This window comes from Cotesia glomerata, linkage group LG2, assembly GCF_020080835.1.
Source record: "Cotesia glomerata isolate CgM1 linkage group LG2, MPM_Cglom_v2.3, whole genome shotgun sequence".
Classification (NCBI taxonomy): domain Eukaryota; kingdom Metazoa; phylum Arthropoda; class Insecta; order Hymenoptera; family Braconidae; genus Cotesia; species Cotesia glomerata.
The window spans coordinates 992557-1114452 of record NC_058159.1 but is presented as its reverse complement, the minus strand read 5'-3'; the positions used below and the strand labels follow the sequence as shown (position 1 = coordinate 1114452).

General features: G+C 27.1%; 4 protein-coding genes and 2 long non-coding RNA genes across 6 annotated transcripts; 4 read left to right on the top strand and 2 right to left on the bottom strand.

Moving 5' to 3' along the window:
* The first annotated feature begins 2619 nt into the window (after positions 1 to 2619).
* On the top strand, positions 2620 to 97212 carry LOC123258450. Its single transcript, XM_044718449.1, has 10 exons — positions 2620 to 3054; positions 78819 to 79099; positions 79232 to 79761; positions 81410 to 81672; positions 81818 to 82193; positions 89408 to 89539; positions 90612 to 90799; positions 95231 to 95374; positions 95673 to 95797; positions 97086 to 97212. The coding sequence occupies exons 1-10, from the start codon at positions 2885 to 2887 to the stop codon at positions 97193 to 97195; spliced, it is 2319 nt and encodes a 772-aa protein (XP_044574384.1). The 5' UTR covers positions 2620 to 2884; the 3' UTR covers positions 97196 to 97212.
* On the top strand, positions 17549 to 19145 carry LOC123258456. Its single transcript, XR_006508077.1, has 2 exons — positions 17549 to 18160; positions 18676 to 19145. It is a non-coding gene; the product is annotated as an uncharacterized LOC123258456 (long non-coding RNA).
* LOC123258452 (survival motor neuron protein) lies at positions 19788 to 41190 on the bottom strand. The gene is made up of 4 exons (XM_044718454.1): positions 41179 to 41190; positions 41002 to 41006; positions 21134 to 21492; positions 19788 to 20314 (listed from the first exon to the last, which is right to left on the bottom strand). Exons 3-4 carry the CDS (start codon positions 21435 to 21437, stop codon positions 19887 to 19889), a joined length of 732 nt encoding a protein of 243 aa, XP_044574389.1. The 5' UTR covers positions 21438 to 21492; positions 41002 to 41006; positions 41179 to 41190; the 3' UTR covers positions 19788 to 19886.
* On the bottom strand, positions 36288 to 37123 carry LOC123258453 (zinc finger matrin-type protein 2-like). Its single transcript, XM_044718455.1, has one exon. The coding sequence runs from the start codon at positions 36984 to 36986 to the stop codon at positions 36366 to 36368; it is 621 nt and encodes a 206-aa protein (XP_044574390.1). The 5' UTR covers positions 36987 to 37123; the 3' UTR covers positions 36288 to 36365.
* LOC123258454 lies at positions 70594 to 73525 on the top strand. Its single transcript, XM_044718456.1, has 3 exons — positions 70594 to 70924; positions 72970 to 73266; positions 73337 to 73525. Exons 1-3 carry the CDS (start codon positions 70756 to 70758, stop codon positions 73480 to 73482), a joined length of 612 nt encoding a protein of 203 aa, XP_044574391.1. The 5' UTR covers positions 70594 to 70755; the 3' UTR covers positions 73483 to 73525.
* Positions 97213 to 102702: 5490 nt separating the features above from the next.
* On the top strand, positions 102703 to 102984 carry LOC123258455. Its single transcript, XR_006508076.1, has 2 exons — positions 102703 to 102742; positions 102894 to 102984. It is a non-coding gene; the product is annotated as an uncharacterized LOC123258455 (long non-coding RNA).
* The last annotated feature ends 18912 nt before the right edge of the window (positions 102985 to 121896 follow it).

Below are 121896 nucleotides of genomic sequence, written 5' to 3'. Positions count from 1 at the left end.
TGATTTCTATATTTATGATATGTTAAATATAAAATCAAATTTTTGTATTTAAGTAACAAATTAAAGACAATAATTAATTTTAAAAACAAAAATAAATTTTTTGATAATTAATTATCAAATATTGATTTATTTAAATAAAAATTTTACATATAAAAAAATTATATATGATCAAATATGACTTAATGTGGTCATGTTGGCTCATATATAATTTCTCGAGCGAAAGTAGTGCTAAAAATCACCGACAGAGGGTGCATAACTGCTGAATCTTCTCCTTTCAGGAGAGTTACGTCTGAATTATTAATTAATAAAATAAAAGTAATTTTATTTTTATGGCTGATGAACAATAAATAAACTAAAAATGTAATATTAATAATAATAATGGATTATAAATCTCTAAAAGCAAGCATTAATCTTCCTCTCCCATAAAATCATCCACTTATAAAAAAGCCAATTAATTAAATTAATTAAGAACTCTACTGAATGTTTTATTAATATGTAAATGTGCATAATATTATCGCTCGTAGTCTTCCGGAGGTTCGACCCGCAATCATAAACGTCGGTCATGGTTCCGACGTGAAAGTAAAGTCTTAGTTGACTGAGAACGCGTGCCCGTATACTTACCTACCAGTCATTTTTTTTAGTACACCACGTAAATATCAATACAAATATAATACACACATGTATGCATTGATCCAATACAAAAGTCGGATTACTTCCATTCGATATCCGGTCAATAGGGCACCAATACTAGGTGCTAGATTTTTTCTATTATATATTGTTCTGATAGAAAGATTTTTTAACATTTAATAAGCCTTATTAACTGTTAATAATTATTTATTTGAACTCGTGAATAAAAATATGACATTAAAGTTAGCGATCACTTGACAATTTTTTAATTTTATTTATCAAGCAAATTTTTTCCGAAAATTTATTTTTTAAAAATTGCATTTTCAACTTCTTTAAATTTCTACAAGTCAATTTTTTTTGCCATAATTTATTTGTTAAAAAAATTATTAAATACCTGCCAAATTAATTTTTATAATAAAAATTGAGGACAAAAATTCTATTAGATACATTAATAATTTTTTTTAAATATGGAGAAAAAAAAATTAATATGTTATAAAATTTTTCTGCTGCAGCAAAAATTATTAAATAATAAAATAAATATTCATTAAAAAAAATTACCGATAGAAAGATTTTTTAACATTTAATAAGTCTTAACTGTTAATAATTATTTATTTCATTCTGTGAATAAAAATATGACATTAAAGTTAGCGGTGACTTGACAATGATTAATTTTATTTATCAAACAAATTTTTTCCGAAAATTTATTTTTAAAAAATTGCATTTCTATTTTTTTTTGCCATAATTTATTTATTAAAAATATTATTAAATACCTGCTAAATTAATTTTCATAATAAAAATTGAGGGTAAAAATTCTATTAGATACATTAATAATTTTTTTTTAAATATGGAGAAAAAAAATTAATTATAATGTTTTAAAATTTTTTTTCTGCAGCAAAAATTATTAAATAATAAAATAAATATTCATTTAAAAACAAATTAATTAATTTTTATTAAAAAAAAAAAAACTTTCATTAAATGTCCTAAAATAATTATTTATATTTAATAAATGAATAAATTATTTCTAAACTAATAAATTTATTGATAATTGATAAATTTTTCTATGAGAAAAAATAAAATAAATAATTATTAAGCATATTAATGCTTAAGCTTCATGCAATGACAACGTCTATATTATTTTATTATTTATTTTAATCCGTGAATAAAATTGGAGAATAAAAATTTTATTTTGACTTTTTAGGACCCCATAACTTAAAAAAAAAAAATTCTATTAGATACATTAATTTTTTTTTTAAATCTGGAGAAAAAAAAATTAATGTTTTAAATTTTTTTTGCTGCAGCGAAAATTCTTGAATAATAAAATAAATATTCATTTAAAAACAAATTAATTAATTTTTATTAAAAAAAAAAAAATTCATAAAATGTCCAAAAATAATTATTTATATTTAATAAATTATTTCCAAACTAATAAATTTATTAATATTTGATAAAATAAAAGCATATTAATGCTCAATAATTGCCATAAAATATAAAATATAAATATTATATCTAATCAGATAATTAAATACAGAATAGGGAATAAGAGAGCCAAGAACAGTCCCAGTCCCAGTATCAGAGCCAGCATAGACGACCTACACTCTACTTATACTTGTAAAATGTAAAGTTTATCTTAAACTGTAAACCGTAGGCCCATTCTACTTAAGTTGTGTTAAGCCAGTCTGTAGACACTGTTACTGGTACTGAGTTTTACCTTTACTTTACTTCTCGTTACGCTCCGGCTTAGGCTGCTGTGGAGGGCCCGGACCCCGTGACAGCCACCACCGCACTACACTTCAGAACTCAGGCCCACTACGAGAGAGATACGGACAGTCAGACACTTTACCAACAACCGAGTCCGCGGACGGACGTTTTGTTGCTTTACGCTACTTGCTCGATCCTTACTAAAATAATTATTAAAATACATTTTTAACTGTGAAACTTATGTGATTATTAATTAATAATAGTATGAGTTATTAATTTTATCTAAACTGTTAATTAGTGTTTTTTTTGGATGTTTGAGTTTTAATTTTGTGGTAGTTTTTTTAATTTTTCTGAGGACTAATTTAATTAAAGGGGCAAACAGTGACTGTGACTAATTTATTGAACAGGTTTCCTGGATTTTTATTGTAGTCTAGTATTTTATTAAGGACACCGGTATTGATTGTGTCAAAGTGCAATAACAGTAGATTGTAAGTTGGAGAGTTATTTTATTTAAATAAATTATATTTGTAATTATAATTAATAAAGTGAGCGAGTAAAGATGAAAATGAGAGCAGCGGTACTAGCCGCTTGCCTCATGGGCATTGCCCTAGCCGGTAGTCCTAGATTACCACGGACCTCCGCTGATCAAAGGAGCACCAGGAATGCTAATATTAATCACAATGTTACCAATGTTTTACCTGCGTCTATGAGAGGATCTTCACGTAGCCGGTAAATTTTTTTATAAAAATAATTTATTTATTTATTTATTTTAAAAAGACCTAACAGCCAATGGCCAATAACAAGATCACTTAATTTTATATCATATATATAAATTATAAATTTTTAAATTATAATACATAAATGTTTAGTTACAAAATAGTTTGTACACTTAGATACTATAACTTTTGATTTAATCAATATCTATCTTATAGCTAACATCACTTAGGAAACGACGGCTAAAAGTCATTTATTAATATAGTTAATACAATTTGCTTAGCTATCAGTAACTTATATTAAATAATTTTATTAAATAATAATAATTCTATTTAAAATTTAAAATTTTTCCTTTACAAATTCTTTTAATAATCTTTTAAAAATAAGATTCTATCCTCTTCTTTTATTTCGTCTGGGAGCTGATTATAATATCGAAAATAATAAATAGATTTGTAATATGTGGATATCGATAACTAATTTTTGCATTAAGATCGATCGAGAAGAATAAGAATTTATTTAATTAATTAAAAAAGTTAAAATTAAGGACTTGGGATCATTTTTTATGTATAAATTAGTTATTATTGAATTAAAAATTTTAGGAATTAATTTTCCGAATTAATTTTTAATTAATTCAATGAAACTATCGTAGCAATCACCTACAAAAGTGAGATAAGACAAAATATTGCATTGTGATCGATCGAGAATAATTAGAATTTATTTAATTAATTAAAAAAGTTAAAATTAAGGACTTGGGATCATTTTTTTATGTATAAATTAGTTATTATTGAATTAAAAATTTTAGGAATTAATTTTCCGAATTAATTTTTAATTAATTCAATGAAACTATCGTAGCAATCACCTACAAAAGTGATATAAGACTAATTTTTGCATTGTGATCGATCGAGAATAATTAGAATTGATTTAATTAAATAAAAAAGTTAAAATTAAGGACTTGGGATCATTTTTTTATGTATAAATTAGTTATTATTGAATTAAAAATTTTAGGAATTAATTTTCCGAATTAATTTTTAATTAATGTAATGAAACTACCGTAGCAATCACCAGCAAAATAATTCAGAGTTGAAAAAAATATGACAATAATGAATTTAATATAGATTATCTTTATTTTTTTGCAAAAATGTGAAAAATAAAAAAATAATGAGTTGAATTTTATTAAATTTTTTTTTATACTTAAAAAACAGATTGCGAATTTTCTGGAGGTGTTTTTCTTGTAATAACAATAAGGAATGTAGAGAATTTTTTTTATTAAAAATAAATGATTTTTTTTTAATATTTCTGAATTTTGATAAGAAAATTTGAATAATTTTATGCTAAGTTAATTACAAAATTTTATTTGTTTTATTATTTTTTTTTTTTTTTTTTTTTTTATTGCATTTTTGACTTCGGTTTTATCGGAAAAAAATAAAAATTTTTTGAATACTTGAAAACTTTTTTAATAAACTCAGAAAATTGTTTTTGAATTAATTCTGCAACAATTTTACTTATTAAATTAATCATCTTTATGCATAAAATTTATAATATAAGAAAAAAAATAATAGCTTTGTAAAAATAATTTTATTATATTTTAACGAGTAGATATTATAACTAATGAATAAAATTGATTGTTTTCACTTATAAAATATAATATTTCTCTTTCCATATAATGATAATAAGTAATAATACTTACTTATGAAATTATAAAAAGTATCGCTTAATTATAGAGTAGTAAAATATATAAATATGTAAATTTTAATATGTAACAACTATAGTATTTTTCCTCTCTTACTTTTGTTATAATTTCAGTCAATACATTTCGATTTTATTTATTATCAAGAAAATGAATGAAAAAATAAATATTCTTTAAAAAAAAATTACACAGTTGATCAAAGTGATTTCTTCTTTATTTAAAAATTTATTAAAAGGTCAAAGATCATTTTTTAATGTGAAACTAATGTTCTAAAAAATAAATTTTTGACTGCTTTTAAAATATTTCTTTACAATTCGATTGTATATTAATTTTTAGAGAGTTTTTAAAAATGTTCGGAGCTGATTAATTTTCCCACATAAGTAATTATGAAAATTTAAGTTATTTTTAGGCCACCCATGTATATAAAGTTATATTAGTAGCTATATATGTTCTGTATTGCGCTATATGCTCATCGTCAGATAAAATAATTTGTTTGAACGTGAAAATTGTTTGAAAAATGTGGGAATGAAGATTTATTAAGTAACATGAGAGAAAGGATAAGAAGTGGATTATATATAATCCGTATACTACTATCCTATATAAATAAAATATAAATATTCATATGCTTGTAGTAAACATACAAGATATATATGTTGTTGTATGAAGTGTAATATTCGTGAGTTTACGATTTAAACTAATTGCGCCACTTGTTTTCGATAGGACTTTATTACCCCTTAGGTTTGCATTATAAGCTACATATTGCATATTGCATTTTTTAGTCATAACATTTATAAAATATCACGGTTCAAAGATGAAATTATTACGGTTAAAGTCGAGAATTTATCGTATCATTTAAATTGTTTTATCAATTTTTTAATTTGATAAAAATATCAGCAATATGATGAAAGAAAAAGATAAAAAGTCTACTTTTTAATTATTAGTTAAAAATTATATGAAAATCAAATTAGCCGACATCTAAAAATTTTTATAATTTTTTTTATTGAAAAAATTATTTAAAAAAAACTATTTGAAAGAAATTTAATAAATAAAAAAATTAAAAACGTCGGCTAACTTTAGCATTATAAAATTATATAAATTTTTCCCTTTTCCTTGAGTATAAACAACTCAAAACTTTTTGCTCTTAATTATAGAATAAATTATTTTAATTACAATACAATTAATTTAAAATAATAATCAGTCGACAAATTATCGATAAAAAAATATTAAATCTTCTTTTTTGATTTAAATGTTAATAAGAAAAAAATTTCTTTCATTTTTAAAATTAAAGAAATTTTTTCTACAAATTTAGAAACAATTATTTATAGTTCCTTAATTTTTTTACACTGACAGAAATAAATATTACAAAATTTTCTGACACAAGAACAAATTTTCTTGATAACAATTATTGAAAATATTTTTTTGTCTGAAAATTTGGTCGAATTGATGAAAATAATTTATACTTAATTAAAATAAATTTTTTTCCGTCACTTTTCTGTCAAAGTAAATTTTTTTCTATAGTATAAACAAATATTAATATTTTCTGTTAAATAATGAATAAATTTTGATAATTAATTTCAAAAAATTTTTGAGCCAAGAAACTTTTTTCTATATAACTATTTTCTTTTTCTCAATATATCGTTAAATTTTTTCTTATAATTCGTCCCATATTTATCAATCGAAAGGTTTATTAATTATTATGTAATTTTAAATAATAACAAAAAAAACGTCATCCAAGAAAAATATTAGATTAATAATTTTCCCTAAAATTGTGATTATTAAGAAAAAAAATTGCTATAAATAATAATTAGAATAAATACTTAAAAGACTAATTTAGTATTTCTCTCCACCTTGAATTACACACAGTTAAGTGTGATTCTTCGCGCATTAATTGTGATTGCATCTTACACGATTTAGGACCGGGCTCGTTAATTAAAGACTCGTTCGCCGGCTATCCATTCAATATAATACACATACACATTAAACTTACATTTAAAGAAAGCAATTTCGAGTTTACCTTCAGGTACATACTTACTTAAATACTTGCGGTCGCAAGTGTTCAATTTACAAGTGCGGTCTTTAAACTTAAAGTACAATTATTTATTTATTTATTTATTATTGGAACTTATAATGCATTTAATCAATCGTAATATCCATTACCATATCATTAAGTTGGATTAAATACTCAGAAGCATAAAGGTTTTGTTTCTTCATTGGCTGCTGGTGAAATTGTCGGCTCGTTAGGAACCCAAACAGAATAAACAATCGGTTACTCAACCCCCCTATTGGGTTTGAATACCAATATATAAATTAAATATTAAATAATTGTCATTACTTGTTATTACAAGTTAGTAAATATATACTACGTAATTAGTAACTCTTATTAGTACATAATTTCTCCTCAATAATTATTAGTGTCATGATTCATGATTTTCCGTTTCTTTATTATTATTATTAATAATTTATAATATAACACAACTTTCGAGATTATAGATTGATGAGTCGTTTTATTAAACGTCCGTCTGATTACCATGGTGCCAAAAGACTCCATACGTCCACAATACCCAACATTACACCTATATAAGTATATATATATATATATAAATATGATGTCTATATACAATTATGGTATGTTGTTCTTGCAGATGATCAACTCCTCTTTTTGATACCGCGGTTGATTACTCTTATTAGGCTTTAAGATTAATTATCAGTAACCTTTTGGCGCTGGCCCGGTTAAATCGGACAAGTATGGATGGTGATTTAAAACCTTGCTCTTCAATATTTTACCGCTCAAGTTGACTACTAATTTATATACTAGCAACCTTGCAGTCACTATGTGACTGCCGTAATTTGTCAACTATGATTAAATGAAATTTTGCTTTATTAAATTAATGACTTTTATTAAATTGCGCTGTAATTTTTTAAATATTGACGTTTTTAAAGATATAAGCTCATCCCGATACTACATGCATCAAGAGCTTTCATTTGAGTACCCACATGCATTTTTGATATATTTTTTATATATACATATATATATATATATAATGTATATAAAAAATTGAAGTGGGTACTCAAATGAAAGGTCTTGATGAATGTCACATCGGGATGAGCTTATATCTTTAAAAATGTCAATAGTTCACAAAATACAAGGTCATTTCTTAATTATTGATATTTTTAAAGATATAAGCTCATCCTGATATTACACTCATCAAGAGCTTTCATTTGAGTACCCACATGCATTTTTGATATATTTTTCATATATACATATATATAATATATATAAATATATAAAAAATTGATGTGGGTACTCAAATGAAAGGTCTTGATGAATGTCACATCGGGATGAGCTTATATCTTTAAAAATGTCAATAGTTCACAAAATACAAGGTCATTTCTTAATTATTGATATTTTTAAAGATATAAGCTCATCCTGATATTACACTCATCAAGAGCTTTCATTTGAGTACCCACATGCATTTTTGATATATTTTTCATATATACATATATATAATATATATAAATATATAAAAAATTGATGTGGGTACTCAAATGAAAGGTCTTGATGAATGTCACATCGGGATGAGCTTATATCTTTAAAAATGTCAATAGTTCACAAAATACAAGGTCATTTCTTAATTATTGATATTTTTAAAGATATAAGCTCATCCCGATGATACATTCATCAAGAGCTTTCATTTGAGTACCCACATGAATTTTTGATATATTTTTCATATATAAATATATCGACGTTCTAATTAGCAAATTGTCTAACTCCATTTTAGAGAATCTTCTATTTGTACGAAAAAAATAATTAGTTCAAAATTTATTATCACTTTAAAAAACCATTTAATATCATTAATATCTAATAGAGATATAATATTTAGGCTTGAATCATTCAAATAAGTTATAATTGGATTATTGGCTACATCGAAATGTTAAAAAATCACCCTCTAAAAAATAAGGAGTTAGACAAATTGCTAATTAGACCGTCGATATGTAATATTTATAAATATATGAAAAATTGATGTGGGTACTCAAATAAAAGGTCTCGACGAGTGTAACATCGGGATGAGCTTATAGGGGAAGAGGGGGGGGGGAATAAGCCCCTAAAGGCAAAATGGTTCGTACATTTCAATTCAAACTAAAAATTATAAAAAACTAACAGCAGGATTATATTTATAGTTTATGATTATCAGATCGTCATTGTATATTAAATGACTGATGCAAGATCCCGAGGAACTTCCGCCGGTAGTTTCATAAATAATCTTTCTGAAAAGACTAAACTACATCTTATCTCGAATGATTTTTTCAGTGTCTTCACAGCTCAAATAGAAAGTTGGTCCTCGAGCGTGTCACTTTTTTGTTATTTAATTTTCAACACACCCGAAATAAAACCTTTGCGGTAATAAACTTTTCGTCTAATTTGACAGCCAATGCTTCAAGATATAAATGATTTTGCTTCGTCATCGTTCTGATTAAAAACGTAAATATTTAATCAAATACCTTCTTAGCTCTCATAATAATATGATCGCAGTGATTTTATCTCAATAATAACATTATAAAATTCTACTTTGCACCTAAGAAAGAGAGAGGCAAAATGAAGTGCCTCAGAAATTTCGTAGAAAAATATTTTTCTCTTAATTAAAAGCTTCTAAGATTAAAAAATTAATAATGATAACTAGCAACCTTGCAGTCACTGTGTCACTGCCGTGATTTGTAAACTATGAATAAATGAAATTTTGCTTTATTAAATAATGACTTTTGTTAAATTGCACTGTACTTTCTTAAATATTGACATTTTTAAAGATATAAGCTCATCCTGATGTTACACTCATCAAGAGCTTTCATTTGAGTACCCACATGCATTTTTGATATATTTTTCATGTATACATATATGTAATATGAAAAATATATATATATATATATATATATATATATATATATATATGTAAATAACAAATATAAATAATGCTGTGAAGCGGGAAAGAATAGGAGTTACGGTAATTATTACGTGAAGCGTTCCACATTCACGTAACAGGATATTGGTAGGAAAGGATTGAGAAAGGAATGTGAAGAGGATCATCTTAATGTGAGTTTATAGAATATGCGAGAAAAATTATTAGATAGCTCCGGACTGGGATTCGAACCCAGAACCTTCCGAAGACATGTCGGCTACTCTACCATTTGAGCTATCCGGTCTATACTAAATTTCCTTTCGCTTATTCTATATACATTAAGCAACACCGTCCATCTTACGGTAAGCATTTTTACTAATATAAATAATGCTGTGAAGCGGGAAAGAATAGGAGTTACTTAAATATATATATATACATATATATAAATAGGGTGGCGCAAAAAAACCGACTATTTTTTTTTTGAGTCTCGAGTGAAAAAAATATTAGTTTTTGATGTTTTAAGAGCCTTCTCCAAAGGACAGCTCGAAAAAATTTTTTAAGAGGTCACTCCAAATTTTTTAAAATTTCAAAAATCGTCAAAAATAGAACTTTTTTTTTTTTTAATTTTTTTTCCCGTTACGGTATAATTTTATAGACCAAAAAAAATAAGCTTCTGAAAGTTTCAGTTCAAAATTTAAATTTTGAAAGGTCGCTCATAAATTTTTTTTTTTTTCTTCAATTAGTCATATCGCTGACTTTAAGTGTTGGGAGTGGTACATTGGGGTCTTTTTGGTTTGAAAAAATCTTAACCTACGCGGGAAGGTTAAATCTCTACCAAGCTGGTTTCTAAGACCAGCTTGGGATTCGAACCCACGCCTGGCAGTTGATTAAATAAAATTATTAAATTAAAAAAAAATTATATTTTCTATGTTGTGCTTGATTTTTAGTTCATCTCCTGATGTATTTTTATCGATTATTGTACTAAATAAAAAAAAAAATGCATGGAATTTTAATTTGAATAGTAAAAGGTCGCTTGAATAAATCTAAACTAATGCACTAATAAATTGAAAAAAAATTATGAGCGACCTTTCAAAATTCAAATTTTGAACTGAAATTTTCAGAAACTTATTTTTTTTTAGTCTATAAAAATATACCGTAACGAGAAAAAAAATAAAAAAAAAAAAATTCGATTTTTGAAATTTAAAAAAATTTGGAGCGACATCTTAAAAATTTTTTTTTAAGCTGTCCTTTGGAGAGAGCTCTTAAAACATCAAAAACTAACATTTTTTCACTCGAGACTCAAAAAAAAAAATAGTCGGTTTTTTTGCGCCACCCTAATATATAATATATATAAATATATGAAAGCTCTTGATGAGTGTAACATCGGGATGAGCTTAAATCTTTAAAAATGACAATAGTTCACTAAATACAAAGTCATTTCTTAATTATGTATCTAGAGATAGATCATTTTCTGGTGCAATTCTGAACAATTTTGGGTGCAATTCTGGACACAAAATTTTTCTTATTCTCTTAATAATACAGATAAGTAGCAACCTTGCAGTCACTGTATGACTGCCGTGGTTTGTGAATTATAAATAAATAAAATTTAGCTTTGTTAAATAATAATCGACTAGAAGCAATAAATCATTTGATTGTAATATGCTCTTTTATGGAAGTAAATTATAAATTTTTTTTCCAAGTTGACACACAACTCAGCTTTTAGTTAACTCGGAAATATAATTTTATTTGACAATTATATTTTATGTAGAGTAAATTTGTGTATAAATAATAATTACAGTTTATAAAAAGGCAAAAAATGATTTTTCCGAATGGAGAACGAAAGTGGATGTCTTAAAAAGTAAATGTATATCTGGACTTTCGACATTAATATAAGAAACGAGCAAAAGGCGTTGCTTGATTTTATTTGTATCATTATATTCCCTCTCAGGACTAGGTACAGCTCAAGTTAAGTTTACAGTGTGGTGACTGAGTAATATCTTCGGTAACTTTACTTTCTTGTCTTAAATGCGCACCACACTCCATTTTTCTCGGTTTGTTTATTTCTTTTTTTTTTTTTTTTTTTTTTGCGATGATAATTGCTCGCGCTTGTGTTTTTACTTAAAACTCTTTTTATAATTAAATCTTTAGCGTAATTGCGATTGCAGAAGGAAGGAAATTCAAGAAATAACTTTCGTAACTATTATCAGTTTAAGAAAAAAAAATAAAAAATGTTTTTTAAATTAATCTATTGGTTGACAGAAAATTAGCGGTAATTATTAATGGCTGTTATATAATTATTATTTATGTTTATTATCAATTTACTATTTTAATTAAGTGATGGATTTGGTATCAAGCAATTTTAATTAATTTAAATGGATAATTATTTATTCTCTGTTATTACTTGACTTTTTTTTTATTAAAAAAAAAAAAGATAAAAAAAAATTACTTCTATTTTCTGCGCATAAAATATTGACGATTAAAATAAAAAGTGTTGAGAAATTTTTGTCGTAAAAATTAAAATTCTGTTTTGCATAAATATAATAACTGAATAAAAATTTAAACTCGGCAATTTGAAAATAATTTTTTTTTTTATCTATCAATAATAAATACTTATAGTAAAAATTAAAATTATTACCGAAAATAAAACGGAACAAAGAAAAACTCAGTTTTACGGTCAGAAAAAAATAAAAATTACGTACTTAAAGACAAGAATTATTTTTATGTAATTAAAAAATTGTCTAATAAAATTAACAAAACAAAACTGCAGTTTTTCAGTTCTATTCCGTTATATATTTAATCACAACATCTATAATAGGAAACGGCTAGAAAATAAGGAAGTGTAATTTTTTTAAAGGAAAAACATTAAGTATAAGGTTGGTGTGCAGAAAGAGAAGCCTGTTGTCTCTTGTGGGCATGATCGTCTCTGGCGACGTTGAATTACGTGGTCAACTCAACTGGAGCATTACATCAATGTGTTTATATTTATATGTATATAATATATATGTTTGGTTTGAAAACGTACACGGGGAAATGGAAAGGAGGAAGTCATGTGTATTTCCTCGTAAACATCAAGAGACACTCGAGATCCTCTTGATCGTCATTATTAAATCGATGTCGAGATCAAATCATTTTATCAGTTTCGCCCGCTATTTTGATGTTGTTCTTTATGATGATTAGTATTTAGGCTGCATTCGAAAATGCTCTATCTCTAGATACATAATTAAGAAATGACCTTGTATCTCGTGAACTATTAACATTTCTAAAAATATAAGCTCATCCCGACGTTACATTCATCAAGACCTTTCATTTGAGTACCCACATCAATTTTTCATATATTTATATGTATTATATATATGTATATATGAAAAATATATCAAAAATGCATGTGGGTACTCAAATGAAAGCTCTTGATGAGTGTAACATCGGGATGGGCTTATATTTTTAAAAACGTCAATAGTTAAGATAAAAAAGTGCTATTTAACTAATATCTTGTGAAATATTGACATTTTTAAAGATATAAGCTCATCTCGATGTTACACTCATCGAGACCTTTCATTTGAGTACCCACATCAATTTTTCATATATTTTATATATTATATATATGTACATATGAAAAATATATCAAAATGCATGTGGGTACTCAAATAAAAGCTCTTGACGAGTGTAACATCGGGATGAGCTTAGATTTTTAAAAATTTCAATAGTTCACAAGATACAAGGTCATTTCTTAATTAATTATGTATCAAGACTTTGCCAACGATACCATATTTAACCATAAAAACCCATGTTCTCTTAATAATGTAGATTTATAAGAAAAAAAGACATTTATAAAGAAAGTATTTTAATGTCATAGCAAAATTAAGCAACCAAAAATAAAAATATTTTTTGTCATAGTGTTCTCATAGTTTCACATCGATTCTTACTTATCAATAAAAATTTACAAAACCGATCATCCAAAGACTATTATATTAAGTATCATTTTACTAGTATGATGACTTGATTCTCCCGTTACTTTAAAAGTCAATGAAATTCATCTGCAATTAATATTTTTTAAGTGGCATCTTCCGGAGGATTGTATATATTGATAAACAGTACACCTATAATATAATGCCATAGTACTCTACACACTGTAACGCGGGAACCCGTTTGTTAACTTTCCCACTAACTTTTTTTCCTCCGTCACTTTGAATTGATTTTTATTATATATTTTTATAGTTTAGCTTTACAAAATTAAAATCTCAAATAAACACACATTACAATCCTGAATAAATAAATGAACATAAATAAACATCTGGTGTCAATATCCTCGCAAATTTCGTAATCTCAAAAAAAAAAAAATTTTATTCTCCAATAAATATCCGCATTTTTATTACCATCTATTTATTCATTAATAACCGTAATCATAATTTATCAAGATGTTAATATTAATTTAAATAATAACTTTTATCAAAGTAGGAAGTTTTATTTTAAATGATAATAATTGCATCCAATAAACCATGACATTTGTGATAGATTAGTTATTTATAATTAATAAAAAAAATCTGCCATTTCTTCGCATAATTATTAAATAATATATATTATTATTATTATTACTGTACATTAATTACGTAAGGGGAAGGGTAAGGATATATGTTATTAAATATCAAATATAAACGAGTAGGAGTCATGAAGAGTGGAAAGTAAAGATGCCCGTAAAAGTTAAAATTAAAATAAGTGTTTTCTGTATGATCTAGGTCGATTGCAAAAATATAAATATCTAGGTACGAGGTAAAATATTTGCTCATCCATTTCAGAAGTTGAGCAGACGATAATCAACCCGAGGGGATTGCTTCAAGACCTACCATTTATATCTATAATAGTAGATTATTATGAAATTAGAGGTATGAGCTGCAGATATTGAGAGTACTCTTTAAAAATAAAAATTAATTTTTTACCAAAATTTATTGGAAGCAATTTTCCGTGAGGATAATTGTACTTTTTTAATTCTGCACAGAAAAAAAGGAGCCAAGGAAATATTTTTCTTCCTAAGTATTTTCTTGAGCGGAAAATTTTTTTTGACAGAAATTTCAGTTATTCCAACAAAATTAATTCTCTTGCTTTAAGAAATTCGTATCTTGATCCAAGAAAATTTATTTAAATCAAGAAGATCTTGTTTTAAGAAAATTCAGCCTCGAAGCTCCAACAAATTTAGTTCTTGATAGAAGTTAATTTTCATTAATATTTTTATTGATTAACATGTCAAATGGCAAGATCAAATAATATTTCTTTTTTTTTCATTCAATATTTATAATTGCACGCTAAAATAATATAAAAAGGGTATCAAATATTTAAGAGAAAAATTTTCTCAAAGTGAGAAAATTTTTTTCTCAGCTGAAGTAGGTGGCGCTGCTTCCCTAAAAGTATCTAAAAATCTTGATCGAATATAAAAATTTATTGTATCAAGTATATATGATAAGAATTAAGAAAAAATGACTTCTACCAAGAATAGAATTTAAAGAAAAACGTATCTTGATCCAAGAAAATTTATTTATGTCAAGAAAATCTTGTTGTTTTGGAAGAATTCAGCCTCTTGGTCAAAAAAATTTAGTTCTTGATAGAAGTAAATTTTCTTGTCTTGAGAAAATTTTTTCCTTGCTCCAAAAAAATTAAATATAAAGATAGAAGTAAATTTTCATTAATATTTTTATTGATTAAAATGTCAATTGGGAAGATCAAATAATCTTCATTATTTTTTTTCATTCAATATTTATAATTGCACGCTAAAATAATATAAAAAGGGTATCAAATATTCAAGAGAAAAATTTTCACAAAGTGAGAAAATTTTTTTCTCAGCTGAAGTAGGTGGCGCTGTTTCCCTAAAGTATCTAAAAATCTTGATCGAATATAAAAATTTATTGTATCAAGTATTTATGATTAAATAAAAAAAAATGACTTCCACCAAGAATAGAATTTAAAGAAAAATTTTTACTTCGGCCAAAACAACTTCGGTCTTCCTTCAGGCGACCGAAAATTTTCTTAAGCCAAGAAATTTTTCTTTCTGTGTGGTAATAAATTTATTTAAAAAATTTTTCATCTTTCATACAAACTCGGCGATTTAAAAATACAAAAAGCGGTTTAAATTAATAATTAATAATACAAAAAAATTATTGAAGTCAATAAATGGATCGTAAATTTATATACAAGACAGTAAAATAATATTTCATGCATAAATTATTAATTTTTCTTCTAAGATTCGATATTAAAATTAATTTCAACAGATATTTGCATACGAAAATGTTACTATGTTTAAAAAATTATCTTACATTGTAGAGAAAAGCTGTTTAGCAGCCGAATTATCTTTTATCGATGCAAATAAAATTTTTCTATCGAATATTTAAATTCTTCGATAATCTAATACTTAATCAATATCAATATTTATGTCAAAAAACTTTTATTCGGGGGTTTAGTAATCTACTTGGCTGCAAAAAAGCATACGTCCTTCGAGCTACCTCTTTTTACTACAAGCTATCTAGAGAAATCCTTTTTAGTGACTGTAATAAGACTATGGGAAGAACTTCCGCGCGAAATTGTAAATTCGAGTTCCTTGCAAGTCTTTAAAAATGAAGTTTTTAATTATTTATTAAATCTTGATAATTAAAATAGTGTCTAATAATGATAAATAACAAATTTGAGTCCAATACATTAAAAATAAAGGCTAAAGATTGGATATTAAAATAAAGATATAATAAGTGCAATTCATAGAATTATTATGTGAACTATTATAGAGTTATTATCTGATATGATAGCATTAAAATTTTTTGTTTAAAACTTCCATTTTTTTTTTTTTTCATATAAATTTTTCAAATTGAATTTGATTATATTCAAATTTATACACATATTATTTAAACTAATTTTTATACATTACTAAGTATTCTATGTTATGTACTCGCAGAAATTTATTTTCATAGTAGGGGAGAAGGGGGTCAAATGAACCACGGGGCAATTGAACCACTCGACTTAAAAAATCGAAAAAATTGAAAAAACGCTTCATGCTCTTAGAATTAGATTCTAATATGTTAAACTTGGATATGATCAAAATTTGAAATCATTGCGATCGATAAATTTTGAAAAATTGAGATTTTCTTATTTTTAGGCATGCAAACTTTCTTTTCGGCTGGTGACAAATTGTTTAATAATATTTAAATTTTTGAATTAATTGATAAAATTTGAATTATAGTAGTTGTATATACTTATATTTTATAATCCTCAACTTTGTTTATAGTGATAGAATGGTTTATTTATTTATTATTTACTATTAATTGTTTTAAAATTATACGGGGTCAATTGAACCAGCAGTCCCGGGGACGATTGAACCATACGGAGAAGCATGGGACATGCGCGCGCATCTTGACTCGACGTGAAAAATACTCAGGGAAATAACCTAACAATTTGATAAACTCAATTTGTAATTAAAATTATTTTTAAATCGATTTTTAATTTATTAAATATAATATATGTGTATTAAAAATGTGCAACAGTAATATTAGAAAGTAACAATTAATATGTTATTTATTAAAAGTTCGGGTTTGAGTTATAAATGTCATTGGTTCAATTGACCCCAAGCAGTGGTTCAATTGCCCCCCGAGCGGGGGTCAATTGAACCATTCGACGCGTTTGGATAAATTAATAATTTTTAAAAATTCACGTTGTTTATTAACTAATTTATGTATTGATAATGATAGTAGACTTAATAAACTATCATTCCAAGAAAAAAAAAGTTATTATTTAGTTTTAATTCGAATAGTAAAAAATTACTAAACTTTTTTTGGTTCAATTGACCCCCTTCTCCCCTACTTATTTTTTTTTGTAGAAATTGTATAACCATGAAACTGATTTTGCCATTTGGCTTGTGCCTTGGCATCAATAATAAATAAATCTAAATCTAAATCTACCATTACCGGAATCTGACACTTGGCATCGATTGATTGACCTATCATTACTTGCCCACTCATTGGAACTTTATTATGATAATAACGTGTCGTCAGTTGCTATTGCTACTTGCATAACCTCTCGGTGCAGTAACGATCTGTTGGATCTAGTATGTAGTAATTTACATATCCTTACTGCGGTTTGTTTACTCCCCAAAAGTTCAAACTTTTGATGCCCCTTATTAAATCCGGTGATATATATTTGTATTGTATTGTAAAGTAAAAATGTTTCAATCAGTTCAATTGAAACTAAACTTTTATGAGGTAAAGTCGCGAGAATGAACTTTGCGTTTCGCTAATTGGTAAAATTGCCGTCGGGGCATCATACTTTCAATATTGATCTTTAGAGATGCGGTCGTTAAATTTTATCTTTTAAAAATCTTTCATGATATGTTATATTATGTTATTGCTCAATTGGCTTCGGCTATAACTGATAATATCGTAATATAATATAAGACAGTTGAGAGATCACGATAGAAGTCATTACGGTACTTGGTCAATCGATAGCATTTCAAATGCCTTGGCATATTGGTTAATTACCTCTTTTTGTTAGTTCTTCCGAGGTGTTGTTACGAGTTAAGTGATAAGCAACTGTTTATATTTTTTTTTATGTCAAATCTTATTTATTTAAATAAATATGTTTGCAAATTTTTTTTCAAATTAAAAAAAAAAAAGTGATATGAATTTTTAAAAATTATAGAAAGAAAAATTATATGAGTTAATAATTTTTTAATCATGACTTTTTATGAGTTTTTAGATTAAAAAAAAAAAAATAAAAATTAATAAAATAAAGTAAGGTGATTATTTAATTTTACAGTTTACAACACTTTAAGCCATAAAAATATCAATATAACGTTTGAAAAAAATTATTTGTAATTTTTTATTATTACAAAAATTTAATAACAAAAGTAGCGACGCTATTAAAAGTTGATAGAAAAATTTTTGTCACTTAAACAAACAAAATTATCGGTAAATAGAGGCATTAAATTAATATTTCTTCCAAAAATTATTAATTAAATAGTCAAATATTAGATTTTAAGGCTTGTTGGTTGACTGTAATTATTTATTTAAGGTAATTTAATTTTTGCAGTCTAAATATCAAGGCTTGAGTTAAAATTACTAAAAAGCAGGACAAAGATCCTCTCCTGACACATGTTAAAGATAAACGTTGTCTAAATCTAGACCAGTGTGACTTTAAATGCAGCTCTCGGCTTTCATTCTCGGATAAGAAGTGAAATATTCAAAAATACCAGTACTTTAGACATTCTAAGTCTCAGCTCGATTCTTGAGTGTCACATGCGCCAGATAAGAGGGGAAAGTAAGGAGGGATTACAAATGTTCACGTGAATCTCTCTACATGGCTCTGCTCAGAAAGTACCAAGACAGAAGACAATTTATCGTTGATATTACCTCGATATTTTCATATTACATTCTGCAAAATAAAACAGCTACAATTATCCCTTGTCACGCTAGGTACAATAACCTTTTAAAATTCCTATGTCTTATTATATGTATCATAATCACAAAGAATAAATGAAAAGTGACACGATGAGGAAATGACAAACCGCTAGTCTGTATTACATACGTTTTTTTGCGGTCAACACTTATAAAATAATACACACAAATGGCTTACATAACTCATCCGCCTTTTCCATACATTTTAAAATTATCCCGCAAAATTAATAACAATATTTAACTTCTGCCCACTTGAGATAAAACAAACACCGTTTCCATTCCTTAAATATTATACCAGCGCCAATATATTTATTAAGAAATCACTCATCACTCCGACCGGCAATTTGTTCAGCCAAATTTGAATAATGACACTCAAATTTCGACGAGCTGTTAAATTCATGATCTAAATCTGTCATTAAATTTCGCAACGACACCCTTCAAAATTAAATGCCACTCCTTTTTTACTAAATATTTTATCAAAAGAAACCGGCAATTTGCCCCAATTATTGTCCAATGATATCATTATACAACATCGAACCACTCAACAATGGACAAAAGATTTATTACCAAAGTATGTCGCGCATAAATAAATTTAATTATTTAATAAACAAGTTCGCTGTAAAAAATTGCGGAGAGATACATTTTTCAGTCTAGCAAAAAAAAACTAAAATTTTGTTTTATTAAATTATGTTTTTTGTTTTATTACCCTTTTTCTTAAGAAGTCTCAATAAATAATAAAATTAATTAAAGGTGACAAGAATAAATTTTTATTTCGGCATAAAATACTTATACAGTGTATTTGCGTATAAAAATGAAAAATTTATAAAGTTTATGTTTTATGAATATTCATCCGTCATTTTTCTTTGACTTTTGTGCTTGCTTAATGCCATGATAGTATCCAGTATGGAAACCGCTGATGTACCAAGACATGAGCATGCTAGAAAGCGCATCCGTCTCATTTTTAGGAAGTCGGTCCATCAGTTGCGAAGGAATCGGCGGCGGAGGTGGAATCCCCTCGAAAGACATACTCGAGCTCGGAAAATTCGGCTGCTGATGATGATCCGCTGTTTCGAATGTCATCCTTTCTTCCTTGAACTGATTTCTTCCCTGCTCGTAATTAGGTTCTGAGTACCGCATATTCGAGCAAGACGCAGAGTCTGAAGTAGACATTTGATCATAATTTTTCTGAGCTTCCATGCCTCCCGATTCATACATGGATACGCCTTCAGATTCGTAGAGAGAAGAAAGTTCTACTTTTTCGGTATTGCCGTAACCTAGAAGAATTAAGATCTCGTAATTAATTACGAGTCAAAAGCGGGAGAATTTTTTGATGATTAATTTTAATTAATGTTTATTCACAATGAATCAATAAATTATAAGTATTCATATTCTGAAGCAGTAACTAATATTTCAATTGCGCGCTTTAATCTTTATCAACAAGGAATCACAGACAATTTTTTTTAAAGAATTCGATAAATTCCTATAGTGAATAATTTTAATGCGATTTTTTTTTTGTTTGATCCTTATAATGAAAATATATTTCTCTACAGAAAATTAAATCTTAATTTTCTTAAGAGTTGGTCCCAGCTATTGTAGTTTCGTTAATTTTTCTTAAAGGAAGAAAAATTTTAGAAAAAACTCACTGATACTCTATAGATTATTTAATTATCTATTTTTTATCAGTGTTTTTTTTACGAAATTTTCATTTTTTAAAGAAAAATTCATGAATTTGCGAATTAATAATAATTCTGAAAAATATTTTATATTCTTCTAAATAATTCAAGGCTAAAATATTCAAGGAAAATTAATAATTTTCTTTTTTAAGCCGCCGTTCTTCTCAAAAATAGAAATTTTCATTATTTCTTCGATTTTTAACCAGATTATATTTTTATAAATAATATTTGATCATAAATTAAAAGATTAATTATACTAGATGATAAAAAAATCGCATTTTGCATTCATATGTCCCCTTAGAAAAAATGTTTAATACTTTTGTAATTGTTCTTATCTCCTTTAAATCTCAGAATTAATTCTAACTAATTTTCCCTATAAATTATTAAAACAAAAATTAAAATTAAACAAATATTTCATACCTAAAAATTTAACCAAGCAAGTTTTCCCGTCCTTAAAAATTTTCAAAATAGTAGCCTCATAGAGTTGTCCGTCAACGGAATAAATCGCCCGACATTGAGATCCAACGGTCCATTTATTCGAACCGGCAATTTTCTTCTGATAAGTGTTAGTTTCACTACTCAATCCTTTTGCAACTTCTTCTTTCGCCAAACTAATCGCACGGTCATAAGCCTTAATTAACACAGAGTCGTCCCAAACATCATCATCTTTATTAACATCAATGTGTTGAGACCGCACGAACAATTCTTTATCACTTTCAGACATTATTACGTCTGAATAAAAACCAACACTTGTTATTTTACACTTTCACAAACACTTACTTTTTTAACCACAATTTTAAACTTTTTCCACAACACTTAGCACTTTAATTTTGAGATTTTCAAAACCTGTTTTTTTTTCGAACTTAATAATTCTGGAGTATGTTTCTTGGTAGGGACAAAATGCGACATCCCACGGCGACTTCCGAAGCGCTCGATACTTCTCACTCTCTTACTGTCTCTTTCTATCGATCCCCTTCTCCTTACACACTACTATATCCAACGTTACTTACTCTAAAACAAACCGTGAAAAAATGTCATTTTTTATATGACTTTAACAAATTAATTATTTATTAAAAATTAATTAATAAATAAATTAATTAATAAATAAATAAATTAATAAATAAATTAATTAATAAATAAATTAATTAATAAATAAATTAATTAATAAATAAATTAATTAATAAATAAATTAATAAATTAATTAATTAATTAATTATTTATTAAAAATTAATTAATAAATTGAGACAATAAATTTTTTTTAATAAAAAAAAATTTCCTTATTTTTTTACAATAAAATAAAATTTATTAAATTAAAAACCAGTTAATAAATTAGAAAAAAAAAATAATTAATAATTTTGAATAAATAAAAGTTTAATATTGAATCTTAATTTTAAATTTATGGTTAATTAAAAATTATTTAACAAATTAAGATAAAAAAAAATAATTAACAATTTTTAATCCATATAATTATAATTTTTATTTTATAATTATTAATACAATTACTTGAATTATTACTCAGAATTGAAAAGAAAGGATATTTAAAAAATTAATAAACTTATTAAAATAATTAAAATGAAACATATGGTATTTAAGACTTAAAACATACTATCAACGCCTGTTATTTCGAGAGTACGTGTAGCCTAAGGGCAAAGCAACCAAGAATTGCATAATCGTCACGAAACGGTATCGCCGATACGTAAGAGTAATAATCGCGTAACCGCCGGTGATCCGAAAGTGCGAGTGGTCCACACTGTACTCGTTTAAACAAATTGATACACATCTCTATATAAATACACACAAGCTTACACATACATGTATATATATTTATTCTTAGCTATATAATTGTCGAATAATGTTAAAGTTAAGTAGTAAGTAGCCGGGTGTGTCTTACACTGACCATAATTTGATAAATAAATAAATAAATAAATAAATGGCAATCAAATGAAATCGTAACTGCTTTTATTAATAAAATTAATAAAATATAAACCATATAAACACATTTTATCTACGCACGTACGCATGAAATTGTAAAATAAGTTTTACGTTAAATAAACAACGTTTTATTTTATTATTGTATACTCACAGTCTCTTGGATTTCGCAAACATGTAATGATCACAGTCATACTTGTATTGCTTTATGCTTTGAAGTTGAACCAAACAAAATCGTCTACAGTGAAAGTAAATCGTTTTCTTGCTTGTGTATGTATAATTATGTTATGAATGGTTGTTGAAAAAGATTCATTAAAATTTTCTATAAAACTATTATTTGGAGGATAGTTTTTTTTTGAGTAATGTTCATCATTTGAACTATTACATGTATTGATCATATGTGTAATATAACATATGAATAAGAATTTTATATAGTCACGCTTGTAAGCTAAAATATATACTTTCACACTGCTCTGATATCCGCTACCGGTCAATATGCTTCATTCTATATTATATATGGAGAATTATCGAGTGGAAAATCGCCGGAAATTCGAGAAAAAAAAGTTTCAATAGAAATATTCTCACGTAAATTATTTTAGATGACGTTTTCATCACAGGAAAATTGATCTAGCAACTATAAATAAATGAAATTTTGCTTCATTAAATAATGAATTTCGTTGAATTGCACAGTACTTTTTTAAATATTGACGTTTTTAAAGAGATAAGCTCATCTTGATGTAACACTCATCAAGAGCTTTCATTTGAGTACCCACATGTATTTTTGATATATTTTTTATATATACATATACATAATATATATTTTAAAGATATAAGCTCATCTCAATGTTACACTCGTCAAGAGCTTTCATTTGAGTACCCACATGCATTTTTATATATTTTTCATATATTTATATATATACATATATGTAATATATATAAATATATGAAAAATTAATATGGGTACTCAAATGAAAGGTCTCGATGAGTGTAACACCGGGATAAGCTTATATTTTTTAAAATGTCAATAGTTCACAAGATACAAGGTGATTTCTTAATTATTGATATTTTTAAAGATATAAGCTCGTCCCGATGTTACACTCATCAAGAGCTTTCATTTGAGTATCCACATGTATTTTTGATATATTTTTCATATATACATATACATAATATATATTTTAAAGATATAAGCTCATCTCGATGTTAAACTCGTCAAGAGCTTTCATTTGAGTACCCACATGCATTTTTATATATTTTTCATATATTTATATATATATATACATATATGTAATATATATAAATATATGAAAAATTAATATGGGTACTCAAATGAAAGATCTCGATGAGTGTAACACCGGGATGAGCTTATATTTTTAAAAATGTCAATAGTTCACAAGATACAAGGTGATTTCTTAATTATTGATATTTTTAAAGATATAAGCTCATCCCGATGTTACACTCATCAAGAGCTTTCATTTGAGTACCCACATGTATTTTTGATATATTTTTCATATATACATATGTATAATATATATAAATATATGAAAAATTGATGTGGGTACTCAAATGAAAGGTCTTGATGAGTATAACATCGAGATGAGCTTATATCTTTAAAAATGTCAATAGTTCACGAGATACAAGTCATTTCTTAATTATGTGTCTAGAGATAAAGTATTTTTGATTACTGCTTAAATACTTATCGTCATAAATTAACTATTGATGAGAATGATATGAAACCATGAAAAGGCACAACTCCAGGTCAAGACTTTTTCAACGATATCAAATTTAACAATAAAAACCCATTTTATCATATTGTGATATTGCTTTCAAAATTTAAATTACAAAACTTTCAATTTAATAGTTAATTATCCAGAAATTCTAAAAGGTTTTTGATTAAAAATTCCCTTTTTTCGCCCTTTAAATTGAAGCTAATGATTCAAAAGTTTCGAAATAAATTTGTTATTCACTTAAGAGTTAAGAAATAAACTCTAATCTCTAATGACGCATTTAGTTAAAAATCAATCAATGATTGCGCAATAAACAGCAACTTTGATTTGTATTCCATTTAAATAATCACATTAACAGCATTTTTTCTCGAAACAGAGTTTTATAGGTTTAACATCAACACTCGAAGGTGTTGATGGAATTTTTATTTTGACGGACATCTCATGAATACATATAATAGATTTTCATCTTTTTCAGTCCTTCCATTCGCAGCTATAATTTTTATCAAGACTATAAAATACACACATAATTACTGATTTATCTTAAACTTCGCTTTTATTTGATAATAAATAATTGCCAATAATTATTCTTGCTAATAATTAATTATAATGATAAAATTTTTGATTATTAAATAAATAATAATTAGCGTAATTTATTTTTTAATCTTCAAAATTATCAATCCGATTAATAAAATAACTCATTAAGTATTTAAAAAAGCAGATAAGTTTTAAAAGTAATTTAATAAAAATAAAATTAAAAATTTTTTTTAATATTTTGGAGTTGTAAAATGTAATTTGTAATTAATAGAATTAATTTACTGCCTAGAGAAATTATAAATGAAATGTACTTTAAGGTTATTGCTCAAGACAATAGAAAAAGTATATAAAATTACGTTTAAATTGTTGGGATCCGACAAAAACAAATTATTAGTTTTAAACACGTTTTAATTTTTTACGATAATTTTTCTAATTGTTTTTAAGTAGATAAAATTATAATAAATACCTTGTTATGACAAAATTTCTTAAAATTACATGGATTAATTATTACAATTTAATTAATTTTATTAATTATGATAATAATGTTGATGAAATTTGGATATTTAATGGGATTTAATGGATTTTAAAAACTTCTAGTGTTATTTCCTTGAAATTATAATTTTTGATTTCCTCGATAAAAAATTTTAAGTAATATTTGCTTTAAAAGTAAACGCAAGTTCCGTTTTTTTATACTTAATAAAATTATTATGATTTTTAATAAATAATTACGGAGAAAATTTATAAAGCAAAATTTAAAATATTTTACGGTCTGTTTATTTTATGATATCAATTTAAAATAAAAGAAAAAATTTACTGCTAAATAAATGTTATTATTGTTGACTTATTATTGTTTGTTATTAAGGCATGATTATAAGTTTGTTACGTGGAAGTAATAAAATATTTGATTATATCATAATTCCTACAGTCAACAAAATAAAGGAAATATAAATAATGATATCTTTAACTCTAAAGTTGAGAGTATATAAATATAAGTATTAAAAAAGAGAGAGTACTTAACAAATGCATTATCAAATCTTCCTCGATAATATACTGTACAATACGTGACTCCAATCTTATGCTTAAGTGCGACTAGAAAATATTTCGTAACTATTTTTTACAAAATTGTAAATTATTTAACCAAACTAAGGTAAAAGCCCTGATTATTGACGGGGGTCTAAATATTGACACCCTAAATTATTTTTAAATATATTAAATTATCTGTAATAAGAATAACGATCAAATAAATTTTTATTAAATTCTAATTAATTAAAAAATTGAAAAAAATCACATTCAGTTCAAAATATTAAATATTAATTATTAAAAAAAAATAAAGTTACCACCAGTTCATCAAATCAGCTTACGAGCGTCTATTTTCTTAACAACTTTGGTTAGAAAAGCATTTTTTTTAACTGCCGAGTTTAAATTAATTTTTTCATGTAATTATATGATCTATTTTTTTTTTAATTAACAATATATGAAATATTTATCCTAATATAAAATTGAGATGAAATGTATGTGGCATCAAACTATTCGTAACGTGATTGGTCGAATATATCATAAGCATGAAAATATAGACAAATGCTATACTCAGGCGCGCGCTTGCGCGCGCAAAATTCAATTCTAGTAAAATTAAATAATCGAAATTAATTGTATGCTTTATGATATTTAAATAATAGGAGTCAATAACTAGTTCATAATTTTTATGGTGAATCCCATATTGACAGCCAGTCGACAGCGCTATGACGCCTTTTTTTTTTTAAGTATAAAATACGTTATATATGCGATTATATTATAAGTTTTTAAATAAATTGTTATATTTTTCATAATAATTATTCATTCATAGAAATTATTATTAATTAACTTTAATAATATTGATTACTTTATATCAAGTTTTTGATAAATAACAATATAACCAAATGATTCGACGCATGTGCAGTAGGGGCGTCAATAATTGGGGTTACGGTACGTCAATAATTAGATCAATCAGTTTTTTAACCCGTCATTAAGGTAGTACCCTCGCGACTTCCGTTGTCAAAAGTTTATGCCAGAGTGTACGGTACACATACCAGATAGCCATTATTGACAAGCCTAAAACTTTTTGCTGTTTATGTACTTATTTCAGCCAATCACGAAGGAGATACTGATCGTTTCAAAAGTCTGGCAACACTGCGTGAGCGTTAAGATATTTTATAGTGGTTATACTGTAGTGTTTTGGACTGGCTGTAGACTTACCTCTGTTTTGATACATGCGTTTATTTATTTATTTACATACATTGAAAGATTAATATATATTATTATATTAAAATTGTTAACTTTTTGAATTTTCAATAAATATAAAAAAAATTAAAATTAATTCAGCCGCCATTTAAAAATTTTTAGAATTTTTTTTTATTGAAAAAATGATTATAAAAAAATAAAAAAGAAATTTCGCTTGAAAAAAACTTCAAAAACTGTAAATGCAATATAAAAAAATTTTTTTTTTCTAATTTAATTATTAAAAAAAGTCAAAAAATTAAAAATGTTGGCTAACTTTAGTACCATAAAAAAATACTTATTTTCATAGAATAATCATAGTTTTTTTTTTCAAATAAATAAAATTAATAACTATAATATTACATCTAACGTAAATTAAACTTTTCAAATTTGTCAGCGCATGCGCGTCTCATACTTCTTTCGCGGCTAACAAAACTTGCGCTGTTGCCACAGCTTTATTAAGGTATCCCCTCCTCAGTTAAAGTCTGGTAAATTTTTCATTACTTATTAATAAATATCTCTGAAACTGACTTTGGCGAGGGTACTACCTTAATTGGTGTATCCAGATCATATATTTAATTATTTAAAATTAATTAGTAAATATCACTGATTTTCATTTTAAAAAAAGAAATTGATTAGTTAAAACATTACTGAAGACATTACCACAAACAAAATTCATCGATATTTATATTTGATTGCTTAAAAAAAAATCAAATCATAACTTTGTCTCTTATAGCGTCAATAATTGGGGCTTTTACCTTACATGGGTTTGAAAAATATCCGCAATTTTAAAATACTTAACAGTTAATTCCACAATTTTATTTATTTTATTTTATTTTCCATTATTAAACGTTCGAGCGTGAAAAAATAGTTTATTTTTTTTATAAAGAATTCATAAATTTATTATTTTTATATAACTATCCTCATTTTTTAATGAATAGTTAATTAATGATGGTTGAAAATAAAATCGATTGAATTTTAAAATAGCTGATAATAAAAGTGAAAATATAAATAACAACGTGAAACTGAATGAAATGGAAAGCGGCTCTACTAGTGTGATACTTTATCGGTTTTTCTTATTTTTATTTAGAAATTATAATAAAAAAAAAAAAAAAAAAAAACATTTTATTTATCGTTAATTAATAAATCACTCATTTCTTTCAATAATAATTTTTCAAAGTAAATAATCATTATTATTATTTATTTATTTATTTTAAGCTCAAGGACATTAAATTTCTTAATAAACAATTACATTTTTTTTTTACATAAAAACAATACATTTTTAGGCCGTGTGAAAATTTTTATGTCAATAAAATAATTAATCATTTTATTGTTAAGATAATTTAATATATATTTTAAAAACACATATTTAATTCAATAAATTTATTGCTCATTGTTTAAAAAAAAATTAAAGAAAGAAATAATAGAGGACGGAAGTAAAATAATTATTTTTCCTCGATAAAATAATCGAAAGAAATTTATAAAGGTCTATTATTATAATTATTATAATTATTATTATTATATTATTATTATTATAATTTAAACCTTGACTTTTTGGAATCTTACGATAGATTTTAACCACGATAATAATGAGATAATAATAATTATGATTTTATACGTAAAGATATTGATTGAAAGTCACTAATGTTTATTTTTACTCATAATTTTAACGGCTGATAGCAATTAGTTGATACGATTATCGTTGTAATTAGTAATTACACAAGTAAATGGTTAAATCTTCACTTAAAGTCTAATTAATAGCCTGTTAATAATAATAAATTATTTGTGAAAATTATTTCCGTTTGAGGTAAGAGTGTTTAATTTAAAAAAAAAAATAAATAGGGTAGTAAAAGGCTATTTATGTTCTTTAAAAGTAAAATACTTGGACAGTTAGCGGCTGATTAGATAATTAACGAAAATGAAATGAAACAATAAATTAACGATAAAATAACGCGTTTGGTTAATAAAACTCGAGTATTAGAGTAGCAGAGTAAACAGAATAGTGGACTAGGAGGATAATTTGTTGGTTGGTTCGTTCGTTCTAAGAATGACCATAAATTATGGGTAAGACTCGTGAGAAAGTGAACGGCATATAAACCCGAAGATTGAAAGCGCGAGCGAGTTGAGGTACGTCCGAGTTGACACTAATTTCCAAGTTGAGCCTTGCTTTTAACTTATAATATCCTCAATGACACTGTCTCTTCATAATTGTTTTCCAACCGATCATTAATACTCGATCATATTTAAATTACGAGACTATTTATTTTTCCCTCCCGATTTTAAATAGGTGTCAGATATTAGTAGATTTTATAAAAATCTAACTATTGCAGCCGTCCTCATGGCGCAACTTTTAAAAAATTTAGCCATTTTCTGACTTAATTTGTCGAGCTGAGTCGATATATAGTTTGTCGATATATCGAGCTGATATATATATATATATATATATATATATATATATATATATATATATATATATATATATATATATATATATATATATATATATTAGTTGTCGAGCTGAGTCAGAAAATATATATAGTTCAAAAGTTTATATATGTATGTATTTATATATATATATATATATATATATATATATGCATATATATATATATATATATATATATATATATATATATATATATATATAAACTTTGAACTATATATATTTTCTGACTCAGCTCGACAAACTAAGTAAGAAAATGGCTAAATTTTTTAAAAGTATATATATATATATATATATATATATATATATAACTTTTCGATGACCGAAAAAAGTTTCACTGAGTAAAAAATTAACTTCTTTGCTTAATCTTAATTAAAAATAAAAAAAATTTTTAATTATTAGATATATTCACCCGAAGATGGTATTGAGTGCTCATACCAACAATAAAAAGTGGTGAAAATAAATTTAATAAATAAAAATTTAAAATTAGTCTAACATCAATTTGGATCGGGGATAATGGCTTTGAAATATAGAACTCTTTAATTAGTAAAAACACCGATCTTCGAAAAAAATAGTAAAATATATATATTTATATATTTATACGATATAACGCGGCTTGTCAGCACGGTAGCGTTTTCAATTTATGACCGATTCTTCTCAAACTCAGCATGCTTTATCTATCGATCAAGACCAAGGTTAAGTTCGAAGATGAGCTTAATCGGGCGAGTAATTTGGAAATGACAGGATTTTGAAATTTTGAAAATCGTAAAAATTGATGTTTTTACTACTTCAACTTGGTATAATTACTGAACTAGACAAGATATTGAAATTCGGTAAAATGCATCGTAAAGCTCTTTTAATAAGCTTCAATTTTCTTTACTCAGAAGTGGTAGTAGTCTCAATATTACTCCTTTTAGAGTTCGTTTAATCAAACAGTTTCACTGTTGCAGCCGTTTTAGAATTATTGTCTACATCATAGCTTAATCATGATGTAAATTCAATAATTACGATATTGATCAATCTTTCGTGTAATGTTTTCGGGTAGGTTGTCAGTAAATATGTCACAAATTAATTCTAACCATTGTTTTCTTCAACTAAAATTTTATCCGGTTGCAAAATTCTGATTAACTTGGAAACTGTTGTTCCTAAGCAGTTACTTAAAATTTGGACGTTTATAATTCAAATCTTATAATCTGTGCAATTCTTTGGTAAATATTTGAGAAACTTTTTCTTCACAAGATAATTTTTTTTCCAAATTTGTTCTAAATAGTTTTAAATTTATTATTGAATTTTGTTGTTAATTCATGAATTAAGTTATACATTATCAGTGTTATTATATTATTTTATTAAAAATCAATTTTTTTTATTTGAAAAATCTACATCCATTTCGGCTGCCGAATTGCCTTTTTCCATATTGATATTGCGATTCTAATACGTCGTATCCAACAAAATTTGACAAATTGACTTTTTTTTTAAAATGAAATCATAACAATATTATGCAAGTCATATTAAAAGTTTAAAGATAAAATAGTTTAATAACTATTTTAAAATTTTCAAAATTATAAAAATTCATATTTCTTCACTTTCTAACTCGAATAACTTTAAAATGAGATAACTTAATGAATCTCTGTCAATTGCATCCGAAAGCTCTTTAAATAAGCTTCAATTTGAGTACCTTATCACATGTGTGATCCCAAAATTATGTCCTTTTCCGCTATGCCAATTATGAAATTTGCTATTGCATTCGTTTTATAAAATTTTTAATTTATTTTTTTCATTTGAAAACATTTATTGTAATGATTACAACAAAAATCATACGTTAAAATTTAAATTGTAATTTTAATTGATAAGTAATAAAATGAAATCTACTTGCATTTCGGCTGCCGAATGGTCTTTTTTAAATAAATATGTTCATCTGTGAAATTCCATTTAATCAATGTTAAAAATGAATCGTTTTAACCGTCTGCTGTAAAATTTTCTAAATGTGTGATACGACGTATTAGAATGACAGTATCGATATATAACTGTCGTTTGATGTATTAATAATAATTCTAAAATAATGAATATCAATAAATTCACAGTACTAAAAAGTTTTATTTCAATAATGTCATTATTTATTTAAATTATTGCAATTATTCATTCGCAAAAAATGTGTTTTAGTAGCCGTACTTTATTGAATATTTACATAAAGTGTTTTGAAAAATTATTTACAATGACAAAAATTATTTCGGTGGCAATATTTTTTTTATGTAATACGTCAATATTTTTACTGATATTATGAATTATACTTTATATATATTTATAATTATTAATTCATCTATGACAATTTTTAATATACAATCTATAATACCGTAGTATAATAAATAAAAATGTCTAATTTTTTATAAATAATTTATTAAAATTATAAAAATATTTTTTCAATTATAGTATTTAATGCTTTAATGCACGGGTAATATATCTGCAATAAAATCACATTGAAATAAAAATTACAGAAATAATTTGTGCATTAACACTAAATATATAATTATTAAATACAAAATATGTAAAAAACAAAAAAAAAGTAAACATATCGTGAAGTTAATAACAAATAAAATTAATACAATCAAATTATTGAAAATAATCTCGAGCGCTTACTATACCCTTAATGTTTACTAAAAACCCCATAAAAATTTTCATACAAAGAAAAAAAAATGTTCTTAAATCAAGTATATAATTTTGAAGAACTTTGTATTTTTGATTTAAGAAAATTTTACTTAATTAAAGAATTTTTCGTTTTGATTCAAGACAATTATCCTCTTCAAAATTATATTCTTGTTTTAAGAATTTTTCTTTTGAATCAAGTTAATTTTTTTTCAGTGTAGAAATCTTCATAGAAACCCCCTAAAAAACCCATTACAACCTCCCCCCTAGACAACGCCCCCATAGCAACCGTTGGTAGGCAACGCCCCCACAGCAACAGTTGCCTAGCAACCGTTGCGTAGCAACAAGGCTTCACATCTTACTGAACCAACTTTTTATTCAGAAATTCGTCAATATTTTCACTGAAATTATGAATTATACTTTATATTTATAATTATTAATTTATCTATGACAATTTTTTATATAAAGTCTATAATAGTATAATAAATAAAAATGTCTAATTTTTTAAAAATAATCTATCAAAATTATAACTTATAAAAAATAGGGATAAAGCATCGAATAGTATAATTGCAAAAATATTTTTATAACAACTATTATTATAACATAACAATCTTTTGTGTGCATGAATAATTAATGAGACATTAAATAATTAAACAGTTAAATAAAATAATTTAGAAATCAAAATTTAATTTAAATGAATAAATAGAATCTAAAAAATATAAAAAATGAAAGGAATAAAATTACTGCATACTAAGTGACAGCAAACGGAGTTATAGTTAATTGCACCGGTCTACCTTCTCAAGGTTAACGGTATGGATTAAAATAACGCATGGCGATTCTTTACGAGGTGTTCAATAAACACCACACTACATACTTATACTTTATACTATTATTTTAGCGAAAAACAAGCTCGTTAAACTTATTTTATTCAATTAAATTGATTTATTGCGGTTCAATGATCTACAAGTCTTAGAGAGTCTGCAAAAACTCTATAATTAGATGCGATAAACATCTCAAGACATCAAAATGTCTCCGCCATTTATCTTTGTGCCGTTAAATTTAATAATTTGCAAATATATAATATAAATAAAATAACATTATTACTTTGCAGTGAAATTGTAAGGCGTAATAAGCGATTACAAATATAAAATAATATAATATAATTTTATTTTACTGAAGAAATACTTAAAGCGCAATTACTTATAGTTTTAGCAAGTACCTAAATGCAATTTACAGTAGACAATAATTTTTTAATCGGCTACTGATTGAATTTCATAATACCGAAAATAATAGTTTGGTTTCTGATGAAATTCAATTTATAGTTCCGGATCTTTAGATTAACGAATATCTATTTTATTTATCGTGCCGTAAGATAGCCACTTTTTCTGATTGCGGCATCAATAGACCCGGTAATTGTAATTTAATCCTAGCCGGTCTCTGTAATCACGATAACAATCCACTCTTTTTCTGTTTAATGGTCACGAAAAAAATATTAAATCATCTCTGGAGTTCCAGTTGAGAAAATTCCTCTCAAAGCAGACAATTTGACTGAGAAAGTCAATTATAAAATAATTGTTTGCTGAAAAAATTCATTAAAAGGTTATAAAGCATCTTCAGTATCAGGGTTAAGTTTATAAGTGTTGTAAATATTTGCAGCAACATAAATGCTAGGATACTTTAAATTCTTGTCTTTACTCTTCCAAGACAAATTACCATTCCGATCACGAATTGACGGATCGGGAGCTTCACCGTCTAGCCGCGACACTGTTGATGTTTCCCGCGAACATCAATTACTTCCGAGAGTAATTAAAGTGTAAGAAACTTAAATTCTTCGGATTCTTCGTTTTTTCTTGAATCTATTACAAATAATTGCTTATACTTAATTTTTTTTTCTAAGTAAAAAAAGGCCGAAATATAATCAGATTTTTTAAATAAAGAAAATTTATTTTTAATAAAATAATATTGATACTAATAATGAATAACTTAACTCATTTATTGAAAACAAAATTCAATAATAAATTTAGAATTGATTTTGTTAAAAAAATTATCTTGTAATGAAAAAGTTTCTCAAATATTTATCAAACAATTTCAAAGATTTTTTATGATTAAGGAGGGCTTGCACTTTTTTCTCTCTCGCCCTCTATTGGTCAAACGGAAGTATCTCTGTCGTACTTGTATAACAAATAGAATCTTAAAAACCATTTTATACATAAATAAATGAAAATTTTTAAAGAAAGCGCTTCGCTCTTCGATTGATAATTGAATTATCTATCAAGAAGCGAAGCGTTTTTTTCGAAATTATATTTTAAACATGAACAAAACATGTTTGAAAATTAACTATCAACCGCTCTATTAATTCAAGAATTTTCTGATAAATTTAAGGAGGTACTGCGGCAAATAAAGACACCAATAGGTTATGGGTATTGGTTTCTTTCTCACACACTAGTGCTGCCTCTTTTTACAGACAATCGCTAACTTACTTGAAAGTCGCTAACTTCAAACATTTGTTATAAAAAAATTAGGAAAACGGTTGACCCTAAAGGCCATCCCTGCAACTTCCCGCTAATTCCGTTAATACCTGGCCGCTTTTTTGAGCTCTTCGAGCTCAAAAGTACAATCTGTGTGTTGTTTTAAGCTCTCCGAGCTCAAAAAGATAGCTTTTCTATGCTTTTGAGCTCTTTGAGCTCAAAAATCTGATAGAAGTTTCATAGAACACGCAGTATTTTAAGCCTCATAAAGAATTTCTAAGTTTTAATTGGTCAAACTAGAAATTTCGGAGTAACTCTGAAAAAACACTTTTTTCGGTTTTCTTTCGTTCACGATATCTCTCGAACGAATTAACCGATTTTGACCGGATTGGCGGCGATCGACGTAGTTTTTCAAAGTTGAGAGCTGATTAGTTTTTGGAATCGATCGGTTGAGCCGTTTAAAAGTTATCCCAAAAAAACCACTTCAGAAAAAAATTTTTTTCCTATTTTTTTTTAGATTTCTTCAAATTTCTCAAAATCTATCGGTCCGAATCGGTTCAAATTAACAGGAAATCTAAGTTTGGCGAAGCCCTTTCGAATGGCACCAACCGCGATGAAATCGGTTCAACCGTTCAAAAGTTATAAGAGGTTTACATACTTACACACACACACACACATACATACAGACATAGTGACACCCTCGCGGGAATAGTCAGGAAAGCTTCCTAGGACCTCAAAACGTCGAGATTTGATGAAAACTCGATTTTCGAAAAACGGGGTAAAACCAATAACTTCCCGATTTTTGAAAATTTTCAATTTTCTTAGCGGGAAGTTAAAAATGAACACCGCTCGTTTATGTTATTTTTGATAAAAAATACTTGTTATAACTTCACTTAAATATTCTCAGTTTTTCAAAAAAATGATAAGAAAAGTGTGGTTGTTATTCAATAAAATGTTCACTCTACGGTCAGAATAGGGACTACATGTTGGATGCACGATTTTTAATTGCTAATTTTCGAAAATTACCACCGCAAGGACTATTAAAAAAATTTATTTGTATAGAAGTACGGGTATTGAAAAATTGAAGAATATTGTAAGAAAAGTGATTTTGCACAGTACCTCCTTAAAGAACGAAAAATAAGATCTAAAAATTTTGAAGTGTTTTTAAATGGGACAGCCGTACTAACCAAGCGCAAAACTTCATTCAATATTATGTAAATAAACCATATTTAAAACTCAAACCGTTAAAAGTGATAGCCAAAACATAATAAAGAAACTAAAACCTGATGATTCACCTCTCAAAAGAGATGTATTTAAATTGTAAGTAACTGTCAGAGAAAGTTTACTGCATTTTGCATCTAAAAATTTTAAAACACGGAAGCCTTGGTACAATATTAAAAAACATAGACGATAATACCAGACAAAAAAAAATTATGTCAATATTTCTTATGAATAAATATAAAAATTTAATTACATATCTAAATACGTGATAAAAATAAATTACGGAACCTTGATCTTCACGGTCAATTTAAAAATAATCGGATTAATGAAATTAAATTAATAAAAAACAAACCATCAATTCCAATAAATCAATCAGTAAAATTTTATTTGCCAATTAAAATTACAAAAAAATTAGTCATACATCAATATTAAAATTAAGATTATTTCTTTCCACTTTTACTTTTCTTGGATCCAAATCCTGAGAACCCCATAATGGCGGCCATATCATCGCACCCCGAAGTCCGAGCTTCTTCCTCTTCTTGGTTAGCTTCTTCAATTTTCCGCTTCTTTTCCTTCCTCCTGTCCTTGCGGTACTCCTTAAGCTTCTCCTCTTCCTCCTCCAGCTCCTTGACACGCTGCTCAAGATTATAATCCTTCTTCTTTTCTTCCAGCTTCTTCTTATTTGCCGCAAATCGAGCTTTGACCTGATCCAAGGTCGACCTCTCGATCTTCATGGACATTCCCAAATTTTTCTGATGTTTGTTACCATTAATATGGTCCAAAAAATTGATGGAATCCTTGACGAGGCAATCGCAGACATTGCAATAATAACCACCCGATTGGGAAGAAGCGGTGTTTTTATTTATTACAACCGTTTTTCCGAGCTTAGAGTCTAAGTCTACTTTGTAGTCTCTTGGCTTAAGCAGTTCGCGTTGGACTGCTGGTTTTTTAAGAAGTCCAAGCTCTTCGTCTGCGATTTCTTGTCTGGCACGCTCCAGAGCCAGTTGTTCGTAGTCTTCGTGGTTCCATTTTCTCCTATGGTCGTTTGGCCGTTCAGACATTTTTAATTTTTATTTCTACTTAGAAAAAAATTATATTAACACACTTTTGGACGATTAATAGACACTAATCACAGAATTCTAACCTATTTTTTTGCTAATTTACAATTTCACTTATAAAAAACAATTTCAAAAAAACACACACTGAAAATTAGTTATTTATTAATGAGATTTAATTTTTTTTGTAATTAATAATAAATATCACTAATTGTTTTACAGAATAAAAAATGTATAAAATAACTAATAACGTAACTAACTACAATGTATAACAACGAGCGTATAACATATGACTCTGCTATATATCTGGAAGGATTGAATGATGACACCTAGCGGCGTTTTAAGCAATTCTATTTCTCTTAGGTCAAGTTCAGTAGGTAGAGTCGTTTATCACAAAAGTCGATATGTTTCGCGCTATAAATTTAAAAGTGTATCAATACAATTTTTTAACTATAAAAATTACGAAAATTTTTCCAAGGACTAGAATTTAGAAAATTTGTTTTTTAAATTAATTACGTTAATTATTTTAACAGTTTAAATTAATTTATTTAATTAAAAATATTAATTAGAATATAAAAATATTAATTTAAAAATGTTCCGATTTTTTAACTATAAAAATTACAAAAATTTTTTTAAGGATTAGAATTAAAAAAATTTGTTTTTTAAATTTATTACGTTAATTATTTTAACCGTTTAAATTAATTTATTTAATTAAAAATATTAATTAGAATATAAAAATATTAATTTAAAAATGTTCCGATTTTTCAACTATAAAAATTACGAAATTTCTTTAAGGATTAGAATTAAAAAAATTTGTTTTTTAAATTTATTACGTTACTTATTTTAACTATTTAAATTAATTTGTTTAATAAAAAATGAAATTTAAAAATATTAATTAGAACATAAATAAATCATTCTTTATTTGATATTAAAAAGATATCTCAATCGAGGATTGATAGTTAATAATTCTAAAGGATTAATTAATTGCAATAAGTACATATACAGATAGATACATGTATTTAAGATTATCCATATCATAAATCGTGAGAATGCATCTCAAGATCCTTGATCTTGTTTCACGGTCACGGGCCATAAATTATCAGACAAAGAATAATAAATGGATACTTTATAGTATAATAATAAATATAAAAATAATAACAATTGGTAAGAAAGTTTATGAACATTTATTCCATTAAAATTGATATCTTCATACATGCACTGTCATGACGTTTTTAAGACTCGTTGAAAGAAGCTTAAGATAACCTAAGGACTTACCGGATAAATCTCTCCATTAATGTAATATGTGCCCTTTCAATTTCACACATTTATATTTCTTACCGTGTAATATATTTACGCCAAATTTATTTTAAGAGAGATATAGCAGGTATTTTATTTATAATGTGTTATGTGTGGGATTGCATTCTTGGTGGCCGAGTATTACACACAGTAAAAAATTTTGCGTCATTGCATTGAAAAACTTAGTGTTAAAAATTGTTGTGTTAAATGTTTAACACTTATTTTGTAAAATTAACACAAAAAAGTGTTAAATATTTAACATAAAAATTTTTAACACAAAATTTTTTACTGTGCACATACATATTTCGTAGTTTCTTACTAATACTCCTTTTACAATTAAAATATGTAGCCTCTTCTTACGTTCCAGTTGAGCGAATATCCCCTGGGCTGTCTAGTTCGGGATCGGTAGTATTGTACGTATGTGTTCATTCTCATTATACATTCATAAGCAGAAATGTGTGTACACAAAAGTCTTTAAATTACTATACTGTCAGGAGCTTTTGAATCGTTTTAGTTTGGATCATTTCTAGTAGTTAGTGGTTACTGTACTTTTGAGGCCATGTCACTTTTTAAATTTTATTTTGTCAATAATTACGTAAATTTTTATTGTACAGCCAGACTTATGAAATCACTGTTTTGGAATAGAATATTTAATATTTTCGTTATTCTCCTCGTAAAAAATCATCAATTGTATCACTTGAAAATACTTTAAGTAATTTTTTTTCATTTCAAGTTTTCGATATATTTATATTATACAATTATATATTCTATCAATTTTAAAGAAGAAAATATTAGAGTAAAAGGCCCAATTAGTGGCATTTTTTCTTTAAATGAAAAAATGTTCTACTTGAAATAAAAATTAAAGATTTTTTGATCGAAAGGCTTTAAAGATTAGAAATATTTTATTCATTATTGAAATTAATGATTTCATTAATTTAATAAGTACTAAAATTAAAGAAAGTGTCAGTAATGAGGTTTATTATCTTATTATTAAAAATTTTGACAATTTTTCTGCCGATTTTAAACTTACACGGAAAGAAAAGAATAGAACGCATTCCTATGTTAGAATGGTAACTATTACCATGTTACATAGTAACGAAAATTTTTGTGAGAACCCTGTGTAAATTTGTAAATAAAAATCTTAGAAATTATGATAAAAATATGAAAAATCACTCATTCGATGCGGAATTAAATTCTGAAAATAATGTTGTTGTTTTTTTATTTTTTTGATGAAAATTTTAATTTTTTGTTAACAAAAAACATGACCAAAATAAAAAATCTCAGTTTGTCGTAAATAACTCAATAACTGTTGGTGATATCAAAAATCGGAAAAAAGATCCTTAATGAGGAGGAAATTTCTGAAAAAAAGCATCGACTCCCGGAGTTCTAGCTTGAAAAACTAGGATTTAGGTTCACTTCTTAAACAATGCAGTCATTTATTTTATGCGGACGATCTAGTAATATATTTAAAATGTAAACTTAACGAAATTCCATACTCTGTTATTACTCTCAATGATGAAATTAAATTAATTAATAATTGGTGTGACAAAAATGGTCTAAAATTAAATGCCTGTAAAACAAAAGCAGCAATTTTTGGAAGTGTATTTAAAGTTGACGATGAATTACGTAATTTAGCGCCTAAAATTAAGATAAATTCCATAGAAATTAACTTCTCTAAATCAGTAAAATACCTAGGAGTAATCTTAGATGATAAATTATCATGGTCTGAACAAGTAAATGATGTATGTATAGATGTATGAGAACTCTTGCACAATTAAAAATGTATAGTAACATTTTTAATTTACGCGCAAGGAAAAAACTTGTTATCACTTTAATATGGCCTATCTTTGATTACTGTGCTGCAGTTTATAGCGATATAACTGCACAACAACAGCTTAAAATGCAAAGAAAGTTAAATTCCTGTGTGCGCTATATTTTTAAAATAAACAGATACGAACATGTTACTCCGTATTACCGTGATTTAGGCTGGCTTACACTTAAAACTAGACGTGAATTCTTTTATTGCTGCTTGATTTACAAGGCAATTAAAATGCGTCAGATGCCTCTATTTCATAGGGAATTATTTACAATTGAACCTAGATTCCGGAGAGGCGACGATAGACAAGACTTATTAGTACTTCCTAACTGTAATAGTGTTAAATATGATGTCGTTCATTGTTAGCGCAATAAGGGCGTGGAATAAACTACCAATAGACTGTACAAATGAATGTATTTTTAAGGAATTTCGGAGTTCATGATTTAATTTCTATCTGTCGAATTTAAAAGAATAACTGATTGATTGATAAATGATTGATACACTGAAAGAAAAGTGCATAGTTAACTGAATCATAACATCACAATTATGAAAATATAGTTTTCTGAATTTTTTTTTTGTAGTTACTCAAACTATGCATTAGTTTAAGTAACTATTGATAAATAGTTATATCGACTATATTTTAATAAATATGTTTATGTTATCGTGTTAAACAAAAAGATATTAGGTGACTGAAAGGTTTTTACGGACAACGTCTCAGATAGCTAAACTGGAAGAGCCCTTAGTTCGTAACCAAAAGATCCGGGTTCGATTCCCGGTCCGAGCTATCCGAATTATTTTTTCTGTTTTCTGAGTTAAAGTTAATCAAGATGGCTATCAAGCTGATATTTAACTGAAAATAGTTTAAGTAACTATCTATTGGGGTTCAATATAATAAATAATGTTAGGTACAAGAACTGCAATTAAATAGTGGTGATGCTATTTAACTAAATTTTCCTAGTTCAGTTGACCATATTTTTCTCTCAGTGTAAACTGATTGACTGATAAATGTGTAATGATGTGATGATGATAGTGCATTATTATTTACTTTTTACTTTTTATATTTTATATATGATTATATATTTATACCATATACTTTTTGTATTAAATAATTGTATCCGTGATGGCCGCAAGGAGCCTAGACTCCATGGCCAAATAACAATAAATAATTTTTTATTTATCATCGGCGCGGCCGTGCGACTTTTGTCACACGGCCGCGCCGATGATAAAATACGACGGCAATTGCGCAGAACCCTATTTTCAACATTAAATAAAAATTATTGTTTTTCAAGCTAGAGTTCCGGGAGTCGAGACTTTTTTTCAGAAATTTTCTCCTCTTTAAGGATCTTTTTTTCGATTTTTGATATCACCAACAGTTATTGAGTTATTTACGACAAACTGAGATTTTTTATTTTGGTCATGTTTTTTGTTAACAAAAAATTAAAATTTTCATCAAAAAAATAAAAAAACAACAACATTATTTTCAGAATTTAATTCCGCATCGAATGAGTGATTGTTCATATTTTTATCACAATTTCTAAGATTTTTATTTACAAATTTACACAGGGTTCTCATAAAAATTTCCGTTACTATGTAACATAGTAATGGTTACCATTCTACATAGGAATAAGTTCTATTCTTTTCTCTCCGTGTATTTTCTTTCTAATAGCGATCAGAACATTAAAAAAATTATTTTTCAAGCTTACCTTGATCTCATACAATTATATTTATATAAATGACAATTTTCTAAGCTTTTATAATAAGAAAAAATTTTGAAAAAAATGTAAAAAACTGTTGAGAAAAAAATAGAATAAAAATTAGACATTTTAATTTGAAATTTTGTTCGTCTTTCTGAATAACAGTACTGTAATAATAATAACAATCTCTACTATTCGAAAGTGAACGTAATAACTATCACTATCAACAAATAACAATCCGGATAACTAAAAAATAAAAAAAATGTATCACGACCTTCATACGGGATCTAAAACCATTAAGATGATTGACTTTGTTATTTTTTGAAAGGATAAATCACTTTTTGCAAAATTTATCAATAATTTTTTTACATAATTTGAATTTTTAGTTATAAATTATTTAATGGATTTAATTTCCGAGATATTTAAAAATTTTTTAAAAAAGTAATTGGATTTTTGGTACACAGTAAAAAATTTTGAGTCATTGCGTTAAAAAATTTTGTGTTAAAAATTTTAATGTTAAATATTTAGCACTTTTTTATGTTAATAGTTAACAAATTATTCATTAGAGACGACTTTTTAGTATTAAACAAATATTTCTTAGTATTTAAAATGATTTGTTTGAATTTAATAAATTTGATATTCATTTATTAAATATTAATAAATCTTTTTAAATACTAAGAAATATTTGTTAAGAACTAAAAAATGGCGTCTAATAAATAATTTGTTAAATATTAACAAATATTTTTAACTATAAGCAAATCTTTCTATCAGTGTAGTTCAAAATTTTTGTTAAACTTTATATAAGGTAAAAGCCCCAATTATTGACGCTATAAGAGACAAAGTTATGATTTGATTTTTTTTAAGCAATCAAATATAAATATCGATGAATTTTGTTTGTGGTAATGTCTTCAGTAATGTTTTAACTAATCAATTTCTTTTTTTAAAATGATAATCAGTGATATTTACTAATTAATTTTAAATAATTAAATAGATAATCTGGATACATCAATTATTGACGGGTTAAAAAACTGATTGATCTAAATATTGACGTACCGTAACCCCAATTATTGACGCCCCTACTGCGCATGCGTCGAATCATTTGGTTATATTTTTATTTATCAAAACTTGATATAAAATAATTAATATTATTAAAGTTAATTAATAATAATTTCTATGAATGATTAATTATTATTAAAAATATAACAATTTATTCAAAAACTTATTTAACACCAAAACACGCCGAGTTATTTGACAGTTAAAAGCCTTGAATATAATCGCGTATATAACGTATTTTATACTTAAAAAAAAGGCGTCATAGCGCTGTCGACTGGCTGTCAATATGGGATTCACCATAAAAATTATGAACTAGTTATTGACTCCCATTATTTAAATATCATAAAGCATACAATTGATTTCGATTATTTAATTTTATAAATATTTCATATATTGTTAATTAAAAAAAAAATAGACCATATAACTACATGAAAAAATCAATTTAAACTCGGCAGTTAAAAAAAATGCTTTTCTAACCAAAGTTGTTAAGAAAATAGACGCTTGTAAGCTGATTTGATGAACTGGTGCTAACTTTATTTTTTTTTAATAATTAATATTTAATATTTTGAACTGAAAGTGATTTTTTTCAATTTTTTAATTAATTAGAATTTAATAAAAATTTATTTAATCGTTATTCTTATTACAGATAATTTAATATATTTAAAAATAATTTAGGGTGTCAATATTTAGACCCCCGTCAATAATTGGGACTTTTACCTTAGTGAAGGAAAAAAAAGTTTTAAACTTAAAATCAGTTGATAAAAATAATTAAATGTATTTAAAAGTATTTGGCCGATGATCTTTACGTAAATAGCAGTATAAATAAAAATAAAAAAAATAAGCAAGTTTTATCAATGGTAATCTCTTGTACCGAGTAACTTTTCAACCGGTAAATTATGTAATGGACTTTTACTCTCATTTTCAATAAGACTTGAGTGTGTAAACTGTAATGAAAAATATATTATTAAAAAGCGTATTAATATCAGCATCATGGGAAAGTCAATGTCAATAAAAAAAAGGCAAAAATAAATGGAGGCTAAGTTAAAGTTAAACTTAAATATATTAACAAAAAGTAATGGGCATGCATAAAAACTTCGACATTGAGATAATTTGTCATGAGTATACTGTACCTATATCGAGAACGGAAAGTTAAATGCTGATCACGTTTGTGTTTGCGGCGAGTAATCAACAGCGCAAGGGAATAAGGGCAAAGAATTTAAACTGGTGCGGGATCTGTAATAATAATGCAACCGAGCACCAGCTGTAATTTAAAAAAATTAATTTAAACAAAACGTTTGTCGACAAAAAATCGATTGCTTTTTATAATAAAGTGATCTATGCGTTTACATTTGCTAATGCTGGGTAATGTTTTATTGTAATGGTAATAATAAATGATACAAGAGTTGTCGATTGTGGCCTACGACCCGGCAAGATCGATACGATCGTTACTGTAAATTGATGGAGGTTACTCTTGGGCTTTGCGCGGCAAATCAAGAGATATTATCAAAGAAGTTAAGCCCTGAGGACGTACACGCTTTGTATAACGAGACTCTGTCGAAAAAAGGTGAGTTTGGACTTGGACTTGGGTTGGGTTTGGGGTGAAAGGTATGTTATATCGCCTGGCACATCGGAATTATATTCTCGATTCTCGATTCTCGGTTCTCGCTGAGTAACGTGCGTGTGTCCTGACCGATTTCGGGAGCGATGAATGTCTACTTTCATTTCAAATGCCATTTACCATCGATATATTTAACATCAATATTTCATTATTGACAATCGTAATTATTATTATAGCCATCAATTCAATTAAATGAATTAATGTACTGATAAAAAAGGGATTTTTATCAGTACACTTAATGTTGAAGTAACGGAGCTGATGGTTGATCCACATCAAAGGAAAAATTTCGATGGTAACATCGTATTCAGGTCTACATTTTAGTTATGATTTATTGTACATTGTAAAAACCTATAAATAAATTTTCGATTTCTTACCCTTGCTCGGAGTATTATTAATGACTTTTGTTAAATTGCACAGTACTTTCTTAACTATTGACGTTTTTAAAGATATAAGCTCATCTTGATGTTACAATTATCAAGAGCTTTCATTTGAGTACCCACATGTATTTTTGATATATTTTTCATATATACATATATATATAATATATATTTTAAAGATATAAGCTCATCTCGATGTTACACTCGTCAAGAGCTTTCATTTGAGTACCCACATGCATTTTTATATATTTTTCATATATTTATGTATATGCATATATGTAATATATATAAATATATGAAAAATTGATGTGGGTACTCAAATGAAAGGTCTCGATGAGTGTAACATCGGGATGAGCTTATATCTTTAAAAATGTCAATAGTCCACAAGATACAAGGTAATTTCTTAATTATGTAATATATATTTTAAAGATATAAGCTCATCCCGATGTTACACTCGTCAAGAGCTTTCATTTGAGTACCCACATGCATTTTTATATATTTTTCATATATTTATATATATAATATATATAAATATATAAATATATGAAAAATTGATGTGGGTATTCAAATGATAGGTCTCGATGAGTGTAACATCGGGACGAGCTTATATCTTTAAAATTGTCAATATTTCACAAGATACAAGGTCATTTTTTAATTATGTATTTAGAGATAGAGCATTTTCAAATGCAGCCTAAATACTTATTATAATTAATTAACTATCAGTGAGAATGATATGATGCCTTGAAAAGGCACAAATTCAAATCAAGACCTTTGCAATGACACTAAATTTCACTAAAAAAATGACTATCCTGGAAACAAAATTTTTTTTATTCTCTTAATAATATAAATTATTTCATTTTTAAGTTTTGTTGATAAATTCTAACGTAAAAAGTTCAAAATAATAAATTATTACTTTTAATTAAAGAAAAATTAATTGCTTTAATATTACTGAAAAAAAAAAAAAAAAAAAAAAAAAGTATTTTAATAAAAATAAAGGATTTCCGCAGTTGGAAAAATTTATTTAATTCCTGTATCGTTTCATAAGAATCGTTCAAGTTTATAGAGTACGAAAAAATTAACGACTCGTAGATCGATTACAAGACGGCATCTGAGTATTTTACTACTCAGGATGTAAAATAACAAAATATATATAACTATAACTACAGTCGTAGAACTGATGAATGATTATTTAATAAATAGTGTGAAAATAGCGGAGAAAACATCTGGCACATTCTTACAGTAAGACACAGCTTCTCAGTAACGTAAGGCGAGCAAAAAATAAGAAAATAAAAAACATCAGTTACGGGACTCCTTCGATATGAATGTTGCAAGTCGAGGAAACCCTCTTGATCTTACGCAACTCACACACTTATACGGAACGGCCCTCTATACTCGTGCCACGCCTCGATGTATGTAAGACCGACTTGCGATATTTTTTTAACAGGTGTCCCACTTCCCCATGACCTCCATTTAATGTATACTAAATATTTATCGTACAAAACAAATACAATATATATTATGCGACATAAATCGCGAATGTATTGAACTTGGTAGGATAGAAAATTAAAAAAATTAATAGAATATTTTAATTTCTTTAATTATTAATATTTTTTTTTATAAAAAATGTATACCTAATAAAAAATAATTACTTAATTATAAAAACAGATTATTGATACTCGAGTATTTAAAAGATAATTTAAATGCATCAACACACATGTTTAAAATTTTTATAAAGATTTATTCATGAAGATTGATATCTATATTTGTGATATCTATAAAACTACGATTCGTAGTTAGCATTTTTAAAATTCATATAAACAGCTAAGTTATGCTAATAAAATAAAATGTTATAAACACGTCAAATATTTATTACAATAATTTATTGTAATATTTTAATGCGTTCGCTCGCTATATTTTTCACTATGGTAATATACTGTGACATTTAATATTAAGTAATAAAATAAATAATAGCCAAGAAAATATTTTTCTTCCTAATTATTTTCTTGAGCGAAAAAAAAATTTTTTTTTGACACAAGAAATTTTACTTATTCTAAAATTTATTCTCTTGCTTTAAAAAATACGTATCTTGATCCAAGAAAATTTATTTAAGTCAAGAAAATCTTGTTGTTTTGAGAAAATTTTTATTGATTAACATGTCAAATGGCAAGATCAAATAATATTTCATCATTTTTTTTCATTTAATACGTATAATTGCACGCTAAAATAATATAAAAAGAGTATCAAATATTCAAGAGAAAAATTTTATCAGCTGAAGTAGGTGGCGCTGCTTCCCTAAAGTATCTAAAAATCTTGATCAAATATAAAAATTTATTGTATCAAGTATTTATGATAAGAATTGAGAAAAAATGACTTCTACCAAGAATAGAATTTCTCGAAAAATTTTTACTTCGACCAACACAACTTCGGTCTTTCATCAAGCAGCCGAAAATTTTCTTGAGCCAAGAATTTTGTTCTCCAGTCAAGAAATTTTTCTTTTGTCCTGATAATTATAAAATCGAACAGATCTTGATTTATCAATTTAATATTGAACAAAAAATTTTTTTCGCAATACTGAGTTATTAAAAAGAAAATTTAGCCATCAAAAGCTTAATTAATTATACAATAAATTTGATTATTTAATTAATTAAAATGATAAAAAAAATAAATTAATCATTCAATTATGTAATAACAATATCCTGAAATCTCTTTTTAAAATGAAAAATGAGTTTTACTTAAAAAGATATGACGAAGATAAAAAGAGGCGAGAGTCAACACTTCCTGAATATAATACACCTTGCACAAGAAATGTGTTTTGTTTTTATCTTGTCCCTCCCGATTCAGCTTACGATGGCCTGACACCCACGCGAAACAATTTAAAGTCCCCATCAGCCAGGAGTTGAGTATCCCGCGACTTCCTTGACCCAGAAGAGGCTTTACTTAACTGAGAGCTACGTGGATAATAGTATGTACTGATATGGAAGACTTCTTAATATCACAGAAAGAAAGATAGAGAGAGAGAGAGAGATGAAGTTAAAGTGAAGAATTTTAAAAATAGAAAGATGAACTGTCTTATGACCAGTCAACCAGTGATGATCCGTTCCACTGGAACAGGTGCTTTCAACAATGGACAATAAACTTAACAGTTTTTGTACTTGTAATTGTTTGGTTGTAACAACTATTACTTGAACTAGCACTAGGTTATATAAATTTATTACTAGAGAACACGGCATTTACAGGAATAATGAAATCAATATTGATTCTATAAATAATATATCTGTATGAGCATTGCTATGTTTAAATCTGATGGATAGAAAGGAATCGTAAAAAAATAAATCAAGGTTGCGCGGTACGTAAGTACTTTATTTTTAATGCAAGTACCTTCTGGGTTTATGGGTGTGTTTTTCACTCCGCAATTATTTTTTTTTTATTCGGACAAAAAACGGGTTATTTTAATTTTATATTCAAGATAAATTATCAAGGCGATTTTCTTAACAATTTTTCAATTTAAGTAAATTAATTATCTTTATTATTTAGAAAAGAAGCGAAATTTTGTGGCCAGGATAGTCATATGATAAAAACGATTTTTTTAGAGAAATTTAATGTCATTACAAAAGTCTTGACTTGAATTTGTGCCTTTTCAAGGTTTCATATCATTCTCACCAATAGCCAATTTATGATGATAAGTATTTAGGCTGCATTCGAAAATGCTCTATTTCTAGATACATAATTAAGAAATGATCTTTTATCTTGTGAACTATTGACATTTTTAAAGATATAAGCTCATCCTGATGTTATACTCATCGAGACCTTTCATTTGAGTGCCCACATCAATTTTTCATATATTTATATATATATATATATATATATATATATATATATATATATATATATATATGTATATATATATATATATATACAGAGTGTCCCAGAAGTAACGGACGCCATTGTAGCATCTGATAAACAAAATAATTCTGAGACGAAAAGTCCTTAGCCATTTTTTAATCAGACGCATAGATAATTAATTATTAATTAAAATAACGTCCTTTTATGCGTTAGAGAGAGAGCACTAGTGTCAAGTCAAGTGCGTTCCAACGAAGATGCTTGCACGTCTGAATGTGTAAGTAAATATGTGTGACTACGTTAGCTATAGAAACTAGCTAGTTAGTCATACAGTTAGTTGTGTCTTTGTTCGGCACATATTTTACTGGCACAAATATATATATATATATATATATATATATATATATATATATATATATATATATATATATATATATATATATTATATAAGTATATAAAAAATTGATGTGGGTACTCAAATGAAAGCTCTTGATGAGTGTAACATCTGGATGAGCTTATATCTTTATAAATGTCAATAATTGAGAAATGACCTTGTATCTTGTCAACTAATAATATTTTTAAAGATATAAGCTCATTCCGATGTTACACTCATCAAGACCTTTTATTTAAGTACCCACATCAATTTTTCATATCTTTATATGTATTATATATATATATATATATATATATATATATATATATATATATATATATATATATATATATATATATATATGAAAAATGCATGTGGGTACTCAAATGAAAGCTCTTGATGAGTGTAACATCGGAATGAGCTTATATCTTTAAAAACGTCAATAGTTAAAAAAGTACAGTGCAAGTTAACATAATTCATTATTTTATAAAGCAAAATTTTATTTGTTCATCGTTCACAAATCATTGCAGTTACATAGTAACTGCAAGGTTGCTAGTAACAATTATTTATCAGCAAATTGTTAGTCATTTGCAAAGTACGGTCTATAATAAATTTTTTTGAGTCAACTCTCTACAATTGAGAAAATTTAACGAATATGCGCCATCTGTTAACAACTTTTGGTACTGCCCAGTAAAATAAAAAAAATTCAGCAGTTCTGTTATTTATATATTCATAACTTAGACTGTTTTATTTTTGACATTAATCTTTAATGATTAATTGAACAATTAAAAACCTAATCTCACACCTAGACATAAATAACCGAACAAAAAAATTTCACAGCTCATAATATTATAATTTATCCTATCCGGAATAAAACAGCCGGGAATTTATTCAAAATATTTATTGATACGACGGGCGTTGTTAGTATAATATAATATGTATAATGTGTGATTCGAACTTTCTTTAATTAGATTTATTGATCGGGAAATTCAAAGCTTTGGAAATAATTCCCACGATCCCCGGAGATAACAATGCTTGAGACAGGAAGGAGAGAGTCGTTATAAAGGTATAGTACTGTACACCCGATTCGGTTCATTTATACTGAACTCGGCTGAACTAACTTGATCTTGTACGGACACACATTCATTATTACTCTATGTACAAATGACGAAATAAACAGTTTAAGTTGTTCGAGGCAACCGCTAAGAAAATTGTTAACTAACTATGTAGAGAGTTTAGTACACATACTTCTCATAATTATTATCTAGGGGTATACTATTATAAAGTATTTATAATGTAATTATATTGTAATATATGTTATTTTATTTTTATTGTTTGATAGGTAATATTATCTTTCATCATTATTAATTTATTACTTGATGCTTGTCATCATTCATATTTACTCTAACTTTGATAATTAAAATTTTATGACTAATCCGCCGCAGTCATTACTCATCATTTATGATTTATTTATGTTATTACTATTGTCAATTTTTCGATGGAATCTTTAATGAAATTTCAGCGATAAAAATTTATATTTTTCCATCAAATTTTACTTTTTTGGAACATTGAATCAAATTTTCATAAATACTAGCAATCTTGCAGTCACTATGTGACTGCCGTAACTTGTGAACAATAAATAAATTAAATTTTGCTTGATTAAATAATGATTTTTGTTGAATTACTGTGTACTTTTTTAACTATTGACATTTTTTAAGATATAAGCTCGTCTTGATGTTACACTCATCAAGAGCTTTCATTTGAGTACCCACATCAATTTTTCATATATTTTTCATATATACATATACTAGCTGATACCCACCCGCTTCGCTGGGCATACAATAAAATTTTATGTTGTAACCTAGATGAAAAATATAAACAAAATGATTAATTTCAAAAAGATAATTAATATAAATTTTGAATTAGAGAAAAGTGATTGTTTGTGATGACCGGTGTTAGCGAGTATTAAATATATGAGAAAAGTATTTTATTATTAATAATCAATCAATCAATGGGTCAGTTAGTCAGTAAATCTGTCATTAGACAGATTTCCGCATCACCCATGACGTACTGTGTAGTGAGATGCGTTCCCATTATAATAATGTTATCCTAAACATTTAGTCTAGACCGGATAGGTCAAATGGTAGAGTAGCCGACATGTCACCGGAAGGTTCTGGGTTCGAATCCCTGTCCGAGCTATCTGAATTTTTTCTCGCATATTCTGTAAACTCTTATTAAGAAGGTCCTTCCTATTTCTTTCTCAATCTCTTCCTCCTCCAATTATTCTGTTACGTGAATGTTGGAACGATTCACGTAATACCATCCGTAACTCCTATTCTTTTCCGCTTCATAGTATTATTTAATTTTAAAAATGTCAATAATTTTTAATTTTAAAAAATGTTAATAATAAAATACTTTTCTCATATATTTAATACTCGCTAACACCGGTCATCACAAACAATCACTTTTCTCTAATTCAAAATTTATATTCATTATCTTTTTGAAATTAACCATTTTGTTTATATTTTTCATCTAGGTTACACCATAAAATTTATTGTATTCCTATCGAAGCGGGCGGGTATCAGCTAGTTATTAATAAATTCATAACAAATTAAGTGGTATTAAAAATATATTTATTATTACTCATTTTATTAGAAATTATCTTAAATCGACCGTTTTTTATAATAATTTAACGATATCGTTGTAAAATTTTAGAGAAGACGCATCAGACACAATTTACCATTTTAATTTTAATCATTAAAATCAGTATAATCATTTAACAATATCAACTTGATAATATTTATGTTTAATTTATCTGTGTTATGATATAATCGAGTTCATCCTTCATGATTATTCCAATACATATAAGTTATTTCAGTTATTAATGATTTAGCTATTCTTTCTTAAAAAACGTATGATTATGAATTCCTACTGTCCCAACAGTCAATCGATAAAATTTAAAATCAATCATTTTGACAGTTATTATAGCAACGGTAACCATGATAACGGTAACCATGGTAACGGCAACCATGGTAACGGTAACCATGGCAACGGTAACCACGGCAACGGTAACCATAGCAACGGTAACCATGGCAACGATAACCATGACAATGGTAACCATGGCAAAGGTTGATTAGCGTGGGTGGTTGTAGGGGGGTTGAGTTCGATAATTTACGGGTGCCACTGATGGTTTCTTAGATTAGAGGGTAAAAATGATATTTCGCCCCAAAAAAAAGAGAGAGATATAGGGAAGGGGAAAGATTATAGGGCACGGGAGGGGAGGAGAAGAATGAGAGGGAGGGGAGGGGAGGGCATATGTGATGGTAGACGAAAAATTCATTTTGGCTAGGAATTGCGTAAAATCCGTTCTTAGTGAGCGTCTACATCACGAATGGAGTAACTATGCTAAATTTCAAGTCAATCGGGCGAATAGTTTCGGAGATCTCGTGATGAGTGAGTGGTATTTCGCTTATATATATATAGATAATATATATAAATATATGAAAAATTGATGTGGGTACTCAAATGAAAGGTGTCGATGAATTTAACATCGGGGTGAGCTTATATCTTTAAAAATGTCAATAGTTCACAAGATACAAGGTCATTTCTTAATTAGTGACATTTTTAAAGATATAAGCTCATCTTGATATTATACGCATCGAGACATTTCATTTGAGTACCCACATCAATTTTTCATGTATACTTATATAATATATATAAATATTTAAAAAATGGATGTGGGTACACGGGAAAAAATTTCTGGGAAAATTTACGATACAACTATTGTAAAGCTGGACTATACTTTTATTACTATTAATTGTCAAATATTTTAGAAGAAAAAATACTATTTATTCATGAAAAAATACAATATTACTATTGTAAAAAGTAAGAGATGAAAATTTCCAGTGCTGCTTCTGTATCTTTCCAATAAAACTATAGCAAATTTTACAATAGTTGAATTGAAATGTTTCTCAATTAGTGTGAGTGATGGCCGTGCACAGCGCTAGACTCCGAGTTTGTGTAAATGTTAATGGATATGAGTCTTAGTTTACCTTGGATAGCGTAGGGGGAGAGTCTCTGGCTGCCAACGCAGAGTTCTGGGTTCGATTCCCAGATAGCACGAAAATATCGGTTTCTTCTTTCGATTACTGTGCAGGTACCAATTAGTCCAACCTTCTATCTCTCTTTCTCCCTAATATTTTTTTTTAAAAAACCAACTGTGAATTTTTACAATAGTTGAATTGTAAAGTTCACAAACACATATTGTGTAATTTGCTCTATAGTATTCGACTTTTTAAGACTCTTGCTAGTCTTATTTGTTGGATAAAATTTACAATAGTAGATCGTAAAAATTACTAAATGAGAAGTATAGTCCACCGTTACTATTTTATTTAGTAAAAATTACAATAGTAAAATCGTAAAAACTCCTTCAATTTTCTTTCCGTGTACTTAAATGAAAGTTCTCGATGAGTTTAACATCGGGGTGAGCTTATATCTTTAAAAATGTCAATATTTCACAAGATATTTGTTAAATTGCACTGTTTTTCCTTAACTATAGATTACTTTAAAATCTATAAATATGCATTTTGTAATTCTTTAATTACTAAGACGTAATATTAAACTACAAAGTAACATAATTATTCAAGAGTTAATTTAATAGTTAGAATTAATGATTACCGCACATAGTAAAAAATAATAGTTGAGTACTGAGTACTCTTCACTGATTAACCAGTGACGTGAGTGCGATTACCAGTTTTGCATAAATTGCAAAATGTAATAGATGTGTTTAATATACATAATAGTAATAGTAATAGTACACCAATAATGATTAAAATTGCACGTCAGGTAAATGGACTCCTTACTCCTAAGCTGTCTATCGTTCTTAAGCTCACTTGCTTTTTAAATGTTGGTAATAACAAGTAAGTCTAATATCTGTTTCTGCATTAAGTGTAAGTAGATTGAATTAAATCGTTCTTTCCATATAACATGCGATCTATACATGTACAGTAAAATAACGTGGCCTGCCACGTGAGTAAACTCTAGACAGACGACCTACGGATTTTTTTTTTTTTTTTTTTTTTTTTTTTTAATATATATGCTCTATTCTCGGTTGTACTTTTATTTAAATTGTGCAAGTTTAAACAATGATATAACTGATTATTTAAGGCGTGTCCGCGAAATAATCTAGTTCTATATATTTTTTTAAAATAACAAAATAGAAAAATTTTTTAGTGAAATTGGACATTATAGAACCGGTTGAAACTCTTTAACTGTTTCCTGTAATATGGAGCAAAGTACTTAGAAAAAATATTGACCGGAAAAAACGTTAAGTATGCCTGCTTAACGCGTTGCACAATTCATTTTTTTTATCGTAGTTTTAATAACTATATACATGATTTATTTTGCACTCTAAGCGTGAATGCTTAAAATATAGTCTGATAGTTTTAAAATTTCTCGTGGATTTGCTCATATCCGACAGTTTAACATTTTTTACAGTACTGTGGTAAGATAAATGACATTCTGTCTCATTGATAATTTAATCTATATTATTAAGAGAATAAGAAAAATTTTGTGGCCAGTGTATTTATATGCCTTTTCATGGTTTCATATCCTTCTCACCAATTATCAATTTATGATGATAAGTATTTAAGCTGCATTTGAAAATTATCTCTAGATACATAATTAAGAAATTACCTTGTATCTTGTGAACTATTGACATTTTTAAAGATATAAGCTCATCCCGATGATACACTCATCAAGACCTTTCATTTGAGTACCTACATCAATTTTTCATATATTTATATATATTATATATATGTATATATGAAAAATATATCAAAAATGCATGTAGGTACTCAAATGAAAGCTCTTGATGAGTGTAACATCAGGATGAGCTTATATCTTTAAAAACATCAATAATTAATAAATGATCCTGTATCTTGTGAACTATTGACATTTTTAAAATTATAAGCTCATCCCGATGTTACATTCATCAAGACCTTTCATTTGAGTACCCACTTCAATTTTTTATATATATTATATATATTGTATATATGTATATATGAAAAATATATGAAAATGCATGTGGGTACTCAAATGAAAGTTCTTGATGAGTGTAACATCAGGATGAGCTTATATCTTTAAAAACATCAATAATTAATAAATGATCCTGTATCTTGTGAACTATTGACATTTTTAAAGTTATAAGCTCATCCCGATGTTACATTCATCAAGACCTTTCATTTGAGTACCCACATCAATTTTTCATATATTTATATATATTGTATATATATATATTTATGAAAATATAAGAAAATACATGTGGGTACTCAAATGAAAGCTCTTGATGAGTGTAACATCAAGATGTGCTTGTATCTCTAAAAATGTCAATTGTTAAAAAAGTACAGTGCAATTTAACAAAAGTCATTTATTTAATAAAGCGAAATTTTATTTGTTTAGAGTTTAAAAGTCACGGCAGGTTACTCAAAGTAATGGAAGTAAAATTCATTCCGAATTGACTCCCGATTTTTTACAGTTTAAATTTATACAATATATGTAAATTACAATTTAAAGTCTTAATATGTTCGGGCAACATTATTAGAATTCTGGTTAAACCAGAATTTTTATTTTTCTACGATAGCGTTTAATGGCAGTTGCGGTTCTGAAAGTAAGCAATAAAAATATTATTAATAATATTTCGTTAAAAATTGTATATATCGGCGGCAAATCGGGTGAGGATACTGCCGGTTTGTAAATAAAAGTCGTTATTACACGTTTTTATATCGAGTTACAAGTCACAAATCCGGTTTTATGTATAACTAAATCACATTTCCGCGATTATAAATCTGATCTGGCGATCATCACTTGCGAAGTTGCTATATTTTATTGTTTTTTAAATAATTTGCATTTCATGTTCGGTTAACTGTATCACGGTTACTTCTGATCATTAAACTCTTCTATCATCATAAATCGATGTCTTCATTCATTATCTAATTTTTTTTTTCAAGAAAATTATTATTTTTATTACGTATATTATGATTTACTTACTTTTTTTTATTTTTCAACTCAAGAAAGTTCTAGATTTTTAATGGAAAATAACCATGTGCATGTAATTTAGTTGGTACTGTTGTTTACATATTTATTTTTATTCGAATCAAGGATAACAACCTCAACCAATTTTCGAGATTGAATGAATATATAAATCACAATAGCTGCTCACATAAATTTTAAATAAAGTGATACTTTTCGAGCAAACTAAAAATTAACTCGATTTAAGAGAAAAAATTCAAGCAGAAAAATTCTTTAACTAACATAAGATAAGAAAAAATTTCATCTACCTCTTTCAAAACTGTAAAATAATCACAAAAATTATTCAATTTCGTAACATAATTTCTTCCCACATGGAAAATTCATAAAACAGCGAAGGTTGCCGCTTTACAACTTCATTCTCACGCAAATAAATATTTCCATAACTCTCTCCTTGAAAATATCCAATTTGAGACCAAAAGTAATTCTGACAAATGTATTGGCTTCTTCTTGTACTCATTAAAGCGTTACATATTAGTATTGAATAGAATGATTAACGATTTGTTGGTAAAATAATAACGAAAAATGAACGCAATGAGCAATGACGAAGAATAAAACCAAGACTATTATCATTTTTTATCTCTTGTAGTGAGTAGTGAGTAGTTAGGACCGATCTATCTTACAATTAGCTAATACATAATAGTTTTAAAATCTCTCTTGCTTTCATAGGTCATGCGCAGCAATTATAATTAATAACCAAGATGTTGTAATTTGGTGGTAGGCGGCTTAGTCTCATTGAACGGCCTCGACCGAAATCATACTTTAAGTAGTTCATAATTATTCGTGAGAAGATGCTACTAAATGCTATTCAACGAGCTATAGCATCAAAAAGATAAATAAATAACAATCTGTATTGCGCGTCTACTTTTGCTCATTATCCGACATGTTATTTATTATCATTAAATTCGATGGATTTTTATTTTTTAATCAATTAGATTTTAATTGCATGCATACTTAAGTATGACTTTTCTTCTGCTTTATACATATCATAACGTCATAATACTTATTTTAATGCTGGGGATAATTTAGTGCACTAGAGAGACTTTATAATCCATTAACGTGGATAATGTCAGTGCAATTATCAGTAAGTGAGGGTAATTTGTATTAAATAGATATAATATAGACGATATTTTGCATTATGAGAAAAAATTCATGCCGAAATCTGCGATATATAAATTTATGACGGAAAGTAGTTCAGAAAATTTTCAACAGATGGCGCATTGTCGCTAAATCTTCTCCCTACTAGACAGTTAATTCTGATGAATTAAGTAATGAAATAAAAATAATTTTTTTACTCTTTAGAACAATATTTAAGTTGGTTTTTCGTAAAAACTTTTAATTAAGCAAGTATAATGAAATTAAAACACCAAATTTGAAGTAATTGAGCCAAAGCGAAGAATTATATAATAAGTACTTTTGATAAAATTTTGTGAAATTTATAAATGATGTAAAAACATGAAAACTATTAATAAATACTTCTCTAATGTTGGTTTTTAGTTTAATCTACTATTTAACTAATGTTTATTTAATAAAAGATATTAATTGACGTAAAAATTTCTAAATTACAATAAATAATTTTTTGCTCTCATATATAGCCATGTAAAATCAAATGAGGTCATACATGGGCATGTAAAAAAATTTTGTCACCGATATTATACATTTAAATTTTCATCAAATCAAGGTTTCTCTTGATCGCGACATAATATTGAGTTTGGGAAAAAAGTTGTCGTCTTGTGATGCTGGGATTACGTACAACTCGCTGTAGCATTATGTCATCGAGTTAAGAGCCACGTAAGAATCTCGTTGCGATGTTACACTACTTATACTTTATTGCAGGTTCACGTGTAAATCGCAAGATCTTGTTGTCCTGTAACCCGTGTGTAATATACTATTCAAAGTCAAGTGAAATTCTATACGACATACGACATACTTCGGTTTTTGTTGTTAAACTCTGTCACTGCTACAATAATCGTAAAAGCCGGTTTTTAATTTGTGTTGTGTTATTGTATTGGGTGGTGGATAAATAATGTTATGTGAATTTTAAATTGCGTGGGTTGCAAGAGATAAATGAGTCTTAGACTATTTCTATTACAATAATCAAACGATTGATCTGTATTTAAATTATTTTTAAGTCTCAATATCCTCAATGGAGATTGAAAAAAAAATCTTATCGAAATTAATCAGAGACAAATATTGGTACAGTTATTTTTAGTTTATTATATAATTTTCAAATTTTTAAACTAAAGACTATTTTATTTTATTTTTTTTTTTAATTTTATGTTCTTGTTGAATTAATCCGAACTGAATATTTCGTAAAATAAATAAAAACACACTGATAGAAGGATTTGTTTATATTTAATAAGCATTATTAACTGTAAATAAATGATTTTTTAACATCACTACACGGGAAAAAATCTCCGGGAAAATTTACGATACAACTATTGTAAAGCTGGACTATACTTTTATTACTATTAATTGTCAAATATTTTAGAAGAAAAAATACTATTTATTCATGAAAAAATACGATATTATTATTGTGAAAAGTAAGAGATAAAAATTTCCAGTGCTGCCTCTGTATCTTTCCAATAGAACTATAGCAAATTTTACAATAGTTGAATTGGAATGTTTCTCAATTAGTGTGAGTGATGGCCGTGCACAGCGCTAGACTCCGAGTTTATGTAAATTTTAAAGGATGTGGGTCTTAGTTTACCTCGGATAGCGTAGAGGGAGAGTCTCTGGCTGCCAACACAGGGTTCTGGGTTCGATTCCCAGATAACACGAAAATATCGGATTCTTTTTTCGATTACTGTACAGGTACCAATTAGTCCAACCTTTTATCTCTCTCCCTCCCTAATATTTCTTTTAAAGAAACCAACTGTGAATTTTTACAATAGTTGAATTGTAAAGTTCACAAACACATATTGTATAATTTGCTCTATAGTATCCAACTTTTTAAGACTCTTGCTAGTCTTATTTGTTGGATAAAATTTACAATAGTAGATCGTAAAAATTACTAAATGAGAAATATAGTCCACCGTTACTATTTTATTTAGTAAAAATTACAATAGTAAAATAGTAAAAACTCCTTCAATTTTCTTTCCGTGTAGAAAATCGAACACGCTTTGCGCGCTTCCGTCGACATGTTTATTGTCGACAATTTAACTAATCAACATTTTTACAAATTTAACTCATTAATATTTAACCGTTGCCATAGTAACCGTTGCTATGATAATTGTTGTCATAGTAACCGTTGCTATGATAATTGTTGTCATAGTAACCGTTGCTATGATAATTGTTGTCATAGTAACTGTTGCTATGGTAACCATTGTTATAGTAACCGTTGCTATGGTAAGCATTGCCAAAGTGGTCACCATAGCAACGAAAAGCGACAACAATGAAAACAACACATCAACTTTTTAATAAAGGATAGGATTTAATAAATATTTATTAACAGTTGATAAATTATTTATTAAATACGATTTATTGAATGTTAATAAATATTTGTTAACAGTTGACAAATATTTATTAACAGTTAATAAGTAATTTATTAAGGACAATTTATTAACTTTTAATAAATATTTATTAATGGTTAATGAATATTTGTTAACTGTTAAAAAATATTTATTTAAAATAAAAAGCAAAAATAGCAATTTTCTTTTGACACTTTTTATAACCCTACAGCTGGAATCATTTAATCGTTGCCATAGTAACCGTTGCTATGGTAAATGTTATCATAGTAACCGTTGCCATGGTGACAGTTGCTATGGTAATCGTCACCATAGTAACGGTTACTATGACAATGGCTACCATAGTAACCGTTGCTATGGTAATAGCATACATGATAATAATTAATTTTGCTAAATAAATTAACCTTTTTAATATTTAAAAATATAAAAGATAATTATGAGCTGTGATAGAATTGAGTAGGTGTCGTTTACGCATATCTCGATGATACATATGTATCAATTACCTAAAATAAATTATTAATAGTCAATAAATCCTTGTATCAGTGCATTTATTTTAACCAAAAATAATTTTAGTTAAACGTAAAATAAAAATTAGAGTATTATGCATCGAACTTTCCCTAATACGAAGAAATTTTCTCAGTCTGCCATTTAGGGCTAAAGACTTAACTTACTCTAGCGATTACTAAAAAGGAATGATACTGTTTAGCCGATTACTTTACGCGTTATACAATCGTAAGTGTATATATAGGTGTAGAGGATAAATGTTTTTTCTTGGACAAGCGCTATCAGTATCAAAACGGATTTGTATATAAATAAATAACGAGGGAGAGGCGACTTGAGGGTGAAAGGATCGCCTTTGGGGACGTTTCACTTTTATTGAACGCGCTCATATATATTTTTTAAATTGACAATAAAATTGTTCATTTATATATAAATGGATTATTATACACACTATTGAGCTCACCATCGATAGATGTTATTCCAGAGAATAAGAATCATATATCTAATCTCTTTCTCCACTCATTGCATTGCAAGCAGAACTATTTCGACGGAAGTATTTGTAATCGGTAATCTACGATCAAAAAAGGCTGATCATAAAACTCCGCGTCAAAACCGGTCTCTCTTTTTTATTTATTTATTTATTATTATTTTTTTCGTTGTACTTCCTTCGATGCTGCTGCTTACGGCTTAATGCTTAATGCTCAGTACACAGTAAAGATACCTAGCGATTTTTCACGTTACCGATCACGTGACTATAAAGAGTAGATCTCAAAGCCTCGGAAATCGAGAATGCTGTCTTGTCCATCGAGAAAGTTGACGTATATTATCCAGTGTAATAAGATATACTTTGTCCTATTGACAGAGTATATTAGACTACTCTCAATTGACAATAAAAAAAGTGACATTTTTTTTTTAATTTGTCAACTGTAAAAAGTATTTTCCTTTGGAAAGTCATTAGTCGGCCGATAGGATATTTTAATTAATATATAACACGCCTTAATGATTAGTTTAATTTTATTTGCATTGAAAAAAAAAGTGGACGATCTTTAAAGAAAAATTTGAGTTAAAAGAATTTTTTTTGTGATAAAAATTTATTGACACAATTTTTTAAAGATCAATAGGGTCAATGATCTTTTCGAGTGAATGGGACAAAAAAAATTTTTTTCTTTACATTCCTTTCTATACAAAAAATACGAAGGTCAATCATGGATTTTTATTCATAAAACTCAATGATATTTTATTATTATAGATGCTTAATTAATTTTCCAGAATTATTTTTCTACAAAAGAAGATTTTTTAATTTACATTTTTCAGCATTAAGATTTTTTTTATTCAAATTTAGCGGGCTCTATTATTTAAATAAATGGACAGATGAAAAAAAAGTTTGGAAAATCCAAAAGTGCACGACTCATAATGCTCATTTAATAATAAAATAAAGAATGTAAAAAGAATATATATAAAACAGCTAAATGTACACAATACATATAGATAAGCAGTATTCTGGTTTTTATTTTATTTTATTAATTGTAAATAAAACACTGAACTACCTAGCCATTCGCATTCGGTGATCTACAATTCTTTCAAAGAATTTTTTTAAAAAAAGTTTAACTCAATTAATGCATTTTTTCGGAAGTTATAGTGTTTCCGGAGTTTCATAAATGACAGGAAAATTTTTTGACCTATTTTGACGTTTTTTTTTTCCGTTTCTATCGCACTAAATCAATTTTTTAAAAGTGTCAAATTAATCTTCATTAAATTATCCTGACAATAGTATGCAAAATATCTTGATTTCGTAAACTAACAAGACTACAGCCGAAACACCTGTACACCCAGACGCCAAACTAACCCACGGCGAAGCAAAGAAACTCATACATGGAAGAATAAACAATTACTGAAACAACCAATGGAAGAGTACCACAACGAAACTCCACTCAGTACGAGATAACGTGAATGATAAAATCTGCAGTACATTAAACAGACATAACCAATGCACCATCAACAGACTGTGTATCGGTCATACGAACCTGACAAATATCCACACCATCACCAAGACCGACCCTGCAAAATGCCCACAATGTGATGATAGACTCACTATCAACCACTTACTCATCGACTGCGAAGGTTACAAAGCCAAAAGAGAAGAATTAGAATTATCACCTTCAATACAAATCTTGTTAACCAAACCGGAAGAACAAATAAAACTGATTAAATTTCTGAAAAATGTAAATTTATACAAAACTATATAGACATGTAATTACAGTGGTCGCGAATAACCAAGTTGTTGAAGCGACCTTAAATAAATAAATAAATAAATAAATAAGACTATAATAATAAAAATAGTTGCCGATATGAGGCGAAAAAAAATTTTCGACCGTAAAGCACTCTCTGATGCTTCGCAATTATTCCTAAAAAATTTGTAGGAAATTTAATGTTCTAAAATTTTTATTTGATAAAATTTTTTGTGATTCTTATATGAGGAGTTGAGTTTCGAAAGCACAGTAAAAAATTTTGCGTCAATGCGTCAAAAAATTTCATGTTAAAAATTTTTATTTTAAATATTCAACACTTTATTGTGTCAATTTAACACAATAAATATTAAATTTACATAAAAAAGTGTTAAACATTTAACACAAAATTTTTTGCCGAAATGACGCAAAATTTTTTACTATCAGGATATCTTTTTATTTTGATTAATCGAGACAAGAAACTAGTTATCTTCAATCATAAATATTTTTATTGAACTTTTTTAATTTAGCTATAAAGTGATATCGGTTATAAAGCTACAATCCGATTTTCATTTAGAAATCTTAATAATTCTTTAAATAATTAATATTTGAAAGTTCAAAAAACTGCTCTTTTAAAATATAAAAAGAAACCCTTTTGAAAATCAGCTCCTCATATATTTTAAATCATTTTGAGAGAACTAAATAAAATTTGAATAATTTTGCAGATTAGCCTACAAAATAAGTTTAAAATTCCCTTCAAAGGATGAAAAATAAAAATTCTAATCTCTGAATAAGATAATAGAAGGTATCATTGATCATTATCATCTAAATAATATTTATTATAATGATTGCAAATATTTCTTCACTCACTCATATTAAATCTCCTGAGTTGTATCGATAGTAAATGTGTTCAAAGGAGCATTAAATAATATTCGATTATCAGTATCTATACTCAATGATATATCTGTATATAATATAAGTACCATCTGTTCTGGTGCCAAGAACATGACGCAGCATATAACTAACCATAGCAATAGCAAGTAAAATGACTTTAAGCATGATATAAATATAAAGCCGCATATAAATACAAGATGTAGGCGAGTTTTGAGTGCGGAAAGAACTCGAGAAAGTTTGTGGTGTAGCTAAATGTTATTTTTTTTTTTCATTTTACTGCACGGCGTTTATTTTTCTATGGCGTTTTGCGACATTTATGCTTCAAACCCACATAATAACTAATTGAGAAGAAAAAGAAGATAATCCCGGTGATTTATCGATATTAGAAAATTAAAGTTTAAATTACAAAAGAAAGCCAAACCGGAAAATGAAATGTAAATATTAAACTTAATTATTTTGTTGGTCAGTTTAATTAATGCATAAATTACAAGCTTAATGACGGGTGATTATATTTATAATTTATAAATAATGTTTATTTTACTTGACTTGTTGTTATTATTTACCGGCTGTTAACATGTGGTTTTGGGTGTTGGCTTACGATTTTCATTTGATGTTTTCTAGGCGGTCGTGCACGTCTAATCGTGATTTACTGGATAAATAGGAAGAAGCCGGAGATACTGTACGTTTGTTTAAGAGAAAGTACGACCTTTTACTCAATTTATTCCCTATACTGTATTTATTTTATTATAATATCCGTCTTGCCAGTGTCATTATAATAATTTATTTTTTTTTAATAAATAATTAATTCTTTTTATCATTCAAATTTGAATTAAATTAAATATCATTCGAATTAAGTTACTCTAGACTGTTAAAAAATAAATAGAATTTGGAATGAAAAAAAGCCCGTACATGGAGGAAATTCGGAGTTTTTTTCAGCGGAGTGAATATGGATTTTATTCTGAAAAATTTCTAAGTACGTTTTTGGTAATCGGAAAAAATACACCAAAAAAAATAGACTTGAAAAAAATTTTTAAATCATGAAAAATTCATATTATTTCATTAAAATTATTATAAAATAAAAATTATAGTAATAGTAATAATTTAATAAATCTGAAATAATATGAATTTTTCATAACTTTAAAATTTTTTCCGGTCTATTTTTTCCGAGATTCTTAAAATTGCCATATTATTGCCATAAAATTTAATTTCAGTAATATTTAAGTAATTAATTTCTTTTAATTAAACGTTAGTAATGTTAATAATTTATTTTTTTTTGCTTTTTGTAAAAAAGTTAAAGTTTTGGGGAAACTAAAGTTTATTTCGTCTAAAATTCACGTTTGAATTAAAAAATAAATGATTAACATTACTAACGTTTAATTAAAAGAAATTAATTACTTAAATATTACTAAAATTAACTTTTATACGGCAATTTTTAGAATTTCTTAATAAATACATTATTATAGAAAATTTTATAAACAATAATACTACACGGAGAAAAATTAATTATACTACCTACTATACAAAAATAATAACTCCTACTATCTAAAATGGTAATAAAATTAATTAGTAACAAAATAATAGGTGGTATCATTGACAATTGTAATAGTTACTATTAATAATGGTAACGATTACTATCGAAAATAATAATTGTAATTGTTATAAATTATAACTGTTACAATCAAAGATGGTAACTGTAACCATCTCAGATTGTAAAAATTCTGAAAGAAAAAATAATATCAATTTAATTAAATCCTTTATTTACAACCATATTTTAGCTAATGTACATTTTTTTCTTTGAAATATTAAAATATTTTAAATTCCCTTCAAAATTTTTTTTGAAAATTTGATTTTTTTGATTTAAAATTTCTTTTTTGAAATTTTAATTTTTTTTTAATTTGAATTTTATTGAAAATTTTGATTTTTTTGGAAAGTCCAAATTCTTTTTGAAAAATTTGGCGTTGAAAATTGTGATAGACAAATAAAAATTTATTTTTTTAATATTTTAAATTAATAAATTAATTTTTTTAATATTTTTTACTAGCTTAAGTAGTAGTTATTATTATTACTGACGGGAACTGCAACCATCAGGTTATATTAGAAATTACGATTTTGATAATAGTAGTAACTAATTAAAATAATAACAGTTATTATTACTGACTTTGGGCAACTTTTCAATATTTTATTGGAATTTTCCGCGGTTATTCAAAAGTTATAGTTTAATAAATATATTTTGAGCTCAAAGAGCTCAATATATGAAAAACGGTGCTTTAAGCTTAAAAAGCTCAAATATTAACCAAAAAACTCATTCTAAGGCGCTTGAAATCCAAGCTTAGCGGGAAATTCTAGGGTTGGCCTGCGCGGTCAACCGATTTCCAGATTTTTTGTCTTATTTTCTGTTTTATTCTTTGCCTTACTTTTTGTCTTATTTCATGTCTTATTTTTTGTATTATTTTTTGTCTTACTTTTTGTCTTATTTTTTGTATTATTTTTTGTCTTACTTTTTGTCTGCAAACGCACCAAGTAATAAATTTATTTATATTTCATTTTACAGCTAATTTCAGAGTTCTTCAACATAAACACACGTGTTTTTGCTGCCAAACTTATTTTGTTCTGACATTTAATTTCTAGGCTATGACATGAATTATGCGCGTGAATTTGCTCGCTATTGTTTTATTGCTAGGCATTGTCGTGTGAATTTCGCTCTTTTTTTATTTTTAATTGTTTTGCCTCAACTTCCAGGCCCTGCTGATTACCATCATAGTAGAAGTAGTTACCATCAGGATGGTAAATACTGCAATTCAGATGCTTTACTTAATTATTTAAATAATAAAGTTTGGAAAATCCAAAAGTGCACGACTCATAATGCTCATTTAATTATGAAATATAAAAAAAAAAAAAAGACTTAAGTCGTTCAAAATTAATTGCCGAAAAAACAGCTGTAGCAGGAAGGTACTACACAAGCGCCCCTGGTGGAATAAAATGTACATAATATCTATAGATATAGATATATCACCATCCATGTTAATTTTACATGGATATATATAGATATACAGTCTTGTAGTTTTCGTTTTTTATTAATTGCAATTAAACGACACTGAATTAATTAATCATTCGCATTCAGTGACCTACAATCGTCGATTAGAATTTTTTTAAAAAAAATTTAACTCAAATAATGGATTTTTTCACAAGTTACAGTGTTTTCGGGTTTCACACATGACGGACAGGAAAATTTTTTGACCTATTTTGGTGTTTTTTTCCAATTCTATTGCAGTAAATCAATTTTTAAAAAGTATGAAATTAATCTCCATTAAATTATCTCGACAATAGTATGCAAAATATCTTGATTCCGTGAACTAACAAGGCTATAATAATAAAAATAGCCGCCAAAATGAGGCGAAAAAAATTTTTCGATCGTAAAGTACTCTCTGATGCTTCGCATCATGAGTCGTGCAATATTTACTACTATCGAATTCAGTTAATAGATTTTAACATAACTAGATAATAAACTCTACTATAAAATTTTCTCCGTGTAGTAGAAATTAATTAAAATATTGATGCAATTTTTTTACATCAAAATTTATTGTTTTATCAAACTAAGAAAAAAGGTTTTATTAATATAAATACAGTGTACGAAAAAATGAGATTTTATTTATTCTACTGTCGCAGTACAGGAATTATTTTATTGTCGGTATCGTATTATATCATAGGTGTGGGAAGGGATCATTTAAATTTATGCGATTCTCTATACTTGTCTTGGAAGATCGTACACATATTTTAGATGTATCTAGGAAGTAATAAGTAAATAAATACTCACTTGCTGATAAACTGTATTGTGTTGCTAAATAACGATGAGAACTGTATAAACATTAGGTATAAGGAGGATAAACAATCACTTATGGCAATTTTTTTATTATTTTTGCCATTTTTTTCTGTCGGTACAAAAATTACTTAATCATACCCATCATATTTTTTTGAATACTTAATTATTTTTATCAGTGTTGACCATTTTATTTTATATTTTGTTTTATATCTTACTCTAAATAATTTATTACTTGGTCAAACATTACCTCTCTGCAATATTGTAATAAGGATTGTATCCTTATATTAATTAATAAATTATTTTTTTGAATTAATTTTTATTCTTTCGAATTATCCGATTGAAATTAAAAAATTATTTAAGAATTCAAAAGAATTAGTTAGTGTTAAACTTTTTATATTTATATTTTTTATCAATTTATTTTCATGTTTATGCAGAGGCTTTAAAGTAGGATGAGATGTGACAACTTTGTATAACATCCTCCTTGATTTATTGTCATTCATTTTTTGACAAAAAATATGATGGTTTAGAATTGAAGCAGATGTTTCCGGCTGTAGAAATTTTCTTATCCCCCGTTTTATTTTTCTATAAGCTTTGATTTGTTGAATTTATACTTAAAAATTAATAAAAAAATTTTACATCAAAATTAAAATTTTAAAATATTTTTTAAAAATGTTATTATTGATTTTTTTCTTTTTCAAAATTTTTTGTTTAATATTTTTTATATTTATTGTGAAATGAATAAATTTAACAAGCTCAAAAGATGTGAAATTTGTTATTATCCGATTTGATTATTGTAATTGATCGGAAGTGACTTGAATTGTCTTAGAAACGAGTTGAAGATCGATAGAATAAAAAAAAAAGATTATATAGTTACCTGAAAATGAAGCGATGCATGTTAAATAACGTAATATAAGCTCATAAAAAAAAAAGAAATCTGTGTATCATTACAGTGATTTGTGTATAAAGATCTTCATAGATAGGGAGTGAATAATAACTTGTCAATCCCGATAATAAAGCCATTCAGCTGAATTATCTAGTTACGGATATGTGATTTAAATCTCAACTCTTCACTGGGCACATTTTAGTATTATATCGGTTTTACCTAAACTAAAAACTTTCTATAGATTTAGAACAAACACTCAAACGAGGAAATCATCTTTGTAGGCATATCTGGTTACTTGACCTTTAGCTTTAGCTTGACTTGATAGTTTAGTCGTGTATTGGCTTCTATTTAAGAGCATGCAAATCATTGTATACATACCGAAGGTAGTTAGAGATATGTTAATTTGTTCTCAAGTGTCTGAATTACGATATTTTAACGTTGAAAGACTGAAATACTTCTTAGTACGCGTTAACAGAGCTCTTGTTACTTTTAAAGCTATTCAGCAAATCGTCAACAATCGAAAGTGTTAATTGAAAAGCAAAATTTTGTAATAATTGAATAAGTTAGTTGGTTAAGAACCGGAAAAAATAAATTAGTTACTTTAGTGAGTAGAAAATACTGATAGAATATTTAACTAGCAACCTTGCAATCACTATGAGACAGCCGTGAGTTGTGAACTATAAATAAATAAAATTTTGGTTTATTGAATTAATGACTTTTGTTAAATTGCGCGGTACTTTTTTAACTATTAACGTTTTTAAAGATATAAGCTCATTCCGATGTTACACTCATCAAGAGCTTTCATTTGAGTACCCACATGCATTTTTGATATATTTTTCATATATACATATATATAATATATGTTTTGAAGATATAAGCTCATCCCGATGTTACACTCATCAAGAGTTTTTATTTGAGTACCCACATGCATTTTCATATATTTTTCATATATACATATATATATTATATATATATTATATATAATATATATAAATATATGAACAAATGATGTGGATACTTAAATGAAAGGTCTTGATAAGTATAACATCGGGATGAGTTTATATCTTCAAAAATGTCAATATTTCACAAGATAAAAGGTCATTTCTTAATTATTAATATTTTTAAAGATATGAGGTCATTCCGATGTTACACTCATCAAGAGCTTTCATTTGAGTACCCTCATGCATTTTTGATATATTTTTCATGTATACATATATATAATATATATAAATATATGAAAAAATGATGTGGGTACTTAAATGAAAGGTCTTGATGAGTGTAACATTGGGATGAGCTTATATCTTTAAAAATGTCAATAGTTCACGAGATACAGGGTCATTTCTTAATTATGTATCTATAGATACCAAATTTAACCATAAAAACCGATTCTATCATATAAATACATTGGCCACAAAATTTTTCTTCTCTTAATAATATAGATTAGCTTTTTACAATCATATTAAATGATTTTTTAACAATAGATAATTTAATGAATATTTTTTATGAGTTAATAATTTATTTATTAAGGGTGATTTATGAATAATCAATAAATATTTATTAAAACTTCATTTATATTTAAGAAAAAAATCATTTATATTTAAGAACTGAAAAATGTTCTAATAATATTTAGATTTATGAATTAATGCAAAATTATTAATGTCATAATAAATGGGTTTCTAAATGAATAAAGTACCTGAAAGTATTAAAATGTATTTTACCATTGACTAAAACTTCTCCATTAGTCTCCATTCACAAAGTTTGGAGACGTCTTTATCCATTGAACTTTGCCGTACTTTACTACCTCTCCAAGCTCCGGGCGTGAAAACCCAAATTCTATGAAAAGCCTCATTATTTTCTAGTTTAACAATCATTTAGTATCAGGTAGTTTTTTATCTCCAGTATATCCGCTCACCAAAAAAAACATCTCAAATTTAAAGTTACCGGAAGCGAACATTGTATTGATTTTCCTCGCTTCTATCTCTGGTACATCTTATACCTGACAGGGGAAAAATATAATTATCTCATTAGTTTCATCCTTAAAAGTCATTTGTCATAGATAGATATCTTCCAAATATCGCCGGAAATTATTGAAAATTAGAAATTTGTACATTTATTTTTGTTTTTCAATAAAAATTGACAAAATTTAAATGTAAACAAACAAAAAAAAAAACATTTCCAAAGTTGAAAATTAGGATAAATTTGAATAAATTTTTTTACTAAAATATAATTAATATTTACAAATTTAAATAACTTTTTAGAAATATTTTCAACTGAATAAATTTAATCTAATCTAAAAACTTTACTTGAATATTTTTCGGATTAAAATCTATATTTTCCGCTCAAAAAAATTGCAAATTTGTTGCATACTCAGACTATTTAATTTCTCGACTTTTGTACTTCAATTGATGGGTGTGAAAATTTACCTGCGATGTTTACAGCATAAGAAAATACGTAATCGTCCCTATTGAAGCTACTTTTCAGTAGAACGTATCATAAAAAATTTGTCCACCCTACTGAAAATAGTTTTGAAAAAATCCAGGAAAGTATGATGGAATGTTTTTCTTTTTTCAACTAATACGGCTGTGTTAGTGTAGTCATCTCATTTTACGAGATAATATTTACCTACGCATCGGCATTTCCGTTATATACCTGAAATGTATTATATTCGTTGAAGCCGGAAGAACGCAGCATCAGTACCTATTATATGCTTTGAGCAAGAACATATCGGACGTTGTTCGTAGTTCATACCAAGTAGAGTTTCGTGCTTGCTCACAGATAGTCATTCAGTCAGTCCTTAATTTAAAAAAGTTTCTTCTCTAGTGTTTCAATATAATGAAAATACTATTGGTTTTTATTTTTGGAAGTTCAGTATTTCACAGTGAGACCGCGATCCACGATAGAGATGATCGTATTCCTACGAAAATATTAAAACATTATTGGCCAGTGATTAATTGTTTACTTGGAAGAGAGTCTTGTACTCCAGTGTCAGAGTTTCTTGCTGGTAAGTTATTATTTATTATTATTTATTTATTTAATTGGCTGTGAAGTCAAAACTTCTGACGGCCGTCCAAAATTGATACAAAAAATCTTAATACAATATATAAAATATTAATTTAATTTTCACAATTTTTGAAAAAAAATGACATTAAAATTGGGAAATTTTATTGACAATATTTTTTTAATAATTAATTAGGTGTAGAAAATTATTCAAAAAAATTGCATTTATAATTTTTAAGCGCTGGAATTTTTTAAACAAACTCGGCTGTCCAATTTTAAAACACAGTAACTGCAAAATTGTTATACCTGATTTTTTCTAGTATTTCTGCATTTTTTATAACTTTTAGACCTCAATTTCAAGTATTTTTTCTTAAAAATATTTATATTCAAGTATTTTTTATTCAAAAATCAAATTTTCCATCAATTTGGTGGGCAAACTTTTTTTTATTTATTTATTATTTAATTTCAATGCCAAGGCAGTATAGCCAGATGGCAAAAGTATACAAAAAGAGTTACAATAAAAGTACACGTATGACTAATGAAAATATAAAATTTCAAAAATATTAGATATTAAGAATTGATCGTTTTTCTTTACTTTACTTTGGAATACAATTATGACAAATACAAGAAAAAAAAAATTAGGAAAACGGTTGACCCTGAAGGCCATCCCTGCAATTTCCCGCTAATTCCATACTTAGGCGCTTAAAATTGCACCAATGACGTTTTTGAGCTCTTCGAGCTCAAAAATACAATTTATAGGTTATTTTGAGCTCTCCGAGCTCAAAGAGATTGCTTTTCTATGCTTTAAAGCTCTTCGAGCTCAAAAGTCTGATAGAGATTTGATAAGACACTATTTCTTGAATTTTTAAACCGCAATAACTTTTGAATGAATAAACCGATTTTTACGCGGTTAGAAGCATTCGACGCAGTTTTTTAAGCCTCACAAAGAATCTCAAATTTTGAATTGATCGCGCTAGGAATTTTGGAGTTATTCCGAAAAAACACTTTTTTCGGTTTTCTTTCGTTCACGATATCTCTCGAACGAATCAACCGATTTTGACCGGACTGGTGGCGATCGACGTGGTTTTTTGAGGTAAAGAGCTGATTAGTTTTTGGAATTGAACCATCAAGCCGTTTAAAAGTTATTCCAAAACCACATTTGAAAAAAATTTTTTTTTCAGTTTTTTGAAGATTTCTCAAAATCTATTGATCTGAATCGGTCCAAATAGTTTTCAAAATCTAAGTTTGGTCAAGCCCTTTCGAATGGCACCAACCGCGATGAAAGCGGTCAAGCCGTTCAAAAGTTATAAGCGGTTTACATACTTTCACACACACACATACACACACACACACACACACATACATACATACATACAGACACCGTGACAACCTCGCGGGGATAGTCAGGGAAGCTTCCTGTGACCTTCAAACGTCGAGATCTGATGAAAACTCGATTTTTGCAAAACGGGGTGAAAATAATAACTTCCCGATTTTTGAAAATCTTCGATTTTCTTAGCGGGAAGTTAAAAATAAATTTGAGTATAAAAATTGAGCATTAAAAATTTAAGAGTTAAACTCAGTGGTACAAATTATAGAAGATGATAATCTGAGATGATCTAGAACGATAAACTCATGTAACAGAAATGTGTAAATGAATATCAAAGGTTTGAAAATCAGGATTCATTGTCTTCTTTAAAAGTTTGAAATTAAGATTCATTATTTCGTTGATGTTTCATGAAGAATTCAAAAGTACTAGTTTTAAAAGAATTTAAGAAACTACGAAGGAATGTTCAAAAGCAGTAGTTGAGAAGTTTGGCATTTTAAAAGACACATTGATTTGTTTAGCAGCAATTCTTTCCGATCTTCTAATATCTGTGGATTCTTCAACGAAGAGACTTCTTAGGAACTTTGGTTCACTTTTTGTAATAAGAAAAATTGAAAAAATTTCTTAAATGTTAGTTACTGTGTTTTAAAATTGGGTAGCAGAACTATTTTTGCTACAATTCATTAAGAGAAAAATTAAGAGATTTAATTTTAATTTATTTACAGTTGCCCTGCCAGATTTCTTGCGGAATCAATTAGACAACTACGATTACAAAGATAAAGTGTTATTAAAGACCCATTCTCGAAACATAAGGAAGTATTTTCCTCACGAATGGGAGCTCATTGAAAAAAAATTTCACAAACGTTCAAAATATAATCTTTCGGTAAATTCAATCAGTTCGGCTGATTACAAGATCGATTATTTGAGAAAAGAGCAGGGGGAAAAAAACGACGAGTTCAGCCGATTAGCTGCCGAAAGTTTTGTGAGCAACAATTTTACAAATATGGTAAAGTTATATAAAGGTATATAAAATTTTTGTAAAAATATCACAACTTTTAATTCTTTTGATAAAAATAATAAATTTATTTTCAGACTTGATTACCGATTTAGTAGTCTACGGCGATTGTTTGATATGCAACAAAAATTCCCTGAAATGGCTCAATGACATCAAAAACTACCTGCAGACAAACTATCCAAGAGAACTACGGGAAATAGTTATGAAAAATAAAAATAGATAAATAGTTAAATTGTTAGCTAATTTAGTTCTTTTATTTATTCCAAGCTTATTATTTATTATATATTAAAGTTTTCAACATCTTTTAAAGTGTTTTTGATTTTTTAAAAATATACTGACAAATTTCTTTTAATAAATTTTTTTTGTTAATTATAATTACTAATTAAATTCATGAGCAAAGTTGTAAGCATCGTAAAAACCACGATACTTTTATATAAATTTATTCAATTACCGTACGTGACAAGTGGTCTTTTACATAGTATGTAGCAAAGAGTTACCAATCAACTTGATAAATATTGTTGTGTCAGTAGTAGCTGTATCAACTCATATGGAGTTCTTACATCTACGTATTATGTGAATGTGACGGACTTGTTTCAAAAGGTGACAGGAAATTGATTAGTAAAAAAAGCAGTATCACAAAAATCGACTTACTGTTTTATTAAAAATTGTTTTAATAGATAATAGATCATTTTATTTTATAGATAAATAAATAAATACATTATTTTCAAGAGATAAGATTATTATAAATATACAGAGATATTTATTATAACAATTATGGTATGAATTATTTATAGTGCAATAAACTAGATTAATTTAACATATTCGCTCTGTGCACAACTTCAGCGCCACGGTACGTTTGAACTACAGGGGGCTATTGTAATATATTTTATTATGTATTGAATGGCTGTTAGTAATAATAATATTAAATAATAAATTAAAGAATGCTTTATTAATTAAAGGGAGTATTTATAATAAATATTTGTTACCGTAAAGTGTTCTTGTGCACTAAAAAATAAAATGTAAGTATAGTTAATACCGAAAAAGTAAATGAAAATTAATTTAGCAGATATTTAATAATTTTAAAAATTTTTCTAATAAATAAATTACTGGATAAAAAATTGAGAAAAAAAATTGGACATTTAGAAAATTTAATAAATTAAAAATGCAATTTTTAAAAAAAAATTTATCGGAAAAAATTTTTTTGTTAAATAAAATTAAAAAATGGTCAAGTGACAGCTAACTTTAATATCATAAAAAGTAGCATAGAAGTTAGCACACATAAAGATTGGTTAACGTCAGATTAAAATCAAATAAAAAGAAAATAGAAAAAAATTTTTTAAAAAATTAAAATTATAATAAAACTTGAATAAACATTTAATTATTTTTTTTTATAAATAAATTTTGATTCAACGAAATTATCAAAATCTTTCATTGGTTCAAAATTTTACAAATTAAAAGTGCTGATTGTTTTTGAGTACAAAAAAATAGATTATGTTTGCTAACTAAAATTTACATATTAAAATTCAATAATAAAGCTGGGAAAACTTTTTTATTGATTAAATTTATCATTTTTAATTTTATTTTTTCCTTTGATTTATTTTCCAACTTGCTGTTGGAAATTTATAAAAATGACAAGCACATTTTCTACTTGTATTCTTACAACTTACAACACAACAACTTTTGTGACTCATTTTATGTATTTCTTTTTAAATAAATTTTAAATAATAATTCGCTTGTATATCCACAGATTCGGTAGAATCTGGCGCCAAGTTCCGTTCAAATCCGTTGTAAACGGAGCGCCAGACTACCGACTGTGTTTACTGTAAGCAGAACGGTTTTTTGAGGCTGCGAAATTTTATTTAATTCTACGGTACTTTTTTTATCCAATTTGTTTATCATAACAGTAATTCATAATTTACTTCACCGTATTAATTAATTATATTCACTTATAACAATTTATTTACTTGAAATTATTAAATTTTATCAGCGCATACTATAGCTCGCTCACAAATTTCGATCCTGACTTTTTTTTTATGGAGAAAGGTCAGCGCCACAGACTAGATAAAATAAAAATGTGTAGTAATCCTCCTATAGATAAGTAACTACAGTTAAAAAAAGTAATTCACAGCTTACATTTACGGCCGCCAGGGTGCACTGGAATTACATCTACATAAACTGTAGCTTCAAGGGGATAGTTTGCAGTAAAAAATGCAGTCAACACGAGTTTTAAGTTGGTACAGATTGTAAATTTTCATTATAATTAAAAAAAATACTAAAATCCGAACAAAAACAGTTTCACTGTAAAAAAGTCGCGCCAAGTCCACGTTCATAAGACTATTAGGAAAAAAAATTTTTTTTCTTTAAAAAGATACAAAATAAAAATTAAAATCAAGTAACCGATATGATTGTTTTGATTTTCGGAAATTAAAAAATTTTATTGTAAATTTAAAAATTAAAAAAAAAATTTTAGAACGTACTTGGTGTGCGTCATTGTCTATTTCAATTTTTTTAAAGTCCTAGTAAATAGATTTTACGAATTTCATTAAAAGTAAAATATTTTGCAACCACGCACACTAAATATGTTCTAAAATTTTTTTTTTAATTTTTAAATTTACAATAAAATTTTTTTTAATTTCCGAAAATCAAAAACAATCATATCGGTTACTTGGATTTTTTAATTTTTTTATTTTGTATCTTTTTTTAAAGAAAAAAAAAAATTTTTTTTTCCTAATAGTCTTATGAACGTGGACTTGGCGCGACTTTTTTACAGTGAAACTGTTTTTGTTCGGATTTAGCTAACTCGAAACATAAAAATATCCCCCCTTAGTATCGGATATAGCCACTCATGGCGCTGACGGTAAATAAGTTTTTCCCCCACCATGGCTTCGCACTGAGCGAATAAGAGGGCAGCTGTTATTTACTTTATTTTTACTTATGTTAACTATCGAAAGATAGTTAAAAGTTACGCTCTACTGGCTGTTGAGAATGCAGTATCCAATAAAAACGCGGTCGATGTTGTTTCAGAAATTATTATTCATATGTATAAGTTCCATCCACCTTGGCAATGGATATTTTCTTTATGAAATTAACTAATAAAAAAAAAACGACAATGTTTTATTACATTAGTTATTTACTGTGAGAAAATTTTATTCATTTTTTTTAAATTGTTATGAAATGTTTGATCTTTCTACTGATGTAATGAACTCAATAAACTTCTTATTTATGTTATTAGAACAAAGTAACGGTAGTGGATAACTATCTTATAGGCTTTAAATTGCACGATCAACTATTTAAGACTAAACATTACTCTGATTTCATCTAAAATTATTTTTTAAACTAAATTCATGAAATTTTTTTTCCAAATTCAAAATTTTAGTTGGCTTAATAAATATTAAAATAAATAATTTAAAATAAAAATTCAAATTACAAGAAATTATTTTTTTGATACGCTAAAAACTACTTTTATATTTATAAATATTTTTTTTATGTATAAAAATAATCAATTTTCTTTTCTTCAAATACAAAAAATAATTAAAAAATTTTTTGTCAAAAAATTAAATACAAAAAAAAAAAACTTAAAAAAACTATCAAGAGTTTTATAAATAAATTTTTGAAATTTATAAATGAATTACAGCTGAGATAAAAATAAATAACATTAAATATATACAACAAATTTGTAAAAATAATTTCATTAACGATTACAACATTGGTATCTTATATGACATATTATATTAAACTTTTCACAAATGTCTCCTTGCGTTAAAATTCTGACAAGTTAGTCATTTTTGGTTTAATTATCGTACTGTAAAAAACTGGTTCATATCAGTCGAATTGTTGCATGGGTTTGAGCGCGGTAAGTTAGGTAATAGCCAAAATTTCACTTTTTTCAACGTTTCAAGCTTATGATGTGATGTAAACACATAATATGTAAATATAAAATGTTTTTAAAGCATCTAATAAATTAATAAATAAATTAATTAATTAATTAATTAGTAAATCTATACTAATAAATGGAGAGTCAGTTTTTTGTCCAGTTATACTGCGAAAACTATTGAACCGATCGGAATAATACTTATACCATAAGATGCAGCGTGTTTCGGAGAAGGTTTTAGGGCCAGTTAATTATAATTAATTATAATTAAGAAAAAAAAAAAATTAAGCTTTGAATTTGGTCATTCATTTGAATGAAAATAAATAAATAAATAAAATAATAATAACCTCTTATTGTGTCAATTAAATTATTTTAAATTAATTAACACAATTATAAATTAATCATAGATATATCAAACGCAACAAGTACATCCACTTTAGTATTACATTGAAAAATAAAATGTCCTCCATGAATAAAAATTGAGTTAGCCGACATTTGAAAATTTTTAGAATTTTTTTTTATTGAAAAATTTATTACAAAAAAATTTTTTAAAAAATGCCACTTGTAAAAAACTTCAAAAACTGTAAGTGAAATTTTTAAAAAATATTTTTCTGTTTTAATTTAATTATTAAAAAAAAAATCAAATAATTAAAAACGTCGGCTAACTTTAGTATCATCCTCGATGATATGATTATAAATCCGATGAACTAGTTGAGCTTTGTCGTATGTTTAGGAGGGAAGTTTTGTTAATTTGTAAATTAGGTAGTTTTTGTTATCAGCAGCATCATTATTATTATCCGAATCATCGTTGGAAGATAAAACGAAATTAACAATGTTCTCCATAAGCTATGATAATACATCGGGTACAATATACTTCTATTGTGAAAGAAGAAAAATTATAATAATATTATATATTTTTAATCTTATTTATTTACAATCAGCAAAATGTCACAGTTGGAGGTTATTATTTCCGTGACATGTGGCTAATGTTTTTATTTATTTTTATTCAAAATAAGTGACTGAATTTAAGGATAACTACTCGTACGCAATATCACTGTGCTGAATTATTTATTTTTTTATTATATTGGCAGTACTTTTATCTCAGATAAAATTTTATCCTGAATTGAAAAACTGGCCCTTAGTATGTGATATGTTGGTGATTACTTATCCGGAAGTTATATTTTTTTGACTCAGAAATAATGAATTTTTATTGTAACTAAATTTACTCTATTCGATTGTCATTTGTTAAAAATAAATTTTTTAATTCTATTGGTTATGTTTATATACTAGGCAGATTTCTTCACTTATGAGACCTGCAATTTCTTTAACTGAAACTTTCAATGCTCATTACAAATTTTTTTTTTCATATCAATTATTATGAATTTTTGTAAGAAAGACACGGGAATGTTATAATGATTGCACATTGAAAGTTACAATGAATATTAGCTAGAATAATTACATATGGATAAAATAAAAGGTGGATGCCAATTCGATAGAATTGGGAATCTGTGCAAGTCAAAACAATTCTCTGATTAAATTTCAAGTCTAGATCTAAAAATGCAATTCTATAAAACGCCCAGCGGAGCGGGCGAGTAACAGCTAGTAAATTAATAAATAAATTAAATACTTAAATTCATCAATAAAAAACCTTAATTAATGTTTTGCTTTCCGTTTGATAAATGTTACAGCGAGCAGTACCTCTTCAACGTGTTTGAAGTGATAGTATCAACCCTCGAGTCTAAATTACAGCGGATCGAAAACCTGGACAAGGCCGTCGAGCACTTAATGCGACGGGTTGAAGCACTGGATTCACGGGTTAATGATAACATTGACAAGACAGACGCGGTAATTACTAAGCTGAGAACCTTGGATCTAAAGCTCTTCCATGCACAACCTACACTTCCGCCGGAAATCATGAGACAAAGTGAAGGAATGTCTGAGAGAGCTGATGGCCATCAAGAAGAGTCTGGTATGTTATCATTATCATTGTATCTGCTTATTAAAACCTGGCACCTCACTTTTTTTTTCTTTATTCCTAATTAGCACTAGGTTTATCATTAATCATTACAATTAAATTTATTCCATTAATTACGACTCATAGTTCCGGTTATCCGGTTAATTCATCACGACAACCCGACGCCTGAGTACCTAGGGGAAAAATTGCTGTCATTGGACCAAAAGGTCTCGGACATTGACGACAAATTAGTGAATCTGAAGAACCAACTGGACACCAATTTCCTGCCAAGCGACGACATAAATGCAGAAGCCAGCGAAAAAAAGCCGATTAGTATGAACGTTATAGAGATCACGAAGGCTATGAGCAATGAAGTAATGAACCACGTGACCATCGAAATTGAAAATCTGAGACAAGCTACCGGTAATATGGACAGAAAGTTACAATTTCACATGAATTTGGTGTCAGATACTTTGGGCTCTGTTTACACCATGACCAAAGATATCCACGAGGCGCTTATTGATAAGGCGCAACAACATTCTGCGACTGACGTTAATCGGACGACGGCTAATCAGCAGGGTTATGTCGCGAAGCGCAGCAAAATTGATAGGCTGGTTGAGAAAATTTACCCGGTGATCAATTTCTCGGACAAGATGAATGAAATTTGGGGCGTTGTTGTAAGTTTTTTGATTTATAAGTTGACTTTTGTTGGTTTTAGGGTTGTATCTGGTCACTGAGCTTTTTTTAATGAAATATGTCGTGAAAATCTTATCTAGGCAAAAAAGTCCATATGTGATCATATCGCGTTACAAATGCCATAAGGGCGTATCAGCCTATTATACGCCCTTATGGCACTCGGGTGCCATAAGGGCGTACCAACAAATTTTTTTCGGGAGTCGACGTAGTTATGCCTAAAACGGGCAGAAATGCAAAAAAAAAATTTGGTACGCCCTTATGGCACCCAGGGTACCTACTGGAAGCCATAAGGGCGTACCAAAAAATTTTTTTTCGGGAAATAATGTATTTTTACTTGAAATTTTTTAGTACGCCCTTATGGCACTGGGGGTACCCACTGGGGGCCATAAGGGCGTACCAAAAAATTTCAAATTTGAAAAAAAATTTTTTTTGTCATTTCTACGCGTTTTAAGTAAAAATACGTTGTTTCCCGAAAAAAAAATTTTTTTGGTACGCCCTTATGGCTCCCGGTAGGTACCCTGGGTACCATAAGGGCGTACCAAAATTTTTTTTTGCATTTCTGCCCGTTTCAGACATAACTACGTCGATTCCCGGAAAAAAAATTTTTATACGCCCTTATGCCTTTTCAAGGGTATTTTTTTCGGGATACGCCCTTATGGCATCAGTAACGCGATATATAGACACGATTTTTGATTGCATTAGACACAGATAAGATTTTTTCTTATCTAATGTTCATAAATCGGTCATATATCGAGGGTTTTCTAACGCAACCACGTATCTCGATTTTTGAAGATGATAGGGTTCTACTGAAAAATTAATAATTAATTATAAATGTGTTACTGAAAAAAAATATAAACCAGATTAATAATAAATACGATAGTATTTTCAGAAAATACAAGTGATAAATATTGTTTTTAGATGAATATTAATTTTTTATAAGCCATTTTTTACCTTATCTCTAAAATTGTCATTTTTGAGATACGAGGTTGCGTCAGAAAACATAAAATATGTGAGTCTTGTATGCCAAAAGGGCATATTAGACCCTTTTCAAAAATGAAAAGGGTACTTTTTCATTTTTGATTGATCAAGACAAAAAACTGGTTATTTTCAATTGAAAATATTTTTATTGAACTTTTTTAATTTAACTATAAACTGTTATCGGTTATGAAGTTACAATTTGGTTTTCATTTAGAAGTTTTTATAACTTTAAAAGTAATTAATATTTAAAAGTTAAAAAAACTGCTCTTTTAAAATACGAAAAGATAGGTTCTATGACTCTATACCCGCGGACAAAATATCCTCGGACTAAATATCCTTTTTTGGGTGTTTAATAAATAATTGAGGGTTAATTTAACACACTTTTAATATTAAAAATATTATTATGAAATTAAAAATATTATTGAGCTTAAAAATATTTTGTCCACGGATTTTTTATACATGGATATTTTATCTGGTGGTTTTTTTGTCTTAAGGATATTTTGTCAAAATATATGGTCAGATTTTGACTTTTGTCTGAGAAAAATAAAACAAAATTATTAAATATTGTACTGACCAGATTTTTTCGGCTACAAACCAAGATTTAACCTTGAAAAATATTCAATTTGATTTAAAAAAAAATTTTTATTAAAGGTGGGCACTAAGACAGCAGTAGACAATTTATTACCCAAGTCAGATGAAATATTAGTTCAAAATCAACGTCAAGAACAAGTAATAAGTACAATTCACTCTGATTTACGGACAAAAACAAATCAAATAATTGATAACCTCCAGGGCGTTGAAAGTAGATTAAAGAAACAAGAAAATGACATTGCAACATTCGCACAGCGCCCGATTCCAGCGGAGCTTTTACTAGACCCGACAATTGACCGTCTGGTTGAATACGATCCCAACAGGTTCGTATAATCACAATATAACATTACATTCTAGTCAAATCTGTGTCACTAACTCAGTATTTAGATTTCGATAATTATTTCCAATGATCTTGAAGGTCATCAGTAAAACATTAAACTAAAATCAGATAAATCGATTGTGGAACAGATACATTGCACTGCACGATGAGTTTGCGTCAGAAGCGCTGCCATCAACGACCACGACACCTTTCCCCACATCATCGTCATTGCAAGGTTCATCAGCCGCAAATCCACCATCGACGACTCCGATAAGTGTTTCCGTTTCGATGTCTTCATCGACGTCAATGTCGACATCTTCTGGCGGATCTACTTCGTCAGCCCCGTCATCCTCTTCGTCATCGCCCGTATCGTCATCATCATCGGCTCCACTTGTACCTTCGTCATCCCAGAGATCAACAACTCGCAACCGAGGAGTTATATTCCCGAGTGTTAAGAACAAACCCAGTCCGGCTAATTCAACCTTCACTACTGACAATGTTGTCGTCAACTACAAGGACATCAAGGTGAGTGACAGGACAATACTCCTATGTACGGTCTTTAGTTATATTAACTTGAATCGATTAACAGCGTAAGCGTTGCATGTCATCGTCTTACCATAATTATATCATACAAGTGTAATTAAACAAATCATTTCTTATCTGCACAATATGATGATGATTGATTGTTGATGGTTTTTCTTGGTAGTGAGAGAAAAATTACAAACACCTGCGGTTTAAATTCCTCGGTTTGATTTGTAGCTTGATGGCCTTAGCATTATTATCATTCAATATTATTTTTAAACCACAGTTATTTCAATTGGTACATTTGGTTTCAAGTATTTGCTTTGTTTTTAAAAAAAATCTATTGCACGCCTCATCAGCGAAGCGTTGAGGTAGTGCTCTACTCTCGACATTTCAAAAGAAGCAGTTTTCTCGAAACTGAAATTGATTTTTTTTTATTTATATCGCACTTACAGGTTAATCTGAGTGCACTAATATCAAGTCAAATAATTTGTCAGGCACATAAAATATATTTCAATAACAATTATTTTGCTTAACTTAGTAAATAATAACATTAAAAATAATCTTTTCTGGACGTTCGTGTGTCTGTGTTTATGGATTGGTGTATGTGGCAGAGAAATTCCTCGAAAAAATGATCGCAGCGGAATAATTTTTTTTTTTTATTATCTAAAGTAACACACTTAGGACTTTCTCAATTAATATGAGGGTTCAATTCACTGTCGTTAAATTATTATTTATAAAAAACTAATATATGACTGTGTATTTTTTTGTGTATCTATCTATACATTTTATTATAGTATTTTTTTTCTTCACTTTAGAATTATGGCGCCACTAAACCGTAGCAGAGTTTTCTGTTTTTGATTATTTTCCTTGTTATATTTTATTTTAATCAATTTTATTGTGAAAAATGAGATTATGAGGCGTGCATTTTTGAATTTTCCAAACTTTTTTTGATTTGTATGAATTTATGATAGGTAATTTTATGTCAAATGATATACACATTATCGATCATTGTCAGCAAAATATAAATCTTTTCTGTATAAATTGGCATTCATAAAAATGATTAGACTTTAAAATTTTGTAACAGAAAACTATTCTAATAATTAATAATTAATTAATAATTAGTTAATAATTAGTTAATAATTAATTAATTAATAATTAGTTATTTAATAATTAGTTAGTCAATAATTAGTTAGTTAATAATTAGTTAATTAATAATTAGTTAGTCAATGATTAGTTAGTTAATAATTAATTAATTAATAATTAGTGATTTAATAATTAGTTAGTCAATAATTAGTTAGTTAATAATTAGTTAATTAATAATTAGTTAGTCAATTATTAGTTAGTTAATAATTAGTTAATTAATAATTAGTTATTTAATAATTAATTAATTAATAATTAGTTAGTCAATAATTAGTTAGTTAATAATTAGTTAATTAATAATTAGTTAGTCAATTATTAGTTAGTTAATAATTAGTTAATTAATAACTAATTAATTAATAATTAGTTAATTAATAATTAGTTAATTAATAATTAGCTCATTAATAATTAGCTCATTAATAATTAGCTCATTAATTATTAGTTAGTTAATAATTAGATAATGAATAATTAGTTAATCAATAATTAGTTAGTCAAAAATTAGTTAGTTAATAATTAGTTAATTAATAATTAGTTAGTTAGTTAATAATTTGTTAATTAATAATTAGTGAGTTAATAATTTGTTAATTAATAATTAGTAAATTAATAATTAATAATTTACTAATAATTAATAATTAATTGCCAATTAAGTACTCAGAGGTAATACAAGGGTTAGTTAAATTTATTTAAGTAAATTTTCTATAAATTATATTAATAAAAAATGGTCATTTTTATTATTAACAAAGACGAAATTGAAAATGTTAAGGGTAGTAGAGTAATAAGGCCCATATTTAAATAATTAAACTACATTTAATATACTTGGTATTTTAAATCAATAATTGAGCTAATTTTACAATAATATTTTCATTATTAATTCAAAATTCTACATTGAAAAAGGAATTAACTTAAGAAAAAAATTGTTGAATTAGCTCAAATTAAAAAAAATTCATCAGTTCAAGAATTTTTCTTTTTAATCAACTAATTTTTTAATATTAAATTATTTTTTAAATAACAAAACAATTTACAGTCCGATAAAACTAAAGATTATTTTAAAAGATCAAATTTCGGCGGGCTGTTGATAATATTTTCGAGCGTACAATAATTACAATATCGAATCTCGTACATCGGATACTATGCAATGGGTAATGTGTAATCTGATGTGGAGTCAGCGGTTTCCGATCTTCGGACAAATAACAAGAGAAAACAGAAGATCTAACATGAAAGGGTAAACGGCGGCGTCTTTGCAACTCATTACAGTGTCTCTCTTTTGTCTCTCTCAGGACCCGTGTTTTGGGTCGTGCATTTTTTATCGTACACACATCACAAGTCGACGTCCAAGTGCATTATTAAATCATGTGAGCAATAACCGCTACCCACAACTTATATCACGCGGAAGAGGTCTCATCATTACCATCATCTTAATCTTACTTTAAGTCTTGAGTCTTACTCTTATTATTCTTACCCGATGCTCCCTTTTATTTATTGTACGAATATAGGCCACGTTCCTTTAGTAACCCGCAAGTGTACATTCACGCTGTGAATAATTGCATTATGTATGCAAGTCTTACCTTAGTCTTACCTTACATTCACCTATACATCCACATAATCCTCGATATATACAATAAATATATACGATGTACATATTAAAGTACTTGAACATTATCCCTCAGACGCATCATCTGTCGAAATCTCAGCCGTTAAAATCACCGTACACTCATAAATCAAAAATCAAAGTGAAATTAAATTTTATATTATTATAAAAAAATATACGTCTACACACAATTATTTTTGGGTGGTCTATATACTCAATACACACATCTTTTTTCTCCTTCTTACATTCGCCTTCGAGATATCTTTATGAAATTATTGCACTGCATTTTAAAATCGCCTCAGCCTCTTTATTATCAATTATTTTTTAACCGATTATTTTATTGAATTATTCATTCATTATTCTGATGACGATAAAACTGTAAATTAATATGAATTTTTATTTTTTTCACTCGAGAATTTAATAATATTATTTTTTTATTTGTGAAGGAAAGAAAAATTTTTTTTTTCATTGATAATCTATATTATTAAGAGAATAAGAAAAATTTTGTGGCCAGTGTATTTATGTGATAAAATAGATTTTTATATTTTATAGGATGCATTCGAATATGCTCTCTAGATACATAATTAAGAAATGACCTTTTATCTTGTAAAATATTGACATTTTTAAAGATATAAGCTCATCTTGATGTTACACTCATCAAGACCTTTCATTTGAGTACCTAGATCAATTTTTCATATATTTATATATATATAACATATATGTATATGTATAGGGGACGGACGGGCAAGACGGAGAGGGCGGGTAAAATGAATAATCGTTTTAAATCGCTGGTCGGTCGATAGAAACATTTTAGACAGCAATCTATCAATCTATTATGTAACTACACTTACCGTTATCGATAAAGCATTGGTTTTGCATACTTGTGGGAATTTTTTTTTATAAATATTGAAATTTAGGAAAAAAAATAAAATTTTAAATCGTAAGTATACAATACTTAGTTTAATGTTGTTAAGGACGATGCAGATTTGATTTTTTTTCTTCATATTCAGGACGCGGTTGATATTTTTGCGACGATTGTTTTGATTGAAATGTATTTTCCAATCAGTATTCGTTTTACGCGACCTGAGTATTCATTTTGCCCGCCCTGGTAGGGCAAAACGGATAATGTTGACTTTTTTTTTTTTTTTAATTTCGAAGAAGAATTTCTTTGTTATTATTTTTATTTTACTTTAATTATAAACTTCAATTACCCAAAAAATTATTAGCCAAAGTTAAGAATGGATATGATTGTAATATATATTTGTTATTTCATTTTCAAATTAACATATCCGTTTTGCCCGTCCTTCCCCTAAATATATGAAAAATATATAAAAGTGCATGTGGGTACTCAAATGAAAGCTCTTGATGAGGGTAACATCGGGATGAGCTTATATTTTTAAAAATGTCAATATTTAAGAAAATACAGTGGAATTTAATATAATTAGGAAACGACCTCGGATCTTATGAATTATTGACATTTTTGAAGATATAAGCTCATCCCGATGTTACACTCATCAAGACCTTTCATTCGAATACCCACATCAATTTTTCATATATTTATATATATTATATATATGTATATATGAAAAATATATAAAAATGCATGTGGGTACTCAAATGAAAGCTCTTGATGAGTGTAACATCGGAATGAGCTTATATCTTTAAAAATATCATTATTTGATAAGATAGCAAAGCCAGTTCTTAATTATTGACATTTTTAAAGATATAAGTTCACCCCGATGTTATCCTCATCAAGAGCTTTCATTTGAGTACCCACATTAATTTTTCATATATTTTATATATTTATATATATTATATATATGTATATATGAAAAATATATAAAAATGCATGTGGGTACTCAAATGAAAGCTCTTGATGAGTGTAACATCGGAATGAGCTTATATCTTTAAAAATATCATTATTTGACAAGATAGCAAAGCCAGTTCTTAATTATTGACATTTTTAAAGATATAAGCTCACCCCGATGTTATCCTCATCAAGAGCTTTCATTTGAGTACCCACATTAATTTTTCATATATTTTATATATTAATATATATTATATATATGTATATATGAAAAATATATCAAAAATGCATGTGGGTACTCAAATGAAAGCTCTTGATGAGTGTAACATCGAGATAAGCTTATATCTTTAAAAACATCAATAATTAAAGAAGTACAGTGCCTTTAATAAAAGTCATTATATAATAAAGCAAAATTTTGTTTATTTATAGTTCATAAGTCACGGCAGTCACATAGTGACTGCAAGGTTGCTAGTTATTAGTATCAAATTATAGAATTTTTAAAATAAATTAAAAGTAAAAATGCAAAATAAAAAAATTCAATATCTTCATTTAGATTTATAAACATAAATTAATTTGTAATTGAATTTATAAGTAGGCAATTTAATACAAAATTGAGCATTAATGTTTGCGTTACTTTAGACCCATTAAATATATTTGAATAAAAAGAAAAAAATCTAAATATATTTATCACTTTGATTGCATTGAGTGAAAGTTATAACACTGATGTCAAATCAAAAAGAGAGTTTTAAAGTTTATTATTAATAAACGGTGCTTCTTGTTATTAACGATGATGACGTTAATTATGCCTAATGTTATTATAGTAGTGGTGATGAATAATCATAGGCCGATTGAATTAGTGGGATGACCTATAGCATTTAGAAAATGTTCCAAGTTAAACATTTCCTCTTTCACAATGCACTGGGTCAATATTCTTTTTATCTATCTATTACTATTCATTTTAACTGGAATGCAAGCAACTTACTTTCCTTTAAATTTTTTATTTAAAAAAAAACTATTTACAATAAAAATTTACTTTCTTGCTTTAAAGACATTCTGGGACACCGAAAAGACCCTTCTTTCACTTTCTTAGTGAATAAAGTTTATTTATTGCCTATTTTATGTAAACTTTTTATCAGCCTGGACGGGACTGCGTTCTTAACTATTGTACTCTATTAAACTTTGTTATATTTTATATAAGGAAGTGACAAAATGAAACTGTGGAGGCATCTCCAATTTCCAAGCAATTAAATAGTTAGAAATTTTAACCCTGAGGTCTATTATCACAATTCATCCGCGGTTTTATTTATTGACAGGCAAATGACCGTAACACCTGCAGGGTAAGAATCTTTTGCACATAATTAATAATTATTTATCGACTGCACTCGTGAGAGCTCTTTATAGATGATTACAAGTGTATATATATCAGTTACATCGTAAAAATAAGAATTTACTGGCAATCTTGCAGTCACTGTGTGACTGCTGTGACTTGTAAACTATAAATAAATAAAATTTTGCTTTATTAAATATTGAATTTTTTTAAATTGCACAGTACTTTGTTAAATATTCACGTTTTTTGAGATATAAGCTCATTCCGATGTTACACTCATCAAGAGCTTTCATTTGAGTACCCACATGCATTTTTGATATATATATATATATATATATATATATATATATATATATATATATATATATATATAAATATATGAAAAATTGATGTGGGTACTCAAATGAAAGATCTTGATGAGTGTAATGTCGGGGTGAGCTTATATCTTTAAAAATGTTAGTAGTTGACAAGATACAAGATCATTTCATAATTTTTGATATTTTTGAAGATGTAAGCTCATCCCGATGTTACACTCATCAAGAGCTTTCATTTGAGAACCCACATGCATTTTTTATAGATTTTTCATATATACATATATATAATATATATAAATATATAAAATATATGAAAAATTGATGTGGGTACTCAAATGAAAGCTCTTGATGAGAGTAACATCGGGATGAGCTTATATCTTTAAAAATGTCAATAATTAAGAACTGGCTTTGCTATTTTGTCAATTAATGACATTTTTAAAGATATAAGCTCATCCCGATGTTACACTCATCAAGATCTTTCATTTGAGTACCCACATGCATTTTTGATATATTTTTCATATATACATCTATATAATATATATAAATATATGAAAAATTGATGTGGGTACTCAAATGAAAGGTTTTGATGAGTGTAATGTTGGGATGAGCTTATATCTTTAAAAATGTCAGTAGTTGACAAGATACAAGGTCATTTCTTAATTATGTATCTAGAGTCAAGACTTCAAGTCAAGACTTTTCCAACGAGATAATTAAAAATAAAATATTTCATCACATTTATTGAATTATTTTTGTGTTAAGTTTGTATTATTTCTGTAAATTTTCGATTTTATACTTTATACTTAGATTGCTCAATGAGGCATAAATTTATAAAGATTCTATAAATTCGAGATCGAAAGTATTAGAAACAAAGTTTTTTTTAGTTATTTTAATTACCGATATTTATTTAGTTATTAAATAAATTGCAAAACTATTAATAACTCCACTAATCAATACAGGTTGTTTTATCATTAAATGTCACTTATGATTTATAGCATAGAGTAATTAAATTATAATTATTGACATTTATTTTAATTATTTCAGGGGTACTCGTGTGTCGATTTACTCAACGCTGGAATGAGAGAAAGCGGCGTTTACTATTTGCAAATACGCGGAACGACATATTGGTTCTTAAAAGTTTATTGCGAACAAGAAATTGCTGATGGGGGTTGGACTGTAAGTATTCTTTTCTTTTATTACTATAATTATTTAACAATTTGACCTTGGCTTTAAAATTTAATTTATAAATTTTATTATTTAAAATTATTTAATAATAATTTTCTTCAATATAAATTCTAACATCCATTATTTATTTTTAAGTAGAACATACTCATATTTTTTAATCAATTATTTTTACGATAAATTTTTGGTTAAATAATAAAATAATCGAAAAATTTCCCTACTTTAATTTCGATATAATTTTTTTAATCAATGAAAATTCCACAGAAATATTTTCATAGAAAATCATAATCTTAAAGCATTTATGTATACATTATTGCTCAATAATACAATAAATCATTATACGGTTTAATAATTATCGAGAACAGAGTAGTCAGATAAATGACTGGTTGGTGTAAAAAAAAAATTACCATATAAACAAAGGAAGCGCCTTAATAGCAACAGTAACAACATAACATAATTAATATTTGGACTAAGAAGTCATCATTATCCGTCCTAATAGAGGTTATAATATTAACTTAAGATAATTACAGTAATCGTCGCAGTAATAACCAATAAGTAGTGTAAATTTATTATGAATCGAACAGATAAATTCCACGGTAATTATTTTCCATGAAAAAAAAAAGTCTAAATTACGCCTTCATCCATTCTCATACTCTCTATGAATAATTTAAGAGAAGCCGTAGTCGTAATAATATTCACTCATACTAAACAGAATTATTTATACTGCTCAGTTGTAAGATGTCTTACATTAGTATTGAATGTGTTAAAATAATATAACGTCATTGTGCCAGTTATTGAAGACTGCAGCGATATTTATAATAGTAATCGGATCTAGTGAAAGGGTTTTTGCATTTATAGAATGGTAAAACCACTAGACCAACTATAATCCTTTATAGTCGGTATGGTAACTACTTATGACTAATTCGAAGGTCGAATTCAATTGAAGGAAGGTTTAGACAGTAATAATAATGATAACAACAAAAAGAAACGGGATCAGGTGGTCCTTTAAGTGTTACAATTATAAATTGCCGATATGGGTTATTTATTTTGTTCATTTTTGCATTAGGTTATTCAACGACGCGATGACTTCGGGGATCCACGAGAGAACTTCAATCGTGACTGGGCGGATTACAAAAACGGATTCGGCGATCCTGCACGCGAATTCTGGCTTGGTAATGAGAATATTTATATGCTGACCAATAATGAGGATTATTCATTGCGGGTCGAACTTGAAGACTTTGAAGGCAATAAAAGGTTTGTACTTTCTTTATTATTTTATCAATTTACTCTTCATATTTATTGGAGCAATAAATTCATAGAAATTGTCAATATATCGCGTTACTAATGCCAAAAGAGCGTAAAAATTTTTTTTTCTCCGATTAACTTAGAATTGTTATAATTTATTGAAGTAATGAATAATAAAAACTCCGGCTTTATAAAAATTATCTAAATAAGACTTTTTGGTCAAAAAAAATTATCAAATTAGTGTTTGAGGATATTGAAGAAAGTTTTAGACTTTTTTACTGTAGAAAGAAACCCGATAAATTAGTAATGATATCTTAGGTTACGTGTGAAATAAAAATGCCCTGAAAGTTCATAATTCTCCCATAGACTGAATAACCATAAGACCCTCGAGGAATTTATAAATATTTTTATTATTTAGATGGACTATTAAGTTTAATTTCAAATTGGATTTTCAGTTATTTTATTGATACTCAGCGAGAAAATTGTTACTTATGGAGAGAAATAAGAGAATTATAGTTTCCGTGCATGTATGGGAATTGATTTTATATTATTTATACAGTAATTTGTAAACATTCATCATCTCATAGACGCCAGAAGGGCTTATTCAAAAAGAATCTTTCTTAAGAATTCAAAGAAACATAAATTTTAATTTTGCACACCTCAAAATGCTGGGTAAGAATAACTTTGGTGAAAATATTTAAAAAAATACACAGAAAGAAAATTTCTGGACTGCACTGATAGAAGGATTTATTTTTACCAAAAAATATTTGTTAATAGTTAACAAATCATTTATTAGAGATCACTTTTTAGTATTATACAAATATTTCTTAGTATTTAAAATGATTTGTTTGTATTAATAAATCTGATATTCATTTATTAAATATTAATAAATCTTTTTAAATACTAAGAAATATTTATATAAACAAATCCTTCTATCAGTGTGAAGAACAAAATTCTTGGCTCAAGAAAATTTGTCGGGTGCCTGAAGGAAGACCGAAGTTGTGTTGTCCGAAGTAAAAATTTTTCTTTAAATTCTATTCTTGGTGGAAGTTCATGTTTTCTTAATTAAAATTATCATAAATACTTGATACAATAAATTTTTATGATCGAGATTTTTACATACTTTAGGGAAGCAGCGCCACCTACTTCAGCTGAGAATAGTATATTACACATCTAGGGCAGTAAAATAAGAAATGTCTCAGATCACATGTAATTGTTGTCCGAGGCGAAGCCGAGGTCAATAAACATGTGATCTGAGGCTTTCTTATCTACTGCCCGTGGTGTGTATACTATTTTTCTCCTCGACGGAGGCGGAAAGCGGCATTTTCGTTTAGCGCAGCGGGAGGAAAATTGACGCTTTCCGCCCGGAGATGAGAAAAAAAATTTTCTCACCACGGGCAGGAAATAAGAAAGCCTCAGATCACATGTTTGTCGACCTCGGCTTCGCCTCGGTCAACAATTACATGTAATCTGAGACATTTCTTATTTTCCTGCCCTAGGTAAAAAAAATACTATTTCTCACCTTGAGAAAATTTTTCTCGAGAATATTTGATACCCATTTTATATTACTTTAGCGTGAAATTATACATATTGAATGAAAAAAAATGATGAAAAATTATTTGATCCTCCCATTTGACATGTTAGTCAATAAAAATATTAATGAAAATTTACTTCTATCTTTATATTTAATTTTTTGGAGCAAAAGAGAAATTTTCTCAAGACAAGAAAATTAACTTCTATCAAGAACTAAATTTTTTGGAGCTTCGAGGCTGAATTTTCTCAAAACAACAAGATTTTCTTGACTTAAATAAATTTTCTTGGATCAAGATACGTATTTCTTAAAACAAGAAAATTAATTTTGGAATAAGTGAAATTTCTTGTGTCAAAAAAAAATTTTTTTTTCGCTCAAGAAAATAATTAGGAAGAAAAATATTTTCTTGGCTCAAGTGAACTTTTTTTTCTGTGTAGATAAAACATTGTCTTTTTTCAAATTTATTGGTCATCAATCCACGAAAGATCTCTGCTTTTGATAAAAAAAACTAGATAACAATCTATCGCATAAATAAAACTAAAAATCGGAAGATTGAATCCTTTGATAAACGACTAATGAGCATGCAAACGTTAAATGGACACGCGAAAACGAAAGTTTTGACTTTTAGCCGACATATATATGTATATATACATTGGTGAGTATCTCCGTACGGGTATAATATAAAAATCTATATGCATCACGGTGGTCGATTTAAAAAGTTTGAATCGGACCTGGGAACTTGGAGAAGAAGGTGGATCGGCAGATCGATTCGCCGTGCATGAAAATAACGCCACGAGGAACGAAAGTCACCTGTGATTATTATACTTTACTTTTTACTTTCCCCTCTTTAGGGTGGACAGTGTACGGTAGACCAAAGACCAACTCAAACTCACTTGACAAGATCGATTGGCAGGCCTTGTCTTCCTTCACTCGGTCATTTCTTCAGTATACCTTCTTACAATATATATGTACAGGCACATTCTTATGCCGCGGTGCCAATTACGCGGCTTCTGTCTTTCAACTATACCGAAACCATAATTAAATACTACCGACCAATAATATATATATTTTTCATGTTTAAATAGACATTTATCAATTTGTCGTTATTTAATAGATAAAATCCTGACTGGTTCTTTTTTTTCACCACCTATTATTGACATCTTATTCAATATTTTCATTATTTATTTATTTATTCATTTTTGTGTCGTAATCAATAATTCGCTCGCTGAAGTTGTACACGATCTTGTGTGTTTAAATATTTTTAAAAGTAGGTACTTCAGATTTATCAGATTCTCACCGATAGTCAATTTATTATGATAAATATTTAGACTGCATTCAAAAATGGTCTATTCTAGATACATAATTAAGAAATAACCTGGTATCTTGTGAGCTATTGACATTTTTAAAGATATAAGCTCATTCCGATGTTACACACATCAAGACCTTTCATTTGAGTACCCACATACATTTTTCATATATTTTATATATTTATATATATTATATATGAAAAATATATCAAAAATGCATGTGGGTACTCAAATTAAAGCTCTTGATGAGTGTAACATCAAGATGAGCTTATATCTATAAAAATATCAATAATTAGGAAATGACCTTGTATCTTGTGAACTATTGACATTTTTAAAGATATAAGCTCACCCTGATATTACACTCATTGAGACCTTTCATTTGAGTACCCATATCAATTTTTCATATATTTATATATATTAGATATATGTATATTAGGGTGGCGCAAAAAAACCGACTATTTTTTTTTTTTAATTTTCGAGTGAAAAAATGTTAGTTTTTGATGTTTTAAGAGCTCTCTCCAAAGGACAGCTTGAAAAAAATTTTTAAGATGTCGCTCCAAATTTTTTTAAATTTAAAAAATCGTCAAAAATCGAATTTTTTTTTTTTTTAATTTTTTTTCTCGTTAAGGTATAATTTTATAGACTAAAAAAAAATAAGTTTCTGAAAATTTCAGTTCAAAATTTGAATTTTGAAAGGTCGCTCATATTTTTTTTCAATTTATTAGTGCATTAGTTTAGATTTTTTCGAGCGACCTTTTACTATTCAAATTAAAATTCCATGCATTTTTTTTTTTTTTATTTAGTACAATAATCGATAAAAATACATCACGAGATGAACTAAAAATCAAGCACAACATAGAAAATATAATTTTTTTTTTAATTTAATAATTTTATTTAATCAACTGCCTGGCGTGGGTTCGAATCCCAAGCTGGTCTTAGAAACCAGCTTGGTTGAGATTTGACCTTGCCGCGTAGGTTAAGATTTTTTCAAACCAAAAAGAACCCAACGTACCACTCCTAACGCTTAAAGTCGGCGATATGACTAATTAAAGAAAAAAAAAAAAATTATGAGCGACCTTTCAAAATTTAAATTTTTAACTGAAACTTTCAGAAACTTATTTTTTTTTTGGTCTATAAAATTATACCGTAATGAGAAAAAAAATTAAAAAAAAAAAAATTCGATTTTTGACGATTTTTGAAATTTTAAAAAATTTGGAGTGACCTCTTAAAAATTTTTTTTTAAGCTGTCCTTTGGTGAGGGCTCTTAAAACATCAAAAACTAACATTTTTTCACTCGAGACTCGAAAAAAAAAAATAGTCGGTTTTTTTGCGCCACTCTAATGTATATATGTCTAAAAATATATCTTTAAAAACGTCAATATTTAAAAAAGTACAGAGCAATTTAACAAAAGTCATTATTTAACAAAGCAAAATTTTATTTATTTGTAAATAATTTATAATTTATTATAAATTTAGCACAAGTCTTAAAAGACTAACGAAATTTTCAACATTTATCTAATGAAAAACTTTCAATGTTTTCAAATTAATGAATAAATTTTGTCGAGAAAAAACTTTTAATCAAAAAACTTTTGGCTTTTCCAGATATGCCCAATATTCGCACTTCAAAATTTATTCAGAAAGCGAATACTACAAATTAGAGATTGATGGCTATGAAGGTAACGCAGGTGACTCATTAAATGATCCATGGTACGGCTCTAACAATAGTCCATTCTCTACATACAATCGGTGAGTAAAAACTGTAAACAATTACTATCATACTTATAAAGAGAAAAAATATTAATAATAAATAAACAAATAATAAGTCTATTCTTTTGTCATAATTTGTGAGACTCGAATAAATAAGTATGAAATTTCGGTTGTGACACTAAATTTTATTGTAAACTTGTCACAATTGTGACACTAAATTTTATTGTAAACTTTGAGTAAACAAGAGGATTAAAATGGTGTAACATCATTTCAATAGTCTTGTACTGAATGAATTAATCACTGAATCCAAGTTTATTTAATATTTATGGATTTACAGAGATAATGATAGATCATCATTGAATTGCGCTTCGATGCTCAAAGGCGGCTGGTGGTGGAAGTCGTGCGGCAGAGGATTAAACGGACTTTATTTGAACGATCCGCAAGATCTTACAGCAAGACAAGGTAAATAAAAATATCTTTGCTATTACCATTATTTATTATTGATAGATATTATTGCTAGATCGTGAGATCAGAGATCGTTGAAAAAATTTCAACTGAACGAGTTTTAAATCATATTTTTTCTTAATGAATAAATTTAGTAGTTGAATCACTAAGCGCTCTACTGATTAATTCTACTTTTTTAAATTCATTTATTACTATTTACAATTTTATAATTCATGTTGAAACAACCTTATGAACTGTAAACATTTTTTTTATTGTTAATTTAACACTTTTATGTGTGAGTAATACAATTTTTCTCTTAAATCAACATAAAAAGTATTAATTTATTATGATAAGTATTTAGGCTGCATTCGAAAATGCTCTATTTCTAGATACATAATTAAGAAATGATCCTGTATCTCGTTAACTATTGACTTTTTTGAAGATATAAGCTCATTCCGATGTTACACTCATCAAGACCTTTCATTTGAGTACCCACATCAATTTTTCATATATTTATATGTATATATATTCATATATATGTATATATGAAAAATATATAAAAAATGCATGTGGGTACTCAAATGAAAGCTCTTGATGAGTGTAACATCGGGATGAGCTTATATCTTCAAAAACATTAATAGTTAAGAAAGTACAGTGCAATTTAACATAATTAAAAAAAGACCTTGTATCTTGTGAAATATTGAAATTTTTAAAAATATAAGCTCATCCCGATGTTACACTCATCAAGACCTTTCATTTGATTACCCACATCAATTTTTCATATATTTTATATATTTATATATATTATATATATGTATATATGAAAAATATATCAAAAATGCATGTTGGTACTCAAATGAAAGCTCTTGATGAATGTACCATCGAAATGAGCTTATATCTTTAAAATATATATTACATAATTAAGAAATGACCTTGTATTTCGTGAACTATTGACATTTTTAAAGATATAAGCTCATACTGACATTACACTCATCGAGACCTTTCATTTGAGTACCCACATCAATTTTTCATATATTTTATATATTTATATATATTATATATATATGTATATATGAAAAATATATCAAAAATGCTTGTGGGTACTCAAATGAAAGCTCTCGATGAGTGTAACATCGAAATGAGCTTATATCTTTAAAAATGTCAATATTTAAGAAAGTACAGTGCAATTTAACAAAGTTCATAATTTAATAAAGCAGAATTTCATTTATTTTTAGTTCACAAGTCACGACAGTCAGTAACTGCAAGATTGCTAGTACTTATTAAAAAGTGTTGGTCATTGTTACAGGTATTGTTTGGTTCCGTTGGAGAGGTTGGGACTACACACTAAAGAAAGCAACAATGATGATAAAACCCAAGGGTCCGATGTCTTCATCATCTTCCTCATCATCGAGTTAAGGTGCAGAAGTCTTAAAGCAAAAACGTGTTACTTATCACATACAGACATGGCGACACAATGTAAAAATTGTTAATATTCATAACAATACAGCGATAAAATAATTAATAATTATTTAATACTTACAATTAATATATTTAAGCGTAAAATTATATTGAAATTTGAATGCTGAAAAAAGATATTATTAATGATTAACAGTTAGTTTTTTTTCGCCTTGTTTGAGTGGTTTCGCCATATCATCATTTGTCCATATGATTACGAAAGTACACACAGTATTCTTTTGTCACTATTTTATAAAATAAGTGACTGGCTCTTTTATCATTTAGATTAATTCGCCTCGTCGTTTTTAAGTTAAATAAAAAGAGTTTAACAAAACAATTCAATATTATTAATGACTATATATATATTATTAAATTCAATTGATTAATTGTAATCAGTATAAAAGTATCGTAAGAATTTTATCATAATTATTTTTTAACTTGTATGGATGTGAAAAAAAAAGAAAATTTATTTTATTTTATTAAAAAAAAAAAAAAAAAAACATTTTTTTTTGCCGAAAATTTTTGAATTATATTTAAGTAGAATCAATTAGCGGGTAATTAATCGATGAGGCTATCGGGACAACGCTGCAATGTCCGTAATTAAATGATAAATTCCAAAGAGTGTTTTTCATTATATAATAAATAAAAACGAAAAGTTATTTTTAAGGAACCACCGATTTATTATTAAACTATCGAAAGTAATGAAAAAAAAAAAAAAAAAAAAGTGACACTCTTTGGATGCATGAATGTATATTCTACAATTATATAATTATAAAAATAATCGTGTAATTTTATTAATAAGAAAAAAATAATTATTGTTAATTTTATTATCGTGAAATTCAGTGAAAATTTGTATCGCGTGCATCTTATCTAATCATGAGACTTATTTAAAAGTGTAAATTTATTCTATTTCGATGGATCAGTTTCATGATTAAAAACATACAAATTAATATCTTCTTTATGTATAAAGTTGGAATTGTTTTTAAAATATGGTAAAAGTAGATTATTAAAAAACGGAGATATCCTCAGATATAAATTAATATATTCTTGATTTATTGTTAATGATTTAATTAATTATTGTAAATAAAATACGCACGCATTTAATGTTTTATAAGTTGTAAAAAGCTTTTGAAATAAACGTATATCTTTTTGTAAATTTATATTATTGTGTCATTGTTATTTATATTTATACTTTAATATAACTTCCGAATTAATATAATTCGAAACTATTTAAAACTAGCAACCTATAGGTCACTATATAGTCAATATGTGGCTATAAATAAATAAAATTTTGCTTTATTAAACAATGACTTTTATTAAATTGCACTGTACTTTGTTAAATATTGACGTTTTTAAAGATACAAGCTCATCCCGATGATACACTCATCAAGAGCTTTCATTTGAGTACCCACATGCATTGTTTATATATTTTTCATATATACATAAATATAATATATATAAATATATAAAATATATGAAAAATTGATGTGGGTACTTAAATGAAAGGTCTTGATGAGTGTAATATCGGAGTGAGCTTATATTTTTAAAAATGTCAATAGTTCACAAAATACAAGGTCATTTTTTAATTATTGATATTTTTAAAGATATAAGCTCATCCTGATGTTACACTCATCAAGAGCTTTCATTTGAGTACCCACATGCATTTTTGATATATTTTTCATATATACATATATATAATTTATGTAAATATATGAAAAATTGATGTGGGTACTCAAATGAAAGCTCTCGATGAGTGTGACATCGGGATGAGCTGATATCTTTAAAAATGTCAATAGTTTACAAAATACAAGGTCATTTTTTAATTATTGATATTTTTAAAGATATAAGCTCATCCTGATGTTACACTTATCAAGAGCTTTCATTTGAGTACCTACATGCATTTTTGATATATTTGTAATATATACATATTTGTAATATACATAAATATATAAAATATATAAAAAATCGATGTGGGTACTCAAATAAAAGGTCTCAATGAGTGTAATGCCAGTATGAGCTTATATCTTTAAAAATGTCAATAGTTCACAAAATACAAGGTCATTTCTTAATTATGTAATATATATTTTAAATATATAAGCTCATTCCTATATTACACTCATCAAGAGCTTTTATTTGTGTACCCACATGCATTTTTGATATATTTTTCATATATACATATATATAATTTATGTAAATATATGAAAAATTGATGTGGGTACTTAAATGAAAGGTCTTGATGAGTATAACATCAGGATGAGCTTATATCTTTAAAAATGTCAATAGTTTACGAGATACAAGGTCATTTCTTGCAGTTGAAATTACTTAGTGTCAATATAGATTAAATAACAACCCAAATTGCAGCCAACAGTTGGACAACAAGAACTTGACTTAAAATTTATCGAACACTTTAATACCTTTGTAGGATAAACAAAAATAGTTCTATAGAAGAAAAGTATACTTTCCTCTCTTATCGATCGAGTCCTTCATACCAACATCAAATAATGTAAACTCTCTTACCCCGTGTCGCAGATGTCGCTGTTTATCCTACTGCAGAAACAATGAAGGTACATCGCCACAAATAAAGAAGAAAAATCATTGATTGCACACCCCATTAAAAATATTTTCCTCCGAACTAACTTACAATAAAATAATTTCCCGTTAAATATAAAATACCTCCGATTAAATTTGTAATTATTTATTTTCCGAGGGAGAATTACCCAGAAATCAAGTAAAGTGATTGAATTTGAGTTAAGGAACTTGCTATCGAAAAAATTTAAATTCGTTTTCTTAATGGATTATTTGTACATAAATTATAGATCCCGTTTCATAAAGTAAAAGTTATTTTTATTATTTTTCTTCACTATTACCTTCCAATATTAAATTTCTCCCCTTTATTGATATTTAATTAAGTACTCTCCAAGATATGACCTATTTATACACAGAAATTAATTATACATTCTTAGGTAACCCATAAAGTATATCCGTACATGTATATAAGCCCGTATATTTTTCCTCTGAATATTAAACTTTTTTTATTTTTTGTACATACCCGTACAATAATTTACCACACAAAAAGAATAATAAGAGACATACCAAAATTTTCTTATAAAAATTTAATACTAGCTTGCATTATCTTATGTTATATTCTATTACAAGGTAATCGAAAAAAAACATGTTTGTTATCATACAAGTTTATGCTTCCGATAATGTAAATATTAACCCACACATTTTCATACTATATATGTAGTGTTTAACCAGATACTTGGGTGTTTTATAAGATGGTAGTTTTTTTAGCGTTGCTCTCGCTAGCTTCAAACAAAAAATTTCTCAATATTTAAGCTCTTAATTTTGATTTTCAGAAGCCCTGGATTAGGTTCAAAGCTTCTTAATAGATTTAATATAAGAGCTGTTTTTTTTTTTTTTTTTTTTTTTTTTTTTTCTAAGAAGATTTTCATTTCGCTTTATTCTGTATTTTTTCATAGTTCCCAGATTTATTTTGCAGAAGATGAAATCTACTTTAGAAGTACTTTTGCTATATGAGCGTTTGTTGGAAGTGTTTATTAACTACAACCTTTTAAAAGTAATTTTATTATTTTTCTTTTTTAGTTAAAATTGATAATCTTACATTTTTTTTGCATAAAACATGAGTGTTACAGAAATTTAGAAAAAAAAATAAAAGCAACGGTTTTTACAGCTCGTATAGTACACGGAAAAAAGTAAACTGTAAAATTAATATTCAAGTTCTCGTCCATATACTGATAGAAGGATTTATTAACTATTAATAATTAAATTTATTTGAAGACAATTATTAAATTTTAATAAATATTTTTTAACATTCAATAAATATTTATTTGGGAGGAAAGTATATTTATTAATAGTTAATAAGTATTTATTAATAGTTAACAAATATTTATTAACAGTTAATAAATATTTTGTTTAATTTGTTTGTCATATGATATGAAGATTGCTTATAAACAAAAATCATCTTAATAAATTATTTGCATTAATTATATCACATTATAATAACGTTTATTGTAAAATACCAAATTCGTTCACAGATCATAATTATCTTTTATATTTTTAAATATTAAAAACGTTAATTTATTTAGTGAATTTAATTATTATCATGTATTCCAGCTGTAGGGTTATAAAAAGTGTCAAAAGAAAATTGCTATTTTTGGTTTTTATTTTAAATAAATATTTGTTAACAGTTAACAAATATTCATTAACCATTAACAAATATTTATTAACAGTCAATAAATTGTACTTAATAAATATTTGTTAACTGTTTACAAATGTTTATTATCTGAAAATAATTTTAAACTAATTTATTAACTAAAAATAATTTTTAGTTAATACAAATATTTGAAATATAAAACAAAAAATAAATGAAAATAACAATAGTTACTCTCATGGTTAGCATCATCTAACTAAATAGTATATTACATACCTAGGCCAGTAAAATAAGAAAAGTCTCAGATCACATGTAATTGTTGGCCGAGGCGAAGCCGAGGTGGACAAACATGTGATCTGAGGCTTTCTTATTTACTGGCCAAGGCGAATATCGCTATGAGTGTGACTGCAGCGCCAGTCAAAATATGAACTACGGGAGGCTGTCAGAGTATGTTTTTATACGTATGTCAATAGCAAGAAACATAAAAATAAATAAATTTTATAAATAATTGTAAAAAAAATAGTATATTACACACCTAGGGAAGTAAAGTAAGAAATGTCTCGGATCACATGTAATTGTCGGCCGAGGCGAAGCCGAGGTTGACAAACATGTGATCTGAGGCTTTCTTATTTACTTCCCGTGGAGTGTATACTATTTTTTTGCTCGACGAAGGCGGAAAGCGGCAACTTTGTTTAGCGCAGCGGGACGAAAGTTGCCACTTTCCGCCCGGAGGGCAAAAAAAGTTATAAAAAATATGTGACAATTTTATACACCGATAGAAGGATTTGTTTGTTAATGAATATTTTTTAACTGTTAGCAAATATTTATTTAAAATCAAAAGCAAAAATAGCATTTTCTTTTGACACTTTTTATAATCCTATAGCTGGAATACATGATAATAATTCAATTCACTAAATAAATTAACCTTTTTAATATTTATAAATACAAAAGATAATTATGAGCTATGATAGAATTCGGTATTTTACAATAAACGTTATTATAATGTAATATAATTAATACAAATAATTTATAAAAATGATTTTTGTTTATAAGAAATCTTCATATCATATGATATTACAAGCAAAACAAATTCACTCAACAAAATATTTATTAACTGTTAATAAATATTCGTTAACTATTAATAAATAGTTATTAACTATTAATAAATGTACTTTCCTACCAAATAAATATTTATTGAATGTTAAAAAATATTTATTAAAGTTTAATAAATTAAATAATTGTCTTCAAATAAATTAAATTATTAATAGTTAATAAATCCTTTTATCAGTGTAATAATTGCAGTTTTGTTTTTTAGTTAAACGAATCAACAACAAGTACGTATAATGATAAAAAATAAAAAAGATTGCAGTAAATATTTCTGCTGGTATTTTTTAAGACACAACAACTCTGGTGTCTCATTTTTTTTTAATTTATTAAAATTAAAACAAAATAAATACTTCCACGTGTACTTACTTACAATTTTAGGAATAATAGCCTCCCGTAACTCCGAAAGTAACCACTGCGAACGCTTCAGTCGATTTCATTTCCCCTACCATGGCTTCACTCAGAGCGAATACTATTTTTCTGCTCGACGTAGCCGGAATGTGGCAACTTTGTTTAGCGCAGCGGCCAGAAAGTTGCCACTTTCCGGCCGGAGGGCAGAAAAATTATTTTTTGATTTTTAGTTTGCCTGATGAAGCTGAAATAAATTAGCGAAATGTTGCAATTCTTATAATTTAATACCTTCATTTATTGTCCGAATTCTCAAGATTGTTATTTAAGTAAACTGTAAAATTTACTCGGATTCCGTTTAATTTTTATAGTTTCAAACAGTACAGCGTACATCGGGGTGGCACAAATGTAAATATTACAAAACTTAATGTAGAAAGTGTTAACCACTTGTGTAATGTAGAAAGTCTAATGTAAAGTGCCACAATTTATAATTTAATATCGATAATGTGATTAGTTGTCACTATAGTAAATAATGACTCTCTCATCTTAAAAAATTACAGTTTCAAACAGTAAAAATTGCCGTATTAATATTTAGTCTATACTATAAGGAGAAGGGGAAGGTCTCACACTCGGAGAATTTAACATTTGAAACAGTAAAAATTCTACTCTCAAAATATATATTTTACCAGTCCAAGCAAATCAATAATTATAGTTTGATTTTTAGCGTTGCGTTTAAAATTTACCATTTTACTTTGTAAATATTGACGTTGCTTGTATAGAAAATTTAGTAACTGTAGTTTGTATTTTTGACTTATCATAAGATCATTTTTTAGGTACGAAATGATAAATATCAAAGTCTAAATTCTTAATTATTATACTTTAACATTTCCGACTTTCACGTAGCGAATATTACTGTTTAAAATAGTATTTCCTTTTATGTAAATAATAAATTGTAGCATTTAAATGATAAATACTACAAAGTAATTGTTAAAATCACGATTTTACTTTTTATAATGGTAATTTTTTCCAGTTTATCATTACTAGGGCCAGGACTTTCGCAGTTGTTTAAATGAGCATTCATATGTTTAACCTAAAATTTGAATAAATTTTGAATAAATAAAAAATTTTTAAAAAAGAAATTTTCACGGAAAATACCTATCAAATAATTTTTTTATAAAACACAATTTTGAATATTTATACAGTTAAGACCGTAATTTTCTCTGTTTCTTTTTTTTTGAGGTGCCTAACATCAAAATTTCCCCTATAAACTATAATTATCCAACAATTCTTCTTTCCAAATTTAACCGATACGGCCTCTACGAAAAAAAATATAATTTTCATACAATGAAATATAGAAATACACATATATCAATATACACATCTGCATGCATGCACATTTATGTGTTATTAGGTCGCGGTCTTATTAAACTAAAATTACTCAATTTGATATTTATCGGATGAGTTATACGGTGGTAAAATAATGGCGCTCTAACCAGCAATATAACGAATAGCTGGGAAAGCAAGAGCAGGAACAAGAACAAGAGCAAGAGCAAGAGGTAAAACCGATGCCAAAGTTAAAGTTGAAACAAAGCAAAAAGCAATGAAGAGAAAAGGATGTATATAGAATATAGAATAGAAATAAGCACCACCGCAAGTGTTTGGGACTTTGGTACGGCAACCACCCAGCAGAGGTGGTTACTTTCTTCTCTATTTCTCTACTTCTATTGGGTATATACCCAATATAGAGAGCACAATAATAATAAGTTACGGGGGAAGAAACCCAGAAGGGGTTTGTAGTAGTGCAGAGTATGCTCACGCTATGTCAGACATAAATATCCTTGCTGGCGCATACATCCTCTGTGCTCTGAATGTCTGAGTCGCGATATGCGCGAAAACCATCTATAGATGTATAGATACAGATACTGACACAAATACATGCATGCTTATGTACACGTACATGCTATGCATCGATACATCCAACCATTAAATACGTGCCGGGAGGTATTATCATTTCTTACGGTTTAGAGGCACGCCAGCGTGTGCGATTTCGTTTTAACGGCTTTTCTGACCTCACTGTGTGAGTAGATGTGTGTGGAAATAATACAAAAAAAAAAAAGGTTTTTTAAATCACAAGGAAATCTACTTGTTAGGTAATCGATCCCAGATTGCATTTCACTTTTTATTTCGCTCTGCTGTCTGCTATTTTATTCAAAATTTACTCATGCATTATTTAAGTACTCTTGGCTTTTTTATTTACGACTATTTATTGGGACATTATAGACTTCAATACGTGGCAGTGAGCTTTTCAGCTTTTTTTTCTGCTTTATACGAGAAAAAGGAAGTCACTTTGGAATTGAGCTGAAATTTTAAGTTTATTTTGAATAAAAAAAAAAAAGTAATGGTCAATTGATCTACGGAAGAAATATATGTGTATTAAATATAAAAATTTAATGTCCATACATCGTAAAAAATTTTCCTATATTTGAATAACGCTCCACCATCAAATTCATAGCCCTTAAAGTAAGAATAATAGCATTCTAACACAGTGGTCAAGCTAAACAAATATCAAATAGTTAATTGAATTTATTGATGTAAATATAGTGTTTGCTTTTTTGTAAATATCTCATATCAGACCGATAATGCTTCTATTTATTCTCATTTTTTATTAATGCATGTTTGTAAATAACAGGGACAGTTGAAAATATATACGGAGCAATAAATAATTTTGTAATCATTATTACAGGTAACTTAGTTTATATTTTATTAAAAAAAAAATTATAATATTTTGATAAATTATTTTCAAGGGAAAAATCTAGCAGAAAATTTTCCTAACAAAAAAAACTGAAACCTCGTATTTATTTTCAGGTTATTGTATTGTATTGTGTTTATTAATATGCCAAGGCAATTAGCCGAATGGCAAGAAATTTTACATAGTTGTGTTTACAATAGTAGCATACAAAATTAATTTAATTTATTTTTACATAACATAAGTTTAGATATGATAAATTATAAAATACATTACACGTTTTCGGTGTAATTTATTTGACTACATAAATTTAATAGTAAACTTAAAGTTTAATGACTTTTGGATCTAACTAAGATAATTGCACAGATTTATTAATTTGTAATACAAGATATCAATTATTGTTGATAATTTATTACTCATCAATATTAACTAGAAGATAATAGATTAATTTTTTAAACATATTGGTGAGGAGGTTTTTGAATACACTGTAAAAAAAGCGGTGTTAAAATGAACTCATTTTAACATCGCTATGTAACACCTGTGTATTAACACCGGTGTAGCGGTGCTCTTTTGCGGTGTTAAACCGGTGTAATATCAGTGTAACCGGTGTAATACTGGTGTAACAGTAGAATAAATTTACACCGTATCGGAATATGAATATTACATGATCCATAAAACACAATTAATATTCAATATTTATCAAAATGAGACAAGTAACATTTATTTAAGAATTTTCAACTTATAAAATTACGCAGATATCGATTTAATGAATGTTACACAACAAGTTAAATAGTATTTACAATATTAAATGTTTAGGAACAATATAATAATTATTTTTATCATAACCATGATGTTTCTCATAATATAATGGATGTTTTAAACATGAAAAATCTACGGATGTGCAAAAATAAATTATCTATATGAAAATCATTTAAAAAACATTCAAAATTGTTGTAAAATTTTTCTAAAAATGTTTCAAATTTGTTATAAAAATACTCTAAAACTGTTCAAAAAATGTCCCAAAATTGTCTCAAAAATATCCGAAAAATGTCTCAAATGTATTCAAAATTTGTTCTCAAATAGTTAAAAAAATGTTTTAAGATTATTCAAAAAAGGTTCCACATAAGATTTAAGTACAAAATTTCAACTAAATTGCTTCAAATAAATTGCATTGATTCTAAAATTATCTTAGAAGTATTCCGAAAATCTTAAAAAAAACACTCAAAAGTTATGAAATAATGACTAAAATCCATTATTTTAGAGTTTCCGATTATCTATATGATGTCCTAAAATTGTCCTTTAATAATGGTGTTAAAGTAACACGGATCGAAAATTTACACCGAGAGAATTTCACACCATTATTTCACACCACACGGCCATGTAAAGTGCTCTGGGTCCATTTTTACATGGAAATTTTTTACAGTGTATTTATTTTAATCAAAAACTTTTATCTTTTTTATACTTTATTATTTTTAACTTTCTAAATTAAATATTAACTTTTTTTTGATTATTTATCTTTAATTATTAAACATAGAAAGTTTAATTATAAAAATTGTGTCAATTAAAATATTATCAACACCGGAAAATTTATAACACCGAAAAAAAATATTTACACCGCGACCGGTGTTATTGATACACCGATTTCGGTGTTGAATTTAACACCGGAATTTTTAACACCGTACACCGCATGGACTCACACCGGTTTTTTTTACAGTGTATATTCAAATGGATTTGTTTCGTTTTATTTATTACGGACTCTAATTTGTTGTACTAAAAATGATTACGTGTTTTTATATTGTAAAATTTTAAGGTAGTTATTAATTTTTTTACTATTGAATATTTTAATTCGACATGAAGAATTGTTTATTTATTTATTTATTTGTAAACATATTGGTGCCTAATGATGTCAGAATAAAACTGACGAAACGTCGCATGTTAAATTAAATATTAAATAAATGGAATAAAAAATATAACATCATTTTGATTCACAACATCCTGATTTTAATTAATTAATATAAGAATTTAGCGCAGAATAGCGCAAAAATATACTAACAAAAAAGTAAATTTAAGTGAGTTCTATACTTGATTAAATATTTTTTTTTCTTTGATTAAAAGTCAACAAAATTTTGAAAAATTATTTTCTTGGTTCAAAAATATTTTTTTGAATAAATTGTTTGTTTAATTAGTGTAATTTTAGTGCAATTATAATTAGGAGAAAATAGTATTTAAGGAGGTCCTTTCGCCGCCAATGTAAAATAAAAAATATTAGATTATGAGTAAATTTAATTTTTTTCTAATAGTTAAGGTCCTTATTTATCTTATAGTGAGGTTTAAATTATACTTTACTGGACAAATTTTTGAAAAAATAAAATTTTTAAATGTTAGTATTTGTTCAGAGTCTTACGAGAAAATCAGACGTTTGCAGTATTTCTCGAATTATGCTATCAGTCATGGATTAGATAAAGTAAAAAAAAACTAAAAATCAGATTTTCGAAATATTCAGGTTTCTTTTTTTGCAATAAAATATATCAGTTACCGAGATATTTATTGAGAAATTAATATTTAAAAATCACGAAAAATTCTCAAGTTACCTACAATAAAATGGAGTCAAAAGATTTGGCAACGTTGCGTAGCGCGCGAGCTTCAGACCATTCAATAAATTCAAACTAAACTTTAACGCGCTTATGTTTTTCATGCTTACTTATTAGTTAATTTATTGTTAACAAATTTTCATAATTCATAATTGAAAAATAAAACAATCATTAAAAAATACTAGCATTCCTGCTATGAGACATTAGAATGTTATGGTTTTGTGACTAAACATTTTTAATTAATTTATTTATTTACACTGACTGCAAAAAGTTAAACACGGTTAAGGTTATATTGTGCAAATAAAAATGTAAACAACCGAAATAAAGCGTTGCCAAATCACGGACAGGTTACTAACAGCTGATTTACAACAGTCAAATTAATTTTTGTATTTAGCTATTTTTTTTTTTTTAATTTTCAAAATTTCAACGATTAATGCCTCATATACTATTTATTTTTTAATTTTAGGAATTTTTATGGGTTTTGTATTTTAATTTATTGAAAATTTACTACTACAGTTGTTATGACTCAACTGGAGCGAAAGGACTTCCTTAAGACGTACGCTAAAAAATAAATTTTTGACTCGAGAAAATATTGGAAAAAAATTAATAATTATAAATGATTTTGAGAAAAACCAAATTTTCTTGCTGCAAGAAAAATTCCTCTTGCGCTAAGATCGCTTTGACCTTTATTAATTTTCCTGGCTCATGTAAACGTTATTGGGTGTAGTAATATTGTGAATATTTCCCAATATTATCTAATGAATGCTAATATTTGCAATAAAAAAAAAAAACTTGCTACAAATCAAAGGTTTCCGCTCGAGGACATTGTTCCATAATGAAAATGTTGTTTTATTCTCATTGCGTACTTCATTTTCGATAATGCGATCGATGGGGATATTTAATTCCCTATTGACGTAGTTATTCATATTTATACATTATTATTATATTTTAATGAAAGTTGTGGCGTAATATTTTACTCAGTATTAATATTACATAGTATGCCTGCATATTGGAACCGTAATTCGATCGATAAGTGATATACATGTACATCTATGTATATAAATTGGAAATGTATAGATATAGATGGAATATTGATACACAGAAATGGTTTGTTCGTTAATGTATACACCAAGAGAAGTATATCGGTGAATTAACAGGCACTTGACTGGCTTTAAAGTTATATTGGAATAATAATGAAGCTTAAGATCATAAGAGGATAATATTTTGTTAAACGTTTGGAATTTCATTTTTGATCCGTAGCATACAATATTGAATAATAATCGCAGTAGTTGACTTTTTTCAGCAAAGCGAAGAATTTAAATATTTTACGGTAAATAAATCCGAAGAATTTGTATCAGCACAAGCGGGATTACGTAAAGTATTATTGCTTTAAAAATAATTCGAATTTTAGTGTTGAGTTTGAATAACAAGAGAAAGCTTTATATGTTATAAGTCGGGAAATTATAAGCTCACATTTTTGAATCAAGTGTTTTGAACAAGTTTTATTTTTGCAATATTGTTAAATAAAATATCGACTGTCATTGATTGAGTACTTGATTGCTAGAACGTTTTATTATTGACGGTAATTCCCGTTTAATGAAGAACAATTGTACAAAAAAAACTATGAAAATTTATGTTTTTATCCATGAAAATTTTTATAAAAATAGAGGAGTTCTTTTTCTGTGATTAATTAATTACGTAAATTAATTCTAAGTCTTCTATAAGCCTTATAATAATACACTCACGTTAAATTTCACACTTTAATACGTATCGAGCGGTGAAGCTAATACATGTAGAGAAGATTTGGGAGTCCTAATTATTTATTTGTAGATTTTTAGATGCTTATTATTTATTAGTAGATTTTCAGACAATCGAAGCGGTGGATTAATTAAGCACTTACTAGAAATCTTAAGTACTGATTGAAAATTTTGTTCTTTCTAAGCTTGGAAAGCGCTTATAGATGAAGAGATTTGTAAATTAGTAATTATTCAAATGGTTATTAATTAACTATATTAATAATACAGTAAAAAGTAATAAAGTATATTATTACCCTAATCAGGTCCGAAATTCTTATATAATTAATTGAAATCATGTTGTAGAATTATATTTAAATGGATAGACTGAGACAACAGTTTGTTTGGCTCAAATGCGCAGATTTATTTGAAATAAATTAAAAATATGTATTTAGTGTTAACAAATTTCTTCCATTCAAATATATATTACTTTGAATCAAATACTACTTCGTTTTGGTTTATTTAACTGAATTGACTCATTTATTTCATTCAAATAAAGATTTGTTAACTATTAACAAATCCCACTTTAAGTAAATTACGCCTGGTGTCGCTGCGGTCGCCACTGTTATTTCTCGACGTAATTTGTAAAAAGTAAATAATGAGAATTAACTTATTTTACAAATGTATTTGTTTAATTTTTATAGAAATAAATATATATATATATATATATATATATATATATATATATATATATATATATATATATATATATATATATATGTATTGGAATAGTTAACTATAATATTTTATTACAGATCAACGATAAAAAACATATTTAAAAAAAAAATTTGCACTTGCAATTTTTTTTTAATTTTTAGACGTCGAATTTTTTAATTAAAATTTTATTATTATAAAAGTCGTAAAAATTGACAGATGTCTGTTAATTTATGAAAATTAAGTTAGCCGACACCTAAAAATTTTTAGAATTTTTTTTATTGAAAAAATTGTTACAAAAGAAATTTTTTATTAAAAAACTTCATTCGTAAAAAACTTGAAAAATTATAAATGCAATTTTTAAAAAATATTTTCTAGTTCAAATTTAATAAATAAATAAAAAAATTAAAAATTAAAAACGTCGACTAACTTTAGTATTATTGTTAATTACAGTATAATTAATAATTCCAAAAGAAGTGTCCATTTAACCCCAAACGTTCGATATGTCTACTTTTACTACTTTCCTATCCTAAAACTAAAAATCATTGCTTTGAGTATATTCAAACATACCATTTATTTATAGTTAACAAATCTGATTTGGTTGAAATATATCATTGTTAGCACCTAAGAAATATTTGTTAACTATAAACAAATCTGGATTTCATTCAAATATACTGTAACTTTGTCTCAAATAAATCAATTTATTTGTATCAAATAAATATTTCTTGTGATATTTAAATAAGAGATTTATCCACAGATTCGGTAGAATCTGGCGCCAAGTTCCGTTCAAATCCGCTGTAAACGGAGCGCCAGACTACCGAGTGTGTTTACTGTAAGCAGAACGGTATTTCGAGGTTGCAAAATTTTATTTAATTCGACGGTACTTCTTGTTCCTAAATTTTATATTATAACAGTAATTCATACTTTATTTTACTGATATCAATTAATTATATTCAATTATAACCATTAATTTACTTGAAATTATTAAATTTTATCAGCACAAACTATAGCAAGCTCAAAAATTTCGATCCTGACTTTTTTCGATGTAAAAAGTGACATGCCACAGACTAAGTAATTCGAGAATGCATGGTAATCCTCCAATAGATGGGAAACTACAGTTAAAAAATAAATTTCACAGCTTGCATCTACACCCGCCAGGGTGCGCTGCAATTATTTTTACATAAACTGTAGCTTCAAGGGGATAGTTTGCTATAAAAAATGCAGCCAACTTGAGATTTAAGTTAGTACCAATTGCAAATTTTTATTATAATTACAAAAAATACTGAAATCCGAACAAAAACAGTTTCACTGTAAAAAAAATCGCGCCAAGTCCACGTTCATAAGACTATTAAGAAAAAAAAATTTCTTATTTCTTTACAAAAAGATATAAAATAGAAAAATTTAAAAATCCAAGTAACCGATATGATTGTATATGATTTTCGGAAATTAAAAAAAATTTTGTTGTAAATTTAAAAATTAAGAAAAAAATTTTGGAACGTACTTGGTGTGCGTCATTGTGTATTTCAATTTTTTTAAAGTCCTAGTAAATAGATTTTACGAATTTCATTATAAGTAAAATATTTCCAACCACGCACACTAAATACGTTCCAAAATTTTTTTCTTAATTTTTAAATTTACAACAAAATTTTTTTTAATTTCCGAAAATCATATACAATCATATCGGTTACTTGGATTTTTTAATTTTTCTATTTTATATCTTTTTGTAAAGAAAAAAAGAAATTTTTTTTTTCTTAATAGTCTTTTGAACGTGGACTTGGCGCGATTTTTTTTACAGTGAAACTGTTTTTGTTCGGATTTATAGTTAACGAGCCTCATTTCATTTAAATGAACTGTTTTCCCAGTGTATGTTTCGTTATATTTTTTATAATTTAATATTTATTATTTATTAAAAAATGTCATGTGTAATACAGCTCTATGATGAAGTAATACAAATTTGTATTAAAAATAAGACAGCTTTTATTAAAATAAAATTTAAAAAGTGTTATTTAAATCTCGGATAATTAATTTGAAAAAATCAGAAGCTAATTTAAATCTAGGAATAAAAAAAACTAGAAATCTGCATGTTTTTCCACAAAATAAAATAAAAATTTACTAACGGCTGTAACCTGGGTTACAAATGACATATTGAAAAGTATGTTGCGAAGCTTTGATGCGTACTTTAAAATGCTTTGAGCTATTATAATATTAAAATTAATCCCGGAAAGTTCAAAGTCGAAAACTCGAGACAAAGCTTTTTATCTTTTAAATTTTGTTTGAGATGAAGTGTGTAAATATTGCACATTTCATAACTTTTAGTCGTCAACTGCGAGCTAATAAAACTTCAATAACCTAGCGAGTATAATATAAAAATAAATTTTATATTTAATGTATGTAATTCAATGGTATTACGGTAAATTTTTATTATTATCATTACAATTATTATTATTTAAATAATAGTTACTAAAAACGTTAAAATATTTGACAGTTGATGGATTTAACTCGTAAAATAATAATTAGAAAATTAATTTCGTGACCTAAGTCTACTCTCTTGTCAATATATTTATAATATAAATTTAATATAAACCCACAAGATTTTCTGTTGAATGTCGAGAGGTTTTTGATGTATATATAGGTTTTGTGAGAAATGGATTTCATCTAGAATGACATTGTCGAAGATATTCGAGTTGAGGATATAGTGTACATCTATATTTTCCTCAAAGTGGCTTGTCGGATATCGTTGCTAAGAGTGAATGGAGCTATATGAGGGGCATTCCCAGAGTAAATAAAGAGGGGGAGCTATGAAATATCATTCGTTGAAATCTTCCTTAGCGAGCTGTGTGTACACTTTGCTTCATCACGCTATAAAATTGATTTTATCAGTATATATTTATACAAAAAAAAAAATAAGTAAATATAGTAAAGTAGAGAAAAAAAATCAGTCCATTACACTGCAATTTATTCATCACTTATTTATTAACGATATATTTTATTATTGATATCATAATTATTTTTTTAGGTTAAAAAATTATATACTGAAAATATATGAATTTATTTAGAGGAGAAGGGGATCAATTCAACCAAAAATACTTGGATAATTTTTTTTTAGTTGAATAAAAAATAATAATAACTTTTTTTTAACTTATCGTCAGGAGAATCAATGATTTCCATCAGACTATATTTTTCTCGCCTCAGTCGGTGGATAATACCGTTACTAATTCATTTTTACTAGAGATTTCAGTAAATTTTGTGGTAGTTTCAGTGAAAAAATTTAATTATACCGTAATTTTTAATATTAAAATAGTAAAAAATAATTACCCATCTTACACGGAAAAAAGTAAACTGTAATAAATAATAGTCGGTTTATAATAAGTGATGATCAACTGGAAATAATTACCATTTCAAACAGTAAAATCGTAATTTTAACAATCACTTTATAATATTTATCATTTAAATGCTACAATTTATTATTTACATGGAAGAAAATACTATTTCAAACAGTAATATTTGCTATGTGAAAGTCCAAAATGTTATAGTATAATAATTAAAAATTTTGACTTTGATATTTATCATTTCTTACCTAAAAATGATCGCATGGTATGTAAAAAATATAAACTACAGTTACTAAATTTTCTATACAAGCAACGTCAATATTTACAAAGTAAAATGGTATATTTTAAACGCAACGCTAAAAATCAAACTATAATTATTGATTTGCTTGGACTGGTAATAGTATATTACAACCCAAGGCCAGAAAGTTGGATTTTCTGGCGTATGGGATATGATGGCCGAGGCGTAGCAATGCAAAACCGAGGCGAAGCCGAGGTTTTGCCGGGCGTGAGGGGGGCGCCGCCCGACTTTTGCAAAGCCGAGGCTTTACTGGTCGGGCGGGTATAAAAAATAAAAGTTAATAAATTGAAAAATGTTATTTTAAACTTTACTAACAAATGCTCTGATTAAGAGTGATATCATGCACAGAATTTGTCACAAATATTTAAACTCATTCTAATTACAGAATTTATTTTTTAAGTTGATTAAAAATTAGTTTTTAATTAGAATTCGACGGCTAAGAAAGATTGAAATTAAATTATTACAAGTTTGTAGAGTACATGGATCGTTTTATAAACATTGCTTTACTAACTATCAAAATATAAAAAGCAAATAAAATTCACAAAACTATTATGTTTTATTTTTAAACTTTTATATAAATTATTTGTGCAGTATTATTATTAAATAGTTCATTAACAATGATCTAGTTAAAAATTATTTTTATTTTTTTGACATTTTTGGTTAGTTTATGCGCTGACATGTTACATACAGACGATGTTGTGACTGTTATATATACAGTCGAAACTCGCTGTGTAGTCCGGTCGCGCCACGAAAATGCGAAAGAAAGCGAAGTTCTGTGCTGCCGAGCCAGAAAATATGCGTAGCGCGCATGCGTTAAGTAGGCCATAAAAGTTGCTCTTCCTGGAATAAATTGCTGCCAGGAAGAGCGTACTTTCGGCTAGGAGAGCAAGAAAAATATATATTTTAAGAGTAGAATTTTTACTGTTTCATATGTTAAATTTTCCGAGTGTGAGACCTTCCCCTTCTCCTCGTAATATAGACTATATATTGAAACAGAAATTTTTACTGTTTGAAACTGTAATTTTTAAGATGAGAGAGTCGTTATTTACTATAGTGACAGCTACTAATTACATTTTTGATATTAAATTATAAATTGTGCCCGAGTAAAAACAGAATTCCGCCGCACCACCGCTGCACGACTTTTTAAGCGCCGCCCCACCGCTGCACTACAGCCGTGACAATTTTGATTATTTTACAAGTGCCGCACTACCGCCGCACCAGTGCCATGACAAGTAAATCAATTTCTATTCGCCGCATCACCGCCGCACCACAGCTGTGACGCGCTTTGGGTAAAAATAAAATTATTATTTTTACGAAAAATAATAAATTTTGTTCGACCGCCGCACCACCGCTGCACCACCGCCGTACCACCGCCGCACCATACCGCCGTTTGATGGTATATACATTGAAATAAAATATTTTTGATCATTCAAATAGCTTAACTAAATTTTTAGTTAACTATGGCTTGCAGCGCAGTTGGCAATGTTCGAAACTTCCATGCAGACGATCCAGGTTCGAACCCCATCACAGTACAATTTTTAAAATTCTTTCAGAGTATTTCGATCGGCGTGCCGCTTCTGTGCAACCCGAGGACAAAATTAAAAATCTACATCAACAATACGACTAAAAAAATCAATAATTTCGCGGTGCTTTGGCCTGATTTAAAAAAAATTTTTTTTTTTAATATTAGACATTTGATTAAAAGGAGGTTGATCAATAGGTCTTAGATTAAGATTTCTAGTCGCATTATTTATTAATTAATTATTGCGTGATAAATTGATTATGATACTAAGTGATTATGATACGATTTTTTGTGAAATTGTAGGTATGATTTAGCATTGGTGCGACGGTGGTGCGGCGGTCGAACGAAATTTATTATTTTTCCGTAAAAAATAATAATTTCATTTTTACTCGGGTGGCTTTTACACTTTCTACATTAAGTTTTGTAATATTTACATTTGTGCCTGATGTCCACTGTACTGTTTGAAACTACAAAAATAAACCGGAATCCCAGTCAATTTTACAGTTAACTTTTTTCCGTGTAACTTGATCAGTTTCAATTATTGTTATAATGCTTAATTAATCCACCGATTTTATTATAAAATTAAAATCCCCACCATTAAAATCTTTTTTTCTACGTCAGCAGCATTGATATGACTTTGATTTTAACAAAAAGCTCTTTGGAAAAGCTTTGTCCTTTTCCGAAGAGAGTGATTGTAAAAAGTGTAAAAAAAGTGTCATGTCGACGGCAACTGTTTCTTTTAGAATTTCATACATCACTCGATAGCAGTGTAAATATTGAGAAAATGTATCGGAAAGGCATTCCATTGGTGCTATTGAATGGAAAAACGTTCCGCGACACTCGACTCGTGGGAGCAAAGATGAAAATTCCGTAGGGAGATTGTATTAAGACGTATTTGACGTTGAAGAACTTTTCTCCCTCAGCGTACTACTGCTACTCCTTCGGAGTCTTGATTTTCAACATGTCAATTCTTTACTCTTACTCTGCAAAACAGTAACTATTACCTTTACCCGCCTTCTCACTAGTTGTCCTTCTTCATCCGCTTCTTCTGTTTCAGCGCCCTTGTTTCTTATTCTTACATTCTATTCTACTATTTGGTACTATGGCGCCACCCATACCATCCTTCTCTTCGGGTTTAAGCACGTTTTACTTCTCCTGAGTTCTTCTGTCTCCTGTCTACTCTCTATATCTCTTCCCTCACTGTATATAATTGACACACTCTCTATAGCTTACAATGCACAGTTCACTCCGTTATACTGGTAGTAACCAAAGCTGTACAAGTGACAACGCTTTCTTATCTATAACTTTGTCACTTTATTGAGTAAGTATTCATGCCGAGACAACCTCAACATTATCATTGAAATTTTAAAAATAAATACCCGATAAAATGTTGAAATAAATAATAGCTGCGAAAAAAAATAATAAAAATGCTTAATGGAGTCGAGTATTAAGATATCGTTTGGTTATTATGTAGGGTAATATTTCATCAGTACTATATATAAATATATATTATATCTATCAGTGTTTCATTTAAAACGACTTTTTTATTTTTGTTGACATCTAGAAATAGTAATCTAAACTTAGAAAAAAAAGTTTGGAAAATCCAAAACTGCACGCCTCATTATCTCATTTTTCACTATAAAATTGATTAAAATAAAATATAAAAAGCAAAATTATAAAAAACAGAAAACTCTGCTATGGTTTAGTGGCGCCATAATTCTAAGGTGAAAAAAAATACTATAATAAAATGTATAGATAGATATACAAAAAAATACACAGTCATATATTAGTTTTTTATAAATAATAATTTAACGACAGTGAATTGAACGGTCATATTAATTGAGAAAGTCCTAAGTGTGTTACTTTAGATAATAAAAAAAAATTATTCTGGTAGGATCATTTTTTCGAGGAATTTCCTTGCCACATACACCAATCCACAAACACAGACACACGGACGTCCAGAAAAGATTATTTTTAATAAATTAAAGTTTTTCATGCCTACTGGTCAAGTGACTAGTGAACCTTATTCAAGCCAAGAATGGATTGAGAAAGGTGGATGGTGGAAGGGGCTCGGTAGCTTAACTGGTAGAGCTCCTGACATGTTATCAGGGAGATCCAGGTTCGATTCCTGGCTTGGTAACCTACCCCATTTATTTTTTCAAAGTTTATCTTTGCTCTTATGTAGTTTCTTTCATTTTCTTTCATTTGTTTAATATCTTTACAACTCGAACAGATACCACAAAACTTCCAGCTTTACTAGTATTCAAGTTCGATGGACGCCATAGAACTAATGCAAAGAGAGAATGTCTCTCGACCAATAGTGCAGATAGAATGTCCATCGCTTCGCTTGAATAAGGTTTACTAGTCACTTGACCAGTAGGCATGAAAAACTTTAATTTATATATACATAATGGGTCAATGAAAAAAAAAAAAAAAAAAAAAAAAATTATTTTTAATGTTATTAATTACTATGTTCAACAAAATAATTGTTATTGAAATATATTTTATGTGCCTAGAAAATTATTTGACTTGATATTAGTACACTCAGATTAACCTGTAAGTGCGATATAAATAAAAAAAAATCAATTTCAGTTTTAAGAAAACTCCTTTTTTTTAAATCTCGAGAGTAGAGCACTCCTCAACGCTTCGCTTATGAGGCGTGCAAAACTTAAGGAAATTCCAAAAATTTTACTCTAACGTCTCATGTAACTTACATCATAAGTCATTTTTTCGTATACTTTTTAGAAGATATTGTAAGAATGGCTCGTCTTATCAAAAAAATGCATATAGATCATTTATAGGAGATTTAAATTCCTACCCAATCGATACTTACGTTATCATATCGCTAAAATGCTCAGTTTCGAAGATATCAGCAGTTGAATATTTTACAACCAAGGAAAATTTTGTCAAACTTAATTTTTCGATGAACAAACTTTAATTGAAGACTTAATTTTTTAAAGAATTTTTTTTTCAGAACTAGAACATTATTTATTAGTGTTAGAAAAAAATATAGTTTCAAATGTAATAATCTCATATATATATAATAACTAGATGTTACTCACCCGCTCCGCTGGGCGCTTTATAGAATTGCATTTCTAGATCTAGACTTGAAATTTAATTAGAGTATTGTTTTGACTTGCACAGATTCCCAATTCTATCGAATTGGCATCCACCTTTTATCCATATAATTATTCTAGCTAATATTCATTGTAACTTTCAATGTGCAATCATTATAACATTCCTGTGTCTTTCTTACAAAAATTAATAATAATTGATATGAAAAAAAAATTTTTAATGAGCATTGAAAGTTTCAGTTAAAGAAATCGCAGGTCTCATAAGTGAAGAAATCTGCCTAGTATATAAACATAGCCAATAGAATTAAAAAATTTATTTTGAACAAATGACAATCGAATAGAATAAATTTAGTTACAATAAAAATTCATTATTTCTAAGTCAAAAAAATATAGGCTCCGGATAAGTAATCACCGACATATCATATATTAAAACCTTCTCCGAAACACGCTGCATCTTATGGTATAAGTATTATTCCGATCGGTTCAGTAGTTTTCGCAGTATAACCGGATAAAAAAACCGGCTCTCCATTTATTAGTATAGATAATAATAATAATAACAATAACAATAATAATAATAATGATAATCTGACTGTGGTTATCAGTAGTTGTCTCACGTCCAGATAAAATAATTACTGTTCATATAATAATAAACAAATAATAAGTCAATAATTGGATCAATATAATAATATTGACATTGTATATTCCCCTTGGGCGCGGAGTATATATGGATCTCTGTGTATATAATGATGAATCAACCCCAACTTCACATCTAGTGTTTCTCTATATCTATCTATCTGTCTATTTTGGCCTCTCTCGCTCTTCCAATATATATGTATATATATATATATATATATATATATATATATATATATATATATATATATATATATATATATATATATATATATATATATATATATATATATATATATATATATATATATATATATATATATATATAGATATAGATATAGATATAGATGTTCTCTCGAAATACGTATTCGGCAATCTCTCTGTTCCCCAACGTCCGTCCTAATCGTACTATTGACCCACTTGGTGGATCGTATACGCACTAATTGTCAGTCACTTGACTGATAGTTGAATTGTCACTTGCTTTTGTAATGACTGGATGCTGCATTTACCACTGTAGTAACGAGAGATAGGAGATAAGAGGTGTATCATAAAGATATACCCATTCACTAAACAATACAACTTGTAATTGTAAAGAGGCACTCTAGTTCTATTAAGAAGAATTAAGATGATTTATTCAGCGACAATGACATTCACAACTACTCTCGGTTAATGATAATGATAACCATATCGCGTGAAAATGACGTTTTATTTAAGATATGAATTAATTATTCGTCCAGATAAGGATACTTTTTAATGTGTTGTCGCTGTCAAAAGTGAGATTCAGTGCTGGTGACACTGATTCGATTGTTAATAATTGGTAAATTAAAAATCAGAGCGAATAATTAATTTTTTTTTGATTATCTTTTAATTATAATATTGAATTTACATTAAATTTTAATAACAAGCGTGTTTTCAGATAATTCTGGTCGTAAATATTATTTTTTGTCAAAATAAAAGTCGCCAATAAACTCTGTTAATATAATCACAATTTTTAGTATTTTATAACAATTTTTGATATTTTAAAAAAGAAAATATAGTAAAATTTCATTTTGAGGTATAGACAATTTTCCGCCACACAGTAAAGTATGCCATTTGAAAAGCTATGCCCATGAAAAAAAAATATAAAAAAAATATTTTAAATATATTAAAAATAAATAAAAAATATTTACAGTAAATATATTTTTAATAACTAACTTTTGGCCGATTTTCATATATATTTTATATATTTCAAATATATTTTAGATAGATTTTTTTTTATATTTTTAGCTATGTATTTATTATGTATTTTAAGATATATCTTGAATATATCTAAAATATATTTAAAATATATATGAAAATCGGCCAAAATTTAGTTATTAAAAATATATTTACTATACATATTTTTTATAGATTTTTAATACATTTAAAATATATTCTTTATATATTTCGACATATATTTTTTTTATAATTTATTTTTATGAGGGTTATTACTATATCTACTGATAGTATAAGATTAAAGTTTGGAAAATTCAAAAGTGCACAGCTCATAAGGCTAATTTAATTATGAAATATTAATAAAACAAAGAATGTGCAAAAAAAAATTAGAAAAACGGTTGACCCTGAAGGCCATCCCTGCAACTTCCCGCTAATTCCATACCCAGGCGCTTAAAATTGCACTTATGACGTTTTCGAGCTCTTCGAGCTCAAAAATACAATTTATGTGTTATTTTGAGCTCTCCGAGCTCAAAGAGATAGCATTGCTATGCTTTTGAGCTCTTCGAGCTCAAAAGTCTTATCAAAATTCGATGAAACACGATTTTTCTAATTTTCAAACTGCTGTAACTTTTCAATAAATCAACCGATTTTCACGCGGTAGGCGGCAATCGATGTGGTTTTTTGAGCTCTATAAATGACTTTGAACAAAAAAATTGATCTGATGAAAAATTTCGGAGTTATTACAAAAAAACACCTTTTTCAATTTTTTTCGACAACGATATCTCACGAACGCATCAACCGATTCTGACGCTCTATGTGGCGATCGATGCAGGATTCCAAGGTTAAGAGCTGAATAGTTTTTGAGGTCGATCGGTTCAGCCATTTCGGAGATATTTAAAAAAAATGAAAAAAAAAAACAACTTTTTTTGTCACTTTTTTTGCAATTTCTCGAAATTTACTGGTCCGAATCGGTTCCAACCTACAAGAAATCTAAGTTTGGCGAAGCTATTTTGAATGATACCAATCGCGATGAAATCGGTCAAGCCGTTCAAAAGTTACGAGAGGTTTACATACACACACACACACACACACACATACATACAGACGTACGGACATCATCGTGAAAATAGTCAGGAAAGCTTCCTAGGACCTCGAAACGTCGAGATCCGATGAAAACTCGATTTTCGAAAGAAGGGGTAAAA

What these genes read in the sequence shown, in the direction of transcription:
- LOC123258452 (XM_044718454.1), bottom strand. Translation starts at nt 21,437, where the DNA reads ATGTCTGAAAGTGATAAAGAATTGTTCGTGCGGTCTCAACACATTGAT. An exon ending in TTGCTTGGTTAAATTTTTAG is followed by an intron (nt 20,315 to 21,133) that starts GTATGAAATATT and finishes TAATTCTTCTAG; the next exon opens with GTTACGGCAATACCGAAAAA.
- LOC123258450 (XM_044718449.1), top strand. Translation starts at nt 2,885, where the DNA reads ATGAAAATGAGAGCAGCGGTACTAGCCGCTTGCCTCATGGGCATTGCC. An exon ending in TGGCCATCAAGAAGAGTCTG is followed by an intron (nt 79,100 to 79,231) that starts GTATGTTATCAT and finishes TACGACTCATAG; the next exon opens with TTCCGGTTATCCGGTTAATT. An exon ending in AGATCTTACAGCAAGACAAG is followed by an intron (nt 95,798 to 97,085) that starts GTAAATAAAAAT and finishes TCATTGTTACAG; the next exon opens with GTATTGTTTGGTTCCGTTGG.
- LOC123258453 (XM_044718455.1), bottom strand. Translation starts at nt 36,986, where the DNA reads ATGTCTGAACGGCCAAACGACCATAGGAGAAAATGGAACCACGAAGAC.
- LOC123258454 (XM_044718456.1), top strand. Translation starts at nt 70,756, where the DNA reads ATGAAAATACTATTGGTTTTTATTTTTGGAAGTTCAGTATTTCACAGT. An exon ending in AGTGTCAGAGTTTCTTGCTG is followed by an intron (nt 70,925 to 72,969) that starts GTAAGTTATTAT and finishes ATTTATTTACAG; the next exon opens with TTGCCCTGCCAGATTTCTTG. An exon ending in TATGGTAAAGTTATATAAAG is followed by an intron (nt 73,267 to 73,336) that starts GTATATAAAATT and finishes ATTTATTTTCAG; the next exon opens with ACTTGATTACCGATTTAGTA.